The sequence below is a fragment of the Triturus cristatus genome, chromosome 9 (genome assembly GCF_964204655.1).
Source record: "Triturus cristatus chromosome 9, aTriCri1.1, whole genome shotgun sequence".
Lineage (NCBI taxonomy): Eukaryota > Metazoa > Chordata > Amphibia > Caudata > Salamandridae > Triturus > Triturus cristatus.
Window position 1 is genome coordinate 374015672 of NC_140592.1, and position 140778 is coordinate 374156449.

The window sequence follows — 140778 nt, forward strand, 5'->3', positions numbered from 1 at the left end:
ATCGCAGGCTGCACACCCGCTCAGCACTTTAGGTGCCCCTACCTCAGTGCTCCGAAAGACACCACCCCGTGGCGGTGTGCCTGTGCCTGTCGCAGTGTATCCGGTGTCACCAAGTCTGTGCAGCGCAAGCCATGGACCCTTTATGATTGAGTGTCGAGGTGCGCACGCCATCATGTCACCCCCAGCACTGGGCAATGTGAGGTGGCAGGGCCCTAGGCCCTCATGCATAAATGATAACCACACGGAGACACCCAGTTAGAGAGTGGAAATGACGTCCAGCACGTGCGCCAGGCCCTTTTTATTGGCAGGGTCACATGTCCTGTGACGCCTGTGCTGGATGGGTGTGGTGTGGGTGTAAACCAGCTGTGAGGGACATGTAGCGTTGTCCCCCCCCCCCGTGAGCGCAAGCGGAGTGAGCTGTCCTGGCGCATGCCAGTCCAGCGTAAGGGTGTGAACAATGACCCCGGGGCTCTGGGCATTGTTCCGTCCTGGGCTGGATAAGGAAGTAACTAATGCGTGTGTCTCCGTAGTAGTGTCTGCGCCACCCGGACCGCAATCGGCAATGTGTCACCCTGTGACCCAAGTCCCACAACATGAGCAGCATGGACGTAAAGGGGAATCACTGACCCTACATTCATCCATACTTCCACACTTGAAAGATCATAGACATGACACATCTGTGTGAATATGAATGTTTATTACACATTCAGTGGAGTGTTGCAGCTGGAGCAGTACAGTGCCATGCAAACCGCACTTTACATTGTTGGCCCGTGGAGGGCTAGCCAGAATCCTTCAGGGAATGACAAGTACATCAGAAGAGGAGGAGTTCAGTCCGCAGTCTGATAGCTGTGTCATTGGTGACCAAACAGAATATGGCAGTCCATGTCGAGGTCCAAGGTGAGTGTCGCACATTGCATCGGGGGACAGTGGAAGGTGATGGTGTAGAGGGCAGAACCAAGCAGAAACAGGCCATATGGCGGAGGTGAACGCTACTGCATCCTTCTGACCACGAAGGCAGATTCATCTGCATCTTCGTCCTCTGCTGTTGCATGTACCTCGCATGTGGTTGGTGGTGTTCTGTATCCAGCACTGTGTGGCAGTGACACCTCAGGGGGCGGGAGGTGGAATGTCTGCCGCACTGTGTGGCACTGACACATCAGGGGCCGGAGATGTGGATGGAGTGGTAGCAGCAGCATGCATCAGCGCCAGGCCTTGTGGCAGCAATGCCATGAGGAGGGTCTGTAGGGCATTGAGGGACCCAGCTACATCTCGCTGGTGTGCAGCTGTGTCAGCCGCTCTTTCCGCCTGCATCCGCTCCATGTTCTCCATGATCCTCCGCATGTGTCCCAACTACCGGGCGAGATCGCTGGAGCCACTCTGACTAGACAGTCGTTCTTGCCTCAGAGTCAGGACTCTAGTGATGTCAGCCATGGTTCGTTGGAGAGCATGGAGCGAACTGTGGGTGTCCGTTAGGGACTGTGAGTGGTCCCTGATTGTACGTATGGCATCTAGTTTGGCTGCCATGCGGTCGAACCCCACCTGCACCTGTTCAGCCAGCTTCTCCTGGCACCCCAACACACGGCGTTGGAAGGCCATGTGTTCATCGTGGGGGTCCTGGGAGGCAGCCGTGGTGGTGGGTGCTGCCTGCTGTGTGTTCTGTGCAGGGGGTGGGTTCTCCTCATAGCAGCTGGGCTGCCCTGCTTCTGGAAGTGGGCTGTGGAGGCTCTCCGCGAGCTGTTGGAGGGTGTCGGAGTCGAAGGTGTGGTGGTCCTCTTCGTCATCAGAGAAGAGAGGTTCGGCCTGCTCTGCAGGAGGTGTTGGATTTCCCCCTGCAATGTGAAGGGGAGATGCAGTTTAACATTGTGTTCACATGTATGTTGACGCATTGTACATGTTTACATTCAGACTGCATGACAGTGTACATTGTGACTGTTTGGGGGGAGCTGCCTTTTTGATGCGGGATAGTGGACATACCGACATCACGGATGTGTGTTTGTACTTGTACATTGTCAACTTGCATTTCCCTGCAATGCCAAATGTGATTGGCCAGTTTCTATGCACAAGCGGCACCAGTTGTGTCCTCTGCTCTGTTGTGGACATGTTGCGGTTTGTACCACATCGTTGTCAGTGTTGATGTGCTCTGCATGTAATGTGTTTGTGCCGCATTTTGAGGGAGTCGCCCCTGCAGCTCTGATTTATCTGCCCCTCATCTCTTACATGCGGTGTGCCTCTGACTTCTGTGCTTATACAGTGCTGAGATGTTGCATACTTAGGTGCATTGGTCTCTTGGTGGGAGTTGGTGGTCTGGGGCATGGTTTGTCCGCAGATGTGCTATGCTTAATTGTGCATGCGTGCCATTGTGCCCATCTCCCCCGTCCCCCCAGTCCCTAGTCGTTACTCACCCTGTTGCTCTTGTGACCGGTCATGTTGAGCAGTGTCCAGGCCCCCAACTCCTGCCACCGTCTCCCCACTGATGACTGTGGACACCATTTCCTCCATCTCGTCCAGCTCCTCCTGTGGCGCTGGACTCCCACCTCCAGTCTACATTGCTGCCTTCCAGTTGTTTGCGAGTTTCTGCTTGGTTTTGCGCTTCACTTCATTCCAGTGCCTCTTGACCTCTTCCATTGTCCTCTTCAGCACTCCGACTGCATTCACCTTGTCCACGATGGTCTGCCATATTCCATTTTTAGTTGCCAGTGACACAATGGAGGTGACGAACAGTAGTTGATGGTGTTCTACCACCTCAGTTATCAGGATCCTGTTTTCCTGCGGATTGAACTGCTTCTTCCTACTCTTCTTGTCCTTGCCCTTCCCTGACCCCGAGGTCCCAGGGTGGTCCTCCGGGGGGCTTGTGGGGTTCTGGTTGACCTCCGTACTTGCTCTGGCTACCTCCATTGTGCTTCGCTGTTGTTTGGCTTTCGTTTGTATGTTTTTTTTCCACTTTTATTGTGCATGTTCCCGCATGACGCGTGGGAATTGCAGGCCTTTGACTGATTTTCGGTGATTTTGGTATCGCGATTGGTGTCATCGCTACTATTTTCACGTTTGTGTTTTGCGTTTTTGCAGTGTCGCCTTGATTTTAATGCGTTCATTTGACGCGTTATCGTGAGACTATCGCATGGTACCGCCGTGTTGGGAATACCACGTTAACACAGCGTTATTTTCCCGCAATAGACTGCGATGTGAAGAGTTGCGTTAAGCTAAAAATGCGGTAGTTATCACATGTTCTTGAGAATATGCCCCTTAGAGTCTTCAATTAATTACATGTCTCTATAGGGGGAGAAGTAATTTTAAGTTTATCGACTTCTATACAAACACATGAATTCACTTCATGCAGTCGATCCGCTCCTATCAATGACCACATTAGATCGCCAACTGGATATCGGTAATAAAAATGAGCAAGTTCATTGAAGAGTGTTACCTTTGGAACACCGTCGTCAGCCGGCAAACTTACAGGCTTCAATATGTGAAATTTATATAGCATAAAATTATGTTTTGCATCTTTTTCCTTCTGAATTTCTTTATTCATATTTGCTATATAAAGTGTAAAACTTTTTTCAATGTATAATGCGTCAGCTGTAGTACAGCGATATGGATGTTAGGGCTGATTACTTGCACATGGTAGCTAAAATGACAGGAGGATTTTTGTGTATTCCTGGGATCCTCGGTAAACAATACATATAATGGTGTGCTAGCACAGTTTACTTACAACTGTCAACGCATATTTCCTCAAAAACATACATAGTTTTAAGTTTTTAACTTCGCGTATCTAAGACTCGCCGATCACGGTGCATTCTGCAACGCAACCATGTCAAAGTATTATTGCACATATAGTGAACTATTACTTGACATGCAAATACGAAATACTACAGCTGCCAAACTACACAGGAAAGGCTGCTTTAATACATTTACCAACTCTTAGTTTTCAGTGGATAAATTATTTAAACGCTGAACTATTTGTACTTAGCCCTGTCTGAGCGTGCACAAACAATCTACTATGGCACTTATTGAGTTTTGCAATACTGGTACATCCATGTAAATATATACCCCCCTCCCATTTCAAGGGGTTGTTTCTTGCGCTCATTCCTTTGAAGTATCAGAAGCATGGACCGCGCACCGGATCCGGGGCGTTGAAGCTACTCAAATGACTTGGGCTGCACCAGTAGTTTTGTAAACATGGCTCCTGTGAGCGTACTGCAGAGTACCGCCGTACTCAAGCGGGAGAGAGCCTAGGACAGGGCGGAGGACTGAACAACTGGAGAGAGGTAAGCTCAAGGCGTGAGCTTGATGAAGGTACAGCCCGAGAGGTGCAGCAGAAGATTTAGCGCAATTGAGTTCAATCAAGCCGAAGACTGTCCACATTAGCTTACTCACCAGCATGGGTCCCAGTCGTAGAAATTACAGCTGGTCTCGGCCCTGGGCTCCAAATCTCTTGTACAGACTCACTGGGCCCGAAGTTCATGCAACTCAGTCGTTCAGTAAACAAGTACTGACAAACGGTCCCTGTTTGTGCCCCGAGGGCACTAGGTAGTGCATTCTTCGCCTGGAGCATGGAGAAGGAATAACAGGCACGTCGGAGGATCTCCACGGAGATGACAGTGCGCTGAGCCCACAGCACTCGGCAGCACTGTAACTTTAAAGCAAGGGTGTAGCTCTTGTAGTGACAGCAGGCTGAGACGCTTAAAAGAAGTTCCACCAAAGCAGATGAACACAATAGGACACTGATAAGAGCAAACACACGGGGAAGAACAGGAAATAGTATGCTACAGCCATAAAGGAAAAGTATGTGGCAAGCATAGGAACCAATGAAAAGCAAGGGACCGGGATGGAAGCCCCCTTTAAGATTTATATTGAATACAATAGATTTCACAAGCACGGCACAAGCGCTGTGTGGGCTACGCCTAAAAATTGATCTTTAGTATGTCAGGCCAGCATTTTGTCATGGTAGACTCCCTACCATTTGCCTCAGTTGTCCTCCCTTCTGCCAAGAATTACCTCCAATGTGCTATCACCAGCATTTTGCCAGGCATGCCTCCTTTTCCAAGAATTTCCTCAAGTTTGCCACCATCAGCATTCTACCTAAAATGACAAGAAATAACTGTAGTATGCCAGTACCAGTTTTTTTTGCCATGAATACCTCTAAGCCAAGAATTACCTTTAGTATAACCGCACCAACTTCATTCTTGCAGGCATAATCCCACATTCCCATGCATGCTCACTTACATTCACTCACACTTTCACTCATTTATTTTAACTCATTTGCGCCCACTTATTCATTTGTACTCATTCTCTTGCGTGCATTAGTACTTTCACTCATTCTTATTCTTAATAAGTCATACTTTCTCACTCACACTCACTGGCACTTTTATTTTTGTTCCCTTTTTCACTCACTGTCACTTATTTTCACCTGCTCTGACTCACTCATTCATTGACACTGACTACCCTTACTCACATGCACTTTCCTCTCACTCGCTTATATTTTCTCACTCACTCTCACTCTTTCTCACTTATTCTAATGTTCTGGCTCACTCATTCTCACTCACAGATTCACTCACTATCCCTCAATTGCCTCTAGTGTGTGGGCACCAGTTTTTTTGCTACCCTGTAAGCCAAGAATTACCCTCAGTATACCAGGGCCAACTGCATTCATGCAGGTATAACTCCACATTTTACCACATGCTCCCTTACATTCAGTCACTGCCATAGGTACTGCTCAGCCACATGATGTTGTCCAATGAATATGGCATTATGTACGATTTATTGAATCAAGCAATAATTCACGATTGTTTGCTCACTTAGGGTTACGTTCATTGTTGTCATTCAATATTTGGTCTGCCATTGCCAATGCTTGTTGCTCATGTACTGACTTTGCAATTGCCATTGCTTGTTGTTCATGTACTGACTAAATCCCATGTGGAACCCATGGCAACAGTTTAAATCAAGACACATGCAGCCAGCCTTTCAACTGTCACAGTTAGAAATGTGCAACTCCTCATTAGCCTAATGATCAACGTGCAACCATGCAAAGTATTGCAAACATGTGCCATCTAATTTGGTGTCATAATTGCTCCATTCCCAAAGTGTGTCTCAACTGACAGGAAGACATTTGTACATCTGGGTCTATTCTTCTAGTTACTGCTTGGCTTGCTTGTTCCCTGCCTTCCAGATCCCGTTGGCCCCTTCAGACCAGCTTCTGCTGCTCTATTCAGCATTTTGGCATTCTCTGTAGCTTCTGGAATGGAAGAACATGACACAAAGGTGAACTCTTTTTTTGCTTATTTCCAGCACTTCTGAAATGTGCAAAAGACAAGGTAAATAGCAATTCTAGGCAACAGCACTACCTTCTGGACAGACTTTGAAGTTCAGGCCTATTAACGCTTAAGGACAATTGAGACTGCCTACAAAGAATTTAAAAGGACTCTATGCAGTGCATCATTATTCAGTAGAGAAAAACATAATTCTCTTAAAAAAGACTAGAGACTCACACCACCAAGAACTGTTCTAGTATGATTTTCACTGGAGCAATCTGCTAAGCTATTTTGGTATGTTTATACGTTTTTGGTTCTTTCCAGCACTTCTGAAATCTGCAAAAGACAAGGTATAATATAGCAATTCTAGGCAACAGCACTACCTTCTGGACAGACTTTGAGGCTCAGGCCTATTAACGCTTAAGGACAATTGAGACTGCCTACAAACAATTTAAAAGGACTCTATGCAGTGCATCATTATTCAGTAGAGAAAGACATAATTCTCCTAAAAAAACTAGAGACTCACACCACCAAGAACTGTTCTAGTATGATCTTCACTGGAGCAATCTGCTAAGCTATTTTGGTATGTTTATACGTTTTTGGTTCTATATGCACAGTAAGCAGTTGGTATAACCAGGATAACAGTCATTATCTAACATTGATAAGTAATTTTATTCTTAGGAATAGAAAGCAGTCTAAAGAGATATAAGAGTAAAATAAAAGTTGTAATGCATCGAATGCTGTTATACATACCGATTGTTTACGAAGAATTCTTGACATAACAGTACGTTAATGAAATATTCTCTCATTGCAGACACGGCTCTTCATGTGAATTGTCTAATGCTGTTCAGAAATCACTGTGATACTTCCCGTTTGAAACTCAGAGTCCAGCACATCAGACGGTGCTATATCCTGTCCTGAGCCCAGAGTCCAGGACTCCAGACGTCACATCACTGAAAACCGTTATTTCTGTCTCTCTCTCTCTCTCTCCCAAACCCCTTTCCTCTTGTGAACTTGCTCGGTAGCAGTGTTTCAATTTATTGCTGCCACGTCAGGTCTCAGTGGGATCTGGAGAATAATGTCGCCCCATCCGAAAATTCTGGAGTTCAGGTGAGTGGCTCGCAACAGACACTCACACTCACTTTCACAAATTCATTTTCATACATTTGCACTCACTTATTCATTCTGACTCACTCTCTTGCACTCACTACTACTCTCACTCACTCATTCTGTCTCTGAGTCACACATACTTTCTCACTTACAATCACTTGCACTTCCTCTCACTCACTTTTTCTCACTCAGTGTAACTTATTCTCAAATGCTGTGATTCACACATTCTCACTCATTCATTCCCGCCATTTTACTCTTACTCACATTCCCTTAACTCTCACTCACTAAAGCAAACATGTTTTCTTTTGCCCCATTTTCAGTATCATTTAACTTTTGCTTTCCAGCCCCATATTGCATGTTGTTTTGTTTTGTTCCATCTATTGTGGCAATTAACATTTGCTTTCCTTGGCTCCCCATGTTACATGTTGTTGTGTTCCAGCTTCTGTGCAAGTTAATGTTTAATTTCTTGTTAGATTAGCCTGGTGCGTTGTACGTTTCCTTACTTGTGTACTCCTGCTTCAACCAGGAGCACCCCATGAAGGTAAGAGCGGTGGGGCCGGGTGGGGGGGGATTCGACAGATGACCACAAGGGAATTTTAAATAAGTAATTAATTTTCCCTCGTCGTTGTCTGTTGAAATCTCCCTCCCCAACCTAGCCCCGCCGCTCTTACCTGCACGGGCCTCAGGTGGTTTCAATGAGCTGCCCCACCTTGTCGCTAACTTCACCAACATTTTTGCCTCTCCAGCTTCCTGTTTCCCACTGCCCAGTTCCCTTCCCTCCCCCAGAACCTACTTAATGGAGGCTGCAGCAGGTGTGCCACCAGCGCGCCAAAGGCCAACTCGTCTGTGCACGGACCACACCCAGTGCCAGGAACCCTGGCCATCCGGACACTCACAGATACTCCACCTAAGCTCTCCAAGCCCTGGACCGTAGAAGTCTCAACAACCACTCTTGCATCGCGTCTCCTCGATCTACAGTGGGACCTTTTACATGCCACCACTGTCACTTCGCATACCAGCCAGGACCTCCTGCCAGCACAGAAACCTTTACCACACCGACAAGCCGCAACCACCGCAGAACTGCTCCACTGCCTCCTGCTCAACACCTGATCCCTCTGCAAACATGCCACCGAAATCTGGAACACCATCACCACCCTCACCCCGATGCGATCTTCATCACAGAGACCTGGCTGAACCCCTCCTCCACCACTGACATTGCCACCGCAATGCCTATCGGCTACAAGATAAAACACAGTGACCACATCAACAAACACAGAGGAGGCATTACCATCATACACAAGGAAACTATCCACTGCACCATCACCGAAGACGACAACACACCGATCATGGAACACCTCAACTTCCAACTCCAAACCAGAGGCAGAACAACCATCAGAGGCACCTTTGCCTACAGAACCCCAGAACCATGCCCCAACATCTGCGACACCACCCCAAATTCATCACCCCACTGGCAATCAACACCAAGCACTACATCTTCCTCGCAAGTCAAATACAGTCATGTCACCGAACTCACCTGAACCGACCACGCCATCATCCACTTCACCAAAGCAGAATACCCAATCACCACCACCAAGCCCCCCCCTCCCCCAGCTCCTCCCACCGCAGCTGGAACAAAGTAACAGAGGCTGAATGGATGGACACCCTCAACACCACCCAGCCTGACACCTCAACCAACCTGGGACAGGCTGTCCTGAACTTTTCTGCCTGGATCACCAACTGCGTCTACCGAGTCGCCCTCATCAAACCAGCCAAGACCAGCAGATCCAGCAAACAAGCCAGTTGGTATACTCCAGGACTCAGGACCACAAAATGCCATTGCAAATGACTGGAAAGAAGATGGCGCACCAACAGAGATCCCACAGACGAGCTACCTTCAAGTCAGCCCTCAATGCATACCATCAATGCCTCAACAACACAAAAAGAGACGCATAGCAGACCACATCAAAGCAAGCGCCAACCATAGCAGTGAAGTCTTCAGCATCGTCAGAGAGCTCTCCTGCCTGTCAACCACCGAGAACACGATCTCCCCTTCCCAGGAACTCTGTGACACCCTAGAAAACAACTTTCACAACAGGATATCCACCATCTACAGTAACTTTGAATCCCACCCCACTGACCTCCACAACCTCCTCACACTAACAGATGCCTCCCACAACCACCAGCTCACCACACAGAACGACACAGCCATCATGAACTGCATCTACTCAGGAGCACCTACAGACCCCCGCCCAACCAACTCTTCAACCTCGGGAGCAAAGAAATCAGTGGCAAACTCACCTCCATCCTGAATGCATCCATCGACTTGGCCACTTTCCCTGATGGATGGAAACGCACAGAGGCCAAACCCCTCCCCAAGAAACCCTCAGCTGACCCCAGAGAACTCAAGAACTACTGCCCCATCTTGCTGCTCCCCTTCCCCACCAAAGTCCTCGAGAGGCTATCAACCACCAGCTCGCCGAACACCTGGAGAGAAAAAACCTGCTGGATTCCACCCATTCCGGGTTCTGCACCAACTGCCGCCCTGATCACCAACATCGACAACATCAGAAACCTCCACGACCAAGCAGAAACAGCGGCCCAAATCTTCCTCGACCTCACAGCTGCGTTCAATACCGTATCCCACCAAACTCTCATCAAGTGACTTTACCACACCAGGATCCAGGGAGACACCCTTAAATGGATCAAATCCTTCCTCACCGGATGTACCCAGAGAGTTCACCTTCACATCTGAACCCAAGAGCATCATCTGCGGTATTTCAAGGCTCATCTCTCAGCCCCACCCTGTTCATCACTTACATAATGCCCCTCAATAATGTCCCTCAATAACTCAATCAAGAACTGCACAGACTCACTTGCACCAGCAAGCATAGTAGATCAAACAGGCAGGCCAGCTGGTACACAGAAACCTCTGAGACACAAAACCAAACTGTAAATAGGTAGAAGGAAATGGAGAGCCAGCCATGACACCACTGACAGAACTACTTACAAGGCTACAACCAGACGCTATCACCAGCAAATAAGAGACACTTAGAAGAAAGCACTAGTGTACTGCATTGAAGGAAGCTCCAACAGCTGCAAGGAGATCTTCTTGATCATCAAGGATTTCCCCTCACCCTCAGCCACTGTCAACAACATCGCTATCATGCACTCACCGAATTTTCCCACATGAGTGAGCTGGACACACATTGCTGAGTCCCAACTCCCGCACCAGGCTAAAGTCACCCATCTAAGTTAAGAATAATCAAGGCAACTTGAACACAATGGGGGAAAGAGGAGTGGGAGAAAAAAGACAGCTCGGGATCCTGGGACCCTCCTTGGAAGACTGCTGCCTGAAACTATACTGGACATCACTTCCTGGAGGATGGGATTATTATTAGTGGTGCAAAAGGTACTGACATCACAACTTCCCCCGTGTTTAAAAGTTATACCTAGTTCCCTCCCTTTCCCTGCCTATCTGAATGTTTCTCAAGAGACGTCTATTGGCACTGACAGGAACATCTGGAGCTGGACAACCTGGATGTATATGTACAAGTAGTGAAATTTTTGTCTATCTATCACAGACATTGGAGCTACACATTCACTAAGGCTATATGGAACTATGTACATACCACAAGAAATACCAGAAAGTGTCTTGTACCTAATAACCGATATCTTGTACAAAATAAGGGTATATTACCACAAACATAAATAGGACCTAGACATATACTCTCACATTTTATAGTGTACATGCATGCTGTAAACCTTCAACGTCCTTGGAACAAGGCAACCAGTAACTAGGCAAGTTAATTTCACTTCCTTCCCAGTCACATTGTGTGCCATATTATAAACAATCATATAAACATTTTATTTGTGGCAATAACAGTCTTGACAGTAATGCATTAGAATTGTTTACTTTCAGTAATTATATCATAAACTATGCCAGCGTATCTTTGTTTTATGGGCACAATTCAATTGTCAAATTTCTATGTCTCCATTTCATTTTAGAGTGTAAAAATCAGAGTGGTGCTCGCATGAAGAAACACAAAAGCTTGTCAGGACTTTGGGAGAAAGAACACCCCACCAGCACAGATAAGTATTGCAAGCACATGAGTGTGGTTACCTCAATGTTTAAAAGAGAGTGTCTCTTATTTCTTTTTCAAGGCATGAGGATCAAGGTATGCTGCAGAGAAAAGATGCGGACAGAGCCTTCGAAAAAACACAACCAGGAACTCAAAGGAATCCGTAAGATCAAGGGAGGGCAATACGGAAGGCAAGCTCAGTGGAAGAACGGAACTACAAATGTCGTTTCCGGTTTCCCCTATAGCAAAATAGTACCCCCCTATACAAGATGGCTGCAGTCTCACAAGACTAAGGAAGACTTCGGCTTTCCAGTGCCAAAGTGTTTCTATATTCTCCCGCATTGCCAAGATCCCATACGTGCGCGCACGACCACCGGTCTCAGACCAAATTCTGCAATCACCCCCATTGGACCCAGGTAGGTTCTACAAAGTCTCAGTGGAGACAGGCATGACAATTGCTGCCTCCCAATAACTCTGCAACAACCTATCCAACTTCTTTCATTGCAAAATCCCAAACATATACACCAACTTTAAACACCAACCTAACCCCAGAGAACTCATTCCTAACCTACCCACCACCAGCCAAGACGGCCAATTGACTGAATGGACAACCCTCACCAGGAACGTCACAGTGGCAATCATGCGGACCATTCACCCAGGGGCCCCAATGGACCGATGCCCCCACCACATCTACAGCCTGGGAAGATCACCCACCACCAGCACCACCCTTACCCACATCAACACCTCCATCATGCCCGCCACTTTTCCAGATGAATGGAAACTTGCAGAAATCAAAACCCTCTTCAGGAAACCCATAGCTGACCCGATTCAACTGAGCAACTTCTGAACCATTTCCCTGCTCCCCTATCCAGCCAAAGTGATTGAGACGATCGTCAACAAGCAACTCACACCCACCTCAACTTCACCATCTTCTAGACAACACTCCGTCAGGACCAGGAAAGAACCCCAGCAAGGAAACAGCACTCATCACGACCATCAACGACATTGGAATCATCATTCGATGGTCCTCAGCCACCATTTTCAAGATATATATGACACCGCTCGTCAACCTCATCCAGTCACAAGACATAAGTATCATCTCCTAAGCCGGCAAGACCCAACTCATCCTTCCCTGACAGGCAAGACATTCACCACCAGAACCACCTTCACCAACTGCATGACCATGGTAGCAGACCGGATGTGAACTAACTGCCTGAAGCTCGACTCCAACAAGATGGAAGTACTGGTCTTTGGCAACAAGACCTACCCATGAGGCTACTCCTGGTGGCCGTTGGAGCTAAGACCAACATCCACAGACAGCAGCAATCCTTGAAGAGCACACACGTGAAATTGACAGTGGCTGCTTAGAAATCATTTAGGACTAAACACGAGACATTAAGCAAACAAAAAAGCTGAACGAGGAAGATTTATGCGTTCACAAACTCTAAGTTAAACATGCAGGCTCGACACCCTCTTTTGAATGGACTAGCAGAATTTTAAAAAGTATGAATAATCAGTAGAAGTCAGCTGCAGAGTAAATTCTTGATCTGGAAAAGCATGCAACCTTGTCCTGTCTCTGCCGATGTGCAGCATCTCCAGTATCTCCACTGTCTAGAAACCTGCAGCCCTAGTTAGCAGCTGAGAATTGCACCTGGGACATCGTCACGTCTACCCAGACATGGACTCATCCAGGTGATGAGCTGAAAAGAATCACCCCACCATGTCTGAGGTGCAGGGGACTGTTGAGTTTTCTGGCGAACTTCACAAATTCAATAATGCGGATCACTTCCAACGAGGAGAAAGTTGAGGCGGTCGCCCTGACAAAGGCTTATACGCTGAAACGCACGTCGTGTTCTCATCGACTGCCAGCCTTTGAATTATTTGCCAACACACCAACTCCTTCTCCTATTTTAAAAAATAATTTCTATGTATAGCACTGTAGATTATTGTTTTTGGTATAACATTTTGTGTTTATGTACATATGTGTTTGTGTTTATGTAATGTAAACATTGGGAATTTTAGTTTTTTGAAATACACTAGCTGTGTGAAATAATAATCATTGAAAATATCAAAATATAAAAAGAACAAGGAATAAGAGAAAAATATGATGGAAAAATAAATAATAACAAATATATTTTGTAATCAAAAGAATTGTTCCTAGTCATATGTTCATGTTTATCTTACATGCACTCTCTATCTTCATATGTATTGATTCTAGTTAAGATTCAAGCCTGATGTACTGTGGTGATTAAATAACATAACATCTTGTGCTTAGCCCTCCTTTTTACCCCTTAAGGTACCTTTCCCTACAGCTAGCAAGATTCATTGTTTTCAGTAGGGGTCCCCTTCTTACCAAATTGCAACACCCACAGACCACACAACAAATTTAGGAATCATCCTAGACATAAGCTCAATATGACAGCTCAAGTCAGCACAGTGTGCACCTCTTGTTTCCCCATCCCACACATGCTATGAAAGATCTTCAGATAGTTACCTCAGCACACTAGACGGACGTCACACAAGCAATCATCACTAACAGGCTGGACTACGGCAACACTCTATGACAGAACCTTAAAAAATGCCTATACAAACTCCAGACCATCCAGAACACCGCCGCAAGACTCCTATTCAACCTTCCATGCCACAACCACACCACACCGCACCTCAGGAAGCTTCGCTGGCTCCCATTTACAGGTGCAGCCAAATCAAACTTCTCATGCCCACATACAAAACCCTACATAACACAGTACCAGAATACCAGAACAGCCTCACACACTCACATCAACCCACCAGACACCTACGCTCTGCACACACTCCCTGCATCTGCAAAAGCAAAACTGGAGGCCGCTCATTTTGCTACATTGCACCCAAGACATGGAACATCCTCGCTCCACACATTAGAGCCTGCTCCTCACTTCTTGAGTTTCGCAAGAAGCTGAAGACCTGGCTCTTCGTATAAGCACCTTGGAGACCACACACCTACACACCTGCACAAGTGCCTGGATACCCTCTTGGGTAATTAGTGTGCTAAGAAGCTGAAGACCTGGTTCTTCGTATAAGCACCTTGGAGACCACACACCTACACACCTGCACAAGCGCCTGGATACCCTCTTTGGTAATTAGTGTGCTATACAGATCTCTTGGGTAATGAGTGTGCTATACAAATCAACATAACAACATATCATAACATAACAGGAACCAAAGGTCTAAGAGCAATAGAGACAGCAAAAAGGTAATTTTATTGATGTTACAACTTTAAAAGTTGTAACATCAATATAATCTTTTGTTAGATTACAGTGTTCTTCTTTGAGGGTTCCAACCTCCCCCATTACTGTATACAAAAGTCTTTAAAATGTAGTTTTAATTTCATTCATGATCTTTTGGGTACTTCAGAAATAGATAAATTCACTGTAAAAGTTTGTTTTCACACAACATCAAACGGCAAAAACTGCATTACAGAAACTCACGCTTCCCTCCAATGTTCTCATACGGCGTAACTAACTTGCTACTATCTGCAAATGCACTTGACCTAATGGCGTAGGAGGCGCATTATGAACTTAACTGCAATTCAATGACAATGTGTCATGCATAAGCATAGCTCACAGAAGTCTTGGGCTCGCCACTTAAGGGCACTACGGTAAACACAAAAGGGGTAGATTTTCAAACATTTTGCACTGGGTTAGCGTCACAAAAGTGACGCTAACCAGCACAAAATGTTTTTGGGGGAATTTACTTTCTAGCAAAAAACTTGGTTTGCATTGGAAAGTACCCTAAAAGTAGCGCAAAGCACTGCTTTGCGTTACTTTGCACCAAGGGGGCGTTACATGGGTGGTACATGGCGTTCCCATGCAACCACCCATGCATTTTGATGCAAAACCCTATCTACAAAAAATTGTTCACTGGGTTTAGCACCAAACGTTAACATCACATCAAAGGAGGCGCTTCAGGAGATTTTTTTTTATTCCTCCTTTCTTTTCCAATTTTTCATGCGTGCTGCACTGTGCAGCACACATACAAAGTGGGAAAAGTTTTTAAACTTGTCTATGCTTGCTATTTTGTACAGGAAGGGACTCTTCCTGTACAAAACCTATGCTAGATTAATGCACACACCCTGGCGCTAAGGTGTGTGCATGGAGCTCAGCAGCTGAAATCAGCACCAGCGATACGGAGAGGGGTGGAGAGAGCATACGTTTGTAGATATGGTGCTCTCCTGCTCCCTAGCTGTCACGCAACGTAGTGAAGCCTCTTTGGGTGCTGTGCTGCGTTGCGTGTATTTTTTGAAAATCTGTCCAATAGTCCCTTTTCAACTTCAAATAGGTCTCGCGGGCGCACCCACACAGGCAGATCGAGGGCCAGGACAACAAGGAAGTCACAGTCACGTGCAAAATCCTCCTCCAGGATAAACAAAGAGCCCGCGAAATAATTAACAGGAGTTGCTTCTAGCTGAACCAGGAACTGTATCAATCACTGACCGGATATTAAAGAGCAAAGAAAGCTTTGTAAGGGAAACAGTAAATAAATTGCATAAATAGAGGAAAAGACAAGCATTGCCAAAGCCAATAGGTCTGGCAGTGGTAAGCTGGTGTGGGGGTTCTTTTTTTGTTGTTAATTTATTGCAAGTATATGCTACAAAAATGAAAAGAAGGAAAAAAGGAGAATGTCTTAACATGGTAGTTATATTTTTGCAACAAAAAAAAGTTGCATTTTATTTTAATACAAAAGTATGCTTGCTTCCTAGCAGTCATGTGGACTTGGAGCAGGTATAGACACCCTGGGGCATATTCACAAGGGAAGTGGCGAAGTGAGGTGCTAGCCATCCTGGCTTAACACCTCACTCCGCCGTTTCAGAAACGCAGGGCTGCACCATATCTACAACACAGCACACATGAAAAAAGGCAAAAACGAGGAGAAATTTGGTTTTCCCTGATCTTAATTCTGGTGCTGCCTCCTATTTACGCCTCCCTTGTAAATGGGGGCAGCGTCAGAATCAATGGGCGTTGCGGTGGAACGCCCACCGCAACACCCATTGCCCTCCCCTTTCATGCTAAGCATAGCTTGAAAGGGGGCTTTATTTACAAGCTAGCGTTAAGCCACGTTAAGTGGCTTAGCGCTGCCTTGTAAATAAGGCGAAGCCCCTATCGCCACAGGAATGTCATAAAAAGTGACCTTCCCGTGGCAATAGGGGCTTGTAAATATGCCCCCCTGTTTGGTTTATTGAACATCACAAAAAAACATGACTCTTAATGGTCCAAACAAAAAAATTACTATTGGCTTTGAATTCATGTGCTTCGTACCGCATTTCTGCTGTTTCTGAACGTCAAACGCAGACCTAGTTGCATAGAATAACAGAGGAAGGTAGAACAGGTGATAGAGGGAGCAAGAGAAGCAGAACAGAGTGGAAGTTGGGGATCAACAAAAGAGAAGAAGACTGGAGTGGTGAAGTAGGGGAGAGATAGGGTGGGAGAGTTAGGGACAACAGTTTAAGTGGAGAGAAAGGGAGGAATGCGGACAACAACAGAGGCAACAAACACTGTAGATGGAGGAGAGAAAGAACTAAAGGGAGCTAAGAAAAGAAAGAAAACGATAAAGATGAACAGAGGGGACTAAAAGAGAAAAAACAAAAGGGCATATTTTCAAGGAGCTATCGCCGAGTTGACGGCACTTTATCGCAGCCAAAGTCGCGATAAATGTATCACCCCATTCACAAGATGGTACTAACAGCCCATAGCACCAGTTTACCTGCGATAGCAGCTGCTCAAAACATCGCCACAGATGACCCCTGCAACTATCGCTAATGAGATGCAGAGTAGGTGTTCCCGTGAAAAAAGCCGCAACAACACCACTCCACAACATTCTCAACAACCAGCGACATTGGCGAAAAGACCACAAAATAGGCGATAAGGCGCATTAGCTGCAGGAAATTAAGACCTGCTCTGACCTGGAGCAAAGTCGGACCACAGCCTGCACCACAAAATGGAGCCCAGCCCAGAGCCACACCTAAAAAGCAACAGATGCCATGGAGCCACTGATCATGCAGCACAGAGCCCCAACACGGACAAAACACCCACCGCCACCACCCCCAGGACCCCCCCTCCCCGGGCACCCCACCTCCCGGCCCAAGACATGCCACATCAACTACACGGAATCATGTACCAAATAATCCGCCCGATGTTGCACAATCACATTTGGTGACATGCATGTGTCGTCACAAAAATGAGCATCACACATTCACCTACGATATAACAAATGAAAATGTATTCAATGAAACACAGAACAGAAATGAAGACACATGGCGACACATGGCTGCTCCTATCGGGACAATCCGTAGGTCACAGCCTGCAAGACAAATATCATGAAGTGAAGGTGTGTCTAGCACACATCAAAGGACAGAGAGAGAACGCGAAAGAGGGGGAGCGAGAGAAAGACGGACAGAGAGGGGGAGCGAGAGAAAGACGGACAGAGAGGGGGAGTGAGAGAAAGGTGGACAGAGAGGGGGAGCGAGAGAAAGACGGACAGAGAGGGGGAGCGAGAGAAAGACGGACAGAGAGGGGGAGCGAGACACAGACAACAGAAGAGATGGACAGGGAGAGAGAGTGCCGACAATGCGCACCCTGGCCACACTGCTCACCTGCTGCCACAGGTGTGTCTCCAACCACGTGCTGGTATGTAGTGCAGTTCACCAGGTCACACATCTGAAACAGATCCGTCATCTGAAACAGAGACAAGATACATGAATGGAAAAGTACATACAATTGCACACAACATCATCGCCTGACTGCCCCTGCACACCCAGGCAGATGCAGCCCAGCCCCTCCCGCCGCCCAGCGGTGCATGCCCACCCCTGCGCACCTAGGCAGATGCATCCCAGCCCCTCCCACCGCCCAGTGGTGCATGCCCGTGCCTGCGCACCCAGGCCTCACTGCTCACCTTCCGTCCTTGGCGTGTAGGAATGAGGGCCCCGCACGTGCCGCTGCAAGCCACATGCCCGGGGCCCACGGACATGGCACCCTCCACATCATGCAGCCCCGCTCCGCATGCCACCAGGTCTCACATTTGATTCTGGGTCTTGATTTCGCCATGGCAGAGGACATACCAGTGCACCCGGCATCATCGCAGGCTGCATACTCGCTCAGCCCTTGAGGTGCCACTAACTCTGTGATCCGGGATGCGACACCATGTGGCGGTAGGCCCGTGCTGCCCCCCAGCACTGGCCTACACCACGGTCCAGCACGGCACACAAATCCTGAGTTGTCTTAACCGCCGGGACGGGGCATCATCGCACGCTGCACACCCACTCAGCACTTAAGGTGCCCCTACCTCAGTTCACCCAATGTCACCGTCCCGTGGCTGTGTGCCTGTGCCGTCCACAATGTATCCGGTGCCACCAAGTCTGTGCCCCAAAGTCATGGACCCTGTATGATTGGGCATCAAGTTGCGGACGCCATCATGTCACCTCCGGTCCTGGGGAATGTGATGTTTCAGGGCCCGAGGCCCTCATGCCTGCAGTAACACCACACGGATGCACCCAGATAGAGAGTGGAAATGGCGTCGAGCATGTGCGCCCGACCCTTTTTATTGTCAGGGTCACATGTCCTGTGACGCGTGTGCTGGATGGGTGTGGTGTGGGTGTAAACCAGCCGTGAGGGAGTGGCTGTGGCATGCTGACAACTAGACCTGTGAGCAGCAGATCACTACAGGGAAGACCTGGGACATGTAGCATTGCCGTTCCCCCCCTGTGAGCGTAAGCGGAGTGGGCTGGCCTGGTGTATGCCAGTCCAGCGTAAGGGTTTCAAATGCCCCCGGGGCCCTGGGCGTGGTTCCGTACTGGGCTGGACAAAGAAGTAACTCATGCGTGTGTTCCTGTTGTTGTGCCAGTGCCACCCGCATTCGGCAATGTGTCACCCTGTGACCATTGTTCTACGACATGAGCCACATGGACGTAAGAGGAGTCCAGTGAGCCTACATTCATCCATACTTCCACACTTGAAAGACCACAGACATGACACATCTGTGTAAATATGAATGTTTAATGCACATTCAGTGCAGTGTTGCATCTGGAGCAGTACAGGGCCATGCAAACCCCACATGACGATGTGACCCTCCTTGACATAATGTCGACAATCTAGACGCATCACCTGGGCATGCTATCTACATGCTAGGCATTTTGCTGGCCCTGGCACAAGGCACCCTTGTTTAGCATATTGTCAGCTCCTTGGCAATTTTATGGCCATCCCAAGAATAGTAGAAGTCGCCCATGGCATATGGTGGTGTTGGGACCACAAGTGGACTGCGTGACCGCGGCGCTGCCAAAATGTGCCGTTGGGTTGGGACCAGTCCGAAGATCAAGTGCTACGGGGGTGCCTTGTGAAGAATCTTTGTTGTCGCACTCAAGAAGTGTCAAGCACTCACAGGAGAGCTGGAGTGAGCCACGCTATAAGTAGAGATCTACCACCAGCCGCCCAAAGAGGGCCACTGACAGAACCTTCAACCCCTACTGCAATCCTCCAAACGATATGCTGCGTGGCCGGCTGCTGTGCAGCTCTCTTGAAGACTGCCAAGTGCTGCCTTAAAGCTTCCGGCTACTGGTGTGGTCCCACTGCTGTGGGAGGGCAGAACGCCGCCTAGCGCAACACCTACAAACTGAGTGTGAGACTAAAAGGGCCTATGCTCAAGAAACTGAGTGATAAGATCAGACTGGGAGGGTGGAGGGGTGGCACGAGCTGCACCTGTAAGCAGAACCTCGTGCTATGGACCTGGGGGGAACCCACTGACAGGAGGGACCAACAAAGTTAGAGCGGTAGGTGAGCTAGCTGGAAAAGGCCTCTGGAAGCATAAAGACTCACACCCGGAAATTGAGTATCCTGACATTTTTGTGTGTATAACATTAAGATGAATCTGTAACCCGCACACCAATTCTACTCCAAGTTTATCATGAAGTTCATCATTTTGGGGTGCTATCCTGGTGAGTGCACCGAAGAGGATGAGGAAGAGAATGTGGTCCGTCGGCTATGCTGCCGACTTTGGTGCTGGAAACCAGAGTTTGAGCCTCGAGGTCGCGTCCACATACTGTGATTCTCGGCAAATCACTTAATCTCCCCGTGCCTGAATGTGTAATGTAAGTACGGTGCTCAAGTAAAGCGCTCCAATACTTTCAGGTCGAGTTCGCGCTATGAATATGCAAAAAGAAAGAAAAACAAAAGAAGTCGTGGCCGGTATGACTCGCAAGTGGTGGGGCGGGGGGTCTCACACGTGTGGGGGGGGTAATTTTAAATATAATAAAAGTTAGCTTAGCTGGCCCAGTCCAGTCCTGAGTCATCTCTGCTCCACACAGGAAGCAGGCAGCTTCCCTCCCCTCCCTAAGCCAATCACGACGCTGCAATGGCAGCGTTGTGATTGGCTGGGACGCCAACCACACAGGCGAATATGGGGAGGCCATTTTCTCCATGTAGGCTGCATGCAGCCTACATGGAGAAGATGCAGAGTATGTATGACTGGTTTAGTCAGCCCTGGGGCTGAACAAACAGTCAGCGCCCTCAGAGTGGGCAAGCCACTCCTCCCCTGCCCTGGAGTAAGACCGTCCACCCACCCGCCGCCAACCAAACCCTTCTGCTTTCTCGCAGTGCGAGAAGCAGAAACATAAAATGGTATTTATAATACCATTTTATGTTTCTGCTTCTCGCACTGCGAGAAAGCAGTGGGGCGACGCTCCTCCACCCACATGGAGGAGCCGCCCCTGGTCCGTCCTGTCGCACCAAGAAATGTTCCATTATAAAGCTGATGCACAATCATGTATCAGTCCCAGGATGCACAACAACCAATTTTGACGACAAAATCATCAATGTTTAAAAATGAGTGAACCACCTTCCTTTCTCACATAAATGTGACCCTCACTGAAAGCACGTGATTCTTCACTACGCGCATGTACGAAAATAAACACAGTGTGAAAGTGACCAAATCTAATGTGCAAAACAATGTGAATAATAAACTGATACTTTTAAGACTCATACTGAAAATACTGAATATACATTAGAGGCCATGTTGTAAATTCACACTCAAATAAAAGTACAAATACACATGTAGGCATTAAAAACCCTGACCTCCACGGGTTTTTCCTAACAATTTCAAAATGGCTTTTTCAAAGATTTAAAAGATTGCTTCCGTTACAGTTTAAAGAAGTCCATAAGATAAAGGTACGTTTAATCCACGGGTGCTGGGTCCCGGGTGGGACAGGTGGGTAAACGACATTAATATGAATCGGTAACCCGCACACCAATTTTACTCCAAGTTTATTTATTTATTTATTTATTTATTTAAGTAGCTTATAAAGCGCGCAGCTACCCCCGGAGGGGTGTCCCGGCGCTAATACAGAAACTCAGGAAGAAGGGAGGAATCAAGCCGATTGCAAGACAGGAATCATAATCTGGAGAACAGCCATGTTTTTAATTTACTACGGAAGATGGATTCAGACGGGCAGAACCTGAGGTCGAGTGGGAGACAGTTCCATAGATGAGCAGTAATTACGCTGAACCTTCTGCCGCCCATTCTGGAACGTCGAAAGCGAGGTGCAATCAAGAGGCGTAAGTTGTTGGATCTCAGTGATCTGACAGATTGAGATATTGCCACTCGCTTTTTCAGGTATCCAGGCCCAAGGCCGTTGATAACTCGAAAGGCGAAGGTGAGGATCTTAAATTGAATGCGGCTTGCAATGGGGAGCCAGTGGAGCTCTTTGCAATAGGAGGCAACCGACTGACGGTAGGGGATATTTCCGATCAGTCTGGCTGCCGCATTCTGAACGATCTGAAGACGAGCGATCAGATATTGAGGGGCACCGGCGTATAAGCTGTTGGCGTAGTCTAGATGAGATGTGATGAGGGCCTGAGTGATCGTTCTGCGGGCGTCCAGGGGAAGGTAGGGAAAGATCTTTTTGATCATGCGAAGCTTCACGAAGCAGGCAGAGGTGACCTTGTTGATTTGCGCTTTGCAAGAGAGTGAGTCGTCGAATTGAAAGCCCAGGTTACGTGCTGATTGAACAGGGGTGGGCGCAGGGTTAAGTACTGTAGGCCACCACAGGCTGGAGGATATTGGAGTTTTCTAGTTTATCTTGAAGTTACTCATTTTGAGGTGCTATCCTGGTGAGTGCACCGTCCTGTCGCACTAAGAAATGTTCCATTGTGAAGCTGGTGCATAATCCTGTGTCAGTCCCAGGATGCCCAACAACCAATGTTGATGAAAAGATCATCCGAGACCAGAATTTGTCCATTTTAAACAATGGATTATTGTGTGTATGGCAGAATTCTGTGTTGTCTGTATAATAAAGCAATTGTCTTTTAGACAAAGAGAAACAGTGGGCTGGACATTGATCTTGTTGCACTGTTGGGGATGACGTGGGCTGGTTACTGAGCCCGAGTAAGTGGCGGCTGGTAATTTTAGGAGTGAGGGAGTGGACGGGACACACGCGCACATGCACACATACAGCCATTCACACACGCGCACACATCCATTCACAACACTATTTACCAAACTTTCATACATACAGGCATGCAACCAAATGGTATTTTAAAAAAAACACACACTCTTACCTGCAACGCTGCCTCGGAGGTCCCAGGAGGGTTGGGACTGCTGCCTTCCTCATTGGCTGACCAGCCAATGAGGAAAGGCAGAAGGCAGTAGTCCCAACGTCATCACAGAGTGGAATGGGGTCAGTGAGGCTGCTGACCCCACCCCACTCTGTGATGAAGTGTCACTGATTGACACTCGACCCATGGCACTTCAGGGCTCACTAAGGGGAGGGCCTCAGGGACCTTTGCTGAGCTGAGGACGTCACTCCCACAGGGGCTGTGACTTCCTCAGCCCAGCATTTAGCGCATGCCTGGCTCCTGGCTGCCTGACCTGAAAATGAACAGTGTCTGTCAGGCTGACCTTGGTTCAGCCTGACGGACACTGTTCCTGAGGGGCAAAAGGTGGGAGTGTGTGGCCCCTCAGCCCCAATGGACCGGCCGCGGCTGGCCTGAGTACTCCCACACTAAACTTCCTGAGAAGCCTGTGACTGCTCGTCGTCGCTTCCACTGACAGTCAAGTGCAGAAAGGGTTGTACTTTGCCCAGTTTCCATAGCCAGAGTAGGACAGGCGGGGACAGCAGTGGTGAATGGCCTCAACCCCCACTGTTGCAGCCCAGTAGCCCTCGCCTGCCCAGTGGCCTCCTGAACCGTGTCTGACAGGTGGCCACTGAAGGTGAACATCCTGGCATTAGGTGGGCGTCCCTGGTATTTGGCCACCCTCTTCTGCTGCCCCTTCTTGGCAAGTGATTGTGATAGATGTGAAGCAGATCATATCCATCTGAGGCAGAAGAGCATCTGAGTAATTAAAATGGCAAACTGGTGTCTGTGTCCAAACATGTGGATTATTAACAACGAAAAGCTGGAGTTCTGTTGATAAAGGGATATTTTAAAACATTGGAAAGCGCTTGTGTTTGGAAGGTTTGTTGTCATTTCCCCAAAATATAAAGTTGGTACTTAAAACAAAATGTCAAGATTATTTTTTCATCAATTTCACCAAGGAGCATGTTTGTGAAATTTGTGTTAGATTAAGTTACCTACACTAATTTCCAGATCCAACACATCTGAACTTGGCAACATTTTTACTGCAGGTATATGCCACAAAAAGGAAGAATTAAAAAAAACATACTGCCATTTAAACATAGTGAATTTCTGCTTAAACAATAAAAAAGTAAATATCAAATATCAATCCATTTAATTTTAAAGAACTGTACAAGTGCTTCCTGCTTAAACATTTATGCAAATCCTTTTCAGATTTAATGCGCATCACAGAAAAACATAATTCCTATTGTTGCATTAATGGCATTACGTTGTTGTAATCACACAACATAGTTTAGAAGCATAACAATAGCTAAAAAAATATATTAAAAAAGGAAAATGAATGGAAAGAAAAATAGTACTGGCCCACCAGTCCTATCTCTAAAGTGCACTTTTTTTAGGTGGTTGTGTGCATGTGGTCAGGCAAACTGCTCAAGATGCAACAGAGTCAATGCCTGAAGGGGGTGACCCATTGCCCCATGCTTTATGCTTTGGTGGGTGGGAGCAAAATGTGAATGACTGCTAAACTGACCAGTAGCTGACCATCAGTGAAATTTCTTCTACCGTAATATTCTAGGGTGGAGGAAAATCTGAATGCAGAATATCCCCCAGATGTAGCACCGCCGCCAAAAATAAGAGGATTTTCTGTGAGGATCGAACTCCAAAGCAGGTATTAAGTCGCCGAATTAAATTATAAATGACTCTTGACATTCTTGCTGCCTTTAGCATCTGAGTTGTTGACAACCTCTTTCTTTTTGGGCCTGACCTTCTTTCATTTACTCTTGATCTTAGCAATAAAATAGAGTGTCTCGATCACTCCATCTCATGTTACTTTAATCGTGATGCCTTGGAACCCTTCTCTATGTGACACAAATAGGGCTATGTACTTTCAAGGAAATGGTGCGCCATTTCCAAAATGCAGGCATGCTTCTTATTTGCAATAATAAGGCGCACCCTTATGTTTCCCTAGCACTGGTGCTAAAAATAGCTGCCTAGAGCCAACAGAGACACCTTGCGCCATAATGCGTTGTAGGGATGATTGTTTATGTGCAGGAAAGTGTCCCTTCCTGCATATAACCAATCAATAATGGCGATTTTGCACTATGCAGCACACATAAAAGCAGCAAATCGCAATTATTTAATGATTGTTTTCAAGCACAAATAATAATTAATGGCATTTTGCTCTTTCTAATTCTGCAGCATGATGCAGCACACACAGCGAGAAGCAAAAAAACGATGGGAAATAAAAGTATTTCTCTTTGTTGTGCCATTCTAACACCTGCTTTTGCATGGTGTTAGTTTTTGTTACTGCCTCAGATTTACACATCCTTGTAAATCTGGGGCAGGGTCAAAAAGCAATGGGTGTTACAGTGGAAAACCAACAGCAACACCCATTTGCATGCCCCTTTCACATAGATAGCTGCGTAAAGTGCACCATATTTACAAAGCAGTGTTAAGTCACAAAAAGTGGCTTAATGCCACTGTGTAAATATGGAGCAGGGCATTGCGCCACTGGAACGTCGGTAATAGAGATGTCCCGGTGGCGCAATCCTCATGTACGTATGCCCCTCTGTCCTAACATTTCTTTGTTTTTATTTCTCAATTCTCATGCCACTGATTGCTATTCTTAAACTGAATACGTTTGATTCTGTTTTGATATACTACATTACATTGGACTATGTGAGAATTTGCCACATTTACTCAATAATAACAAAACATGAAACAAATGAAATACAATGCTTTTAAAAGCCGTCGGACTAACAAAACTTTAAACATTTCAGGGACACTTTTAGGGCAGTCTCAAAAGAAGTAGGCCTCGGCCTTCGCCCAAGTCTTGATGTTGTTGCCTGCCTATGTTCCCTTTACAACCATGTTTTCTCTCGACTGTGTCACACCCATCCTACATCCTGGCTTCCTTTTGGTGGCACATCTACGTACAAACAAGTATTCTTAGTTCACATACTCATACACCCGGATCATTCACATTATTTGTCACAGTGTTAGCACTCTAGTTGCTCATTAGTAACACTGTGGTAAAGCAGCAGCTAATCACAAGGGAATCACCTGGCAGGCGGTTGTATGGCATTACAACGCATTCCGTTGCAACGCGTGCCTTTACAACGCATGCTTTACAACGTGAATGCCTTCTCCACGCATATCCTTTACCACGAAAATGCCTTTAACACGCACACTTTTACAACGGTTTTCGTTGTTAAACTATGCATGTTAATGGTATTTTCATGTTAAAGGATATCTCCGATCACTACTAATTTACCCTAAAAATTAACCCTTATAATTTACCCCTGTGCGACACCACCACCCTCATTCCCCCTTACCTCTCCACGTCCTCTCCACTCCAATCACTTCCAATTTGCGTTTCACGTCATAAAGAGGAAGCGGAAGTGTCTTTCCGTTTCCTCTAACGACGCTGATTGCCTCCACATCTTTTTTCTTGAGATTCTGAAAACGACTAAATCAGATGAGTTTCTTTTTTTGGGGGGGGGAGACCCCCCCAAACCCCCCCTTTTTTTTTTTTTTACTTTAGCACACATGCCTTTACTACGTATCTCGTACGAAAGGTATTCGTGGTAAAGGCTATTCGTTGTAACCACGCATGCATTGTAATGCATGCGTGGTTATGGTTATGCGTGGAAACGGCCATGTTGTAGTGGCCGTTTCCCCTGGCAGGCTGCTGCTGGTCATGAAAGTACTTTTTCAGTCAGTGTGTAAGAATGTTTCACTGAAATGGATGAGGAATGTATTTCAGAAGTCAGAGAAAATGTGTCCTAATTTTGCCTTCACAAGGACCTTTTTGTTCCTAAGCTGCACTACCATTGTTTATCTTGAATTGGTCAATTTTAATACCACTCCCATGCTCAGAAGGGACATTCTTCATCCCAGGGTGTCAAAATTAATTCAAAACCTGTTATCTTTCAATGACCAATAGTCCCTTGGATGCATAGCTTGATGCATCATAAGTTACTCCACATTTTATTTTCAAACCAACAGATCTGAATCATGCTTTCTGTATTGCTGAAACATCTTTCTTGTTTATACAGTCATATTTACTTCATCACCAACATAAAAAAATAGTTTTCGGATCAAAAGGCATAAAGGATTTGATATGGGCCAACAGAATTACAACATTGCAATTATTCAAACTACTTTATTTACAGCTTTTCTCAAGGTTTTTTGTACAATTTACAGGTATCTCTAAGGATATTTAGTAGACAGTCAAACTAAAGAGAGTTAGGGGCATATCATCAAGGGGGCGCGATAAAATTATCGCAGCTTTAGCGTCCGTTTTCGGGCGAAAAGCAGCGATAATTTTATCGCTCTATTAGCAAGGACACGCTAGCGCGTGTTTCCTTGCCTTATTGTCCGTCTTCTTTTTGCCTAGCCTTGCATCGCTAATGAGATGCAAGGTAGGCGTGCCACGTAAAACTGCATTGTAAAATATCGCTAACGGACCTTCGCGATATTTACAAGTTGGCCCTCAGGATTTTAGCAGACGTTCGTTTTTGGCGAAAACCGGGGTTTTCACCAAAAGCTAAGGTCTGCTAAAATCCTGACTTAGCTATACTTACCATTGGGGGTGGATTATGCTGATACGCCCACAGGGTCGTATCAGCAAGGTTATCGCCGTTTTCCATGGAACATCGCTGGAAAACCAGCGATGTTCCATGGAAAACACCGCTATTGCTGCAAAATTATCGCCATTGAGCTATGCGTTGTTAATACAGTGCTAGCATGGCGATAATTTCCAGCGATAGCCGGCGATAATAAATCTCACGCTAAGAACGGCCAGCGATAATTATCGCTGCTGCTTGATAATTTGCCCCATAGTTCTCTATTCTGCTGTCTCAGAGTAAACTAGAGGTGATGACGACAACAAACCTATCATACAAGTTGCAAGACTGTGCTTCAAAATTGATGGCATATAAGTCTCAAATGAGGTCTGCACTACTCAGAGCAGATCAGTTATGTGTCCTACACTGCTAAAGAGCTGTTTAACCACATTACAGTTGTAAAAGGCTCCCTGATCACTCATCAAGCCTGTTTTACATTTGAAGAAAGATGTCAATTTTATTAATCTATAAAGTGCCAAAAATATGACAGGACATTTCTCTAGAGTCTGACAGTAAACCTCAAGACCGCGGCCAAAGTGAAGACAGATTTGTGCTGGAAACTAGGTCCAAGTTCGACTTAGTTTTGGAGTCAGTTTTCTCTAACATTACACAAGCTAGCCATCAATACAGAACTTCTAGGAATGTTTTCCAATCAGGAGTTTTCAAATCCTTAGCTCTGGCACTGTTGAAAGATCCTCTGACAGCATCATGGTGTTCACTGAAAGGAGGCGGCATCCCACTCAAATGGAAAGTCACAATAGCAAAAACGTACAGAAAACATACATAAAACATAAATGCATACATACATACATACATACATAAAGCATACATCTCTCTTTGCTTCTCAGGTATTGGCAGACTGATCTCCTTACTACAATACCCTCTCATAAAAAAAAATATTTATGGGGCAAGCCCAGAAGTAAACCAGGTTTAATTTGTTTCTTGGCCATTTCAACTGAACTCGTGGCCATCTTTCCTTAGATGATCTGAGTAGGAGGATGAGGGTGGTGTTATTGGAGTGTTCGCCACATGGATTCATCAGCATCCTTTGATACCACTGCACCTGCTCTTCTGCGCAACTTGTGGACCATACTGTGACGAATAATGCTAGAATGGTGCAAATCATTCCATATGGACCGGTCTCAGATAGCAGCATTACCAATGTGCTGTTCACACCCTTAGAAGTTGAAGTGGGATATCCCTTGAGATATCTATTTTAGCCTCATTTTAATATCTAAATACGACCTCTGGCCTCCCTATTACACATGGGAGGCTCCACATTTTACATGTATCCAGATGACACACTGCTTGTCTTTAATCTGACTAGCAGCCTTGCAGGTGCTGTCAGTGAGTTTGAAGCCACATTGTCAACATCCTATTTGGCTACTATTCAATGAGGAATGATGACAGGATCCTTGCAATTGACTCATTGTGAGGAACCATGCAAACCCCCCGCGGTAACCATTTACTCACCTTCTGCTTCGCCTTCATGGTCTCCATGCGTCCTGCTGCTCGATAACGAGAGCCGAAAACTACAGTAACCAACACTAAAAACAGACTCTCCCTTGCTCCCACAAGTGAATGTGCTTACCTAGCTGCTGTTGGGCCATTAAAATAGAAGCCCCACAAACAGTAATGGGAGGAATGCTTACTATTAGTATATTCACTGGTAATGGCTTAGGGTAGCATTCCAACACACCATTCTCCTGGCCATCATGCCTCCTCAGTTTGGGCCCAGCCATATGCAAATCAGTTTTGACCCTGCTCCAATAGGAACCGTACAGCCTGAACTGGTTGGTTAAAGGGGTCCCTCCCATTTCTACCTTGATACTTACAGCCTGAACTGCCAGGCCAGGTCCTCCCTGAACCAAAACATAACCAACCCAAGACCCGTTTTGTCCTGATTGGGGCTCGTCTGTCAGGTCTAGCTTGGATCCAGTGGCACAGTGAGCAAGGGACCCATGTCTGGGCATACACTTGTCACTTAGGGCATTATATAAAACCCACAAAAGGTGATGAGAGGAATGTTTACAATACGTCAAACCATTGACAAACCAGTCTCAGGTTGCTTGTGGTCCCTTCTAGAGGTGGCCTCGTCTGGTAGATTGGGATGGATTATTCCCATGAGGAGCATGGCCACTATTGATGTCCACAGGTGAGCCTTCATCTATAGTGGCATGATTGGGAAAAAGGATGGAACTGGAATGAGGCCCTAAGTGATTGTCAGTGGCTAAGATTAATTCAAGCATTCAATCCATCAAATTGTTGTTGTTGCAATTGATGTCCTAAGTGTGATGGGTATGCCCAGAGCTGGGTCCCATAATAACGGTGCCATATGACTTAAGATATACCTCACTGATGAGACCTAAGTAGGTCGAAACCAGTCTGAGGTTGCTTGTGGCCCTTTCTGGATGGGGCTCTACTGCCAGTTTAGGATTTCTGTTCCCATGAAGAGCAGGGTCAGTACTTATTTGCATACGTTGGGCCATTGTCTAGTGTGGCATGATGGGTGAAAAACAATAGACTGGAATACGGACCAAGCAATTGCCGGTGTCTGAGATTAATTCAAGCATTACATCCATCAACTTCTTGTTGTTCCAGAAAAGGCAGTGGTTACATATAATTAGAGAAATCCAGACTTGGAGGTGGTCTGCATAAGAGTGATCATGTATCACACACCGTCAGAACCGACTGCTGCCTTCAGAATAGGAAACAAATACTCCCTAAATCTCGTCCTATTGTCCTTCAGGCCTTTTTCTTCAACCCTCATTCTTTCATAGCTTCTGAATTTGAGAGATAGTCTCCTTCACACTCCTTGAGACCCTTACATTAGAGGCTGCTATTAGCCCTCCTCCCAAACCAGGGAGCATATTTACAAGATCCTTGCGTTATGCTTGCATCACGCAATGTGGTACATGCACGACGCAAAACTCCACGTCATATTTATGAAGCCACTTTGCATGGCTTTGAATGGCTTCATGAATATGGAGTCATGCAATGCAGCGCTTATCGCTGGTTGAGTTACTCTGGGCAAGGGAGGCATTCCACAAGCATTGCAGTGGGTGTTCCCACACAAACTCCATGTTTTTTTAACGTATTTCCGGATTTACCAAAACTGGTAAACCTGGGAATGTGCCAAAAAGATATGCCTTCCAAGGTGAGGCATAACGAGGAGAAATATCCTTATTTCTCCTTGGTTTTTCCTCTTTCTATGTATGCCGCATTCTGCAGCACACATAAAAAGAGGAAAACGCCTCTATAGATTGTTTTTGTGCAGGAAGGTGCCCCTTCCCGACCAAAAACAATCCTGCCTACAGCAAAAGCACCAGGCTGCCGAAACGGCACCAGCACAGGGGGAAAGGACAGGAATGCACCATATTGAATAAATATGGTACATTCCTGCCATTTCCCTGCGTTGCAGGGCAGCGCAGCAAGGTAACTTGCTGCACTGCCCTGCGCCACATATCCCATAAATATGCCCCCAGATACGTAGGACTAGAGGGTAGATCTTTCCATAGGGCTGCAGCTAAGCTATGGAACACCGTGCACCCTAAACTGTTCACGGTGGAATGCCTACTACCATTTGGTAAGAAAACTTTAACACATGGTTGTTCACTGAATAGGTGTATCCATGATCAGTACTGGAGTGTTATCTTTGTTTAGCACCAAGCAACTTCAGCGTTAGTGCGCTCTTAGGAATTTAAACAACAAAGCACAATATACCTCAACGTATGGATGCATATAAATGACTTCAAGAATGTTGTTTACTTTCCACAATGCTGATCATCCTATTTTTCACTGGCCTCCCTTACTCCCCCCAATCCTCTAAAAAGTTGTGTGCATGTCAGTCACCCAGCCCTCCTTCACCGGTCGACACGGGAAACAGCCAATACAAAGCAGGCATGACATTGCGATGCCATTACAACGTGGTCGTTACAACGACCGTGTTGTTACCACGCAATGCCATTACTACGCAAATCATTATATCGACTTGCAGTAGATGGCGTGCTAACATTAGAAATAGTATAGTTTACTATTCCAACACCTTCCCTACTGTTGCGTAGGCTGGAGTTGGAATAGTAAATTATACATTTCTAAATGTCAGTGTGCCATCTACTGCAAGTCGATGTGATGACTTGCATAGTAATGGCTTTGCGTGGTAACAACACGGTCGTTGTAACGACCGCGTTGTAATGGCACGTGTTGTGATGACTCGCGTTGTAACGAGTCATATTCGGTCGACACACCATTCTTTTCACTGTGATACTCAGGGGCATATTTACAAGCCCCTATCGCAACAGGAACGTCACTCTTAGTGACGTTCCTGTGGCGATATGTGCTTCGCATTATTTATGATACAACAAACAAATGATGGACGGAATGCTGACAATGCATACATTCTCCCCCAGTCAAGAGATCTGGGTTAAATCCATCGTTCTTTTGCCCACTACACCACCCCAGTTCAGACATGGCCATATGCAAATCAGTCTTGACCCTGTGCCTCATGGGAACAGTCCAGCCCGAACTGCCAAGCCATGTCTTCCCTGGACCGTAATCAAGCATCCTAGGACCGGTTTCTGGCTATCAGCCGTCATCAGCCAGGATAGCTTGACTCCAGTGGCGTAGTGAGCACGGGTCCAACGTCTGGGAATACCCATCCCACTTAGAGCGAAAAGCGTTACAACAAACAAATGATGGACGGAATGCTGACAATGCATACATTCTCCCCCAGTCAAGAGATCTGGGTTAAATCCATCGTTCTTTTGCCCACTACACCACCCCAGTTCAGACATGGCCATATGCAAATCAGTCTTGACCCTGTGCCTTATGGGAACAGTCCAGCCCGAACTGCCAAGCCATGTCTTCCCTGGACCGGAATCAAGCATCCTAGGACCAGTTTCTGGCTATCAGCCGTCATAAGCCAGGATAGCTTGACTCCAGTGGCGTAGTGAGCACGGGTCCCACGTCTGGGAATACCCATCCCACTTAGGGCGAAAAGCGTTACAACAAACAAATGATGGACGGAATGCTGACAATGCATACATTCTCCCCCAGTCAAGAGATCTGGGTTAAATCCATCGTTCTTTTGCCCACTACACCACCCCAGTTCAGACATGGCCATATGATAATCAGTCTTGACCCTGTGCCTCATGGGAACAGTCCAGCCCGAACTGCCAAGCCATGTCTTCCCTGGACCGGAATCAAGCATCCTAGGACCGGTTTCTGGCTATCAGCCGTCATCAGCCAGGATAGCTTGACTCCAGTGGCGTAGTGAGCACGGGTCCCACGTCTGGGAATACCCATCCCACTTAGGGCGAAAAGCGTTACAACAAACAAATGATGGACGGAATGCTGACAATGCATACATTCTCCCCCAGTCAAGAGATCTGGGTTAAATCCATCGTTCTTTTGCCCACTACACCACCCCAGTTCAGACATGGCCATATGCAAATCAGTCTTGACCCTGTGCCTCATGGGAACAGTCCAGCCCGAACTGCCAAGCTATGTCTTCCCTGGACCGGAATCAAGCATCCTAGGACCGGTTTCTGGCTATCAGCCGTCATCAGCCAGGATAGCTTGACTCCAGTGGCGTAGTGAGCACGGGTCCCACGTCTGGGAATACCCATCCCACTTAGGGCGAAAAGCGTTACAACAAACAAATGATGGACGGAATGCTGACAATGCATACATTCTCCCCCAGTCAAGAGATCTGGGTTAAATCCATCGTTCTTTTGCCCACTACACCACCCCAGTTCAGACATGGCCATATGCAAATCAGTCTTGACCCTGTGCCTCATGGGAACAGTCCAGCCCGAACTGCCAAGCCATGTCTTCCCTGGACCGGAATCAAGCATCCTAGGACCGGTTTCTGGCTATCAGCCATCATCTGCCAGGATAGCTTGACTCCAGTGGCGTAATGAGCACGGGTCCAACGTCTGGGAATACCCATCCCACTTAGGGCGAAAAGCGTTACAACAAACAAATGATGGACGGAATGCTGACAATGCATACATTCTCCCCCAGTCAAGAGATCTGGGTTAAATCCATTGTTCTTTTGCCCACTACACCAGATCTCTGTACTGGGGTGAATGTATGACATTGTTCTGCATTCTGTCCATCAATTGTTGTTTTTGCATTCGCATTATTTATGAAGCATTGTAATTAAGGCCCCCTTTCACGCTGTAGTTAGCGTGAAAGGGGAGGGCAAAGGGTATTGCAGTGAGTGTTCCACCGCAACACCCATTGATTTTGACACTGCCCCTATTTACAAGGGCAGTGCAAATAGGAGGCTACGTAAAAATTAAGACCAGGGAAAACCTGGTCTTAAACATGCGAAACGAGGAGAAATGCTTTATTTCTCCTCGTTTTTGCTGTTTCCATATGTGCTGACTTGTGCAGCAAACATAGAAACAGCAAAAGGCCATTGACTGTTTATGTGCAGGAAGGTGTTCCTTCCTGCACATAAACACATTTCTGCACATAAACACATTTTAAGAAAATGACTTCTGTGTGTGCTGCATTAGGCAGCACACATAGAAGTGACAAAAAGCCATTTAAATATTGTTTATGTGCAGGAAGGGACACCTTCCTGCACATAAACAAACTTCCCTGCGTTGGTGCTAAGCTGCTAAAATTAGCGTCAGCGCAGTTGGAAACAAAGGGCTGCATCATTTTGTTGTAAATATGGTGCAGCCCTATGTTTCAGAAGTGGCACAGCGTGGCGTTCAGCCAAGGAGGCTAACGCCGCGCTCCGCCATTTCCTTGTAAATATGCCCCTAAGTGTGATGGTTGGGAAATCTCCCTTTCACACCCTCGAATGTAGATGACTAAGATGCGCCCCTAGGCAGTTGGCAGAGGTGTAGCCTCCTGGTAAGACAGTGATGCACGCAGGCTGGGAGAAGGAGCTATTTCAAGTGTAACATGCCCGCTCCTCCCCATGAAGAGTGTGCACTAATAATAGTTCACTTCAGCCGCCATATTGAAAAATACTTAAGTTAAAAAAAGTGCTTTGAAAAATAAGCTATTTAGAAATAGTTTGGGAGATGCAAATATTTTGATACAATTAACGTAAAAATTGAATAAGTAATAGTAAATTATCCTCACAGAAGCATTTATTTGCGGGTATGGACTACAATATGTTTGTGTTTGCTGGTAATTAGCATTGACTGTGAACTTTCTTAAGTGAGGCCATTTTGAGTATGACATGCTGGCATGTAACAGAACACAATAAAATAATAATTTCAAATGTTTTTAGATTGAGTTTTCTGTACAGTTAAGCAACAAATTACATTTGGTTTTAGTAACACTTATTTCTTACAGCTTTTAGAAACGGCAGAACTGAGGTGTGAATAGAAGAAGCTATTAGTTTTATAGAAGAAACAGGTGTTACTACCCAAAACTCATGGGGTACTTATCTTATTAACCATGGAAATGGCAAAGATGAGTTGGCCCTGACCTCACTGACACTGTATTGCTGAAACATATCTATGGGTGCTTGAGATTTGGTGCAGAGGGGTCACGGCCCAGCATTTAAGCATTAAAGGTCATATTTATGAGTTCTATTGTGCAGGGCAGCAGAGCAAGGCAACTTCTTGCACTGTTCTGCGTCACCGGGAAAGGGCAGAAATGCACCATATTTTTCCAATATGATGCATTTCCATTCTTTTCCCATGAACTGGCACCGTTATGGCAGCCTAGCGCCAACACAGGCATACTTGCACTATGGTGCATGGGCGCCTGCGATGTGGGCAGGATTTTTTTGTGCAGTATCTTCCTGCACAAAAACTATCCTGAGAGGCTTTTGCCTCTTAATATGTGTGCTGCAAAATTCAGCCCACGTAGAAAGAGGAATACACTAGGAGAAATAACGATATTTCTCCTTGTTACGCCTCTCCTGGGGAGGCGTAGCTTTTTGGTGCATTCCGATGTTTACCAGTTTCTGTAAATCTAGAAATGCATCAAAAATCATCGGAGTTGCATGGGAACACCCATAGAAAACCTCTCTTGCGCAGAGTAATGCAAAGCAGCGATGGGCGCCAGATTTTTAAAGCAATTCAAAGGCACACAAAGTGGCTTTTGCATGACTTCAAAAATTTGACTTACGGTTTCCGTTCCTCTTGCACCACATTACGTGGTGCTAGAGCGACACAGACCCAGTCATAAATATGGCCCTAAGTGTCCCTTTGGGTATTTGCAAGAGTAATTTGCTTGTGTTCGATCCCTATCTGTAAGGGGCCCATGATCTAAAAACGATGGATTGGTAGACACACAGGGGCATATTTACAAGAAAGTCATGCAGCACAGCGCAGCAAGTCATCTTGCTGAGCTGCGTGGCAGGGAAATGGCAGGAATATGCAGTATTTAATAGAATACACTGCATTCCTCCCTTCTCCTGCGTTGCTGCACAATGGGCTGCCCAGCGCCAACGCAGGCACCCCTGAACCAAGGAATGTGGTGTCCCCAAGCTCCTGAGCAAAGGCCAGAAGGATTGCAGACTGGTGAGTTGGTGATTTCAATCCCACTCCCAGCAGTTCTGCCCAGGCCCCATTCCATTTAAGAATCTTTCCGGACATACCAGAAACATTCGTCTGTATGTAGGATTACAACTTCCCTACATGTTACCACGGACATTGTTTCCAGTCGTGCACTATAAACCCACAAATCATTGGTATTCAGTGTTTATCTAATTAATTTGATAAAAACCAAGACTACAACACACAATATGCTTTCATCCCTTTACCACTAGCCACCCCATAACACTAAATTACCCATACATGCCTTTACCACTCCCCACCTCTAAACCCTAAAATAATCCTTAGTTCGATTTACCACTACCCACCAATAAACCGTAAATTCACTCTTACATCCCTTTACCACTACCCACCCCTAAACAAGAAAATTAACCTTAGCTCAATGTACCAGATTCCTACCCTCTACATGCTTAATATACACGCAAAATCTACAGTTCGCATGGTGGTGCTTGTTTGGAAGTAGATCTTATGTAATCGAGGGCTTGTAGGCTACCTCCAGAAGCAACAACAACTGGGCCTGCCATGGTCCACACCAATGTACCCTTGGCCCATCCAGATGAAAAATCCTGGAGCCGAGCCTGCTGCTTGACAAATTCCATACTTGTGTCCTATTCGGTAAAGAAGAAATCTCAGCAGTGAGTGCTCAACCCACCGAGCATGTGTACCCCACTTTTGAGAAGAATTATGGGAGGAGCATCCGGTCATCAATTGGGAGATTGTGGGAGGGTTGAAGTGGTTTTGTTGAAAGAGCTCTCGCTTGCTTCCAAGTAGCCACTCCTTGCCAATGGGCAGTGCCAATGGGCACAGAGGATGTGGCCTAAGGGCCAGAGCAGCTGACCTTGGAGCTGGGGAAGGAGGTTCGAGCCTGGGCGTCGGCTCAACATCCTGTGATTCTGGGCAAATGACTTAATCTCCCTGTGCCTACCAAAAATGTATGTGTCCTTGTGTAATGAATCCGCTATTTCTAACAGTACTTATGTAGCCCCACAATGCATGGAAATGCTGCCAAGCGGCCGGAAGGCTGCGTGTGGGAGCTATTCAAAACACACAAACTCATCATATCTTAGAGGGAGCTGCGGCTTTAAAGGGCCCGCGAACAAAGTCCTTTGAAAGAACCCTCCCTTGGTGCGATCGCAACCCCGCATTGGCTCCTGGAGCCGTCAGTTGCCCTGGATCCCGGGACAGGGTCCAGAGTCTCTGTGCAACAACACGGGCGGCGTGACCGGGCGAGCCCAGGAGCCGCGCGCAGTGGGCGCGGCCCTGGTACCACCGAGGCGAGGTCGGCACAGACACCGAGCGGGGAACGGAGCTGCAAGCTACCGAACATGGGAGGCCACAGCTCCCACCACCTCAGCAAGATCCCAGACGTGGAGGAGATCCGCAGGGAGACAGGCTGTGAGTAGAGTGCAAGAGACAGGCTGTGAATAGAGTGCAAGAGACGGCCTGTGAGTAGAGTGCCAAGAGACAGGCTGCAAGTAGAGTGCAAGAGACAGGCTGTGAGTAGAGTGCAAGAGACAGGCTGTGAGTAGAGTGCCAAGAGACACGCTGCAAGTAGAGTGCAAGTAGAGCGCCAAGAGACGGGCTGTGAGTAGAGCCCCAAGAGACGGGCTGTGAGTAGAGTGCCAAGAGACGGTCTGTGAATACAGTGCCAAGAGATGGGCTGTGCGTAGAGTGCACGATACGGACTGTGAGTAGTGTGCCAAGAGACAGGCTGTGGGTAGAGGAAATGAGACGGGCTGTGAGTAGAGTGCAAGAGACAGGCTGTGAGTAGAGTGCCAAGAGACAAGCTGTGAGTAGAGTGCAAGATACGGGCTGTAAATAAAGTGCCAAGAGACAGGCTGTGAGTAGAGTGCCAAGAGACGGCCTGTGAGAATAGTGCCAAGAGATAGGCTGTGAGTAGAGTGCCAAGAGACGGACTGTGAGTAGAGTGCCATGAGACGGGTTGTGAGTAGAGTGCCAAGAGACAAGCTGTGAGTAGAGTGCAAGAGATGGGCTGTAAATAGGGTGCCAAGAGTCGGGCTGTGAGTAGTGTTCCAAGAGACAGGATGTGTGTCGAGGACTGTGCAAAGACGTTACAGGCATGGAGTTCTCTTAAGGTGTTCCGAGAGACAGCTGTGATGCAGTAGTCAGGCATCAAGTACCCCACTGTTGTGTAAATAGACATGCTGTAAGTACAGCAGCATGTCATAAAAAAGGCAGGGAAGGGCGTACCCCAGAGGTGCCAAGAGACACACCGTGACTGCTGTAGTATGTTAGGAGGCTGGCTGTGTTTAACGAAGATCGCCAAAGACAAGCTGCCAGGGCACCAGAGGTGTGGCAGGAGACAGGCTGTGGGTACTATAGTGTGCCAGGAAACTTGGTGTGCCAGGACACAGGCAGCTGGTGTGCCAGAGGCGTGCCAGGGGACAGGCTGACTGCAGCATGCCGAAAGGCAGTCTGCGACCCCCCAGAGGTGTGCCAGGAGTACCGTGGAATGGTAAACAACAGCAAATCCTATTTTACTCCAGGAGAGACTGAGTATACTGCTGGTGTACCTCTCAGTATGGTCCTTTGCCTAGAGACAGGCAGTGAATATAACAGAATGCCAGGAGAGAGGCAGAGACAGTATGCGAGGAGGCAGGCAGTGAGTAGAGTAGCCTGCTCAGAACAGGCTGCGAGCACCCAACTTTATAAAGAGACAGGCAGCAAGTACCCCAGATATGTGCCTGTGAGTACTGTAGCATGCCAAGAGACAGGCAGCTAGTACCCCAGAGATGTGCCTGTGTGTACTGTAGCATGCCATGAGACTGGCAGCAAGTACCCTAGAGATGTGCCTGTGTGTACTGTAACATGCCAAGAGACAGGCAGCTAGTACCCCAGAGATGTGCCTGTGTGTCCTGTAGCATGCCAAGAGACAGGCAGCTAGTACCCCAGAGATGTGCCTGTGAGTACTGTCGCATGCGAAGAGACAGCAAGTACTCCAGAGGTGTGCCAAGAGATGTCATGTGAGTACTCTAGCATGCCAACAGGCAGACAGCTAGCATTATAATATGCCAGGAGAGAGGCTGTGAGTATCTTGCAGGGGTTTTTCTTAACATGTGCTTCACACATGGGTATACCAGGAGACAGGCGCAGAATATGGCACTGTACTAAGAGATCGGGAGCAAGTACCCCTGAGCTGTGCCAAGGGAAGTACTGTGGCATGCAAAGAGACAGCAAGTATCATTGAATACCATGAGAGCGGCTGAGAGTATGCGAGGAGACAGGCAGTGAGTATCGTAGAGTGCCAGGAGTGAGGCTGTGAGGAGACTAGTTGGCAAGTATACAGACAGGGAGTGCCCTGGGGGTGTGCCCAGATACAGTCCCAGTACTGTTGCTTGTCTAGAGTCAGCCCTCAAGTATAATGGGATGCCTGGAGCCAGAGTTTGAGTATTCTGGTTGTGTTTGTGGAGAGAGACATTAAGAAGCACAGTAGGCCATTACGTAGGCAGCAAGTATGACAGAGAAGTGCTGAGAAACTGAATATGGAGACTGTTGTGCCAGGAGACAAGCTGAACGCACAACACTGTGCCAGGAGACAGGGTGCATGTACAGTAGTCTTCCAGAACACAAGCAGTGAGTACCCACTGGTGTACCAGAGAGCTGGCAATAACACCAGGGAACACACATTGAGTACTATAGAAAGTCATGGGGCAGCTGGTATCAGAGTATGTTTGTGTAGATCTGCTAGGAGTATGTTATTATGCCAGTAGACAGGCAGCACGTACCAAGGAGACCTTGGCGGTGTGGTAGAAGACAGTCTGTGAGTACCAGCTGGTGTGCCAGGAAACAAGCAGTGATTGAGTATCACAGCATTGCATGAGAACTGGTATGAGCAGTATTTTATTACCGCATTTATGTAGGTCTTACTGCCCCTAAGTGGGGCGCAGAAGTGCTGGCCTACATGGGTAGCGCGCTACACTGTGTACGAGTGTGTTTGAAAGGATGTTGTCTTTGTTTTGATCCTATGTGGGAAGTGTTTCCATGTTGTGCGTGATGACTACCGAGGTGTGGTTATCGTGTTATGAGATGCAGCGCGTGGCAGTGTGTTGGATGCTGAAGTGTGAGAGACAGACGTGCAGTTGTATGGTTTTCAGCATGCTGGTAGCTTTGAGCAGCTCTGCGGTATTCCTTATGATATAGTCTGGTTAGCTAATTACTGCAGTGGGTTGTCCAATCTGAGAATCTGATTATAGTTGTGGTCCTGAGCTGGCACTGATGTAGGAAGATAGAAGTGGAGAGATATGTTGGGATGGGAATTGTAATTATCATCTCATATCTGAGTGTCATTGTGAGATGTAAAGAAGCAGTCAGAGTCTATAGATATTGGGTACCTGCAGGAGCAGACTGTATTAAAGTCCTCTATACTGTCCATCAGTGTGTGACCGATCTCTTCAGATATTCCATGCATGTTCATTTTGTGATGTCTGTGTTTTTTGGCTGCACAGTGCTGGAGACGGACAACTCTCATAGCAGATATGTCTCATGTGAGTGTAAGAGGTATAGGTTACAGTTTGCTGCTTACTGATGTGTGTTATGGTCTTAATAGTATTCTGGTCTAGGACTGGTATAGATGCAGGTACATACCTTTGTAGTACCACGACAAACTATGAGTCAGCCCTTCTTAGCTTACCTGTGTATGGAAGCAGTTTGCTGGGGAGGTTGTTTCCAATCTACGGGTTGTAAGCTGAGGAATGCCCTGGAGGACACAACTGGTATTTGGGCTCTTTTACCAGAATGAGGGTTGGTGCATGTTTCCAGGAAATAGCCACATTTCCACTTGCCTTCGGAAGTGTATATACTCCTGGGTGCTTTTAATGCTGGCTGATAGTGAGTTCCAGAGCTTTGCAGTTTGTACTGAGAAAGTCGTGCCTCCTACAGGTTTCCTATGGTCAGGTGGTAAGTTGGTAAGTGGTGCAAGCTTATAGCACAGTTTTCTGTTTAGTTGGTATGCTTGAATTTAACATGTATGTAGAGCAGTTTTTTTTGTTTGAGAGGCTCTGTGACACAATGCAGAGTTCCTTGGACATTGCTCATCTAGCTATAGGTAACCAGTGGGGGGCGTGCAGGACTGGAGTCATGTGTTCTCCCAGGCGCAGGTAGGGAAGAAGCCTTGCAGCAGCATTTTGGATGAGTTGTATTTTGTAAACGATGAATGAGGGTGCACCAAGGTATAGGCTGTTGGCAAAGTCAAGCTTGGAGATTATGAGGGTGAGGATGGATTGCTATTTGTGCTCGTATGCGAGGTATGGGAAGATGCGACGTAGTCTTTTCATTGTGTTGAAGGCACTCTTTCTGACGTTGTTAACATGCGGTATTAAGGATAGGTCTGAATACATGGCTACTCCTAGGTTTCTAACTTCTTGATGTTGTTGGAGGGACTTTAAGTTCCTTAGGCCATATGGCGGGAGGCTGGTACTTTTAATATTGTCCGCAGGTCATAATCTCTGTCTTTATGGTATAAAGCTTTAGATTGTTATTCATCATCCATGTGTTTATGGCACAAAGGCAGTCATCAAGTTTTGAATTGTAGAGGTCTTGGGGTTATCCACTTTAAAAATGGTTTGGGTGTCATCTTCATAGGTGTATGAGGTTAGGTTGAATGCAGGACAATGGCGTGTTTATAACTTGGTGGTGTGCCCGGAAACATGGTGTGACTATGGCAGGAGAATTGCTTTCTCTGCCATTGTTCTTGCCTGGAATCTGACTGTGAGTACTGTATCGTGGCAGCAAACTGCCAGGTTTGCCAGGCTATAAGTACTGTGGTGGTGTGCCACGAGAATCATAATGTAATGTACCAAAGGGTCTGCTATTGTGTGGCACTAGGTATGGCTCTTTTTAGTAACTTTTGTTCCCGTGACATAAAAAAGTATCTTTTTATTGAAACCTGCAAATTATGGAGAAGATGGTGGATTATGTGGCAAGGGCAGTAAATCTATAATCATGTGGAAAATACTGCAGCCACAGAATCGCCTAAATTCAGTGGCCTCGACCATAGTGAGGCAGGAGAATAGCTGTGTGAGCTGCTTAATGTGCCATGGTCTGAGAACAATGGTGGTAGACAGATTGTGAATCCCCATGAGGTCTGCCAGGAGACTAGCAATGAATGCACTTTATGTGTGCCTGGAAACAGACTTTATGCAGACCGTAGTATGCTGGGAGACATGGTTGTCCCCTCACGTCCCCTCGTGTTATAGAAGAATGAAAGTGTAGATAGGACCACTGGAAGTATGCTATTTTGCTCCTCCGCATTTTCCGCATAAATGTACATTTACCACATTTTCCACACAATCCATCAGCTGCTGCATAATCTGCAGGTTTCAACAAAAAAGTTTTTAAAAACCTTAATGGATCCAAAACGCATAAAAAGCTGCGCAGTGGAAGGCCCTTCACAAAGGTTGATTGGGCACCTTGTTGTTGCTTATTGCTGTATTTGGGTGTTAAACTGGGACTAATGATGCACAAACTTTACTCAGACAATGTTAACATGTAAAAATAACAAAATAATGAAGTAATACTATAATAACATCTACAGAATTACGCCGCATAATTTACCTCTTCTTGTCGCTCAATTAAGTCAACCCTGTTGCATAGTTTGATCCTTCCCTGATGCATAATCCCAGTGGCCCTGAGTACAGAAGACTGTTAGCTTGGGTGCACAACGCAGGTCATAATGTCCAGGTATCCGGAAGTTAGGCTGTGAGTATCCCTGCAGTTCGACCTTTGAGTAACAAACAGGCCGTGAGTATCCTAGTTTGCCAGTGAAGTAGCCAGGAATTGATTCGTCTTCAGGAAACCATGGCTCGACAGGACAGCCTTGCTTATTCTTTAATAAAACATTATTTTTCCATTCGAAATGTGACGTGCATCCACAAGATTTCAGTGACGTCATTCAGTTAGCATTTTGGATCTATATAATATGAGACAGAAAACTGCATAAACGACATTCTCGTACCCTTTTTTTTTTTATCTCAGGCGAAATGCCTTCCTAAAAGAAAAAAATTTGGATTATGAATTGGGATCGATTTTGCAAAGAGCTTCCAAGAGTGTTAAAAAACGGTGACAATTAGACTGTTTCAAATTCCACGTTGAAAACAGCCCAGAAGTTCACTCAGCGTGCTAAGACATGGATTTGCTTATCATTCTACGGGCGCTAATGTGGCTGGCGCTATCAGCGGTTGTATGACAGAGGCATGCATGGCTAAACCACGCGTGCCCCTACTACGCGGCCCCAACAGTGAATGCGTCTAAACAATACATTCCTTTGCCATCCATGCCTTTACCACACAATTTCGTGGTAAAGGTATGACTGGTAAAGGGATGTGTGGTAAAGATCACACCCAACCATCCACCCTGAGCACAAAAAATTACCCCTACTCCCCCCTGAGCCCTAAAAACCACCCCTCCCCAGCCCTAAACACTACCCTGACCCATCCTGGGCCCTAAACAATACCCCACCCCCCAAGCCCTAAACACTACCCTGACCCATCCTGGGCCCTACACAATACCCCACCCCCCAAGCCCTAAACACTACCCTGACCGCCCCAAGTCCTAAACACTACACCGACCTCTCCCTAAGCCCTACACACTACTTGACCCCCCAGCCCTAAAAACGACCCCAATTTCCCGAACTGTAAAAGCTACCTTAACCCCGACCTTAAACGCTACCGACCCGAGCCTAAAAACTACCCCGACCCCTAAATACTACCCCAACCCTTAAAAACTGCCCACCCTCCCAAAACCCAGCCCCACTTACCTCACTGCGTCCTCTCCCGATCATCCCTGTTCCTGGGCCCACCCATCCCAGCATCTAGACCGCGCTGCCTTAACCACGCTTGCAAGTGGTTAAGGCATATGCGTGGTTAAGGCATGCGTGGTTGAGCTTGTGGGTAAATGCCACGCGCGTCTCTGCCCGTGTTGTAAACGCCGTTTCCCGCTACCAATAATGGGTCAGAAAAAGGCAGGTTTGAAATGAAAACATTGTGTTACTCTCTTATTAACCATACAAGTCGGGAGAACTTTATCACTTTAGGTTGTTAAAGAGTTGTTAAGCATTGCTCAGGATCTGTCAAACCCCGGCCCAGACGGGATTCCTCTAGAATATTATCACGCTCATGCTGACATGCTTGCAACGAAACTGGAAACAATATACAAAACTGTGTCCTCTGACGGGCTTCTCCCTCCTTCCCTCCGAGAGACCCAGTTGGTCTCCATTCCAAAACCAGGGAGGGAGACCAGAGCTTGCTTCCTACCATCAGCTGGCGATCCTCAACACAGATTACAAAATTCTGAGCAGGATACTGGTGGATCGGTTGCTGCTTCTGCTGCCTCAGCTGGTCCGCCCTGACCAGAACAGCTTTCTTCTGGGAAAAAGCCCATCCCTAAATATCAGAATACTGCTCTGGATCATGGCGTTTGCACCCCGGACTTTCCCCAGATCGGGGTATCTGGTTTTAGATCTAGAAAAAGCCTTTGACTCCCTTGCCTGGAACTACCACTTCAATCTGCTCAAGTCGCTGGGCAGGCGCATAGTGAGGTTCATTCAACTACTTTATGCATTCCCAAGGCACGAGTTCACATTGGGCACTGCATATGGAAATCTGTGCCTATACATCGGGGTACTAGACCAGGCTACCCACTTTCCCCCCTTCTCTTCGCCCTGGCAATGGAGCCGATTGCCATCCGACTGCGCAAAGAGGGAGTCAGTGAGGCATTCCTTTAGGGAACCGAACACACACTGTCTCTCTGTATGCAGACGACAAGCTGCTAAACTCTGTCTGTACAGGGCGCTAGTTCTCAGTGATTTCCACATGGTGTCAGGCCTACACGTCAACTGGCAGAAATCTTGACTATTTCCTCACTGCCCCTCGGACCCCAGGAGTGGATCTGGATATAGGGGTGGGGGGTCCTTTCTGTTGGCAACAGCATACTTTCCAATACCTGTGAATACGAATCTACCACACAGATCAAGCTCGAAGGGAATGTAATGCGCTGTTACAGCACTCCGCAGCCCGGTAGCGTTCTGGAGAATCTCACCACTATCAGTGATCCGCATGGTTGCCGTTTCAAAGATGATTATTCTTCCCAGCTTACTCTATTACCTCTCCATTTTGCTGAAAGTTCTTCCCTCTCTAAATACCCTTTTAGGCGAGGAAATCTGGCTCAATGGGTAGTATCATTTGTGCTGACTAAGCTTCGGCGTTAGCCTAATGTGGGTGGAATCGGTGTCCCTAGTTTTGAGCTTTATTATAGCTTCGAAACTCTAGTGACTCTGCCGCTGGGTAATGGGCGCCTGCCTGGAGGACACCATTACTGCGCAGGCACCATGGATGATAGCCACAGTACTTCCGCACTTCTGTCCGATAGGTAGCTCTGCATGACCTTCTCCCCGACTGCTATGGGTTGCCTTTGTATGTTATCGTAGAGCCTTGCGCCTCACATAGTGGGCACCTCCATACGCTCTGGCTTCTTAGATCTGCCATGCACTGGAAGTGCACCAGCTTTTGCGATCCTCAAACATAGGTTCACCCTAGGAGACTTGGCGACCTTTTTCATGAGGGCTCCTTGCTTACATTCAACGAGCTTAAGGAACATCGCAATATTCCTAAGGGTCACTTTCTGATCCTTACAACGCAATATCTCGTGCACTGCACCATAGCTGGCGCATAGTGGTCGGAAAGCAACCAACCCACAAGGTAATGCAAGCTATCTATACAATGGGCAATGGACAGCACCTTACTAGGCGGCTGACTAAAACGTTGAAACAGACCTAGATAGAGAGTCTAATGATGCTAAATGGGAATGCATCCTCACTCTCTCTTTCACAGTATCTAGAAATGCTAGATTCAAACTTAACCATTGTTACATCCTAACCAGATCATGTCTGACCCCCAGAAAGGTAAACTCTTTCGGGAAGCCGAATCCCGTTGCCCGCGTTTACTATTGGGTGCTGAAATGTGACACGTTCTGGGCATGCCCTGCACTAACACACCTCTGGACTAAGGTAGGAGATCAATTACAGATGCTGTTGGAGCATAACATTCTAAGCGGCTTGTGCCCTGGGACTGTTGAACCGCTCTAAAAAACACAAAGCCCTATCTCGTTTCCTAGACTTCGCCCTTATATTGAAAATGAGGTCTATGACATGTATTTGAAATCCTGTTGAGTCTCCCTCAGCAGCTGTGTGGCATAGTGTAGTTATCAAACACACAATGTATATAAGGGTCCGAGGGGACTTAGTTTAAGGACTATCACACCTCCAATCCCCAAAAGACACTGGAAAAAACTAACAGAAGGTGTCAAGTCCGTTCTTGGAGAACAGAAAGCCACTGAATGCTGTAAGAAAAAGTGAAAACCTCTTCAGATAGTTAATACATCACCTAGGAGGAGTTAAGAGTCCATCAGCCCACCCTTATTGGCGGAGCTTCGTCATCTGTGGCTCTAAGGGGTCACGGTCTGGGCCCACACTGTCGAGCCAGCAGGCCCTGCCGAGTGCCCGACCTAATGATCCCAAGATAGAGAAACTCCTGCCACGGTGTGTATTCAAACTTATGAAGACTCTAATGATGTGCAGTGCTCAAGTGTAAATGTGCATTAAAAATGACTACATGGGCAACAAATCGCGAGGGGCGGGGGCGCAAACTCCGAACTACCACTTACAGTGCGTGAAACAAGATTATAAAGTATCCACCCTGGTCAAATGAAAGAGTTCAATTAAGATCAAGTGTTCTGGTGTTTCCTTCGTATTTGTACAGATGGAGCAGGCGCAGGCACACAGACACTAGCATCAGAGCATGCGCGTTGTGAGGACCAGCCAAATAATGTAAAGTGGCTGCAACGTCCTCAATGAAGCATACGCTAGCGCATCAACTATTGCCACAAACTTACCTGATGATTGTATTTTCACTGTTTAAAAATTTTTGTTTTTCACGAATTCGACACCAAACAAGTTAACCCTGCAGTAGCCTTGATTTCCATCATTTTAGGTCCTGAAGAAAGCCGGGTCAGTTGACCACATCGGCTGAAACATGTCGACCTTACTAGACTAAGCCAGGAAATAGTCAATCTTTCCAAGACTATTTGTTCTTTTAAATATGACACCTGGACAATCCTCAATAAACATATTTTTTGCCCATGTAGTCATTTTTAATGCACATTTACACTTGAGCACTGCACATCATTAGAGTCTTCATAAGTTTGAATACACACCGTGGCAGGAGTTTCTCTATCTTGGGATCATTAGGTCGGGCACTCGGCAGGGCCTGCTGGCTCGACAGTGTGGGCCCAGACCGTGACCCCTTAGAGTCTCAGATGACGAAGCTCCGCCAATAAGGGTGGGCTGATGGACTCTTAACTCCTCCTAGGTGATGTATTAACTATCTGAAGAGGTTTTCACTTTTTCTTACAGCATTCAGTGGCTTTCTGTTCTCCAAGAACGGACTTTATACCTTCTGTTAGTTTTTTTATAGTGTAGTTATCTCCTGGGAAGAAACTGAAAGCACAGTGCTTAGGCGGGAGGAGGACAGGGGCCTTTGGAAATGCCCTACCCTCTACCTCTCCAAGGTGGGACGAACTGATCAAAACCTTTCGCTCTCACGTCAAAGAGGACACCCTTCCCCGTAGAAGCGTAGTGATGGACTAACCCTACTCTGCAATTTGTACCCTGTTCATTCCTACCTTAAAGTGAATGGCAGCTCTGATCGCTCACTTCTCCCTCCAAAATGGCAGACGCAAAATCCTTGTAACCATCGCTAAGTTCCACACGGGATCTCCTTCTCTTGACCTACCACCAGTAAAATTTGCAAATCACATGAATTTCCATTGTAGCTGCCTTGCTTCAAGAAACCTCTATCCGCTGCAAAACACCCCGCAGCTGACGCTTTTGTCTCCTACAAGGCAAGAGAGCAGTCAAACATTTTGGGGCATATTCACGAGCCCCTATTGCCACCACAACGTCATTTCAGTGACGTTGTGGTGGCGATAGGGGCCTCGCCCTATTCACAAGGCAGCGTTAAGCCACTTAACGTGGCTTAACACTGCCTTGTGAATAGGCCCCCTTTCACGCTGTGTTTAGCATGAAAGGGGCGTGCAGTGGGTGTTGTTGTGGGCATTCCACTGCAACACCCATTGATATTTACGCTGCCCCCTATTCACAAGGGCAGCATGAATAGGAGCTAATGCCAAACTTAAGACCAGGAAAACCCTGGTCTTAAGTTGGCAATACGAGGAAAAATGCATTATTTCTCCTCGTTTTTTCATTTTCCATATGTGCTGCCTTGTGCAGCACACATGGACAATGCAGAATGCCATGGTTTGTTTATGTACAGGAAGGTTTCCTTTCCTGTACATAAACAAACCTTTTTTTTTAAATTCCATTTTGTAACTTACTTGTGTGATGCATGAAGCAGCACACATATGGTGCAGCATTGCTTTTCCGAAGTGGCGGAGTGAGGCGTTAAGCTAAGAAAGCTAACGCCTCTCTCGCCACTTCCTTGTGAATATCCCACATTGTGTCTACCTTTGACCCCTTACAAGTGGTACATTGTTACGGTGTTTGATATTGATTCAGTTCTGGCAAGAAGGAGCACTTCAAGCTTTACTAACAATACTGCCCACCAGAGGCTGTATCCTATTGTTAGACGAGTTAACACTGATGTAATAATCTTCTGAAATGTATTTGCTCCTAACAGCTGTACAGTCTGTATAACTCTGCCTGCTTGTATACTAGTGTGCTTTGCTTTCCAACAAGAATATCAAAATAAGAAACTTACAGGCACATGCATCAAGCTAGGATTTTGCCAATCCTTAATTGCGAATATTAAGGATTCGCAATTAAGGACTCGCAAAATCCTATGCATGTAGAAATCGCTTTAAAAATAGCGATTTCTAAACATTCCTTAATTGCGACTCGCAAATTGCGACTCGCAATTAAGGAATACCTTCCCATTCATTCCTATCGGCCTAGCAGCCCATAGGAATGAATGGGAAGACATTCTCAATTTGCGATTCTCAATTAGAGAATCGCAAATTGAGAATGCAATTTCAAGGGTGCCAGGGTGTCAAAAGGACACCCTGTTGCACCCCTGAAATCTGCATATGAGTACATCTTGCACACACACATGCCCCAAGGGCATGTATGTGCGTAAAATGGAACTTTGAAAAATGCACTTTAGTGCATTTTTCAAAGTGTATGCAAATTACCATGAAGTTCAACTTCATGGTAATTTGCGCCCCATATTAGCGAAATCGCAATTTTTTTAACTTTAATGGATTGCATTTAAGGAATCTCAATTTGCGATTTCTGAAATGCAATCGCAATTTAAGTAATCGCAATTTAGAGATTACTTAAATTGCGATTTTTGCATTTGGGATGATGCATCCCAAATGCAAAAATACCGGTCGACGTTTGCGACCGTTTTTTCTTTTGATGCATGTGCCTGATAGTAACAAATTATTTTAAAAAAAAAAGCATTGCTTGGGATGTCAGGGAGTCAGAATGCATCACACGGGTTTTAATATTACAACTTTATGTTTCTACCTAGTTTCTCCATCCAGCATCATCCGCCTGCACCATCGCTTCCAGGCGCTGGACAAGGAAGGCAAGGGCTACCTCAGGTACAGACAGGGCTGCCACCTTTTTTAGAAAAATATTCATAATTTGTTTACTTTTGCTGTTGTGGAACAGCCAAGAGTTGGTGGGTGAAAAGACATTTGTGTAAAATTGTCAGGATTCTTTTATGAGATGGCAGTTATCCCTCTGTTTGCTCTACTAATCATTCTGAAGCAATTTAGACCGCTGTCAAGTACTTATTGACTAATTTTGTTATGTTTGCAGTTTTAAGATTATGTTTTAGAAGTGAAAAATACCCGATTTCTCTGTTTTTCCTAATATTTCCATCAGCCTGACTTAAAAGTACAGGCCAGGCCTGTAAAATGCAAAACAGCCCTCCTGAGAGCCGCAAATATTGGGGCTCGTGAATGAGAAAGGCCCGGAAAGAATGCCCAGTGTGCAACAGGGCACAAGAATCGTCTACTCCCACCTGGGTGGATTTGAGCAGTGCCGGATTAAACCCTGTGGCGGCCCCTAGGGCAGTCGAAATTTCGGGGACCCTTCGCAAATTATCTCCTAATACGTTTTTAATTTTACCAACCAACAATTTTATTGCACAAAGCTAAAGATTAACAATTATTAATGTTATTAAACAAAAAGTAAACATTTTTTTTTTAATAAACCAACAAAACTTAAAATATTCAATGGGCACATTACATAAATACTGTCTTTTCTCTATAGAATCCAAAATCTAAAGTTTTCTTTTCGTTAAGTTGATTCATTTTTTTCTATCTTTTGGAAACAATTTAAGAGAGCTTGATTGTAATTTTCTTTAACGAACAAATCAATATCATTTTGATCCGTTGTCACGGTGCCACTAAAAGAAGTGGGCCCATAGACCGGCGCCTACTTTGCCTATTTGGTAATCCGGAATTGGTTTGAGACTAGAGGCGGGCAAGTCATGTAAGCCTCGAGCCTGGCTCGACTAGAATTGTTGGCTTGGCTCTTGTCCAATTGGGGCTGATGTGCCAAAATAGAGCTGAGACAAGCATCCCAAGCACACCTTATTCCCTTTTTATCACACATTAAAAAAAGTAATAAATCAGTGTTGGAAAGGCGTTCGCCGGAGAGGGGTACGATACACGTCTTGCCCACCCCTTTGATCCACCTCTCCCAAGTAGGCCGAACCAGGCGCGCACACCCTGAACTTACACTACGAACAGAGGGACACCACACGTATTTCTTCGTAGGACGATAGGTTCTTTTATCGAAGGTTTCAAAGGATCTTTATGATCCAAGTTGCAAGTAGTACATCAGTGGCACAAGAGACTACAAATCGGTGGTAGGGGAATGGGGGTAGCGGGACAGTCTTTGAATGTAGTGTCTCTGCCAAGTACCCTGCGGACAGCTCACAATCCTCGAGCTGGAGGGTGTTGTTTCTCTTGGCGATCTCTTGCCAATTCTTCCTCGAGGGGAGAGCCGCGAGTCACTCAGCAGGCACAGGTAGTTCGGAGTTCGGGAGCCGCGACCTCGTCAGCAGGGCTCAGGTGGTTCAATGGTCGGGGGCCGCGAGTCACTCAGCAGGCACAGGTGGTTAGGAGTTCGGGAGCCGCGACCGCGTCAGCAGGGCTCAGATGGTGCAATGGCTGGAGGCCGCGAGTCACTCAGCAGGCCCAGGTGGTTCGGTGTTCGGGAGCCGCGACAGCGTCAGCAGGGCTCCGGTGGTTCCAGGTCTTCTCTGCCATTCGTCCCTCCGGCACCCCCTATTATACTCCCCCTGCCCTTTGAAGTCCGGAGTCCTCGCAGAGAGGGGCCTTTGGTGACTGAGGGGGTTCGGCGGGATTTCCTGCCGCTCGTTCCTTTGGTCTTTTCAGGTGGGTCTGGGAGGGACCCCAGACGCTCGGCAGGCGAGGCGCCTGCGCCACAGGGGCCTGGTGGCCGATCGAGCCCTCCCGGGGGAAGGCGATCCGAGGTGTGACTGGGCTGGCGCCTCTTGGTCTGGCGCCTCTTGGTCTGGCTCGGGGGGTTCCCGCTCCCTTGGTCGGACATGCGTGGTAGGGTGTCGAGTCTGGCGGGGGCTCTGGCCGGCCCTCGGGTCTGCGTGGCTGGGGCGGCCGGAGTCGGAGATGCCGTGTCTTGGGGTGGTTGCAGGTTGGCTGGATGATCGGGAGGGCCTACGCCGTGAGGCCGGTCTCACACGCGTCCCCCCCAGCTGAAAGGCGTGGAGAACTACCCATCCACTGGGGGGTTCTCCTCGCCGAAGCGGAAGAATCGGGACAGGCCGTCGGCGTTGGCATGATCCGTCCCGGGGCGATGCTCGACAGTGAAGTCCATCCCTTGGAGGGAGATTGACCATCGTAATAGCTTGGGGTTCTCTCCCCTCATCTGCATCAGCCACCGCAAGGGCCGGTGGTCCGTCTGCACTCTGAAGTGGGTTCCGAACAAGTAGGGCCGTAGTTTCTTGAGGGCCCAAACTACGGCGAAGGTCTCTCGTTCTATGGTACTCCAACGCTGTTCTCGAGGCAGCAGCCTTCGGCTGATGAAGGCTATATGCTGATCTATGCCCTTGTCGTTGAACTGCGAGAGGACGGCCCGATGCCGTGTTCGGATGCGTCGGTCTGGACCACAAACTCTTGGGAGTAGTCGGGGGCCTTGAGTACTGGGGCGGTGCATATGGCGGTTTTCAAGGCGTCGAACGCTTGCTGGCACGGGGGGGTCCACTGCACCTTCTTCGGGAGCTTTTTGGAAGTCAACTCCGTGAGGGACCCTGCGAGGCTACCATAGTTTTTAATGAACCTCCGGTAGTATCCTGTGAGGCCCAGGAAGGCCCGGACTTCCGTCTGAGTGGTGGGGGGCTCCCAGGACTTGATGGCGTCGACCTTTGGTTGGAGGGGGGCGACCTGCCCGCTGCCCACCTGATGCCCCAGATAGACCACGGAGCCTTGCCCGAGCTGACATTTGCTGGCCTTCACGGTTAGGCCGGCTTGGCGCAGGGCCAGTAGTACTTGCCGGAGGTGCTGGAGATGCTCGTGCCATTTAGAGCTGAATACGGCTATGTCGTCAAGGTACGCTGTGCTGAACCCCTCGAGTCCGGCCAAGACCTTGTTTACCAACCGCTGGAAGGTGGCCGGGGCATTTTTCATTCCGAACGGCATGACCCTGAAGCGGTAGTGTCCATCGGGTGTGGAGAAGGCGGAGCGTTCCTTTGCTCCCTCCGTGAGCGCAATCTGCCAGTCTCCGCAGGTCAGGTCGAAGGTGCTGAGGAAACGAGCAGCCCCAAGGCGGTCGATGAGCTCGTCGGCGCGGGGGATAGGATGAGCGTCCGCTCGGGTGACCGCATTGAGCCCCCGGTAGTCCACACAGAATCTTAGTTCAGGGGCGACCCCAGGGGCGGCCGCTTTCGGGACCAGGACTACCGGGCTGGCCCAGGGGCCATCGGAGGGTTCGATCACTCCAAGGGTCAACATCTTCTGTACTTCGGTCTTGATGCAGGTGCGGACCCGGTCAGGCACCCGGTAGGCTCGGTGTCTCACAGGTGGGCTGTCGCCGGTGTCCACGTCGTGGACACTCCAGTCGGTGACCCTTGGGATTAGGGAGAAGAGGTCTGCGAATTGTCTGAGCAGCTGGCGACAGTCGTCGGACTGTTGGGGGGTGAGGGTGGTCGACAGTTTCACTCCCTCCACGGAACCATCTATTTCTTTATCGCACAGGGGGTCGGGCAGGGGTTCAGTGTCTTCTTCCGCCCCATCGTCGGTGGCCAGGAGCAAACTCAACTCCGTTCTCACAAAGTGGGGCTTGAGACGGTTCACGTGGAGAACCCGGAGGGGGTTCTGCGGGGACGGCACATCGATCAGGTACGTGACCTGACTCTTCCGCTCGATCACCTTGAAGGGGCCAGTCCATTTGTCTTGTAGGGCGCAGGGTTTCACCGGGGCCATGACCCAAACCTGCTGGCCCGGCTGGAACTCGACCAGAGTTGCGTTCTGGTCATACCAGCGCTTCATTTCTTCTTGACTGGCCTCGAGGTTAGCTTCTGCGAGTTCTCTGAACTTCCGGGTCTGGTTGCGGAGCGCCAGGATGTAGCGGAACACATCAGGGGGGGTCCCCCGGGGGCTTGTCTCCCAGCCCTCTTTGACCAGGCTCAGGGGCCCCCGGACGGGGTGTCCGTATAGTAGTTCGAATGGGCTGAACCCCAGGGACTTTTGGGGAACTTCCCGGTACGCGAACAGGAGGCAAGGGAGGAGGACGTCCCATCTTCGGCGCAGGGGCTCTTCGAGGCCCAGGATCATCCCTTTCAGGGTTCTGTTAAAGCGTTCCACCAGGCCGTTGCCCTGGGGGTGGTAGGGGGTCGTGAACTTATATGTTACTCCGCACTGCTGCCACAGGGACTTCATGTAGCGGGATATGAAGTTAGTGCCGCGATCACTCACAACCTCACGAGGGAATCCTACACGGGAGAAGATCCCCATGAGAGCCCGGCCCACCACTGGAGCCGTCACGGTGCGGAGGGGAATGGCCTCGGGGTAGCGGGTGGCATGGTCCACCAGGACGAGGATAAATCTGTGGCCCTGGGCGGTCTTCGGATCCAGGGGTCCCACGATGTCGATGCCAACCCGCTCAAACGGGGTACTCACAACGGGAAAGGGTTGTAATGGAGCCTTGCGCTTTCCGCCACTTTTCCCACTGCCCTGGCACGTGAGGCAGGATTTACAGTGGGCCTCTACATTTGCTCGCATCTTGGGCCAATAGAAGTGGGTAACTAATCGCTGATATGTTTTGTCTTGTCCTAAGTGTCCTGCCAAGGGTACATCGTGGGCCAGGCCCAGGAGGAGGCTTCGGAAGCGCAGGGGTACTACCAGTACTCGGGCTGTGCCTAGCTCGGCTGACTTTTGTTCGCTGTATAGGAGGCCATTGTCCCAATATACCCAGTGGGTTCCGGACCGGTCACCGGCGGTCTGGGCTTCGGCTTGTTGTCGGAGTCCCACGAGGGAAGGGCAGGTGGCCTGTTCTTGGCAGAACTCTTCACGGGAGGGACCTCCCTCACAGCGCCACTGGGCCATCTCGGGCAGTTCTCCGAGCTCAGTCAGTGCCTCAGGGGCGGAAGGTTCCGATCCCTTGCCCGGGTTAGTGTCTTCTTCTCCTTCTGGAGGAGGGTTGTCCGTTTCTGGTAGGGTGTCCCGTTTCTCGGGGACAGTGTTCCGTGGGAGGGCCTCAACGCCCTCGGAGAGAGGCACTCGCGCGGTCATGGAGCGCGTGGTGGCGCAGACCCATTCGGGTAGGCCCATCATCTCGAGATGGGCTCTTCGTTCTACTTGCCCCCACGGGGAACTCTCAAGGCCGTTGCCCAGGAGGCAGTCTACGGGCTGTGATGTTCGGACAGCTACCTTCAATTCTCCGGAGACTCCTCCCCACTCGAAAGGCACCAGAGCCATCTGGCAGAGGCTCTCGGAATTGTCGGAGGATATGACCGGACAGAGGGCATCGGGTAGGATCTGGTCTTCAGAGATTAGGTTGCGGTGGACCGCGGTGACACTTGCCCCGGTATCGTGGAGGCCCTCGACTCGGTGGCCGTTGATGGTCACCTGCTGTCGGTACTTCTTCGTGTTGGCGGGCAAGGGTGTTCCGGGGACCATTTCTCGATCCCCAAGGGAGACCAGGGCCATGGCAGCTGGTTCCCACTCTTTGGAGTCCTCTATCTCTTCCCCTAGGGCCACGGAGGCCATCTGCCGGGCCGGAGGGTTGGTCGTTGTGGGTCGTTGATACAGGGGACACTGGGGGTCATTGGCGTAGTGTCCGGGCTGTTGGCAGCGGAAGCAGGTGGTCCTGGTTTGTGGCCCTAGCCGCCCCGGGGCTCCGGTGCTGGCTGGGGACGGGGCTGGACCTGCCGCCGATGGGCTGCTGGGAGGGCTGTGCGGAGGCCCCCCTTGGAAGTCTCTCGGTCGGCCTTGGTTTCCTCCGCCCCTCTGGCGGGGGGGTCCTTGACTGTGGCGACCGTAGTCCCCCACGGGGCCTCGGGTGGCCCGGGTGTTCACCCAACGGTCAGCCTCGGCGGCCAGCTTTCGAGGGTCGGTGAGTTTACTGTCCAGGAGATGTTGGCGCAGTTCTACAAAGCAATTGGCCGCTAAATGTTCCCAGGCTATCAGATCAAACAGCTCTTCGAAGGTGGAGACCTTGCTGCCCTTGACCCACCCGTCCAAGGCCCGGCTGTAAAAGTTCACGTATTCTACCCATGTGGTGCCCGGTATCTTTTTGCAATCTCGGAACCGTTGCCGGTACATTTCGGGGGTGAGTCCATATCGGCCCACGAGGGCCTCTTTCATGTGGCTGTAGGAGTTCATGACCGTGGAGGGCAGATCCAGCAGGGTATCTCTTCCTTCGCTTAGAAACCGGCCCCATAGCCCAGCCCCCCAATCCTTCTGCGGGACTCGGTGAGAGGTCATGGCGACTTCGTAGGCCTTAAACCACTGCTGGATATCGTCGTTTTTGTAATACTCCTTTACCACATCCTTGGGGATGTGGACTTTGGCTTCTACGGTGGAAGCGGATGGTGGATTCCCGGAGGGTCGTGACTCTTCACTTTTAGCCCTCAACTCGATCTCTTTTAGGCTGCGTTCATGTTCCAGCTGGAGTTTCTTTTCTTCGTGCTCTCTTTGGCGTCTCTTTTCCTCGAGTTCCCCTTGTAGCCGTAACTGCTCGACGGCTAACTTTTTCTCGGCCAGTTTTATTTCTCCCTCGCTTTTCAGCTTGGCCAGTTCAAGTTCGTGGTTGCGGCCTCTCTCTCGGTCTGCTAGTTCCTCGGGGGACAGGTTCCCCTCTGGCCCGCTGTTTCTCACCGGGATGCTTCGTGGTTCCTGGGCGGAATCTCCTTCTGTTTGGGTCGGGGACGCCCCTGTCTCGACCCAGGTCTTCAATACTTTCTGGAAGTCTTCCTTTGTGCTTAATCCGGTGGTAGCGATTCCAAGGTCTTTGCAAAATTGTTTTAATTCTCTATGCGTATAATAGTCCAATTGATCCTCTCGGAACGTCGAGCTCATTTCGGTACCTGCGGCACCCAGGGAGGTTTCTCCTTCCATCTCTGTTTGGTAGTGCGTCAGTCGTTCACTGCACGCTCTCTTTCGGTGTCGGCTCGGATCCCACCGCTGCCACCAAATGTTGGAAAGGCGTTCGCCGGAGAGGGGTACGATACACGTCTTGCCCACCCCTTTGATCCACCTCTCCCAAGTAGGCCGAACCAGGCGCGCACACCCTGAGCTTACACTACGAACAGAGGGACACCACACGTATTTCTTCGTAGGACGATAGGTTCTTTTATCGAAGGTTTCAAGGGATCTTTATGATCCAAGTTGCAAGTAGTACATCAGTGGCACAAGAGACTACAAATCGGTGGTAGGGGAATGGGGGTAGCGGGACAGTCTTTGAATGTAGTGTCTCTGCCAAGTACCCTGCGGACAGCTCACAATCCTCGAGCTGGAGGGTGTTGTTTCTCTTGGCGATCTCTTGCCAATTCTTCCTCGAGGGGAGAACCGCGAGTCACTCAGCAGGCACAGGTAGTTCGGAGTTCGGGAGCCGCAACCTCGTCAGCAGGGCTCAGGTGGTTCAATGGTCGGGGGCCGCGCGGTCTCACAATCAGTCGACGCAGAGCACACAAAATCTAAAATAAAGTTACTTTTCTGCTGTGTGTGTCTGCAGCCATGCTGAGCTGTAATTCGCAAGTGTCTCACAGACCTTGAGAAGTCGGAGAGCTCTTTGTTTTACTTATCAGTACATTTCATATCATTGAGGTGCTGATTTGCTGCTTTTTATTAAGTCAAAGGAAGGCAGTGATAGTAGCATTAAAAATATTCTTCTGCATTCCCTTATGCTTAGCATTGTTGAAAGAAGACATTTAAACATGTTATTCATATATTGGAAATCATTGAAAACAAAGCATTGTCCTTTGATGGTAGATGGACAGAGAAAGAGATATTCATGCACTGACTGGATAGCACACCTTGCGGTAAGGAAACTGGGTTAAAATCGCGGCTTACCACTTGACCAAATAGTGTGAGCCTACACATATCACTATACTTCACTGTGCCGCATTTGAATTTAGCCTTAACGATAAGACAACTTTGAAGAAATATACTTCAGGATGCATGCTATATAAAACCCTCAATTGCATATGCTTTAATGGGTTATAATGTTGCTTCACATACACCAGTATTGGCCATACATATGGGACACTTGACAAAATGACAGCTCTTGATCCACTCGTGGCAGTAATGTCTGGGCACTGGAGGTGAGAGATATTATGGGACTCATTTAAAGTACGGTGGACGGTATTTACTCAATCAGGGTGACAGAGTAAAATATTCTGTTGCCCTGACAGTGTACCTTTCCTCCAAATTTTGACTTGTTCTCCAGCCCAGTAGAAAATAGTCATTGACAGGAACTGCTGTAACAGTGGTTCCTGTCAATTAATTAAGTTTGATGGACGGCTACGTAAAACAAGACAGCCACCTTTCAAACTTTTAATTTGTTTTTGTTTCTTCAAAAACATAATCCCAAAGCGGGATTTTGTTTTTCAAAAAACAAAAACTAATGCTCCTCCTACCAGGGAAGTTTTCCTCCATGGTGTAGGGGTAATTTAAAAGATTTTACTGTCCCTTACCACCAGGTTTTTCACAGTGGTACGGTGTACTAGAAACTGGCCGTTCGACCACCCACTTTGCATCAGGCGGGCGATCGAGGGGCCAAATCTCCGATGGCCCAACAAAATAAGAAATGTTACTATTATTTGTACATGACATGTGCTGCACCATTTACTTTTTGAATCGTTTGATGGCTCGCCTCGTACTTGGACTCTTAAAGCCAAGCCAACCCTTGGATTGGCATTGGCTTGCCCAGCAAATTTCTTGGCTTGCCCACTTCTGTTAGAGACATTATGGATATTATTGGAGCCCTTCCTCTGAAATGCAGGCCCGATGCAGGAGGTGGGTAGGTAGGCCTAGCTAGTAAGGCCGGGCTTTGGTTTGACAATATTAGCTGGTCAAGGGGGTACTTTGTAATTGAGTTGTACAGGCTGAAACTGCAACGACAGAAGCCTGCGCTGCAAGCCGGAACCAAAATGTTATTTAGTATTCCACGACTGCAGCCCTCATCGATGGGGGTACTAAGTAGTTCAGAGTGGACCCTACCTGTGAGAGGGTATTGGGGGGTGAATATATGTGTGTTTTATTTGAAGGAAGTATCCTGAAATGAGGGAGGACACTTTAGCATGTGTGTAGGCCAATGGCATTAAGGATGTGGTTCTAGTGTGCAAATTGGGTATATGGGGTAATTTGTATGTGAGGGTTGCGGCTGAGTCTGAGTGATTAGTGCGCATTGTCAGGATGCAGCCCGGGCTTGAGGAAATAGTTTGTTGTTGCCAGGGCACCTCCTTGGCCTGAGGTTTATAATGCATCTTTGAAGACCCCAAGGGTGTGAACACGCCAATTTTGGTGATAGAGACTCAGAGTGAAGGCATATATTGAGTAGCTTGGGGTGCTTTCTCAAGTTCATATGGTACAATGTTATTTGTTGTGTAGTACTGATTTAACACTTAATGTTGTTTTATGTTAGACTCTTGTGACACCCAGTCCTTAAATATGATTTTAATGCCGTCTCTCCTCTTCTCTTCTCTTCTCTTCTCTTCTCTTCTCTTCTCTTCTCTTCTCTCTTCTCCTCTCCCTTCAATTCCCCTATTTTTCTTCACCTTTGTGTTACCCTTTCACATGGATTCTCTTCCTTACTACCCTTTTCATTGTTCCTGCCCCTTTCTTCCCCATTCTTTAACTTCATATATTTTCTGTGGGTGCTTTGTCACATCACTTAACTCCTTACTTTCCCATTCCTCACCTTCTCCTTTTCAATTTCCCTTCCCTTCTTCCACTCTATTCCTCCCCATACTTCTTCCCCCCTTTCCCTTTCATCTTTACCCTTCCTTTATCTATTACCATGTTCTCCCCTCCATTTGCTTTGCCCATCACATTCATCCACGTTTTCATCCTTTTCCTACATTTCATCCGTTCACCTTTTCTGGCTCCTCTTCTGTAACTTTCCTCCCATTTCCCGTCTTCTTCCCTTCCACACTTCTTCCTTCTCTTCCTCTCCACTCTTCTTCTTTCACTTTCTTTGTTTCCTTTCTGTCGTCATGTTTTCCTTCCTCGCCTTCGCCCTGTCCTGCCGTCTTCTCTGCAGTAAAGAGAACTTCCTTTGTATCGGGGAGCTGGCAGTGAACCCGCTGGGGGACAGAATCATCAACGCTTTCTTTGGCGATGGGTAAGTTAACCAAGCCTCATTCGTTTTATGAAATCTACACAACTGCAGCCGAGGGCCGCCAGAGCTATTTGGTGCCTGAGGCACTTGAGAACATGGGAGTAGTTGCCTCCCACTCCCAATACAGGCTTACATTTGTACTCACTCTCCTCCACTACTGATGGGTGGAGTAGTTGTCATAGACATCAGTTAGGGGGGAGTCAGAGGTAGAAACCGGTGCACTTTTCAAGGCGTTTAGCACCACATTAGCTATACTGGTCTTAGGCAGGGCCACTAGAATTATGCGATTGTGTGGCTGCGGCGATTTTCGCATAATTATTGATTTGACGCATGTTAGAAATGGCGATTTCTGGTTGGCTAGGGATTGCGCCAAAGCCAGGCAGAAACCACCACTCTAGTCAGGGCTGGGGAGTTACACGCCAAAGATAACCCCTGCTCACCCCCTTGGTAGCTTGGTACGAGCAGTCAGGCTTATCTCGGAGGCGATGTGTAAAGCGTTTGCGCGTGCACCCAGCAGCAACACCCAAGGCCCAACACAAAGGAAACTCCACACAAGGTTATATATGAAAATAGCCTTTGTATTATACCAAAACACATTAGATAATATTCACTCAATTTACACTGTGCCAAATGGCATGGGCAGAATTTTACAAGGGATTATATGTACAGGGGATAGGGCCACCTGGACCACTGTTAGGAATTAGCACTTTTAGAACTTAGCACTTAGAACATAGGATAGAAAATTACTGTAGCGCAAAATAACACATGTAGCACACAACCAGTAACTACTGGTAACAGGTAAGTACCACCTACGCAACCCTAACCACCTTAGGAGAATATCGCGCAGGGAACCAGGACCTCACTAGCACCACCTGTACTAGGAGAAAACAACCACCTAAGTATCACAATACCTGTAGGGGTATAAGCACATTACACATGACGCATAAGAACACATTCAGAGGTGTAAACACAAGGCACATGACGCATAAAAACACATTCAGAGGTGCAGGTTAGGAACAATAGCGCAAAACTCACATTAGCCACCACCTGTGCTAGTCCCTAGGCCAACTGGCCTTGTCGGGGCTAGGACGCCCTGTGTCCAGCCGAGTCAGGGCAAGACTGCGCGGGCTGCGCAAGCCAGGAGCGACTGAGCACCACCTAAACGATGCAGCTGCCCACGAAGTGCTGGGCAGCTGGGGGAAAGGAACCTGGCACCGGCGTGCCTCCTGAGCCCTCTCTGGGCTCGGGGGTGCCCTACGACAATGGGGGAGCCTCGTGGGCTCAAACAACTAGAAATGCCCCCCTAGAGCCTCCGTGGCTCAAGAAACAATGTGCCCCTTGTTGGAGTCTCGCAGGCAGTATCACTGTCCATGTCCTCGTACGTTGGAGTGGCCCGCTGCCTTCCGGGGCCGCTCTGAACACCAAGAGAACTGCCCCCGTCTGTTGGAGCCTTCTAGGCTTTAGAATACTAATGGCCCCGATGTTGGAGCCTCACTCGGGCTCTTAAACAAATATGCCCTCGCGGTGGAGCCGTCTCGGCTCTAGGACAATGTGCCCCGTTAAACGTTGGAGTCCCGCTCGGGGGACTCAGCAAGATATCAGGCACTAGCGTGGGAGCGACCCCCCCCCTCACTCACCGGGGCTTCGTCGGGGCAACCTCCTGCTGGTTCTCTGCTCCGGTCCCTCGCAGCGGGGCGGCGGAGCTTCTTCTCTGCGGGGGGAGGCTCCGGCGGCAGTACGTCTTCCTCAGCGGTGGGGGCAGGCACCGGCAATGTGCCTTGGGCCCCCTCCGCCTCTGCTAACCGGCTGGTGCACTTGCGGGGCTCTCCTCAGGGCATGGGAGCCCCGCAATCCCCTGCACGTCCGGAGTTGGCCCCGCCCACATCCGGGCCGGGTCCTCACGATTTCCGGGTTGCCGCGGGCAGCGGCGGTGATTTCTACACGGGGTGGGCACCCGTATTCGGACAACAACACCTGCGGGGTGGGCACCCGCGGTTCCGCTATTTGGCGAGCGGGGTGGGCACCCGCATAGGAAATTGAATAATTAAGCAGGGTAGGCTCCCGCGTGTCATGCAGCAACACAAGCGGGTGGGCTCCCGCTCGGAGGGCACACAGCGGGGGAATCCCTATGTCGGGATTCCCTTGATATCCAACGCAGTTCCGCGCTGCTCCAGACAGGCAGGCGCTCTTCAGTCCAGGTGCCGCACTTTCGCCCTTGGAACCACGGCGGTCCCCAGCAGGTAAAGAGACAGCGCTTCCCAGGCGCTTAGGAGAGAAAGGAAGTCCAGCAAAGTTTTAGGAAGGTAGGCAGGGGGCAAGGCTGGGCCCAGAGCCAGCTCACTGGGCTTCCAGGCAGGGAGGTAGTCCAAGTGGCGGTCCTCTGGCCCAGCAGCAGCAGCAGCCCCCTCAGGCAGGATCCTGGAAGAGAACAAATTGTAAGGGGACACAGCCCCTTCTAATACACCTTTTCCCTTTGTCTCAAGGTGCAGGGAAGGGGCGAACCAGTTACAACTGGTTACTGAGCACTTTGTTTTGCTCAGCCCCTCTCCCTATTCACTGGCAGGGCTAGGGTCATCAGTCGCACCACAGGGGGCGGAGCCAGCATTGTGTAGGGAAAGCCCTGCCCTATTCAGGACCAAGGTGCACTCCTCCCCAGCCATCAGCATGCTAATCTCACACTCACCACTGGGGCAGACCCACCCAGACTCCTGGAGCCAGGCTCACCAGCCAGCTCCAGCCAATCACACGCCAGACACATTTTACACTAATATGCCAACTCCTAGAAGTGGCACTTCTGCACATGACATAATCACGCATCATACATCATTGCGAAGCATTCAATCACACGAGTCCGCACATACTAAAACTCGAGCCTGCACACCCCACGCATCAGGAACTACCAGGGACACATACATTCCCCATGCATTCCTATGGGAGGGCAGGCCTATTTCACCACATGCACTCAGAGTGCGCACGCACTTTACTCTGGGACACAGGGAAAGTGCGCAGAAACCAAAAATCACTACCACCAGGTCACCAGTAAAAGCAAAAAGTTCAGGGGTGAAACGGCCAGAAGGGCCAAGTCCAACAACGCATTTGCCACATAATCCATCATCTGTCACATAATCTGTAGATTTTAACAACAAAAACATTTGTTTCTAGCTCAAATTGTTCAAAAGTTACTAAAAATGCAGCGACACGTGTTGCTGTGCGGTGGAAGGCCTTCGCAAAGGTTGACTGATCACCTTTCAGTTGCTTATTGCTATATTTGGGTGTTAAACTGGTACTAATGTACAATCAATGCCCAGACAGTGGTATCAAGTTTCAAAATTGCGAAATAATGAAGTAATACTTTTACAAAATGTGGCGGATTATGCCGCTTAATTTGACTTTTCTTGCCGTATAATTTACTCAACCCTGCCACATAATTTGGTCAATTCCTGCCACATAATTCCAGTGGCCTTGGTCTTAGGGGTCATGAAGGCAGTAGCAGGGCCAAGAAGCTATTTACTATCTGCAGTCTTCACTCCTCGCGCTCCGCCTAACACCAAAAGTATGCAGCAAATATGAGGCTGTTGTGGGATTAGCCATGAGACCAAGGAGCGACCTACTGATTTCATCTGCTGCCAAAGGTTGTGTGAAGTCACTTTTGCTACACTTGATATTATGGCGCATCAGCGATCACCAGGTCTGTCAGAAACTTTGGTGGGGCTCAGGTCACATACATGATATGGGGGCCTACTCTGGTTGCCTCCCTCATTGATAATTTATAAATACATTTAGCAGTGGTTGGGCAAGGTGCTGTAAAGAGTGGGGCCTGCGGCAAATAGTCCCGGCTGCTCCCCTTCTTGTAACGATCCTAACAACCATATTGCTTGTCTTCATCTACGACTTAGAGCTCATTGGCAATCACTTTCTATAGGCAATGGGAAGGATAGATGTCTCTGGATACAGAGTACGGATTGGGTAGTTGTTTGCTGCTATCGTCATTGGATAGGTGGTTGTCACCTTCTGAAGGTGATGGTTTCATGGATTGTCTCCTTCTACAGGTCATGAACTGGGGTACCTGATTCACCCCACAGGTTGGAGCTGAAGGCGGTGCATCTAGATACAGACAAGAGCAGGGTTAGAGATGGAGAAAGTTGACTATGGAATGGTTGTCTCCAACGAAAGAGATCAGTTGTCTCACATTAAAGAAGACAGTTGGGCTACTTGGTTCCTACTCAAGGAGAAACTGGAATAGTTTTATCTTCTAAATAATCTTATTTGAGGATACCCATGCCTCTCAAGCATGCAGCACTCTAGCAGGTCTTGTAAACCTGGAGATAGTCCAAGAACTATATACAGGCCCAAAGCCTGGTCCAAACACAATGCCACCTTTCCTAGTCGTAGCCCAGGCCGGGTACATCACCCATACAGCCCCACTCAATACCACAAACACTACGTCCTGCTCAGATCTCAAATGACTCACCTCTTGGTGACTTTCACTCTACTTGTCCTTATGTGGCAGATCCAGGATTGCTCAATCAAATATGTTTCCACCCCAGTGGAGAGGTGTGGCTCACTGGTTAGAGGCGGCAGACCCGTAAGCAGAGAATCGGCCAGGGACCAGGGTTCAATTCCCGACGCGGCAGGGTCGTGGACCAGGGTCAAAACGGACTCGATAATTCTCGCCTCGGTACCTACTCTAACCAGGAACACACTCGGCAACTCTGGGCATTAAGCTTGCCTCATCTCTACAACGGCCCCCCACAGACGCCGGGGATGCCTGGTTTCACCTTGGAGATTCCCAGAAAGGGACCATCTCACAGGGATAGCCAGGACGGGTTCCCCAGCGGTCTACAGCGCCGGGACGCCCCGTTGCTGGGGCAGCTGTGCGCTTTACAAGTCTACAACATTTACATTTACATCTGTGCATGTTCCACGAACATTTTCGCAGGAAAACAAAACGCAGGTTTCAGGCCTACTGGGTACCTTCCCACCCACACAGTCTTCTTTTCTGTGTCCTGCCTGTTCCCAGAATGTCTTACAGAGATTTTTCTGCATTCCGTCCATCAATTGTGTGTCTTTTGCTTTCTCGCCCTAAGTTCGCCAGGTATGCCCAGACGTGGGTCCTGGGCTCACTGTGCCACTGGAATCAGGCTATCCTGGCTGAAGAGGGGTAAAACCCCGAAACCGGTCCTAGGAGGCTTGTTTCCGGTCCAGGGAGGACCTGGCTTGGCAGTTCGGGTGGACTGTTCCCATGAGGCACAGGGTCAAGACTGATTTGCATATGGCCAGGTCTAAACTGGGGTGGCATGGTGAGCAAAAGAATGATGGATTTAACCCAGATTTCTTGACTGGGGGGTGAATGTTTTGATTTGTTCAGCATTCCGTCCATCAATTGTGTGTCTTTTGCTTTCTCGCCCTAAGTGCGCCAGGTATGCCCAGACGTGGATCCTGGGCTCACTGTGCCACTGGAATCAAGCTATCCTGGCTGAAGAGGGGTGAAACCCCAAAACCGGTCCTAGGATGCTTGTTTCCGGTCCAGGGAGGACCTGGCTTGGCAATTTGGGCTGGACTGTTCCCATGAGGCACAGGGTCAAGACTGATTTGCATATGGCCAGGTCTAAACTGGGATGGCATGGTGAGGAAAAGAATGATGGATTTAACCCAGATCTCTTGACTGGGGGTGAATGTTTTGATTTGTTCTGCATTCCGTCCATCAATTGTGTGTCTTTTGCTTTCTCGCCCTAAGTGCGCCAGGTCTGCCCAGACGTGGGTCTTGGGCTCACTGTGCCACTAGAATCAAGCTATCCTGACTGAAGAGGGGTGAAACCCTGAAACCGGTCCTAGGATGCTTGTTTCCGGTCCAGGGAGGACCTGGCTTGGCAGTTCAGGCTGGACTGTTCCCATGAGGCACAGGGTTAAGACTGATTTGCATATGGCCAGGTCTAAACTGGGGTGGCATGGTGAGCAGAAGAATGATGGATTTAACCCAGATCTCTTGCCTGGCGGTGAATGTTTTGATTTGTTCTGCATTCCGTCCATCAATTGTGTGTCTTTTGCTTTCTCGCCCTAAGTGCGCCAGGTATGCCCAGACGTGGGTCCTGGGCTCACTGTGCCACTGGAATCAAGCTATCCTAGCTGAAGAGGGGTGAAACCCTGAAACCGGTCCTAGGATGCCTGTTTCCGGTCCAGGGAGGACATGGCTTGGCAGTTCGGGCTGGACTGTTCCCATGAGGCACAGGGTCAAGACTGATTTGCATATGGCCAGGTCTAAACTGGGGTGGCATGGTGAGCAAAATAATGATGGATTTAACCCAGATCTCTTGACTGGGGGTGAATGTTTTGATTTGTTCTGCATTCCGTCCATCAATTGTGTGTCTTTTGCTTTCTGCCCTAAGTGCGCCAGGTATGCCCAGACGAGGGTCCTGGGCTCACTGTGCCACTGGAATCAAGCTATCCTGGCTGAAGAGGGGTGAAACCCCGAAACCAGTCCTAGGATGCTTGTTTCTGGTCTAGGGAGGACCTGGCTTGGCAGTTTGGGCTGGACTGTTCCCATGAGGCACAGGGTCAAGACTGATTTACATATGGCCAGGTCGAAACTGGGATGGCATGGTGAGCAAAAGAATGATGGATTTAACCCAGATCTCTTGACTGGGGGTAAATGTTTTGATTTGTTCTGCATTCCGTCCATCAATAGTGTGTCTTTTACAGAGATTGGGCATCTAGAGTGTGACGCTTTTAAATTGTACTTGCATCTTCAGTCCAGCTCAAATCAGACCAAAGCTTTTGAAATCTTACCCCAGGATTTTGTACCCTGCTCTGTCGCAATGTAATTTCCCACTCTCTTTTCCACAACATAGTATGACGCCCCTACAATTACATATTGCTATATTATGCACTTGGTATTTGTATGGTGCAACACTTACCAGTTCACTTGCCTTCGGGTGCTTTGTGCAGACATCAGTCAACAGTTGTGATTTATCCAGTAGAGGTTCTCCACTGGGGCATTTCATACCCAACCACATTGATCTGAGAGGTTGGTTTGAATGGTTGGACTAGTGTTACTGACATATTGTGTGAGGGGGAGGATATCCTACACCTTCCAACTTAGCATGCATGAAGGTTGATCATGTAGTTGGTTTGCATGGAGGGTTGCCGTGGGTCTTGAGAATCTCCACCAAACCTGTGTCAATGATGATAGTGCTGTCATGCAGGGGCAGTGGATTTTGTGCCCCTCCAAATGGCATGAGTGGTTGGGTGTCAAATTCTGTCAAGTGAAATCTTTGAGTATCTTCTGTTTGTATTTTCCCTGGTTTAGGTCTTGATCCAAACATGCAACCATGGGTTCTTCTTGAGTCAAAATACAGACCTCTTTTCAGAACTTCAATCAATCACATATTCTATTGGCCAGCAATGTCTTGCTGGTGCAGTAATGCTTTTCTGCTCCCTCCAAGACCTCAATTCCTACATGACTGCCCATGTGGAGGCTTTTCATTGGCTTCCAAAAAGAAATAGGATAAACTTCAAGGCAATGGTTTTAGTGCATAAAGCCCTGCGTGGCTCCGGGGCCAGCTATCTGAGGGAGAGGATCCATGACTACATCCCTTGCCGCACCCTGCATTCTTCTTCTGAACAGCTGGTGAAAGTCCCACGTACCTGCCAGCTTTGAACGGGCAGCAGATCGTTTTCTTACTTAGGGCCGGGTAACTGGAACCAGCTCCCTAGAGAGCTGCGCTTAAAATGGGACCGCCCCGTCTTTAAGAAAAAGTTAAAGACTTGGCTTTTCCAATAATCTGCATGGGTCTTATCTGTAGGTGCCGTTTGTCTTTTAGCGCCTAGACACTTATGGGAGTAGCGGTGCGCTGTATAAATCTATATAACATTACATATAATATAACAGTCGTTATCATACTGACTAGTCACTAGTCATAATCACTGTGCCACTGTTTATCTGTAGTCATAATCACTGTGCCACTGTTAGAAGGCGACCTCAGAGGAGCCCGGAGGGGGGCCCTGACTATCCTGAGACCAACCCTCGAGGTATCGTAGCTGGGCACTGGCGGGAGACTCCTCAGGGGAGGAATCTTGTATCTAGGATCGTACACTCGGCACCACACGACAGAGAGACGCCACACCGTGAGTTCTTAGGAACAAATCTTTATCAAATCGGAGTCGTAGGATCTTTATGATCAGCAAGGCAAATATATACAAGTAGAGCACGGGCTCACAGAGTCTCGGGGTGGTAGGAGGTAGCGGGACAGTCTTTGGGGATATGGATCAAATGCAGGGGCGTATCCGGCGCACAGCTCACAATCCTCGAGCCGGGGGATACGCTTGTCGTCGTCGGGGTCCGGCGGGACCAGGAGAGTCTGTGGGAGCCGTGAGTCACTCAGCAGGGCTCAAGCACAAGTTCGGAGATCTTACGATCTTTCGGGGAGCCGCGAGTCACTCAGCAGGGCTCAAGCACAAGTTCGGAGGTCTTACGATCTTCAGGGAGCCGCGAGTCACTCAGCAGGGCTCAAGCACAAGTTCGGAGGTCTTACGATCTTCAGGGAGCCACGAGTCACTCAGCAGGGCTCAAGCACAAGTTCGGGGGTCTTACGATCTTCAGGGAGCCGCGAGTCACTCAGCAGGGCTCAGGTGTTTCCAAAGGCGAATCTGCCGGATATTCCCAGAGCACCCCTTGTTATAGGTCGACTCCTCTTTGATGTCCGGAGTCTGTGCAGGCAGGGGTCTTGTCACCTGGGGGTCGCTTGTCGGGGTTTCCTGCCATTGTCTTTTGATCCTTTCAGGGCCGGGTCGGGAGGAGTCCCAGACACCCAGCAGGCATGGAGCCAGCCCTCGGGGAGGTCAGAGGGCCGATCGAAACCCACCTTCCCAGGGGAGCTCAGAGGTGCGATGGAAACTGCTCCTCCCTCTCTCATCCCAATGGGAGCGCAATGTCCTCCAGCCGGAGTGGCGCCTCTAGGCCAGGGTCACGCTGGGGCCGGGCGGCCATCATGGTGCATGAAGTGGGCACGCGGGCCTGGTGTGGCCGAAAGGAGGAAGGCCACGGACGGGGAAGTCCGGGTCGGGTGTGTGTGTGTTCTGGTGGGAAGGATCGGCTAGGCTGTGTGCTCGGGGGCTGCATGAGGTGCATGGGTCAGGATATGTGGTGCGGGGACAGGGATGGCCATGCCACGAGGCCGGGTCTAACACGCGTCCCCCCCAGCTGAAAGCCAGAGAGAACTACCCATCTTCTTGGGGGTTCTCTTCGCTGAGGCGGAAGAACCGGGAGAGGCCATCGGCGTTGGCGTGGTCAGTACCAGGGCGATGTTCCACGGTGAAATCCATCCCCTGGAGGGAGATTGACCACCGCAGTAGTTTGGGGTTTTCTCCTCGCATCTGCATGAGCCATTGCAAGGGGCGATGGTCGGTTTGGACGTTGAAATGGGTGCCGAACAGATAGGGGCGTAACTTCTTGAGGGCCCAGACTACGGCGAACGCCTCGCGCTCGATGGTGCTCCATCTCTGTTCTCTGGGCAACAGCCTTCGGCTGAGGAAGGCTACGGGCTGGTCTAGGCCTTGGTCATTCACCTGGGACAGGACGGCCCCAATGCCATGCTCGGAGGCGTCCGTTTGTACCACAAACTCCTTGGAGTAGTCGGGGGCCTGGAGGACGGGGGCAGTGCACATGGCCGCTTTCAGGGCATCGAACGCCTCTTGGCAGGCAGAGGTCCACTGCACTTTCTTGGGTTGTTTCTTGGACGTGAGTTCCGTGAGGGGACCGACCAGGCTGCCGTACCCCCGGATGAATCTCTGGTAGTAGCCCGTGAGGCCCAGAAAGGCTCGGACCTCCGTTTGGGTAGTGGGTGGTTACCAGGCTAGGATGGCATCGATCTTGGGCTGTAGAGGGGCGACCTGGCCGCTTCCGACCTGGTGCCCCAGGTAGACTACCGAACCTTGCTCAATCTGGCACTTGCTGGCTTTCACGGTGAGGCCTGCCTGGCACAGGGCGGTTAGCACCCTCCGGAGGTGCTGGAGGTGCTCACTCCATTCGGAACTGAAAACCGCAATATCGTCTAGATAGGCAGCGCTGAACTTTTCCAGGCCGGCCAGGACTCTATTTACCAGTCGCTGGAAGGTGGCCGGGGCATTTTTCATCCCGAAGGGCATCACGCGAAAGCGATAGTGCCCATCCGGGGTGGAGAAGGCGGACCGCTCCTTGGCTCCTTCTGTGAGCGCAATTTGCCAATAGCCGCAGGTGAGATCGAATGTGCTGAGGAACCGAGCAGCCCCGAGTCGGTCAATGAGCTCGTCGGCTCGGGGAATGGGGTGGGCATCGGCTCGGGTGACTTCATTGAGTCCCCGGTAGTCCACGCAGAAGCGGAGTTCTGGGGCGACACCGGGGGCAGCTGCTTTCGGGACCAGGACCACGGGGCTGGCCCAGGGACTGTCTGAGGGTTCGATCACTCCCAAGGTCAACATCTTCGAGACCTCGGCTTGAATGCAGGAACGGACCCGATCAAGGACTCGGTATGCTCGGTGTTTCACCGGTGGGCTGTCTCCGGTGTCCACGTCATGGACACACCAGTCGGTGACGTGGGGGCCCAGAGAGAATAGGTCGGAAAACTGCCCTAGGAGCTGGCGGCAATCCTCACGTTGCTGGGAAGTGAGGGAGGGGGAGAGGTTCACTCCCTCTACGGAGCCATCCTTCTCTTTGGTACACAGGAGATCAGGGAGGGGATCCGACTCCTCTTCGGCCCCGTCATCGGTGGCCAGCAGGAGGCTCAGTTCCGTCCGCACAAAGTGAGGCTTGAGGCGGTTCACGTGAAGGACCCGGAGGGGGTCCCGTGGTGACTGGACGTCCACCAAGTACGTGACCTGACTCTTCCGCTCAATCACTTTGAAGGGCCCGGTCCATTTATCCTGGAGGGCGCAAGGTTTCACGGGGGCCATGACCCATACCTGCTGGCCCGGCTGGAACTCGACCAGAGTGGCGTTCTGGTCGTACCAGCGCTTCATCTCTTCCTGGCTCGCCTCCAGGTTGGCCTCGGCCAGCTCTCGGAACTTCCTAGTCTGGTTCCGGAGGGTCAGGACGTATCGGAACACATCTCGTGGGGTGTTTCGGGGCGCCGCCTCCCACCCTTCCTTGACCAGGCTGAGGGGCCCCCGGACGGGGTGCCCATAGAGTAATTCAAACGGGCTGAACCCCAAGGATTTCTGGGGGACTTCCCGGTAGGCGAACAGGAGGCAGGGTAGCAGGACGTCCCACTTCCGCCGGAGGGGCTCTTCCAGGCCCGCGATGATCCCCTTCAGAGTCTGGTTAAACCGCTCTACAAGGCCATTTCCTTGGGGGTGGTACGGGGTGGTGAACTTATAGGACACTCCACATTGTTGCCACAGGGACATCATGTATTTGGAGATGAAGTTCGTACCGCGATCGCTCACGACCTCGCGGGGAAAACCCATACGGGAAAAGATCCCCATCAACGCCCGGCCCACCACGGGGGCTGTGACGGTGCGCAGGGGTATGGCCTCAGGGTATCGGGTGGCATGATCCACCAGGATGAGGATAAAGCGGTGACCTTGGGAGGTTGGGGGGTCCAGGGGCCCCACGAGGTCGATCCTGACCCGTTCAAAAGGGGTACTGACGACAGGGAAGGGTTGGAGGGGAGCCTTGCGCTTTCCTCCGCTCTTCCCACTAGCCTGGCACGTGGGACAGGACTTGCAGTGGGCTTCTACATCCGCTTTCATTCTGGGCCAGTAGAAGTGAGTCACGAGGCGACTGTAGGTTTTGTCCTGGCCCAAGTGGCCTGCGAGGGGGACGTCGTGGGCCAAGCCCAGGAGGAGGTCTCGGAAGCGTAGGGGTACCACCAGCACCCGGGCGGATCCTAGCTCCACCGACTTCTGCTCGCTGTACAAAAGGTCATTTTCCCAATACACCCGGTGCGTTCCAGTTTGGTCGCCCGCGGCCTGGGCCTCTGCTTGTTGCCGGGGCCCGACCAGGGAAGGACAGGTAGCTTGTTCCCGGCAGAACTCCTCTCGGGAGGGGCCCCCCTCATGGCGCCACTGGGCCAACTCGGGCAGATCGCCTAACTCGGTGACCTGTGCGGAGTCGGAAGGTGGGGGTTCGTCACTGGGGACCGACCCTACTTGTGGGGGGATGTGGGGACCCTCGGCGGAGACCATCCTGTCTTCTGTGGTCGGGGCGTCTTCGACTTCCCCAAGGGGGGTCAGTCGGGCTGCCATAGATCGGGTGGTGGCGCACACCCACTCAGGGAGACCCATCATCCCTAGGTGGGTCTTGCGCTGGACTTGTTTCCAGGGGGAACTTTCCAGGTTGTTCCCCAGGAGACAGTCGACTGGCTGGGAGGTTCTCACTGCGACTTTCAGTTTACCGACCACCCCTCCCCATTCAAAAGGCACCAGGGCTACCTTCCACAGACTTTCCGTATTGTCAGCGGAAATTACCGGGCAAAAGACGTTGGTGAGGACCTGGTCTTCGTTGACTAAATGACTGAGGACACCGGTGATGCTGGCCCCGGTGTCACGAAGGGCCTCTACTTGGTGGCCATTGATCGTTACGAGCTGCCCATATTTCTTCGTGTTGGAGGGCAGGAGGCTTCCAGGGACCATTTCTCTATCTCCTAATGATACTAGGGCCATGGCGGCGGGTTCCCACTCTACGGTCTCCTCAACCTCCTCCCCCAGTGCTACATTGGCTATCTGTCTAACGGGGGGTGCTGTCGGGGTGATGTGTGGGGCCATAGGGCATTCAGGGTCGTTGGCGTAATGCCCGGGCTTCTGACAACGGAAACAAGTGATGGTCACCCGGTGCCCCCGTCTCACGGGTGGGCCGGATACAGCTGGTGGGGCGCCGGGAAAGGCAGGGGTTGGGTTTTCGGGGGACTGGGCTGGGACTCTCTCTGCCCTCCCTGGTTCCCCCCCTCTCTGGCGGGGTGGTCCCTGACTGGCTCGGGGGTACTCTCCTACGGGGCCCCGGGAGACCCGGGTGTTGGTCCAGCGATCCGCCTCGACAGCCAGCTTTCTCGGATCCGTGAGCTTGCTGTCGAGCAGATGCTGGCGTAGTTCCACAAAGCAGTTCGCAGCCAGGTGTTCCCACAACATGAGGTCGGTTAGTTCTTCTAGGGTGGTTACCTTGCTGCCCTTGATCCACCCATCGAATGCAGGGCTGAAGAAGTTTACATACTCCACCCAGGTGGTGCCCGGGATCTTCCTGCAGTCCCGGAACTGCTGGCGGTACATCTCCGGGGTGAGGCCGTACCTCGTGAGGAGGGCCTCTTTCATGTGGTTGTAGGAGGTCTGCATGGAGGTCGGTAGGTCGAGCAGGGTGTCTCTCCCTTCGCTCAGAAATCGTCCCCACAACCCGGCCCCCAAATCCTTCTGCGGGACCCGATGGGAGGTCATGGCGACCTCGTATGCCCTGAACCACTGTTGGATGTCATCGTTTTCGTAATATTCTTTGACCACATCCTTGGGAATGTGGACCTTCTGCTCCGCCGGGGAGGCCGCCTCTCGGTTTCCCGGGGGCCGCGCTTCTTCGCTTCTTGCTTTTAGCTCGATTTCCTTCAAGCTGCGTTCGTGCTCCAGTTGAAGTCTCCTTCCTTTGTGTTCCCGTTGGAGTTTCTTCTCTTCTAGTTCTCCTTGTACTCGCATCTGTTCCACTGCTCGCTTTTTCTCGGCTAATTTCAACTCGCCCTCGATTTTAAGTTTGGCCAATTCGAGTTTGTGATGGCGACTTCTCTCTCTGTCTGCGAGTTCCTCCGGGGATAGGCCCCCATCTGGTACAAAGCTTCGCACCTGGTTGCTGCTGCGTTCTCCTTGGGAGTGTCCAGCTTCGTCGTGGAGTTCCACCGCTCCTTCTGGGCGGGGGGCTCCAGAATCCACCCAAGCTTTCAGTGCCTTCTGCATATCTTCTTTGGTGTTGAGACCAGTGGTAGCGATTTTTAGTTCTTTGCAGAATTGCTTCAGTTCTCTGTGCGTGTATTCTTCCAGTTGTTCCGCCTGGAACACGGTACTGGTGTCGTTTTCTGTGAGACTCATGGCGTTTCCTTCTGCCATCTTTGTCGGTAGTGCGTCAGCCGTTCACGGTACGATCTCTAGATTATGGGCCCGAATCCCGTCGCTTGCCACCAATGTTAGAAGGCGACCTCAGAGGAGCCCGGAGGGGGGCCCTGACTATCCTGAGACCAACCCTCGAGGTATCGTAGCTGGGCACTGGCGGGAGACTCCTCAGGGGAGGAATCTCGTATCTAGGATCGTACACTCGGCACCACACGACAAAGAGACGCCACACCGTGAGTTCTTAGGAACAAATCTTTATCAAATCGGAGTCGTAGGATCTTTATGATCAGCAAGGCAAATATATACAAGTAGAGCACGGGCTCACAGAGTCTCGGGGGGGTAGGAGGTAGCGGGACAGTCTTTGGGGATATGGATCAAATGCAGGGGCGTATCCGGCGCACAGCTCACAATCCTCGAGCCGGGGGATACGCTTGTCGTCGTCGGGGTCCGGCGGGACCAGGAGAGTCTGTGGGAGCCGCGAGTCACTCAGCAGGGCTCAAGCACAAGTTCGGAGGTCTTACAATCTTTCGGGGAGCCGCGAGTCACTCAGCAGGGCTCAAGCACAAGTTCGGAGGTCTTACGATCTTCAGGGAGCCGCGAGTCACTCAGCAGGGCTCAAGCACAAGTTCGGAGGTCTTACGATCTTCAGGGAGCCGCGAGTCACTCAGCAGGGCTCAAGCACAAGTTCGGGGGTCTTACGATCTTCAGGGAGCCGCGAGTCACTCAGCAGGGCTCAGGTGTTTCCAAAGGCGAATCTGCCGGATAGTCCCAGAGCACCCCTTGTTATAGGTCGACTCCTCTTTGATGTCCGGAGTCTGTGCATGCAGGGGTCTTGTCACCTGGGGGTCGCTTGTCGGGGTTTCCTGCCATTGTCTTTTGATCCTTTCAGGGCCGGGTCGGGAGGAGTCCCAGACACCCAGCAGGCGTGGAGCCAGCCCTCGGGGAGGTCGGAGGGCCGATCGAAACCCACCTTCCCAGGGGAGCTCAGAGGTGCGATGGAAACTGCTCCTCCCTCTCTCATCCCAATGGGAGCGCGATGTCCTCCAGCCGGAGTGGCGCCTCTAGGCCAGGGTCGCGCTGGGGCCGGGCGGCCATCATGGTGCATGAAGTGGACACGCGGGCCTGGTGTGGCCGAAAGGAGGAAGGCCACGGACGGGGAAGTCCGGGTCGGGTGTGTGTGTGTTCTGGTGGGAAGGATCGGCTAGGCCGTGTGCTCGGGGGCTGCATGAGGTGCATGGGTCAGGATATGTGGTGCGGGGACAGGGATGGCCATGCCACGAGGCCGGGTCTAACAGCCACTGTTTATCTGCAGTCATAATCACTGTGCCTCTGTTTATCTGCTTGCCAAAGTACATTGGTCAATGTTGTACTCAGGTTAGGCACTATGGGCCGTTATTTCATTTGTTTGTGTTCTCACTATGATCTCGCAGTGGCATACCTTGAGTCATCAGTAGTTAACTCCTTTACCTATATTAGTGTGCCCCACTCAAGACCTCCAACTGTCTGATTGGCCAATGAGATATCATTGCTGTCAGCTCTGTCCACCCTTGACCTGAACATCAACAGAGTACAGTTGACACACCCGTGGCACCATTAACATCAAAACACGGCACCCCAATCATGTATTTGGATAAGTGTTGAAACATCAACAAGATAGCCACATTTTCTCAAAAGCATTTATGTCAGTAACTTTCTGATCAACCTAGCTTAAACAAACTAAACCCACATGCACACAGCATTGCATCAAAGGCACATAATAGCCTAATGCAACTTCTTCACAGAACATCTTGGTCAGGTTGAGTCAGAACAACCATGAGGAACACCAGAGTAACAAAACTGAAGGCTAACGGGGGTGATATGTTTCTTGGTTGACAGCCCGCCATTCCACCAGATTGACGGCATAAATGACTCCATCCCCATAGTGGAGAGCCGCCCCATCTAATTTATAAATGGCCGCCAAGCAAGCAGTGATTTATAAAAACATTGCTAGGAACCACTGTCATGGCCGTTCCTGGCAATGCATGTTACTCTGTACTATGGGGCTGTGTCAGCAGGAAACAGCCCTGTAGCTCAGAGTAATTTTATTGTTCTCCTGAATTGGGATTTGTTTTTTGTAAAGAGAAAATATAACGCTCCCTTCGCCATGGGAGTCTTCTCCAATGGCAGGGGAGCATTGTAATATTTTTACTGTTACTTGCTGTCAGGTTTTACCTGGAGATAAGAAACAGTAAAATAATAAAATATCTACCCATCTAAATTGGGCAGGTGGACATATAGCCATTGCTCCAATGGCCCTTACCCCCTGGGCCATCAGAGAAGTTTGTCCACGGCAGAGACAGAGTTGTCTCCACTGTGGCCAAAATGAAGGTCCGCCCACATTTAAATCGGGCGGGTGGATCTTCATGTTGATGGTATGTGTACTAGATTGCCGTTGCGATAGAGTTTACATACCAACAATATTGAAATCCCCCTCCCAAAGCCCAAGGCACCCACATCCATACACATAAGTCCGCACTACGACTGACCTCTTAATTCTGACGCAGCTGGTAACAGAAGTTATTGACCCCATCGGAATTATGAGATCCTCTCTGTTTTCACAGATGCTAAAAGCAGCCAAAATCTATCTTCTGAAATTTAGAATAAAATGAGCAATGACTGGGATAATCGGATCCATTGGCTATCAGCAGGCACAAGGCTTCTCTTTAAGTCGCTTTGCATTGTTTACAAGGCTGCACATACGATGGGACCTGTTTACTTGAGTAATAAGCTCAGGAATTATTGCCAAGGATGCCAGCTGAGGTCCACCGATGCCGGCCTCTTATTTCAGGAAAATATGGACTCTCTTGCGCTGGAGGTGGAGCACTTTTGGTGCAGGCAGCTCACCTGTGAGAGAACCCACCAATCTTGCTGCAAAAGTCACCAAATCTTGGCCAGTTCAGGAAATCCCTCAAGACCTGGCTTTTTACTAGATAATGGTGTGTTAAAGTGTGACTGACCGTATTAGGATGTTTAGCGCCAAGGCAATCGTGCGTTTTAGAAATATAAAATAATAATAATCTGCAATTACTGATTCCCCTGATAATTTCTCCTTTCTAAGGGGCCCCTGAGGATCCAACTTGTAACTCCGGGGGTGGGGAATATCCAGGCCATTCTGCAGCCCTCTCATAACGAGGGTCAAAATGCTCCATAAAGATCCATCACTGAGTTGGATACATCATGCTTGTCCCACTAGCCAATGGAAGCCATTGCGATAAATACATTGACCAGACCATTCTTCGCTACCCATCAGCTTTATCCTACATATTACAAAACAGTTGCTCTGTGTATTTGTAGTTGGCCTTTTCTAATGTAACACCACAGCCCACCTTGATTCTAGCCATTGAAAATGAAGAGACCAGTACAGGCTCCTAAATGCTCAAAGTACTTCAGGTGCATATAAATGGTGGAAGTGCATTGTCAAATTGATGGTAATAGAACATTCAGAGCATCATACCCTTAAATCTGATGCCATCAGATTCATATTCGTGAGCCCATAGTTTCTGAAACTTGTTGTTTCATCAGTGTGTTTGTTTCCTTACAGAGATTCAGTCGACTTTCCGAAATTTGTTCGAATTCTTGCACATTTCCGTCCTATCGAGGAAGAAAATTCCAAGGAGCCCTGCACCCCGGAGCCCATCAATAGCAGGAACAGCAAGCTAAAATGTGAGAATTGCACCTTGTCATAGAGTGGTGGTATAAAATTGCTTCTAGCCCTAATGGAATACAGGAAAACTGGCAATCTAGACCCTAGTTGGGTAGAAGACCACCATAAATGGTGCTCTATGAACCCCTGCTGCGCCTTGGTGTACGTACCACTTTACCTGCTGCACTAATAATAGTTAGGCCTCTGCAAGAGAACCCTTCTGATCTAAGAGAGGGAGACATGGCTGGCAGGGGGGTTAACTGGTGATAATGTTCAGATTACAATTCCCCCAGAGATCTATAAGGGACTGATGCCTCTGTGGGTGGATGGATGGTAGGGTAGATGAGGGGTGAGGAGAGAGGGAGATGGCTATGAGTGGGGCGTGAGCATTTCAGAGTTATATCCCACTGTAAAAGGTCCACCTGTAGGCACACGTAGAATGATGCAGTATCCCAAGACAAAACTGTGTGACACTGTTGACTGAATTAGACTAAACGAAGCAACTTATGCTACGTATTATGCAACCAAGTATGTAGCAGGTCCTGTGACATTTCTTTTCTTAATTTCTTTTTATTGACTTTTCAGATAGAGAAACAAAGTACAGCATTACAATCCATTCCAAAACACAGTGCAAATAGGTCTTAAAGCTTACTCTGATCACATGTTTAAACAGTAGATAGGCAAAGTTTGTATCTCTCTCCGGCGTGACTAGGAGGGAAAGGGAAGGGTTAGGACGAGGGAGAGAAAGCCACCCAGCAAGTCAGGCACGGATGGGGATCCTGTAGAAGCGACTCCACTCAGGCCCTCATGAAGGCATGACTTGGGCGCATCATGCAGTGAACTCAAGCCTTATCTACAGGAGCTCCACATGCGACAAGGTGAATTGGCATATAATCTGCCTCTCTCGTGTACGAAGCGGTGACCTCCACCCACTCCTCAGCCCTTTCACTCAAATACGACTCCAGGGGGGACCAAATACCTTGAGGACGGGACCTCAGAGACAGTGGCCGCCAGCACCGATCGGGGGTGGGGTGAAGGGTGAGGGAGTGTAAACGAAATCTAGAAAGAAACGTACCTGCTTGCCGCATCTCTCCTCCTCGTCATCTCTCCTGGCCAGAACAGGAAGGAGGAAGCACCAGGCTCCCCATAGCCAATCACAACATTGTGATTAGTCTGAGCACCGTGGTTCAGCGCTCAGACAGTCAGTGGGAGCCTGGGCATGTTCTCCACCCAGACTGTAATACAGCCTGGGTGGAGAACATGCAAAGTGCGCATGAATGTTTGGCCGGCCCGAGACGGCCGGGCAAACATTCATGCACACTTGGAGTGTGCAAACACTCCTTCCCCTGCTCCTGTGTGAGCAGCTCAGCCCCCCCCCCCCCCATCTGCAAAGCTGCTGCAGCAGGAAAATATAAAATGGTAATAACATCTAGTTATTGTCATTTTATGTATCCATTATTTCACTGCTGTGTCGCAGTCGCGCGGCGCTCTTCTGCCTTAGCGGAGGAGCCGCCACTGCTCAGAGGCAACAGTTCCCAGTAGCTAGTTAGTTATTCCTGACACTAAGCCTCATCCTGGAGCCAATCAGCCAGTCGCGGCACAGGGCGGTGAACTCAGTGCATCGCCACCTTCCCGTTAGTGAGCAAAAGCAGGAGTGCAGTCAACTTCCGCATTTCCGGGGGTACTTCCCTGACATACCCCAGCAGGGCAACCCTAGGCGAGCGCTTCAACTGGAGACCTGTGATTTCTGCAAAGGTTCCAATCTAAATGTAAGAAATCAGTGCATCGCACTGAGCATCCTGTGCAGCGTGCGCCCTCCCAAAGACCCATCTTGTACAGCTGCTCTAGGGTGCGGTAGAGTCTAAGGAAATACTTAAAATGCACTAGGTGCAGCCGGTAATTGGGCGAGAGCGCTGAGGACTGAGTGCAACAGGAACACTACTGATCTTCTGCAATGGGAGTGGCAAGGGCATCAGCCCACGCCTGTCTAGTGCCAAGGATCTGACCCGCCGCCGCCTCTTCCATACCAGCCTACAGTCTGGTAATGAGCTTGTTTGGGGAAGGATTCGCGAGGATGGCTTTGAGGACCTGAAACGTAGGAGTCGCTGCAGGAAAGGAATAATAGAGTGCATGGACCGCCGCTTGCAGCTGATAATATGTGAACATGTCTAGCATAGTTGTATCTGGACCCTGCAGAGCCCGCTGTGGTGTAATGAAGGTGCGAATAGATGGCACCCATGGTGGTGAGTTGCAGCTGGCGCAGTTTTCTACGAGTACCAGTGTCAAGCCTGATGAGAAAAAAGGGATGTCCAAGTAGCGGGATCAAAGGGGCAAAGGGACTATCCAGCCGACACTGTGCAGCCGACTGTGTCAATTTCCATTTCTGGGTGCCTTTTAAAGTGCCATCTGGAGGAGGCACGGGGCAGCATGGTCATGTTCAATCACAGTATGAGCTTGAAATTTTGTAGGGTGTAGCCAGTAATGTGCAAACTGCTACTGCGCGCTATAGTAATATAGGTCCATATCTGGTGCTCACAGTGCACCCTGCTCGAAGGGGAGCATAAGTATCTCCCACGCAATCCTGGGTTGTTTTCCTGGGCACACAAGCTCCACCAAACACGACCGGAGTTGTCGCCAGAAACACAGCTGCAGTGGGACCTTAAGTAACAGGTAGAGGAATTTGGATAAGACAATCATCTTTCCTATGGCCAATCTGCTGGTCATTGATAACGGGAGCTTTATCCGGTTTCCACCCGCCCCTCCAACCAAGTCATCAAATGACCGTAATTGGTGCTCCAAAGTTCATCAGGATCTCAACTCAGTCATACCTTCAGATATTTCACTGGCTCGTCTACCCACCACAGCCAGAACTCCGAGGCGAACTCCTCCGTCTCTGCCGTGAGTGGAAAGATCACCGACTTCGCCCAATTTATAGTAATCTCAGATACCACCCAAATCTAGTGAATTCCCCGATCAAAGGATCCAAAATATCGTGTAGATTCTTGACATATAGTGTGACGTCGTCTGCATACATAGACACAAGGACCACACGGGTGTGATAAACAGGCCACGCTGGGAGTGATGTTGTCTGAGTCGGGCCGCAAGCAGCTCCATAGAGGTTCAGTGACATTAACATCTAGCTGTTAATAAAGGTCAGCAAAAACACATAGAGATTGCTACACAATTGAACCAATTAATTCATGATTTTGTCTTGCATTGTTACACACGTATATCATTTAAAAAATACTATTCTCTTTACCTCCCACAGTTTAACTAATTTGTGTGAAGCACAAACCTACTTCGTTACACACCTTGTAATAAAAGGTGTGTCCCTTTTATTCAAATGATTCCAGTTTTGTTTTAAAACTTGCCTTTTGGACCTCTGTGTCGGATCATTACCAATTTGTACCATGAAGTTTCAGTAAGCTCCCCTTTCTTCCATGAAACGCTATTGCAGAACAGTTCTGTGCAGTACCCATTTATTGTGTAAGCGTCTCATTACAAGGCACTGTAAGGTTCATGACATCAGGTCTTAAAGAGATGCAAACTATTTGGGGCTCCTCTAAATTAAGAATGTCCTTGTGAATTTGTGAACATTCTTTCCACCCTATTTAAAATGTATTGAAACGAGTAGGATATATGTTTCCTGTTGTAGACAAAGGCAGTTTCCTTATCCATCTGTTAGGGATATTAGCACCATCTGGGTGGAGTTCTCACCTCTTTAGTACATGAATGCAGAGGAATTGTATCATTTGAGCTGTATGAGCTAAAAGCACATTTTTGTTAAGCAGACGAAAGTGGCGGCTGGTGAGATTTGTAAGTGGTAGGGCTGAGCGTGGTCTGGGGGGGTGGGCTTCGCAGGGGCCAGGTATTTTTTCAGGAGGTTAGTCGCCATATCCACTGCAAATCTTGTTTAACAAAAATTAGATAAATAGGTGCACAAAAAGCAATAGCTTTGCCAGGAAATGAATCTATCTCATACATGTTTTTCATAGTACCATGAGAACATACACGTTAACTTCCGTATTTACTGCTGAGATGGTTCTGTGAATTTTGTGGGCACTGCTGAAATCTGCGGGCAGCTTCCTTGCAGGTTACAGGTTAAATCCCAGCAGATTCACCCAGCCATTCATCCTTCCGAAGCAGGCTAATGAGATGTGCCTTTAGCTCGGGAGAACAAAGACCCTGTCATTTACACTGCCTCACATCTGTCAATAATTGGAAGCAAGTACTGTACAAAATATATGCTATGTTATTAAGATACATATACATGGTATGTTCACGTTTCACTAATATTTACATAAGGTAAAATCATTTTATACATTTTAAGCCATATCACGATTCAGAATTACATTTCGAATGATTTTTGGGTTCGCTGTATAAAAATGCTCGGTCTCATATGCTTTTAAGGCATTTCACTTTATTTTTATCCCTGCTCCTTGTTACTAGCATTTACAGTGTTTCATTGATAGAGGTTTCTTCTGTAATTTAACATCACACTTTCCTTTTAGTATCTTCAGCAGGATGCCAGATCCCTTTCTAGAACAAAGAAATACTTCTCTGGAATTGCACAAACACAAAGGGACCGATGTGCATGCCTTTTCGCACCCCAAATGGCTAGATTTACTGCTCTTTGATATCTACAAGGGTTGTCTAGTGCCAGAAGTGACAGCATTTACTCCTCCATAATTGCAGAACTCTCAAATTGCACAAGTCCACGAGCAACCACATAACTCAACCTTTTGTAGCAGCTTGGTAATGCTAGAGGATATCTCCCCAGACTATGTTTTAACAAAGTATGACCCTCTTGTACCTGTTGGCACTCTTTTCACCCTCATATTTAGAACCTTAGAGGCTATACACAGATTACAAGGCCTGTCCTGTGTTTAATTTGTAAACGCACACATGCCGGGGCCATAGCTCTTCCCTGCAGCCCACGGCCGGCGCTACTGAATGTCAGGGTGTCAATCAAACACGAAGGCGATTTAGTGACAATTCCACCTCGTGACACCTTGACCCACCACCAGCCACTCCGTGCCCACTAGCTCACTCTTGCAGGCTCCCAATTTCCCCTTTGCCACTGTTTTTGCGTTTTTCTCTTCCTTCTGTTTGCTTCTCTCTTCCTTGGGGTCAAAGTCTGATGAGGAAAACTATGTAGCGGTGCCCGTAAATAAGTGGTAGCAGGCCCCACCTGCAGCCACCGGCTCAAATTAAGCTCTGACTTTGTCAAATGTAAAAGAGCACTGTTAGTGTTATTCGTGGCTGTCCGCTGCCCCCTTCTCCCAGCTGTGAAACTGCAGGCTGCCGGAGTGGCTAAATGAGATGAACTTTTGTAAATTACGCCCACGCCATCCTTAAAGTCGCAACACATCTGTTTTCATTCCTGTGAAAATCTATGTAAAGGACAAGTTATTGGAGGCACTGGCACTTATCAGCAAGGCAGATGAGGAGAGGATACTGGTGGGTGCAAGGCCCCAGGGTAGGTAAGCTGAGAGGTAAGTGTGAGTAAGTCCTCCAGTGCACGCCTTTTGCTTTGCGTTCTGACTTATATCTGGAATGATGAGTGCCAAGGTTGTGCCTCATACACGCACACAAGTGACGCAAGCAGGGCACATTCATTATTACTGTCATGTTTGTCTGCGAGCAGCGCTCTCACTCAGCTGCATCCGAATCATCCCCTGATGGGCATGGTATCGCTCTTCACACCCTGGCATATCATTAGCTTGCTTTGCTTGTCTCTGCGCAGCGCTCTGCTCTAGACTATCTCACACATTGAAACGGGCCCAATTAACAAACCAATCAATTGATTTAGGCATTTCAGCCGATATGGTCTGGGACTACCGAATTTCCCCCTTCCCCCTGCGCATAACCACATTTCTAATGATGGACATAAGAAGGGAATGTCTTTTGGAGGCGGGGGTCGTACAACCCCCGGCCGTATTTATTAAAATATGAAAACAAAAATTAAAATTTTTGAAATAAACAATATTTACACAATTATACGCAGAAACATAACACGACATTTGATTACAATTCATATGCACAGATATCAGATGGCTAACCTTAACATATCTCTAATACATAGTTTTCCTATCCGAATCTAACATCTGGATCATAATCATACATTAATTACTTTCTGCGTATCCTATTTGGGCCTACGGCAAGGTCGCTAACTGGTGTCAGATCCTTATCAATTAGCCACGCCCTCCCGTAGAAGTTGCGCATGTGCAGAGGGCCCGCTTACCGAGAGGGTACTTCCCCCCCCGGTTATCCCCATACGTTCCCTGAACTCCATTCAAATTTGGGGGGTTTTGCACTCTGCGCCATTTAGTGACGTCCATGCCAGTGCGGGGTGGCCAACCAGCCTAAAGAAAGCGTGACTCCCCCCTTTCCCCGCACCCATCCAGCCAACCGGATGTACCGCCCCTGGAGTTTTAGGAGAGACCCCTTGTCCCTCCCCCTGGGCGACCCGATCCGAGAATGGCGCCGCCCCCTAAGGACCTTAAATTTCCTGCTCACCAGTTATGACCTTACCGCCACAGGCCAGCATAGTTGCCCGACTATCTGGCCCCCCCCATCCTGTCACTCAGAAAGGTCATGCCCCCGCCCTTAAACTCCCTAACCAAGCTATGAAATTCTCTTACATTATTTCATTACCTAACCTAGTCAAGTGGACCCCGTCTTTTAAGAAGCACGGTTCACCCCTGACACACCCATGTGCAATGTTCTGTAATTTAGGAGATCTGAACAGTTTCCCTATTTTATTGTTGACCCTCTTTACCGAGTGATTCAACGCTCTCACAGAGTTCCCCCCCCCTCCATTTAAATCTGGGTATCATCTGCGACCAAACTATGTTGCAGCCCTGGCACGCCTTGGCTAACCAGCCAACCTCAGAGATTATGTCCTCCATCAAGACCCTTCTGCCTAATGGCACCAAGTCGTTCCCTCCCCAAATGCAAAATAACTAAAATGGGCGGAGGACTGTGTCTCCTCAGAAGATCAGTCATAAAACCCCTAAACTGACTAAGAAAAAGGCCCCCTTTTCCACGGAAAGATACTGTGAAACCACCCTGCTCTGCTCTTTGCCTGTAATTACCTGAAAGGAAAACAGATTTCATACGCCGTACATACGAATGACCCACGACCCACACATTACGTGTTCCTTTACCCTGTAGTTTTGACCGCCGTTGAGAAGAGTCTTGCTGTTGTGGTGACGGCAGTTTCCCTCCTGCGTGACAGGTTCGAGAAACTGTGAAGGAAACCGACAAACAAGACAAGCATCAGTCCACAATTGTATTGTGTATTCACAACATGTGCAGCCGCACATAACGCTTATAACTATTGGAAGCCCATCGTCCAATCCTCTGTACACTACTGCAATGCAACCCCCTAGCCGTTGCCTCAGTGGCAGCCCCTATCCCGAATGAATGTGTACCAAAAACCTTTGGATTCAGACCTGCTTTGCTGATCGCCATTGCCAATACCTTTTTAAACTGGAACATGGTAAGTGGGGTACCGTCCGCGTGTAGTAACAATGTCCCGCCTAACGCACTGCTCCTCTGTCTGAGGTAAGTTTCTAGGTGCATTACCGGGCAACATGGGTTGGTTTGCGCCCTATGCAGTACCACCCCCTCTCTCTGAGCTTCCTGATCGGTTTTTGATTTTTTGATGGTTAATAGCAAAGTGTCACCCTGTATCTTCACGTGCTCCAGTAGGAGCCCACCCTGCCCATCCAACTTGTTACGTGCCACCAATTCACCTACTCTGAATGCCCCATAGAAAGCCAATGCAAAGGCAGCTCTGAATAGTAATGTCTCCCCCTTTGAACTGCAGATGGCCCCCAATGCCGTCAGCAACGCACTCAGCCGCTCGAACCCTATCGGCTGCCTGGTGTCAGGAGCCGCTCCCTGGATGCGTCGCCACCCCTTCAATGCCTTCCGTACAATGAAACTGTTCGTGGGATCTTTTGTGTCTCTGATCTGCGCAAAGAAAGAAACTGCCGCTACATGTCGCCTGGCCGCCGCCGCGGAGCGCCCCTCCCTATGCAAGTTGTCCAAAAACAAGAGGAATGCACCCCCAAAAAAGTACAGTAAGACCAAAACGCCCCTTCATAAGCTTTCCTGGTCCTGGGTGCTAGGCTAGCAGCCACGAGGTTCTGTAATTGGGGGCAACAATCTGCCAAAGTATTTCGGGAATGTGTGCTGATGCTGTCTCTGCGGATGGTAGATGTTCCCTGAAAACCTGCATCTTGAAGCGAGAAAGTGTGTCAGCAGCATTATTACGCACTCCCGGGACATGTTTAGCCTTAAACTGTATGTTCAGCTTCATACATAGCACTATCTCCTTCAGCAGGCGGAGAATCATCTTACACCTTGCCGCCTGTTGATTGATGGATTCGACCACTGTCATATTATCTGACCAGAAAATTACAGACTGATTCTGCAGATAATGGGGCCACACCGTCAATGCCACCCAAATGGGGAGTAGTGCCAAAAACTCTATGTTGGCTGTTAAACCACTCTCGACCCACCAAGCCGGCCACCGCTGGGCCACCCACTGGTTCCCGAGTATGGCACCAAATCCCACACTGCCCGCTGCATCAGTCCATAAACCCAACTCAGCAGAAGTAGTGGGGGTACCGGGCCACACTACCCTGCCATTGAAACCCTCCAGAAATGCGATCCAAATCCGCATGTCCTGGCGAACCTCATATGACAGTCGTGTGTGATGGTGTTTTTCGTGCAGGCCTGTCATGGCCTGAGAGATGGAACGGGAGAATGGTCTAGCCATAGGTATCACCCGTAGCGCAAAGTTCAACTGTCCTACAACCTGCTGCAGCTGGTGTAAAGTTACTTTGTCTTTTGACAGACATTTTTGCAAAGCTGCACGAAATTTCATTTTTTTTGTTCCGGTAACCTAAAACACCCCTGTACTGAATCCACTTCAATGCCTAAAAATTCAATTGTGGTTGTATGCCCTACTGTCTTCCCTGGTGCTAGGGGGACCCCAAATGTACGCATGAGCCCACAGAATTCCTCCAATGCCCCAGAACATTCCTGGGAGCCCGCCGACCCCAGAAAGAGAAAGTCATCAAGATAATGCATGACAAATTGGTGTCCCGTCACCTGCCTGAAAACCCATTCCAAAAATGAACTAAATTTTTCAAAGTATGCACAGGAGACCGAACAACCCATGGGCATGCACCTATCCATGTAGAATTTTTCTGAAATGAAAAGCCTAGCAGGTGATGATCTAAAGGATGAACCGGCAGCAGCCGGAATGCAGATTCAACATCCGATTTTGCCAGCAGGGCCCTTGGTCCCAAAACCCTTAACATCTCTACAGCCTGATCAAAGGAAGCATATTTCACACTGCAAAGTTCCTCATTGATGGCGTCATTCAATGACTTGCCACTAGGGGCTGATAGATTATGAATCAACCTGAACTCCACCTCTTCCTTTTTTGGGACCACCCCCAGGGAGGAGCAGACAAAGTTTGGCACAGGGGCGAAGTCAAATGGACCCGCTATTCTCCCTAAGCGCAATTCCTTATAAATTTTTTGCGCTGCCATCCCTGGGTTTGACATTACCAACAACTGATTTTTGCACTCTGATGTCCCTGTGTAATTCCCCACTGGTATCCTGAAACCATACAAAAACCCCTCCTGCAACATCCTAGCTGTGGCATGGTCTGGGTACCTATTTAACCAGGGAATCATAGCAATGGGTGAATGCGTTACCTTTTCTCCTTTTCCTTTATTCTTGCTTCTTCCTCCCTCTATTTCCTGAAAAGGCATTCCCTTTTTTAAGGCATTTTGACTCTGGGTGAGAGGGGTGGTTACATATGGAGCATACGTGCCTGAATTTACAGGTGCCTTGGGCTCTGGTACATGACTTTCTATTAAAATCTCAGCATACTCCTTTTCGCCCTCCCCCATTCCCTGTACCCGGGGCCGCGCCCCCGGTTTGCGTTGGCCGAAAGGACTGAGGTGGCTGAGAAGTGTGACCCTTGCCCCAATTTTGGCCTGCATTGCCCGGCTGTCCTGGGCCAAACTGGTCAAACCATGAGATAGAATCCACCCGGTCCCATGTGAGTGAAGGGTCAAATTCTTTCGCCTTCCTGAAATTCATGTCGTATTCTTTCCAACCCACGCCACCATATTTAACATGTGTCAATGTTACCCTGCTCTGATAACATGCCATTTCAGCTTGCAGATTAGGTGAACGTTCAGCAGTTATGGCCATAAACACTGAAAACGCCCTTATCCAATTGGTCAGTGTCTCCTCTACCCTGAATCTTGACATTTCTACCCGCCAATCACTGGGAAGCATCCAATCTTTTTGCCTCCTAGCATACTCCATTTCCCTGTTGTCAACCAGTAAAGAAAACATGTTTACATACGCACCAGACCAAATCAATTCCTTCACATCGCGTGCTATATGCCGTGCTAAATATTCCTTCCTGGAGGGTAACACCCCTGCGCCCAATAATGACAAAGCCAGCTCCTTACCATTTGCCCCAACTCCCGCTGGCTCCGCCGCCTTGTCTTTTCCACTGTCTCTCTCCTGCAGCGCTGGTTGGGGTTGACTGGCCTTATCCGCGCCCGGACTTGGTTCCCCGCTTGGGGCCGCCATAACCCTTGCCACCATTCGTTGTGCCTCTGCCAGTGGGTCCTCCCCTACGTCTTTGGCGCCCACGGACAGTGGTAACATCCCTCCTTACCTAACCAAGGAAGGACTGCCGCTATCTGAGAAGCTAATTCCAGTGGCACCTGCCCACCCCCTGCTGGCGCTAACACTGGGACCGGGGCAACGGGGTTCAGGACCGGGACACTTGGGCAGGGTGTGGGCACCACTGGTATGACACTTGGTACAACCGGTTCGGCTGCTGGAGGCACCGGAATTGGTGCAGGTATTGGCACATTGGGCGCTAAATCAGGAATTCCTTGCGGGGTCTCTGGCGCTACAGGAAGCCTGGAGGGACCGCCCCCCTCCGGTGTTTCTAAAGGTTGCCCTGTTTTCGGGTCCTGATTCTTCCCCTTCTTATTTCTAACACACCTGGGGAGAGCTTCCAATTCCCCTCCTGGGCTTTGGGGGCACTATTGTCCGCTTAGGCCTGCCTGACGGCCCGCCCTGATCCTCCACTTTCTGCCTGAGCTCCGCTAGGCTGGGCCCCATTTGTTCTACCTTACCCCATCTCCTATCCATTGTCGCCATCCTGTGCATCATGGCCTCCAGCATATGCTCCATGCGGGAACGCTTAGCTCCCCGTTTACCCGACATGCCAGAATATCAGATAACCCACACACCGGTCCCTCAATATCCTGCGAATACAATGCTACTTGCTCCTGTACCGGGACCCAACGGGCCCTTACCTGACGTTGGGAGTACACAAGCTGGCCACAAGCACCATGCAACTGGGACCGCACCACACCAGCTAACCTGGCCGGTAAGGCGAGCGAACTCTTAGCCCCGTGGCCCACAGAAGCAGTGAAGTGCAGGCCTGCCTGTGCCCCCTCGCTGCGACACCGTCCGACACACCCCCTTCGTCTAGCATGATGCGCACTCTCACAGTATTCCTACGGTGAAAAACAAGTTAGCATAGGCTTTGTTGCGATATTAAACCACAGTGTTATTCCAACACCTTACAAACTAACCCCCTAGACAGAATCAATGGTGAGAACCTGTAACCCTGAGAATAAAAATTAAACTGCACAGAATCACTGAAAATTCGAAAATTCTATACAGCCCTCAAAACCACAGCTAACTGTTATAAATAGTAGGACCCACACACTCAATGTAAGCCTGGCTCCCCCTCTCAAAAAACTTCACCGTTATGCTTCAATACACATGAGCAATCCTTTTTAAGTCTACCTGAACAGAGTCACTGAGAATTGAACCTGTATCCTTGAGAGTAAGACTCTCAGTTCTTAACCATTAGGCCACCGTGATCTTATAGGGACTTGTAACACCAAAGGCTGCCAACAGTGCCTCTGAGCTACGGCTCTTGCTCACGAGCCCCCGGGCCCCCCCCCCTTCTTCAAATACCTTATCGGCGCATGCGCGCGCCTAAAACGAAACCGCCCGTAGCTCCCGATAATCCGCTCACACCGCCCATGCCTCGCAGATGGATTCCTCGCACCGGCGATCCAATCTCCCGCCGCTGACCACAGATGCTCCCGTAGATGCAGAGAGGTCGCACACGATCGCTGCAAACCGGCGTGGAATAATCGTCCCTTCGTCCACGAATCTGCCGCACTTCGTCCAGCAAACACGAAGACCTGCAAGAAATACAAATAAACAAAAGTTAGCAGCCTCCCAGAGGCTGCGTGCCGTATGCCTGAGGGCGCGGGACAAAGAGTCCGAGTCCCGCGCTCCCCGGCCTTTTATTCTTCATACTGGGGCAGGCCAGTTCTAACTGGGGCAGGCCGGGCGAGCAGGCGAGGGGGGGGAGGAGGGGGTCGGTGCCCCACCATATCTGCGGCGGGGCTGATACCGGCCCGCCTTTCTCCACTTGTTTTTACCTTGGTCTGCGAGTGCCAGCCACAGTGTCCGGTCTGCTGACTCCTTCACACTCCGTCACAGACAACGCCGAGGAGTCGGTCCGAGTGGAGTCACCAAACTAACCTGCAGTGCTGTGCGTACGCACACTGCCGGCACCGCTGTCATAAATGCTCATTGAAATTGATCTGATTCATGTCTCTGAACAGCACTCAGCACACAGAGCTAAAACAGCATCATACGTGGGAAGCAGTGTGTCTCGGTCACACGCCACAACTCCATTTCTAGCCTTCCTGCCTGGGGAGTGGGGACAGTCTACCACACCCTTTCCCAACTCCTCAAACGTCACAGGGTTCCCATCCCACCCTGTGACAAGTTGGGAAAGGAGGGGTTCGCCCTACAGGGCTTCTATCTGAAACGCCCGGGGCTAACTTTACCCCTATGTCATTAGGGGGTGGAGACTAGGCCTGGATGCTCAGTCTTTGCCGAGCTGATGACCTCACAGGTCTCAGGGCTGTGAAATTGTCAGCCCAGCAAATAATTGGACTTTGAGCCCGCCTAGGGAAGCAGCTTGCCTGAAAGCGCATGAGTCAGAGTTACATGTTCTACTTTCACCAAAACGTTCCATGCAACAACGCGGATAGTGCCCCAACTAAAATGTGTATTAAACCATATTTTAGCATATAGTTGCAATGTTTTTACTTTAAATGTAAAGGAGGCGGAGCCCCAACGCCCTTGAACAGGAACCGCCGATGGCAGAAGATAATGGATTAGGCAGTGTGCATTCAAATCCATAATTACATGGAAACGCAGCAGCCGCAAATTCTCATGATTCCAATGACCCACCATATTCACATATCAAATAGAATATCACCATCTCATCTTGGAGTCAAAACACATTCTCGACGTTCTCGGTGATAAATGGAGTCTAGTGCCCGTTTCTGTGGCTGAGGGGTATATTTACAAGGGAATATCACCACCAGAACGGCACTTTTAGCAGCGTTCTGGTGGCGATGCGCCCTTCTCCATATTTACAAAGCGGCGTTAAGCCACTTTTTGTGGCTTAACACTGCCTTTTAAATAAGGTCCCTTTACACGCATTACTTAGCGGGAAGGGGCGTGCAATGGGTGTTGCTGTGGGCGTTCCACCTCAACACCTATTGCTTTTGACGCTGCCCCACATTTACAGGGAGGTGTAAATAAATCTGACGCAGAGCAAAAACTAACGCCACTGAATAGCAGGCATTAGAATGGTGAAATGAGGAGAAATACTTTTATTTCTCCTAATTTTTGCTTTTTCTATGTGAACTGCATTCTGCAGCACACATAGAAAGAGCAAAATGTGATTAATGATTCTTTATGTGCAGGAAGGAGTCTCTTCTTGCTCATAAACAATCATTAACTAATGACAATTTGCTACTTCTAGTAACAAATCCCCATTAGTGATTGTTTATGTGCAGGAAGGGACACCTTCCTGCACATAAACAACCATTTACTGCAATGCAGGCACCCTTGCACTATGGTGCAAGGGTGCCTGCTTTGGCGCTAGGCAGCTAAATTTAGCTCCAGCACTAGGGAAAACACAGGGGTGCACCATAGTCTTGTGAATGCAGCACATCCCTGCATTTTGAAAATGTCAGAGTGGGGTGCTGCCATATTTGGCGAAGCTCCGAGCTCTGACATTTTCTCGTGAATATGCCCACATGTCTCCATAAGGACAAAACCCGGCTGAAGAGATTTCAGTGGTGAGCTACCAAAATTGCATTGGTTTAAACTACAAGAATCTTGAGCAGAGGATCACAAATTCAAACATGAATGCACTATGGGAAAGTAGGAGTGCAGGGATATCATAGAGGCATTAAAGTTGCAAACGACGTAGATGAATTTTAGAACTAAAGGCTGCTAACAGAAAACTCAATACGAGAAGTTCTGGAGTAACATCAAAACATCACAGAAGGGATAGAGAAGCTCTGGAGTAACATCAAAACATCACAGAAGGGATAACCAGTTCATTGAACAACCTTTCAGCAGAGTCAGAGAGCATCGGGGGCATATTATCAAGGGCTGTATCGCCGCTTTAGCAACACTTTTTGCTGCTAAAGCGGCAATATTTTTATCGCCCTATTAGCAAGCTGTCGCTAACAGCTGTTAGCGACAGTTTACTGGCAATAGCGCCCGTTTTTTCGCCGCTTTGCATGTCAGCGATATTTATCGCTAATGACATGCAAAGTAGGCGTTCCTCACTAAAAGTAAAGGGAAACAGTCGCAAACCAAACATCGCACTATTTACAATCCTGCCCCAGACACACAAAGCGATATGAAAAGCCGCGCTAACCGTGGTTATCGCAGGAATCTAACACCTGTTTGAAAGGTAACTTAACCACCTTTTGCATGGGAGGTGGATTGTCTGGTTAGGTTCACATTTGCATATTAGCAAGCATTTCAGTAGCGCTGAGAAATCATCGCATGATTTCTCACGCTATTGCTGCTTATCGCCGTATATCGCTGGTTTTGACATCGCCTCTGAGCAAGGCGTTGCTAATACGCCACTAACACGGCGATGTCAACCAGCGATAGACAGCGATACAGGAAAACGCGCTAAGCGCGATTTGCGATTATTATCGCATTCCGTTGCTAATATGGCCCACAGTCTTATACAATTTAGGGCAAAGCTGGATACTTTGTAGTGTCTGTGTGAGAGGAGCAGTAAAATGTTTAATAACTGCGACATCCGCCTTCAGGTCTGCAAACAATCATGTCATCACTTTGTTACATGAAGGCAACATATCTCCAAGACCTGACACACTTTGGCACCAATAGCAAAACCTATCCTAGTGGGGGAGATGTCAAGCCCTGTAGCAACTGGCCATTCCCTTTATAGCCAGAGAGCTGGGTGATGGTACCTAGGAATCACCCTGGTGACTTCATGCCTAGCCAAGATGGCGTCTGTGTTTACTGCTAAGTTAAATGCCCCTCTCCCTGCTGAGCTGCAGTGTCAGCAGGTAGAAGATTCTTCTGACAGGGGAGAGTTCACTTGTGTCCCTCTGGGTGACTTTGACTTTTCTAAGGAGGGTCCAGCAATTGGCTCTGAAGTCACTGTTCTCTCTTCCTCGGTTAATTGGCATATTTTAATGAGTTTCATTCAAAATAAGTACCTGTCCTCAGAGTTATCCCAAGAGCAACCAACATTTGCGTACGTTTTTTTAAGCAAGAATGATCATATCACATTTAGAAACTGGCTGAGGAAAAATGGCAGTTTAACAAAATGTATCAGAACTCAACTTCTGAAGAGAATTTCAAAAACTGGCAATCTTAATTATTAATCGCATAATCAATTTGAATGATTCTGAAAATGGTACACAATGGATTTTGTTTGCTGGAACTAGTTAATGTGTACGTTTATATCGACGTTTCACACTGTGGCTGCTGCTTTGCGTCACAGCTTTCTTGCGGAACCAGATTCTAGGCATCAAACATGGATCAGGGTAAATGTAGGCTAATGTTAGTTAGATTCTAAAGTGTGTAGAAAACTACTAATGTGAGTGGAAGACTTTTGTGGAATTAAAAAATAATTAAAAATTTACATTTAGAATACTATATCCTTTTAGAATTGTGTTTAGTTCTTAAGTTTATCTCATTGTGTCACTGCAGTACATTTTCATCACACCAAGAAAGTAGGAGATTGCTGACAGAAAAAGTAGTAAACTTAATGCACAAAATAGGGACCAACAAGTTCAAATGTTTTTCCTCATTTTTTGTGCATGTTAATACTCAATTTGTTTTTCATTTTGCCTGTACAGCTACACTAGCTCAGAACTGGTGGTAAGTGCCTGGGCAAAACGGGGAACGTGCAAATTTGTGATCAGGTCATAGTGCTAAATCAAGTGTCCATGGATCTTTGGTTTTAAAGTTGTACATTCAGATTGAAGAGATGCCTCTGAAGAGATGCAGAGCCAACTAAAAAATCATACACTGCAAAGATTTAATGTTGTCTATACTGTTCTACTTGGTATCATCACCTATTAGTATTGTCAGTCCCCATCCCCCCTCCACACAAGGTCTTACTCGGATGCCCTCCCTCCCTTTCAGTCACCATTGTGACTGAACTTAAAAATCAATTTCTCATAGTACGTGTTCCAAGCCTATGTTGGCATCCCAATTTTATTAACAGTAAGCAGCAACATGTTTATACAGATGAATCAAAATTGGTATTGTTTTGATTTGGCTGTATACACAAGTTGCTGCTTACTGTTATTAAGATTTTAAACAGAAACTGACTTAGTGATAAGAGAATTGTATTATATGGGGTTCATATGCCTTTTGGTAATCAATAGAATCTTTTCACTCGGACATTGCTAGCTTTAGATGAAGGAACGTGGTTTCTGAGGTTTTTTCATATCAAATAAAAAATCAAGCCCTGAAGAAGTCTCTTGTGATGAGCCGAAATGCGTTGGCTACTCAAAAAATCTGATTTAAGAAGATTTTAATAAAGGAGTTCTTTTTAAAACAAAGAATATATGGATGAAGTTTGTGCACCCCATGTTTTCACAAGATGTATATTATATGTCCATGGATGTAACACTGTGTGTGCTGATTCCGTTTGTGCAACGTTAATAACCTTCTTTATCAGTGCCAGGGATCAAGCCCAAATACATTTTAAAGTTAACCTTGTACTGATTCATTTAAATCTCTGACTGATAAGTAGGAAGAAAAAAAGCAGCTTGACTTGTGACAACATATTTTCACGTAAGATAATTACAAGGATTTTACAATTTCATAGTCAGTAAGAAGCATGAAGGAAAGCCGTAATAACCAAATCTGAGATTTTAAGTACACATGAGGGGATACTTAGATTGTATCACATTATTTTTAACTCCATCTCATGAATGTGTTAAGCAAGAGTTCGGAAATAAAGGATCTACTGTCTGAATAAAGTTTGGAGTCCAGTCAAATCGATTGGGCCCTGGCATGGGAGAGTCAACACATTTCGACCCCACTGTTGTTCCAGGGTCTCTTCACGAAGGGTACTTGGTTCGGGGACAAGAGTAACCCTGGGCGAAGGACTACGCTACGCTCACGTAGTTTGCGCAACTACGCGCTACGCGAATTGCACGTAGCACAGTGTAAAAATGTGTAGCGGGCATTTTTTGCTTGCTCGCAGTTCTCAACATCAAGTTGGCGAGCGAGCAAAATGACATCCCGGCGAGACTTTTTCCTCGTTCGTGATCAGCAACATCAAGTTGCCGATCGCGAGCGTGGAAAATAAACCTCCCTGCGAGATTCTCAATGCGGTGAGGTCAGGTTTCTCATTGCGAATGGTCGCGCATTTTCCACCGACCGCTCACGATGAGAAACTACCAGTCCGCGTTGAGAAAACTGCCGCTCGAGTACAAATCTACTCCAGCTGCAGAAAACGACCGCTTGCACTGTGCAAGATGCCGTTTGCAATGATTGCACAGTGCGGACAAACATCCGGCACTGTGCAAACAGCATTTTCCCTACCGCACTACGCAGCTCGCGTAGCTTGTGTAGTGCGAAGTGCACTTCGCGTAGCTACGCGTAGCGCTACTACGCAACCTACACCCAGGGTTAGACAAGAGTAATTCTGAATGAAAAGGACAGAGTTAACCTCAATTAATATCATGGGCCATTCAGCAATCCAGTTTGGGCCCACTATGTATTTTTTGTTCCTTTTCTGGTCCCTACTTGCTGTCATGCCAGACTGGGCAGTCGGATACCTCTTTAGAGGGAGACAAAGGGCTTTGGAAAGATGACCAGCACAACCTCCACAAAAACGAGCCCAATGTTAGTGCCACTCCCAGTGGGTGTTCATTAATACTCCCGCTTTTGGTTATAACAATGAGCTTAATCTTTCGTAGAATTGAAGGACATTTTGCAGCACAGTGGCCTGAGGTGTATTCTAATGTGGAATCCTTTCCTTCCAAGTGTGCATCAATGAGAGACTCATTTGGAGGTTGTGTGGGTGGTTCACCCAAAAAGTGACTCCCACTAATTGAGACTAACTTGGCAGGGTTTCGCAGTGCTTCATTTGTACCTGAAGATGCCTTTGGTGGACTTATTTTTCATTATCAGACATTGACCCCCTAGCAAGAGAGAGAAAGGTAGAAAAAGGGGCAAAGAAGGAAGAAGAAAAGATCAGAAAACAGCAACAAAGAGAGAAACGAGAGTTAAAAAACAGAACCTGCAAGAGTGAGATAAAAAGATAAGAAGTGTAGGGTTTTAGAAGAAAGAAAAATTAGGTGGACTAAATATTAGGCAAAATGGTATTCAGTAGCACTCACGGCAGGCTGCTAAAAAAAACTTTAGGCCCCTTCCGTTACTTATTTTTGCAAATGAAGAACTGTGCATCCACTACAGGCTGGGTAAACAACTGACAGTGAGCCAGTGGATACAAATGCAGGAGGGAATTTTAACTGAACTCACCGTGGTCTTCCAAGAGAAGAGGTACAGGAACAAGAAGCTTGTCACCATAAGCCAGGCCATATAGGGACGAGGGATAAAAAAAATGTGCAGAAGCAGAGAAAACTTGGGAGGCTCTGTCCCCACAACCAAACAGCTATCCATTAGTCATGATCCGCTACTGAATAAGAGAACATTTGAAGAGCTAAATGGAAAGTTATCAGATTACTCCATGCCATCAAGTCTACCTCTGGCCAGTCTGCTTTATTTTACTTTTATTTAGCGTTTGATGATTTAGACCTTTGCATTCAAAATGTTTAAACACTCTTTAGGACAGGGGAAGAGCAAGACAAGCTGAAAAGAGGTTGCAGTGATGAGAAAGCCAAGTGCCAGAGAGAGCAGAAGCCTAGCACGTGGAGATTATAAAGTAAGCAAACATTTGTGGCTGTAGACCCTCCACATGAACTGTGGCTGTAGACCTTCAACTAGATCTGTGATTGTAGACCCTTCCACCTGAACTGTGGTTGTAGTCCTTCCACCTGATCTGTGGTTGTAGACCCTTCCACCTGAACTGTGGCTGTAGACCTTTCCACCTGAACTGTGGCTGTAGACCCTTCCACCCGAACTGTGGTAGTAGACCTTCAACCTGAACTGTTGTTGTAGACCCCCTCCACCTGAACTGTGGCTGTAGACCCTTCCACCTGAACTGTGGCTGTAGACCCTTCCACCTGAACTGTGGTTGTAGATCTTCAATCTGATCTGTGGTTGTAGACCCTCCACCTGAACTGTGGCTGTAGACCTTCCACCTGAACTGTGGCTGTAGACCTTCAACCTGATCTTTGGTTGTAGACCCTCCACCTGAACTGTGGTTGTAGACCCTTCCACCTGAACTGTGGCTGTAGACCCTTCCACCTGAACTGTGGTTGTAGACCCTTCCACCCAAACTGTGGTTGTAGACCTTCAACCTGATATGTGGTTGTAGACCGTCCACCTGAACTGTGGTTGTAGACCCTCCACCTGAACTGTGGTTGTAGACCTTCCACCTGAACTGTGGCTGTAGACCTTCCACCCAAACTGTGGTTGTAGACCCTCCACCTGAACTGTGAATATAGACCCTTCCATCTGAATTGTGGTTGTAGACCCTTCCACCTGATCTGTGTTTGTAGACCCTTCCACCCAAACTGTGGTTGTAGACCCTCCACCTGAACTGTGATTATAGACCCTCCATCTGAACTGTGGTTGTAGACCTTCAACCTGATCTGTGGTTGTAGACCCTCCACCTGAACTGTGGTTGTAGACCATTCCACCTGATTTGTGGTTGTAGACCCTCCACCTGAACTGGGGTTGTAGACCCTTCCACCTGATCTGTGGTTGTAGACCCTTCCAACCAAACTGTGGTTGTAGACCCTCCACCTGAACGGTGATTATAGACCCTCCATCTGAACTGTGGTTGTAGACCTTCAACCTGATCTGTGGTTGTAGACCCTCCACCTGAACTGTGGTTGTAGACCCTTCCACCTGATCTGTGGTTGTAGACCCTCCACCTGATCTGTGGTTGTAGACCTTCCACCTGAACTGTGGTTGTAGACCTTCAACCTGATCTGTGGTTGTAGACCCTTCCACCTGATCTGTGGTTGTAAACCCTTGCACCTGATCTGTGGTTGTAGACTCTTCCACCCGAACTGTGGCTGTAGATCCTTCCACCTTATCTGTGGTTGTAGACCCTTCCACCTGAACTGTGGCTGTACACCTTCCACCTGAACTGTGGCTGTAGACCCTCCACCTGATCTGTGGTTGTAGACCCTCCACCTGATCTGTGGTTGTAGACCTTCCACCTGAACTGTGGTTGTAGACCTTCAACCTGATCTGTGGTTGTAGACCCTTCCACCTGATCTGTGGTTGTAAACCCTTGCACCTGATCTGTGTTTGTAGACTCTTTCACCCGAACTGTGGCTGTAGATCCTTCCACCTGATCTGTGGTTTTAGACCCTTCCACCTGAACTGTGGCTGTACACCTTCCACCTGAACTGTGGCTGTAGACCCTCCACCTGAACTGTGGTTGTAGAACCTTCCACCTGACCTGTGGTTGTAGACCTTCAACCTGATCTGTGGTTGTAGACCTTCAACCTGATCTGTGGTTGTAGACCTTCAACCTGATCTGTGGTTGTAGATCCTCCACCTGAACTGTGGTTGTAGACCCTTCCACCTGAACTGTGATTGTAGACTAGATCCTTCCACCTGAACTGTGGTTGTAGACCCTTCCACCTGAACTGTGGTTGTAGACCCTTCCACCTGAACTGTGGTTGTAGACCTTCCACCTGAACTGTGGCTGTAGACCTTCCACCTGAACTGTGGCTGTAGACCTTTCCACCTGAACTGTGGTTGTAGACCCTTCCACCTGAACTGTGGTTGTAGACCTTCCACCTGAACTGTGGCTGTAGACCTTCCACCTGAACTGTGGTTGTAGACCCTTCCACCTGAACTGTGGCTGTCGACCTTCCACCTGAACTGTGGTTGTGGACCATTCCACCTGAACTGTGGTTGTGGACCCTTCCACCTGAACTGTGGTTGTAGACCCTTCCACCTGAACTGTGGTTGTAGACCCTCCACCTGAACGTTCTAAAATGTCTTTCTGCCCAGGTTCCTGGCGTTAGTTTGGTCTTTTATTACCATACATCATGTATTTTGCGTTTCTGTTTTAACGCCCGATTGGTGGATTAAGTAAGACTAAGTTCCTGTGGGAAAGAGTGGGGGAAGTTAAGATAGATTGGCCCTTGTTGTCCAATACTTAATTTGTCAAACCTAGCAATTTAGAAGTGGAGATGCATTGGTTAAGTTTAGGTGAACCATCGCTGCAACCCACTGAATGAATTGGATTGTTAAATCAACAGCTAGCAGTGGAACATGGTGTCGCTGATGACCAGTCATATCGCCCTGTTGGGTATCAGAGATCTATAAAGTGGCATTATTTTAGAAGAACATGGGCAAGTCGCAGACCCCATATTTTTTATATTTCCTTAACCATTTTTTGCAAATAAACTTGCACTCAATTTCAGAATTCACTGCCATGTGTTTTTAGAACCGCTAACTAGTAAATGGGCCTCTTTTGCTTTCAAGTGATTTTGTTGAATACAGTTAAAAGAAATGCAAGCCTTCCAAGTCAAAAAGGAACTATAAATAAAAATTCTAAAAATGAGTTGTCATATTCATAGACAAGCACAGAATTGGGAGTGGTTAAAAGGCACTCTGAAATGTAGCCTTGCTATCCATCTGTAGGTCAGGCATAGAAGACTGGTATGTTGTGTCAGATTTGCAGAAATGCAGAGGGCTATCTAAGAATGTGCAAAACTGCATCATTTTTGTACTGTGAGGATAGACCTCAAGTAAAAAAAGGTAATGTGGTATAGCGGCAGAAGACTGTTCAAGTTGAACAGTCTACCGCCATCCAAAAATAATGTAATATCGCATAATGCGAAATCTACTGAATGCGAAGGATAATTGAAATTGAATACATATCTACTATGGACTCCCCCTCCTGTCCCTGCACCTAGTTTTATGTATTGTTAATCTTTGGCGGGTGCATGTGTGAGTAGGAATAATGCTCACCTGTAGAAAAAAAAGCATGTGCACACAAAACAGAACTACACCCTCTACAAGGAATAGGGTTGATAGGCCAGAAGAATTCCATAATTATTGGAAAATACCTAACTCTGCTGTTTCTGATTTGACTACAAGTTGCCATGCTTCATCATCAGCCTGCTCCACATCAAGGTTGCAAGCTTAAAAGTGGGCTTTCTCCAGCCTCTTGTTATCCAACTAGTGGTGCTAATTTCAATAAGAATGGTAAGCTCTGTCTTTTTTTAGATATATATAAGGCCCAATTTTGTGAAGATTGTATAGTGGTGGGTATATAATATTAGGGGCATATTTATGAAAAAGTCATGCAGCGCAGCAAGTCACCTTTTATAAAAACAAATGTTATTGCATTTTCATTAATGAGAAAAACACATACATCCATCCTCCTCAGTTTAGAAGAAGCATATAAAAACATCATGGCCTCGTATCAATAATTGCATTACCAGTAGTACAGAGTGTCTATCCCTATAAAGGCATTAATAGTGTATGTGACTAAGCATAACATTACATATGATGTCTGTAAAATACTGTAGTAATCTAAATAGTAATCCCAAGGGCCACACTTACCAGTGGCGCGCAATATCTAGTCAATAATAAGCAGTTGGCAACGTAGAAGGTTCAAGCGTTTATTGGCCACAACAGAACTCTACATAGAGGAGCCTCATCGATCCTCACCCATCAGGTGCGCCGAGGAAGACTGCCGGCCCCTTGACAGAGTCACACTTATATACATAACAGATTCAACATACAAAGCCTTACAAATGGAAAAACACCAGTTAGCCCTGGGGCTCCTAAATGAGCTCATACCATATCTAGTTTCCGCTGCACACATAAGGTTACTATCTTCTACAGAGAAGGTCGGCGGGGTGACTCCCTTTTCGTCTCGGGCACAGAGGAATTTCGCTTGATACTCCCTACAGCAGATGTGACCTTGGGCCTCAGTCGTAAATACAATTCACCCTGTCTCTAGGCTGGTACGAGCTAAATCATACAGATGGTGTTCAGAGAGAACCCCGTGATCTGAGGCACGGCTGGTCATAATCCAAGATGGCCGTAGTATGGCTTTTCGGCCCTTTCTATCATACAGGACACGGAGAACGAATGGGCCATCTTCTAAAGCAGTTCTCGTTGTTTATGGAGTACAGATACAGACCAAGATACGTTATGCTAACTTCACATGCTGACTTGAATCCCACAATACGTACTATTGAAATTGTGAACTCACAACAACCCCACCCTCGACCCCCTAAAAACTAGACGTCGTCCCCGAATGTGTACATCCTGTTTATTTGTGCAAGAAATTTGTCGTGGTTCTAAATGATGAATGCTAATTATCCTGGAAGTGTCCTGGTGTACAGGTAATAGTGTTTGTATGTGTTGTGTTGTGGCCTATCTCCTGCTTTAGGGGACTCCAATCTCGATGTGTTATACTGTGTGGGGGCAATAGCATTTCTAATGGCAAATTGGAATCTTGTGTTCAGTGGGTCTGTGAAATAGGGAATCAAGGGTCTTTGGTGTTTTGGGATATAAAGGATTTAATAGTGCATCCCAATCCATTCTTCCGTTAGCCCCTAAATTCTTCTGAGCGTATGGCTGTGCTTTCCTCCAGGCTCCACCTTTCTACTTCCAACGCCATGTTTAGAGACGATTGGCTATTAATAGTGTGAGGTCCGCAAATCGTGATATCACTTTAGTGCCATTGGGTTGCGGGTATAGCCCCAAGATCAGGGCTGGCTCTAGGGCGATGCGACCAGTGCGACCGCATCGGGCACTGACTTCAGGTAGGGGTGTCATGTTTGAAATATATTATGGTTTTAAAATCCCCTGCTGCCGCATTCCTGGCCTCCTGCAATTTTCAGGCAACAATAAAAAGGTCAAGATAACTCAAGTGATTTATGTTCTTCCTAGAGAGAGATCGGAGGTTTGTCTAGTGGAAGTTTTGACTCATGGTAAGGTAGCGCGGAGGGTTAATTTGCGTGCTGCAAAGAACATGTACCATTCAGATCACAAAGTGCATATAATGTAAATAGATCAGTGGGTTACTGCTTTTGTCGAAGAGATCCTTTGTTACTTGCAGTTTATACGTTATAATTCTAACATAGAACAGTGAGCTACCAACTGTCATCAAAGAGCTGCATGCAAACTGCAAGGTATAGATTTTAGCGTTATGATTTTTTCCCAGTCTTTCATTATCCTAATGTTGGAAAAAGGGTTAATTTAGATAGAAATCAATTCTGATTATTAAAGAGAACACCCAGCCATGGTGTTACGTTTTAAATTCTTAGTTTGTGCCTCCCCAGACCATGCACTCCTAAACTATTCTGCCTACCAGTATTGATGACATGTAACTCCTACACCTTGTAGTCCTCTGTCTTATGTAACATTTATTATACACTGATTTACATACCTATGATTGATTGTCTCTGTGTAGTGTGTGTGATGTAAAGTGCTCTGACACTCTACACTGGCATGAGTGGCGGAGGCGCTATAAAACAAATTAAATGAATCTGAGAGAGAGTGCTTATAGAGACTTGAGGGGCACTGTTAAAGGGTGGTAGTGAGAGAATCCGTGGTGGAGGTGGTCATTGGGGGGCACCAACAAACATTGTCGCTCTGGGCACCACCAGCGATAAAGCTGACTGTGCCCAAGTGTTCCGGCGAGTGCCAAGTCTCTCTTTCAGCTAACTCTGACAGTGCGGTCCGGATCTGTGTCCAGTAAGAGGAGATCAAAGGGCAGGCCCACAACATATGTACCAGTGTACCATCTTGGGCACGACACCGGGGGCATGCAGGTGACACGTCTGGGAACATCGGATGTAGCCTATGTGGTGTGAGATACACCTGTGTAATATGGTGAATTGAATACATTTGAATTGTGAGTTTCATGAGACTTTCTTGGGATACTCCAGCAAGGAGGTCCATTCCTTCCCTCAAAGATCATGACCCAGGTCCTCCTCCCATTTAGTGCATAAAGGTGCGAGATATGTTAAGAGATGTGCCTGTAGTCCCCGGTACAGCCATCGGATTAGGTGACATCCATGACCCTTCGTATGGATTGCTTCAAGGAATTTGTGTGTAGGGGGTTCAGTGTCTTCCGGGCACCCAATGTTGCCATATGTATTGTGCGATGCCGGCGTGTGTTAGGAATAGTTTGTCCTGCAGGCCCTGTGTATGTATGAAGTCTGTGTGGTTCAGGAGGGTGTTATCCCTGAACAATGTACCAACCGTTAATACTCCACCCTCTATCCAGAGGTATATAGTCTTTTCTCCATTAGGCCTCCAGCTGTCGTTGGGAGTCCCAGCAAGGGTGTATTAGGTGAATATGGAATTGCCAGTGTGGTGTATTGTGATGCCATTCTCCAATAAGGGCGAGGCCCAGAAATAGGGGAGCTGAAGGTGGCAGAGCGGATCCCGGGTGGAGTAAGGTATGGAGTCTGCCTTCAGTTATCAAAGCTGTGGTATAGTCAATTTCCCGGAAGTTCTGCCTGGCCAACCAGACAGAGAGCCACTACAACTGGCCTGCCAGACAGTAGGATTTAAAGTCAGGGGCAGCCATCCTTCCTCTATCTGTGGGTAGCTGTAGTTTGGACAGACCAACCTTTTGTCTGCCATTACCCCACACTAGATCTGTCAGTAAGGTGTCCAAAGACTTAAAATAGCGGGTCAGGATCAATAAGGGGTGGATTCACAAAGTAATAAAGAATAAGTGGAAGCATGACCATTTTGGGCAGTGCCAGCCACCAAGAATGGCAATGTAATCCAGAAACTGGCGTGACTGCAGAGACGTGGTTGCTTTATTCTTTATGAGATCCAGCTCTTCACAGTGTATCTGAATCCCCAAATATCTAAATGTATGAGATGCTCCCAGGACACTTGTGTCTCCAAAGGGCAGAGATGTCTTGGAATATGTGCAGTCAAAGGAGAAAGCATATGAGTTATTAATATTAACGGAAAGACCAGAAAGAATTGCAAAGTCGGAGAATGTCTCTGCAGTTTCGGCATGGTTCATCCGGAGGTCCTTTGATTACAAGACCATGTAATCTGCGTATACTGATATTGCATGGATTGTGGGTCCTATGGGAATCCCCCAGCCCCTAGCCCCCTGTCTGATCCACTGCGCCAATTGCTCCAACGCAAATACAAATCGCAATGGGCAGTGGCGTAGCTAGACGTTGTACCGACTGTGGCGGTCGATGCGTTTTCTGCCCTGTGGCTGCATGTAAGTGCCGGGGGAAGAGGCCGCTGTCCCCAAAACTCATGCCGCCCGGGGCAGACCGCCCTATAGTACCCCACCACCCTCCCCCTTGCTTCACCACAGGCAATGGGTACAACGGGCATCCCTTCCTAGTACACGGGAGATTGGGTAGGGATCCAAGATGTAGGAACTGGTTCAAGCTCATGCTGTGGAAGTAGTAATCTTACCCATACAATGTAAGTTAGGTGGACCCTAAAGCATTGGAGAGTAGTAAACATAAAGTCCCAACCTAGTGTGTTGAATGCCTGCCGGAGTTCAAAGGAGAGACAGCCAGCCCAGGGGTATTGGCCGTGCACCGCGTCCATCACACGATAAAGCTGGTGTATATTGAGGGATGTATTACGGTTGGGGACAAATCCACATTGATCTATATGGATGAGCCTTGGGATCAGAGGGAGAAGTTGTTTCACGAGGACCTTGCTGAGAATCTTATTCTCAGTGTTGAGGAGCTATACAGGTCTATATGAGGCCATATCGGAGGATGGCTTACCAGGCTTCATTATAGAGGTTACCAATGTCTGTCTAGTGGTGGGGGGCAGCATACCTTTATCTAGTGAGTTCATGTACATCTTATTATTATTATTATTATTATGTTTCTTATATAACGCCTGAATCGACGCCCGAAGGGGTATCTCCGCGCTTGCCTTGGGAACCCGTCCTGGCTTTTCCCTGTGAGATAGCCCCTACAGGGCATCCCCAAGGTGAAAGCCAGGCATCCCGCCGCAGGGGGCCGTTGTGGAGATTAAGCAAGCTTAATGCCCAGAGTTGCAGAGTGTGAACCCATGATTAGGTCAGGCACCGAAGCGAGAATTATCGAGTCCATGGACATTTGAGCTCAAGACCCTGCCGCTTCGGGAATTGCGCTGTGGGATTAGGCGAGTAGCATAGGTTGTGTAAAACTCTACGGGAAGTCCATCCGTTCCCTGAGTTTTATTACGGGCTAGCTCCTTACTGGCCACACTGATTTCGATGGCGGTCAGTGGTGCTTCCAAGGATTCCCTATGAGAGACTGGGATCTCCGGCAGTTCAGCTGTTTAAAGAAAGATTGGATCACCAAGGGGTCAGTCAGGGGCGCAGCACATCACCTTGCTGCGTTGCGCTGCATGATAGGGAAAGGGCAGGAATGCACTGTAATTAACATAATATGGCACATTCCTGTCTTTGCCCTGTGCTGGTGCACAATGTGCTGTCTAGCGCCAACACAGGCACCCTTGCACCATTGTGCAAGGATGCCTGTGTTGTAATCAGGATTGTTTTTGTGCAGGAAGGAACACATTCCTGCACTAAAAAATAATCTGAGGCATTTTCCTCTCTCTATGTGTGCTGCAGAATGAAGCACACATAGAAAGAGGAAGTAACAAGGAAAAATAAAGAGATTTCTCCTTGTGACACCCCCTGGTTAGGTGTAGCATTTTGACGCATTCCCAGGTCTACCAGTAATGGCAAAATCCATGTCTGATTGCTTGGAAACAACCACGCTCCACCCATGGAACGCCTACCTGGGGCAGAATAAAGCAACGCAGCGATTTGCGTTGCGTTGCTCTGGATTAATCAAGCCTCCAAGGTGGACTTGTTTGGCTTGATAAATTTACCTTAAGAGTTGCGTCACTCTTGTGCCCCGTTGCGTGGCGCAAGGGTTTCGCAACTCTTTAATGAATATGCCCCTTAATATTTTCCACACTCCCACAAGTTTAAAATCTAGAAAGCGCTTTATAATCTGATGTATCTCAACAGAGTCAACATGTTTTGACCTATTTAATTTTTTGCCAACAAAATATTAAAAGACTTTCATCACAACTTGGAACGTTTAACAGAGTCTTAATTAAAATGTCAATGAAGGGTACAGCAGACAGTGTGGCACCTACTTTACCTACATCCTTGTGCTCTGGTATACTCTCCTAACCTGACGCCACCCATGGTGCTTCTGTCTAAACAGTGCCCCCACTGACACCACTAGATGTCGCCCAAACCCAAACTGGTCCTTCAGAATTGAAACGTCATTTCTCAAAGCACAGTTAACAGTTTTCTAATTAAAGGAAAATGCAGCACTACTAGTGTATCATTTGAGAAACAGATTTCATGTTATGGTTTTTCCTTTTATGTTCACAGATGTACAGCACGGAGCATAGATGTCTCTAGGCAAATAGGCCGTATACAATGCACATTTAAATACATTTTAGTGGCACAATTGCCACATATATTAGGATCCTCGGATGTAATCCATTTCAAGAGGGAGTATATAAACAATGCATGGGCATGGTCCCACACGCTGTCAGTTCAATTTTTAACAGAAGCCGATATGAGTAAATCTGTACAGAGATTCAAAAATCTACAACCCATTGAAGGGGAGAGGCAACAGATCAACGTGCGCCCTTTCCCTAGATGTCGGCCTGCTCTAGGGAGGCCAAGCAATGGATGGGCATGGAAAGCAGACTGTACTCCCCAGCTCAGTGGTATGTGATCCATCAAATAGGCCAAGGACTGGGTGAGAGTGGGATAAATGTACATGTTTATGGCATTGCTCTGAACAGTCACTGCGCTGGTTGACGTTTTTTCTATTTTCCAGTTGCCTTCCAGCTGTACGACCAGGACAGAGATGGGAAGATCTCCAGGGCAGAACTGATGCAGGTAATGGACGAATGGGACAGGAAGGAGTGCATCTCTGTGGCAAGGCGTGAGAGGAAGAGGGTGTGATGTGCACGGGATGGCTGGGTAGAGGCAAGCAAGGATAGGGCCCATTGAACCTGGTAAAGTAAATGAGAGGACTGCAGGGTTAGACCACTGTATACCTCGGAGAGAGCTGCAAAGACTAGCAAGTCGCTGCTGCTGGGTACCCGAGAAAAGGCAGAGCAGACCAGAATAAAGGCCCCTGTGTACATAGGATAAATCAGCAAGGACCAGCAGCACTGAACCATATGCAGGTCATTGAGATTATATGATTTTGCAGACGCTGTCTTTCCTGCATAGTTATGGATTTGCCACGTAATCCATCATCTGATGCATGAGCTGCAGTTTCAAAAACATTAAGGCAGATTTACAAGAAAGTGACGCATCTGCGGATGCATCACTTTCCCTGCGCCACCCTTAGAAACCCTTGCGCCACCATAGATGCGCCGTATTTACAATACACGCACTATGGCGCAAGGATTGACAGATTCGTCAGAAATTCTGACGCATCTGTTGGCGGAAAAGTCACGCATTGCTGGAGTCGTGTCGCAAGCATGGCGCAACTCCAGCAATGCATGTTGAGGCCTATTCCCACTACACTACATCACTACTTACGCCTGCTTGAAGCAGGCGTAAGGTTTTGACGCAGTGGCGTCCTAAAAGTGGCGCAGTGAAATCTTGTAGATTTCACTGAGTCACTTTTACGAGGACTTCCTGCCTGGGAACGCCCACCCTGCATACATTATACCTGACGCAGGTATAATGTGACGCAGGGCTTTACAACGTGACGCGTCTCCCTAGATGCGTCACGTTGTAAATAGGCCACATTGTTTGCGCCGCTGTTGCGTCAAAAAAGTGACGAAACTGCAGCACAGAAGTCACACAAGGGGCTTGTAAATCTGCCCCATTGTTTCTAGCTCAAACGGATGAAAAGTTACTAAAAAAACTGCAACATGTGTTTCCGCTCATTGCAAGGCCCTGTGCAAAGGTTCACCTTCCTATTGCTTATTGCTGTTTTTGAGTGTTAAACCGGTACTAGTGAGGTGAAAGTTTGCCCAGCGATCATGTGTACAAATGACAAAATAATGAAGTATTACTATTACAAAATGTACCACATAACGTCACATAATTTGCCTTATGTTGGCGCATAATTTTGTCAGCTCTGCCACATAATTTGGTTCTCTCCTTCCACATAATGACAGCGTTGTTGTGATGCTACAGTTGACCTAAGTTGGCAGGGTATGCCCAAACGTGGGTCCTGTGCTCACTGTTCCACTGGATTCAAGCTAGCCTGACTGATATGGGGTGATACCCTAAAACCGGCCCCAGAATACGTGTTTCCGGTCCAGGGAGGACCTGATCTGGCAGTTCAATCTGCACTGTTTCCAGGGGGAGCAAGGTCAAGACCGATTTGCATATGGCTGGGTCCAAACTGGGATGGCATGGTGAGCCAAAAAACAACTGATTTAACCCAGATCTGTGACTGGGTTAAATGTTTGACAATGTTCAGCATTCCAACCATCATCTTTTTGTGTTGCTATAGTTGCCATAAGTGGAAAGGGCATGCCCAGATCTGGGTCTTGTGCTCCCTGTGCCACTGGATTCTAGCTTGCCTCGCCCGAAACCAGTGCCAGGATGCCTGGTTCTGGTCCACTGAGGACCAGGCTTGCCAGTTCGGGCTAGACTGTTCCCATTGAGAGCAGTGTCAAGACTGATTTGTATATCGCTGGCTTCAAACTGGGGTGGCAAAGTGAGCAAAAAAAAGATGGAATTAACCCAGATCTGTGACTGGGGGTGAATGTTTGACAATGTTCAGCATTCCAACCATCATCTTTTTGTGTTGCTATAGTTGCCATAAGTGTAAAGGGCATGCCCAGACCTGGGTCTTGTGCTCCCTGTGCCACTGGATTCTAGCTAGCCTCACCCGAAACCAGTGCCAGGTTGCCTGGTTCTGGTCCACTGAGGACCAGGCTTGCCAGTTCGGGCTAGACTGTTCCCATAGGGAGCAGGGTCAAGACTGATTTGTATATCGCTGGCTCCAAACTAGGGTGACGAAGTGAGCAAAAAAAAGATGGAATTAACCCAGATCTGTGACTGGGGGTGAATGTTTGACAATGTTCAGTATTCTGTCCATCATCTTTTTGTGTTGCTACATAATTCCAACGGCCATGTAAACCTCCATGTAACAGCTGTTGAGAATTTTAGCAAGATAAGTGTGGGAGGAACGAGAGAGAAATGGACAGAGCAGGAAAGTGAGATTGTGACTGTGTGAGAGGAAGAAGCAGAAAGAGCAATTGAGAGAAAACAAATAAGAGAGTGAGACAGGGTGAGTAGAAAAGACAAAATACTGAAAATGAGGGAGCAAGAGGCAAGAGTGAGCAAGAGGAAGAGGGCAGTGCAAGACGAAGGAAATGAGGACAGTGAGACTGAGTGTGTGGATGAAGTATGTTTGCTGGTGTCACATGGCTCCTGAAGCATCACAAGAAGGTAAAAGGGTGTGAATTGAGGGAGACGAGTAATATAATCTTCCTGTCTCCCCTGTCCAGGTGCTACGGATGATGGTAGGTGTGCAGGTAACAAATGAGCAGCTGGAGAGCATCACTGACAGAACTATCCAGGAAGCAGATCTGGACGGGGACAACGCCATCTCGTTCCAGGAATTTGTGCAGGTCAGCACAAGAGCAGTATAAATGACAAAAATATGTTGATGTTCATGAGAACACCACAATCCAGCTGGATTATGCAATAGAAATACCAGCTCCTCTCTAAGTATGTGAAGGCCTAGGCAGTATTACCAAGTACTTGTAGGAGTGTGTAACTGTTCGGTAATACCCAGTGCTTCATTTGTAAAACAATAAGTGCCAGGGCTCTTCTCAGGAGGCCACTGCAGTCTGCACCACCCATCGCCCCTGCCTGCGCTGCCAATGGTGGTACCAACACAATTACTACACATCGCACTCCTAGAATTGTGACAATACAGTCTATTCCAGGCTACCCAAAGCTATAAGAATGGTATGGAATAGTCTGAGTTGTAATTTTTAATTCATGTCGAATTATTAAGCACTGTTGTGGGCTCATCTCAAAATCAAACAGACAACACCACCATGTGGTGGACGGTCATTAGTGCCGGTATTGAGAATTAAGTGCCGGTGCTAAGCACCCTAAACCAAAGGCTCAAATTAAACACTGCTAATACCACCACCTTCTGCGAGTACATGATGGTCTAGGCAGTAATATTGCCACATTCTGTGAGAGTTTTATGGCACTGTATCGTGCTAGATAATATCGACCTACAATAATATCGCATCCACCACATCATCAAGATAAGTACAGAATTATTATTCTTACCTTTACATCTACTCAGCTAGTCTTGGATTGCATTATGGTAAGTTAAGTTAAGTTATAGAGGTTTATAAATTGCACATGTCACCCTGAAAAGGCTATCCTAGTTCTATACGACTGGTGGAGGTGATGTGTACCTGGAGTTTAAAAGAGCCAGGTTTTGAGTTTCTTTTTGAAATTCTGGAAATTAGTCACAGACCTTGAGAGGAGGAGTTGATTCCAGTTTTTGGTGGCTAAATAAAATAAAGCAAAATATAGAATTCACCAAACAAATGCATAAATTAGAAATATTAATTCAGCAAACAAATACACAAATTAATGACACTTAACTTACACTTTTGTAGTAATCTTATGCATTAAATTAATAATATTTATTTTTTAGTAAAATGCATTTTTTTTAATTTTTCCGTATATTTTACCAAAGGGAGACTCTATAGCCGGGGCAGAGATCTCTGCATAGCAAAGTATAGAGAACATAAAAAAAAACTTTTAAAAAAGTTACAATATTTTTATGTTACATATTAATGTAAATTCATTTGATATATTTACTTTAAATGTAGAACAAAATAGAAAAATGCTACCACATAATTTAATTATTTTTGTCTTAAAACTCTAAACTAATAGAAATATATTTAATTAAATTACAATTATTTTTTAAGTTGAATAAAAAATGTATTCCAACCTGAGGAAAGAAAATAAATATTTAATGTGCATTAGTAATTATTAAAAGTGATGTATAGAATACATTAAAATGAATGTTATTTTAATTACAATGTAATGCTACATTATCTTTTAAATGAAAAATAAGTTATTAAATATTTTCGATTCAAATAATAAGTACTATTTTAACATATTTTTTTAACATTAATTTATATTTATTTATATTTTTAACTATTTTAAATAATCTAATTTAAGTTACCATTATTTCCTAAAAAGTCCCTACCTCCATTAAGTACAAATAGTAGGTACCTGGAAAAGGTAAGTTGCACATGTGAGTTACTACAAAAGTGCAGTTTGTGACTAGCACTTTGAAGTAAGTTTTGTAGTACTAGTTAGTTCTACAAAACCTACCATAAAGTGCAGTTTGTGAAACAGGCTCACTGGATAGATTTGTTTTGTGTCTTTATACCAGTGTTACAGTTTGTATAATTTTTACTAAAAATGTTTTTAAAAAAGGAATAACTCCCACACTGTATTTATTTCCCATCAGTCTCTTGAGAAGATGAGTATAGAGCAGAAGATGAGCATTCGCTTCCTGAAATAACCACTACAGGGATGGATGAAGACCACAGAAGTGCCTATTGTTCAGAAGCCATGAACTAACAATTCTTAAAAGGAAGGCTCTTTCACTGGCCTGTGTAATGATCCTACGGCTTGGGGCCAGGAAAGCATTGTGCTGGCTTCGACGTGTGCCTGTAAGCTACTTTTTACTTGACATAGGATGGGTGTTGAGCAGAACTTACCTTAATTAACAATACTGTGAGACAAATGCCCACTCTCCCATCTTACTTGCCAGTTTTAATGTGCCATATTATGGTTTTCTAATTAGCGAACCACTCTTCTGAATTTGATCCTTAACTCAGCATAGTAATTGCCAAATGTCAGGAAAGTGTCTCTTCTTTTTTCATTTTATTTTTGATCTTTATAAAATGCAGAACTCCATTTCAAAACTCCTTGTAGCTCTTGAGGCACACAGGCATTAGAATACTATATATACTGTAGACAGAGTTCAAGTTGGGAAGCTGGGGCTATATTCCATAATCTGCCACTGGTGTAACATGCAGACCTTACTTAAATGTTTTGTAGGGCTGTGTCAAAGTCAAGCAATTTTATACTATAAACAAACTGAAATGTCATATTATAAAACACTTGATAATTCTGCGTTAAACATATTTCATACAATATACAGTAAAACGATCAAGAGCTTCTGTGACATGGCCTGACACACTGACTTGGTTTCTAAGTCAAAGATGACACTAAAGGGTTCCAAGCTCTTTGCACAACTGAAGCTACAAATATGCCAAACATTATGGGGCAGATCTACGAGGAAGTCCTGCAGCGTGGCACAGCAAGCCTTTTGGCTGCGCCACGCTGATGCACTTCCGAAGCACAGGGAAGCGACATATTTACAAGATTATGTCACATCTCTGTGCTTCCCCCTGCACTGGCGCACATACTGCAGCCATGCGCTGGTGCCCGCACCCTTTCACCATAGTGCAAGGAGGCCTGCGTCGTGGGGAGATTGTTTTTGTGCCAGGAGGGGCACCTTTCTGCACAAAAACAATCTCTACAGGCATTTTCCTCTTTCAATGCGTGCTGTAGAATGCAGCACGCATTGAAAGAGGAAAAATGAGGAGAAATTAAAACATTTCTCCTTGTTGCGCCTCGCTACGCCACCTCTAGGGTTGCGTAGCATTCACACGCATCTCCAGATTTACGATTTCTCATAAATCTGGAGATGTGTCTTGTTTCATGGGTGTTGCGTGGGAACACCCACAGCAACACCCATGGAACGCCCCTTCAACGCAAAGTGCTGCGTGTGAAGGGGCCGTATTTACAAGGAGAGAAAAAAGTCACTCAGGGTGGCTTTTCCTCTCCTTGTAAATATGGAGGAGCCCCCTGCGCCACCTGTACGTCACGAAAAGTGATGTACTGGTGGCGCAGGGGGCTTGTAAATCTGCCCTGATGTCCTTAAAACTGTATTCCATATTCTTTACGTGTAGGCTGAGGTGCTCTGATAAGGGATTTTTGCTTTTCTAATTCTTGTGAGTTACCAAGTTACTGCATGTAGCTTGTTCCTTCATACAGAAACAATTTTTTGACAGATTGCATTATTGTTACAATTTACATAGTGGCTAAAAAAAATGTAGCCAATTGTAAAGATTGTCCATGCCTCCACAAGGCAGCCATTGTGCTGAAATTAAAACGTGAATGATGTGATCATGTTTTTTCACCCATACCACAAAGCGAGCTGCTAGAAGAAACTTTCAATGGTAACAATGAACATTGAAATATCTTTGAAAGAAATGCATTGTCTCTGTCTAAATGTGAAAATACTAAAGCTTGAAATGTGGATTAGAAATTTGATTGTTGGAATAAAGGATATAACTCTTTTGAGATGAAGCAATTGATTATAAGCAGTTTGTGTTTTTTAGCCATCTGTGTACTGACAGGCAGTTGGCTGTGGATTGTATTTTGGACCTGAGCTCCAAGTATTCTGGTTCAGAGAGCCTTATCAACAGGAGTCGGCACACAGCCGATGAACGCCTTGCGTCAGCGGTGTAGCTAGACCTGTGGCCGCCTGTGGCGGTCCCTGCGTTTGCTGCCCCGCGGCGGCAGCATGTAAGGGGGTGCTGGCAATTCCTGCGTTTGACCCGCACAATGGCTGCTTGGTAAGAACAGGGGGAGCGCCCTCCCCAAAACTTGTGCTGCCCGGGGCGGACCGCCTTCCCCCTTGCTACGCCACTGCCATGATCGTAGGAGGCCGGTGCAGTGTCTGATGCTGCCTCTGTGTAGGGGTTTTGCCGGGTACTGCTCCCAGTAGCCAGAGAAGTCACGAGGAATTAACACGCTTTATAATGCAATACAGCCCAGGGGGTGCGTTTTGTGATTCACTGATACAGCAACCATCCATGAAACATAGTGGTGTCTTTGGCCTCACTGGCTATACCTCAAACAGCAGCTCCATGGAGAGGGAGGAATTGGTATCATCCAGAGATGGAGTCTTTTTACATACAGTGCTCCTGTGTTGCATGGACTCATACAGCTGCTGTATCAATGAAATGGCCAATGCAGATAGAAATAAAATGCTCCATACGTATGCGTTTTTCAACTGAGACATTTAAAGTGAATCATTCATATGTTTCAGTTAAGCAAAGGGTTCAAATTGTCAATGCATTTATTTCTTATAGATATTTTAATTCAGTGCATTTAGGACTTCCAACCATATCTTTTAAAAAGTTACAAAAAGGTTCAAAATGCAGCAGCCACACTGATATTAAATGTCAGCGAATCCAATTCTATCTCAGGAGCACTAGCTACACTCCATTGGCTGCCAGTTCAGCAAAGGATCAATTTCAAAGCATTTTGCCTAGTTTATAAAGCCCTGTACGGAGGGAAACATAGCCCTCTAACAAAGCATTTTGATTTTTACTCTCCGAAACACAATCCGAGATCGAAACGCGCATTACCAGTAAATGTGCCTAGATTTCACACATCAACGCTGTTTGGCAGATCTTTCTCAGTAGTTGCGGCTAAACTGCGGAACACTCTTCCATTGCAAATTAAAATCAAAAAGTCATTGCTGAAATTTAGGTAGCTCATTAAGACCTTTTTTTTTTTTACAAATAGGATATACATTATTTGTGCATTTTCAGCTGTTAGGTTGAAATCTGTGTTTTTTCCAGCGACAAGGTGCCTTCGGGAGTTTGTTCATGCTTTATAAAAACATAAATAAAATAATTGACCAGTACATTCATGAATGTGGGCTGACCAGTATGTGAATGGCACAGTAACTAATGATTGAGACAGACTGACCATTTGCCACTCTATAAGTATAGATGGTGTAAGCTCTTGAGAGACCACTAAAGATTTCTCTGATCAAAACTAACACTGAGGGGGATTAATATTGGAAGGATAGGGGCTTAGAAGACTGTGTTAGGAATGCTATAAAGATGACTGGTGATATTCTTGGTAGCATTAATATATACAGCCATAAGTCTAAACATAAGTAAATCTAGAACTCACTCACTGTAGGAAGGTGGAATCTGACTATATGGTTGCCCCCACTTTTTTCCTGGTGTTTGAATGGTTTTTGACTAGTCTGGCTGGGATCCTGCTATCCAGGACCCCAGCCTATCTGCTTACTCCCTTAAATGATTGGTGTGCATATTAGATGCACTAGTGATTGGATACTGTGGTACCTTATGAGCCCCTAGTATATGGTACCTTAGGTACCTTGGGCATTGGTACTTCACAGGCCTTCCAGGGGCTGCAGCATGTATTATGCCACCCCTGGGAAGCATTCACAATCTGACACCACAGGCCAGCTACTGCAGCCTGTGTGAGGTAGTGTTAGCACTCCTCACTGAGGTATAGGTTCCTATATCTCACAATGCACACACATATAAACCTATCAGTCACCCCTATGGTAGGCCCTATCAATCCCAAGGGCAGGGTGCTTGGTTTACTATGTGAGGGGGTGCTTCTGCCTGAGCAGGACCCCTCTGCAGCTGGCAGAGTCTATTCTCTGCTGCTGTTTGTGGATGCGGTTAAACCATATACTCTTAAGTGCATTATAACCTCGCAGTAAATGCTAACTTTGGAATGACTGCATCAAAACATGTCGTGTTTGGTGTCAAACAACTTGGAATCCTACCCCCACACCAGTAACTGGTGTGGGAGTAGGATCCCACCCTTCTAGAGGGGACGACATGTACACACTGTACTACACGGTAGAAATCATCTAGAGCCCTGGCATCACAAAATGGATGCCACCAGCACAGACACCGGGCTGCCCTCCTGCTGCTGACCGAAACTCGCAGTGGAGGGAGCCCAACAAAGGGTTTCCTGTCACAGGGAGGTGTCACCACCTCCCAGACAGGATTTAGTGTATTGGAGCTGGGTGGGTGCACTCTTAGAGTGCTTTGAAGTCCTGCACTAGGGGAGCAGTAGGCTCCTTTGTGCATATGCCAGCTCAAACCGGTTCAGGGGCTACCTGCCCCTGCTCTGGCGCGAAACTGGACAAAGGGAAGTGGGTGTAACCACCCACTACCCTGACCCTCCTAGAGGAGTGGTCATAGAGCTAGTCCCTCCCATCTTTTCACTATAAGATACCAAAGCTTGCCAATGCAACTTAGATTACACCTGGACGACGCTCTACAAAGAAGAATCCTGGCCCTTCGACGTTCCACTATCTCTGGAAGACTGAAGAATCTCCCTTGGAGTCAAGGAGTGACTCCCCTGCTTGGCAGGCGCCAAAACTCTCTACAACGGTTGCAAACTTTACCGCTCCCGCCGGAGCCCGAAGTCCCTGCATCCCCTGAAGTGGATTTCCTGACCTCTCGATGGCCATTTTGAGTCCCCAGCGAAGCTGTGGCATCTGGACCCCACGAGTGACGAGGAACAGCAATACCAGGGAACCGTGCACTGATTTCAAGTGCAAGCCCTAAACTACGTCCAACGAAGTTGTGCTTTGGACCACTTGTTGTCCAAGTCCCTAGCAAGGCTAGTACCGAATTTCAGCGGCCTACCCCGTCCTGAGTGACCGTGGCTGTTGTTGAACTTTTCCTGCCAAGGCGTCTTCGCGGTTGCTTGCCCGTTGGCTAGTAACTCACCTGAAGACTTCCACATCGATTTCAAGGGCTCGCCTGGTTGCTCTGGGCCTGCCCTCACTTACCTTCGCTGGGTAAGCCCATCAGACCTTGCTGGTCTGCACCATTGCCAATCTTCACTCCACACAAGACTTGCGGCTGCCAAGGCTTGTTGGCTCCAATCCGGGTGCCGATACCGTCGACAGCTGCAGACGTTATGGGACCTCCCGAATCCAGCTGCTGGTCATCATCGAGCCTTCCTGGACCTCGTGAGCGAAGAGACAAAACACCATCATCGACCTGAAGAGACGCGACAGCTGTGGTCATCCATCTTGCTGGCCACCGGTCACTGGCAAGTGACTCTGAACTCTGTCCCCTGTGTACAGCAACTTTTTCTTTAGAAGAATTGCCTTCAACATCTTCAGAACATGTCTTGAGGACATTTCTGAGAGCCAGGAGTGCACGTTGGCTACCACTTGCTAGTTACATCCAAAGATACTTGTGCATATGAGATGTATAGCATGCACGTACATATCCATCACTTGCATATGCAGAGTGCTGATGTGCAGTTAGGTGAAAGCAATAGCTGGCACTTTGGGAACAGACACTAGGCTATGTAGAGGGGCACATGACATTACTTAAACTGCATGTGGTTAGCCATGGATTGGTCCTCCTGGGATTTAGAATTGTGTATAAAGGAGATGTATCCAACATCTCTGATGTGAGTTAGCTAGCCAGCCTCCATTCATGCTTCCTATATCTGCGACATAGTAAGTATATGTGGCAATGTGTGTCCTCGCCATATCAGGTACACATTTTGGAGTCACACTACATGTACTTACCAGATATAGCTCATTTTACCTAGGTCAATGGCCATGAAGCCAAACCGGTGGCAGCCTGTAGAAGGAACACAACTGAACAATTACTAGGGACGTGTGTACCATACCACTTGTATACTACAGCATTGTTCCTAAGCATGCTCTGTATTGAAATGGTTTGGGACCTGCATTTAGCCAGATAATGCCATTGCAATTGCCTATTTTGTCATCACTGGTGTACTTTGGCCCTGTCAAAATTTGAGAAGTTAATGTATCTTCCCATGGATGGTCACTTTATACTTCAAGGTGATTAATGGGATTTCGGAATAGCACATGAGATGTTTGAAAATATGCGAAGCATTATGATGATTCACAGTGTTCCTAGTTCCACTTTGTATGATAGTTTTTCATTCGACTCAAACAGTCTACATGACCGCAGAGCAGAGGAAGAACCGCCTCATCTGTCTTTCGCGGTACCGACGCATCCGCCTCATAGACAGGGCATTCCGCCAGGTGGCAACGCAATTTGTGGAGGAGAGGGCTGCCGTAACATGGGATATTTCACCACAGGGGCCAGCCACACATGCCCAGCTAAGACCATGCCATGCTGAAGCCGGTGACCAGGGAGGAGCCTCAGACCCTTTGCCAAGCACATCCACCAGCGAGACCACAGGCCCAGCTGTGCCCCTGTCCGAACCCACATGGACATAATTCAACTTTTGAGGATGAAAGACATGTCCGACATGAAGCTCCGGGTGGCTGCACTGGAGCACAAGGTGGACACAGAAATGCAATTATTCCAGACTCTCAAGCAAGCTGTTGACAGAACTGGGGAGAAAAGTTAGGCCACAGAGAGCCTTTTTGCCCTTACCCATGTTTTAAGTATTTGTTTTAATTGTACTGTTTTAATAGTATAGTTTAGGCCAGGGATAGTTGGTGTACGCATATGTTAAGTAATGTATAGTAGTTTTAATAGTTGAGGCAGAGTGGGTTAATTATTTGGGTATAGGGGTGTCTAGGTTATTTAGTGAGTGGGGTGCTGGTGTTTAGGATATGGGTTTCAATAAAAAAAAAAGAAAAACAAAGAAACAAACAAATATATCTTTGTTTAGGTTTATATGTTTAGGTGTAATTTATGTTGTTTTTGTATGAAGATGTGCATTAAGGGGGTGAGGGTGTTGATGTTTAACATGTCATGCTATATGTGTAGGGTAGGATAAGGTAAGATAATCTAGTTTTTGATATTTTTAGGATAAGGTAGTGTAGTTCAGGTAGCATAGTTTAGCTTAGGTGCAGTTAAGGTTAGATAAGTAAGTTAGTGTAGTTTAGGTAGTTTTAGGTAGATTAAGTTTTATCATTACATTACATATTATCATTTTCTACATACAAGTCTACCACATGATTTACTGTGTAGGAGTTGGCACTTCTTTGGTTATGTTAAGTACATGCAGTTGGCTTTGCTAGCAGTGTTGGTAGACATGGGTGACTAGGTGAAAGACCTATGGAGAAGAGTCTGTCAGGTTTGTCATGGAATCACTTAAGAAATCCACAAAGTTGTGTACTTTTAGTGGCAATCTTGATGTGAATTGATAGACAGACCGAAACAGGTATTCACATACTGTTGCTCTGAGTGTGTAAGTCATGTGACATGCATTGGAGGGGAGGGATGGTGATGAAAAACAATTGTCACTTATCAAGGAGAACAACAATGTTGCGGATGGCCTCCAGTTGATTGCCAATCAATCAATCAATCAATCATGTAACTTGTAAAGCACACTACATACCCGGGTGGGTTTCAAGGCGCTGGGGGGGGAGATGTTACTGGTCGAAGAGCCAGGTCTTGAGTTGTCTCCTGAAGGTCAGCAGGTCTTCGGTTTGACGTAGGTGGAGGGGGAGGGTGTTCCAGGTCTTGGCGGCGTGATGGGAGAAGGATCTGCCTCTGGAAGTAGTTCTCCGGATGCGTGGGACCATGGCCAGGGCGTGGTCAGCGGAGCGGAGTTTCTTGTTGGGTACGTAGAAGGAGAGTCGGCTGTTGAGATAGGCTGGGCCGGTTTTGTGGAGTGCTTTGTGTGCGTGGATCAGGAGCTTGAAAGAGATTATTTTGTCAACGGGGAGCCAGTGCAGGTTCCTCAGGTGGGGGGTGATGTGGTCGTGGCGCGGGACGTCGAGGATCAGGCGTGCAGAGGTATTCTGGATTCTCTGTAATCTGCTGATGAGCTTGGACGAGGTTCCGGCGTAGAGGGCGTTTCCGTAGTTGGGTGACAGTTTTCTTCGTGTTTGTCGGGATCCATCTGAAGATCTTGTGGAGCATGCGGAGGGTGTTGAAACAGGTGGAGGAGACTGCGTTGACTTGTTTGGTCATGGAGAGTTTCACGACGAGGATGACTCCCAGGTTGCGTGCGTGGTCGGTGGGGGCCGGGGGGGACCCCAGTGACGTGGGCCACCAAGAGTCGTCCCATGCGGAGGGATTGGACCCGAGGATGAGGATTTCTGTCTTGTCTGTGTTCAGTTTGAGGCAGCTGTCCTGCCAACCTCGCTAATGCCACTTTGGCAGGGCAGTTGTTCATGCCTCTGCCTCATGACACCAGCGATGTCAGCCAGTGACTGTTTGAGTCCACAGAGCAGAGAGTTGGTTCCTCTTATAGCAGTCAAGGTGTCCTTATTGGGACTTAGACACCTACGACTGCCTCTGGTGTGTCCGCCATGGTCTCCATCCCAACACGCGCCACATCTACCATCCCCTGCTGGACTCCTACCGCACGATGTTGGAATTCAACTTGGGGGTCCTCGGAGTCCAGGCCTGGGGGTGAGCTGGTAGGTGGTGATTGTTGGCTGGTGGGTGGATTCTCTGGAGACCCTGCAATGCTGCAGAGGTATAGATTCCAGATTGCACTGTAGTTGCCTTTCAGATGGCAGTATCTCTGCATACTTCATACAACCACTGTGTGACAAGGCTGACTTTTAGTCTCATGACACATATCGCAACACAGTTACACAGGTCACTGGACTTACATTCCTGGACCTATAGGAGGAGGTCAGGTCCACATCTGCCAAGGTGATTTGCAGTCTTTTTCATGATACCTATGCCAATTGTGTTCTGACATATTGACACCACTTCTAGTCACATTCCACTACTCCCCAAGATGCCTGCATTCCCTGTGGCCAGTATTCAGGCCACTGCTCCTCTGCAGGCGATGTTGGCCTGGTCATGAATTAGTTATGATTCTGAGATCTGGCTTTCAAACTTTACACTGTGGCACTGTGCCTTTTTGTGCTGTCTTGCATGCACATTGTGCATTCATGTGGCCAAGGGCTGAATTTGTAACACAGATCCTGCACAACTTTACACACCAACCAACCCTGCTACACTGCAGAAATATGTGAGGGCATGCACTTACTGTGTATTTCGTATTTGTAACTACTCATTTGCTATGAGTGGATACATATTTAGCTTCATCTTTGTGGACAGAGGGCACTGTGTACCAAATGTGAGGGGATGGGCCCTATCACACTAGGTAGGTTGCTAGCACTGACACTAACAACTGTTGTTAATTGTCAGAGTTGGGTATTTGCATAGCATAACACATCCTTTGACTCAGAACTGCTCACTTGTAAATATACATGCCTCCCCTGTCACTCCTCATTTTGTGCCACTGACTAAACGTAATGCCATACAGTGATGTAACCCAGATCATACATTGACTCTCATGTGCCTACAACACCATCAATATGTGTGACCATATACAATGGACTGACATGGCTGGCTGTTACTGAGGTCTATGGGTCAATCTGTACCCCACATAGTAGTAGTGCTGGAATTGGTGACAGGGATCTACCCAGGTTTGTAACATAACTGGGTACATTCACCTCAGTCTCCAAACATCGCTGACTCCTGTCCTTTGTGGTAGCAGACTAATTTTCATGTCCATTGACAGATCCCTATTTCACATCCTCCTACTAAGACATATGTGGCATGGTGAGACAATTTCTCTTCAGAATTCCCCCTGGCACATGCTACATCTTCAGCCAGGGCCACATCACATGTAGAATTTACAAGAAATTGGTGGCTAGTCCTCAAAGTCTGCACATCCCAACCTGTACAAAAATGTTGGGAAACAAATGTGTCAAGACCTAACTCAAAACGTAAAGTTAGTGTTTTCCTGGTATTGACACCCTGTCACCCAGGGCGAAGTAGCCAGAACCAGAGAGCCCCTGGTTCAGCAGACTAATAATCAAAAAATACTGAAGCTCTCAAAGAAGTCCAATCCATATGTAATATAATCAGTAAAGAATTGCTGTAAGCTCAAGTTGTGTTGGCTTCAATTTGTTCTATTCACAGTTGTTCACATTTCTTACGTAAGAATTTTTTATAAACATTTGCCAGAAGGATTGGGGAGCTCTGTGCTTTACAGTGAAAAATTACTATTTTACGGAGTGGGGAGGAATGGGCTCTACAAAAGCCTAATTCTGCTTTTCTTCACAAATTGTCTACTAAGTTTCACAGAGAACATACAATTGTGTTATCAGATTTCTTTCATAATCCATCATCTAAACAGAAAGATTTGTGACATCTGCTTGATATAAAATGGGAAGTTTCTATCTATGCAGAAAATGAATGAATTAATGAATGAAACACATTTAAAGAGCGCACAGATACTCCAAGGGAGTGTTCAGGCGCAACTCTGCTTGGATCAAAATCAGCTCTTCACAGGAAGTTAAACGAGAAAATAAATGTTTTCCAATCTTTCCTAAAATAGGCCACACACTGAATTGAATGCAGAAAAAGAGGAACTCATTCCATGTTGTGCCTGCCATCATTGAAAAGGAACGACCTCCTGCTGATACTAAACCAAACTTAGGGGTCCTAACAAGCAAAGAAATGGCTGACCGCAAAGTTCTTGAGGGAGTGTACTGGAAAATTCTGACTTTTCCCAACAAATTGACATATTGGTCTCTAGTACACAAAAAATGGGAAGGCAGGATTCTGACAGAAGATGATGCTCAGTTGTGAAAAGCAGTTTTCAGATATCCAGGGCTATACATAGAAAGTACAATACAAGAAGTACAGTCAAGAGAATGTCTATGCAGACTGGTGATCAAGTAAGAATAAGTTATCCTTGAAAATAAAGACAAAACATGAGCAGATTCAGTGAAGTAAGGCGGGTGGTTAAGATAAGGAGTACTGCTAACTTATCAGACAATGGACAGTGGCGGAATGGTCTAATGTGGTTGTCATAAATCTGACAGAACCACCTTCCACCAGGTCTGTGTCAGGCTCCCGTAAAACCTTTGATATTTTGGATGATGCAAAGCATAATATGAAAGGCGAAGTGTCTGACAGCAGAAATGATGCTGGTTGTTAATCAAGTGTTACTTCACCTAATGAGGGAATTAGTTTGATTCAAGGTTTATGTATTAACAGTGGCGGCTCCAGCGCTATGACGGAGGAGCGTCACCCCACTGTTTTCTCGTAGTACGAGAAGCAAATACATAAAATGATAATAACTTTCAGTTATTACTGTGTCCTTTGCGGGCGGGCGGTTCTGCTCTGCTAACGGAGCAGGGCAGGGGAGGAGTGGTTTGCCCACTCCTAAGTGCGCAATGACTGTTTTGGGCAGCCCCAGTCATGCACACTTTCCCCTTCTCCATGCAGGCTGCATTACAGCCTGCATGGAGAACATGCCCAGCCCTCCAGCCCCTCACTGAGCGCCGTGTCACGCTATCAGACCAATCCCAACGCTGCATTGCAGCATTGTGATTGGCCTAGGGGAGGGAACCTGGCTGCCTGCTTCCTATTCCTGGAATTGGAGACAGGAGAGCAGGAGCAGCGACGTGGACCCAGCCTAAGGTAAGTTTTTTCAAATGTATTTTAATTATGCTCTCTCCCACGGGACCACCTCCCCCTCCCCCCCACGACCCCCCTGTGACCAACCACCCGTGCCCGTCCCCCCACCCACGAGCCATGCCGGCCACAACTGTGTATTATATTCATTAAGAGGGAGAAGATTTAATATTCTGAATTAATATTATTATACATCTGCCTCATACTTGAATGTTTTTCCTGTTCCCTTTATTGCCTTTTCACCCCTTTTCATTCTTCCCTGTCGCCCGACTCCCATCACATTGTTGTTGAAAAAGAATTGAAATGTTATCAACTGTAAAATCTACAGTTATCGCATTCTGTTTGGAGTGCTGAAAGTGAAAAACACTTGCCTATGCCTCTGGTGTCCTTGTCAGTACAACTGGATGAGAAGAATGCCTTATATGATGTGTTGCAGATACTTATTGGTTATTTTGATCATGTGATTATCGTCACTATTCACAGAGGAAGGTTGGATATTGCAATGTATGCGTGGCTGCTGTGTTTTTCAGTAAAGAAAGTCAAGTATAATCTTTTCCTCTGGCCCTGTTGTAAAATTAGGCCAGAACAGTGATTACTGGGGAAACTGACTCCTTATTTATGTTTCATCGCTATCAAGTTTCCAAGATCCTTGTGTGATGTGCTGTTCCACTTCAGTTTTTAGGTCTTGGCTGCGAAGGCTGCGCTTGCGCAGTCTCGCTCCGAGATTTAATGACTTGGAGAAGAGGGGCTTGAACCCACCCCTCTTCTCCCCTGTTCTCCATTGGCTGGCCTCTTGAATGCTGGCCAGCCATTGGAGAAGAGGTCAGTCATTCAGATTAGGCCCCGTCTTTTTCGGATCGGGGGGCGTGTTTTTTGCGAGAAGTCTCAGGGAGGAGACAACAGCAAAACACGCCCCCGAATCCGAAAACGACGCTGCCTTTCTTCGAGGCATTTCTACTCTGCCTCGGAGAAAGGCGGTGGTGTCTTCCGGTGCCCTCGTTTTTTTTAGGACTCGCACTGGTCTTGGCTCCGGTGCGCGGCTTGTTTCGGATCCTCACTTCAATGATTTGAATCTATGGTAAACTGTTTTGCTCTCCACACGCATATACAAATTAGTTTACACGGTTCCCAGATGGGTTGATATTTCTAACATGCTTCAACGCTGCATCTTCCTCCCCAGTCAAACAGGCATCAACATGTCGACCCGATTGTTTACCAGTGAGCTTTGTAATGAAAAGAACAGAACTGCTTGTACCTTCAGCTCTGTAATCCTAAAACATAATACAATAGGAAAATACACACATAACCCTCCTCTTTTTTTAAATCAGTAGGAGAGAGACTACATCTTGCAGCTGGTGAAATTCACTACTCAGCATTTTACTCCAGCCTTCCACCGTGTGCGGTAACATCCGGCGGGAATGTACCAGGGCAGCCCTTCACCTCTAACATGAAATAAATATCAAAACCAAAACTTGGCAATTGCAACACTTTGGGGGAAAAATGGCTCTGCCTCGAGGGAACAGTAAACATTTCACCGCTTTGACCCTACAGGATTGTCTCTTCATGAATCTTCCAAAAAGTGCTTGGAAAAAGCTGCGTTTTCTAGTTCCCGGGTATAAGGTCGGAGCTGAAGACACGGGGAGAGCCTTTTTTCTGGCCTCATTTTGAACAAGTTAGGACTATTGGCTTTGTCAATGGTTGTTAGTTAGCTGCCACGAGCACAAGTGTGCAGACCAAGAGACAGAGGACGCGAGGCGCGCCGAGATTTCCCACACAAGCACAGCCGCATATTAAAACACGCCGCAGGACGGCTCTTCTCAGAAATGGCAGCACCGAGGCATTCTGAGAATACACGTCTGAGACGGGAGGGCGGGGGGCGCACACGGTGGAGCGGGTGAAGGGAGGGTGCGAGCCCGCGATGCTCTCTTACAGACCCCACAGAACTGGTTACGAAACCAACAGCTGAGACTGTGAAGGCACAGCATTAAAAGTGACTGGGTAGGCTGAGGCTGTTCTTGCTGTGGGTGGCATGGGGAGGGCGGTGTGGCGAGGGTTCTTCCTGTGGGTGGCATGGGGAGGGCGGTGTGGCAGGGTAGGGAGGGCTTTGGTGGGCCACAGGGGAAGGAGAACACATCTTGGAACAGGGCAGAGGCAGCATACGAGGGTAGGGCTGGCAGTCACCAACTGCTCCTAGGATGAGAAGTAAAACTGCATACTTGACCACATTGATTGTGCATATTAAGAGGGCATTTCAATCGAAATTGGGACAGTGTGAGAAGCATCACCGGACGCCTATTATTACCCTACCGTTCTCCTGCTGAATGAACGTGGTTCTTTTACTACACCTCTCCTTCATGCAGCATTTTGTTTTTACCACAAACCATGTAATTTCAATAAATAATTCATTTGTGGATTTATATAGTGCGGCTTGTCACCCGTGAGGGTATCCATGCACCGTCAATGGGCTTGGGGAGATTAAATGATTTACCCAGATTGACATAACATTGATGACAGCACAGGCACTCTGAAGATTATTCCAGCACCACTGTCCCCACCCCGCCACCCCCTTCACATGGTGTCCATCAGCCACTTCCGTTCTGGTACACAACTGCACCAACGCATGCTTCTTTGTAATGCCTGAAGTGAAAAGTGCGGGATGGCTGAAAGTCACACACCACATGGGGCCAGCGGGAAAGATGTGGAAATTAAGGATACCGAGCGACTGGGTATATTCAAGGGCGTGCTGCTGCAGTCCAGGGCTTTTCTTTTACAAATCACAGTTTCCAAGTTTGTGCAGTCACTTGTATCCAGTGAACTGATCTAGGACTACAACTCCCAGAATGCAATTCAAAAGTTTTTAAATGCAAACCCAGGACAACAGCCTTGCACCCTTAATGACAGTTCATAGCAGAGGACATGACACGCATAAAAACCATGTTACAGTTTTGTAAATACAGGGATTATGTGTACACAGAAACTGCCCAAATCACTGGTACAGAACAGGGTCAATTCCCTCTGCCCTGCCAAGCTTCCCATACATGCATGATGAACTGTTCCAACCCAAGTTTTTTTCTCTGCATTGTGGGGATCATTATAACAAGCATTTACAATGCAACGGTCTCGGCATTGTTAAAGTTAGAGCTATTGGAATTGCTCATGACATTATTTTTGTTTATGTTTTTAAAACATGTAAAGAAACGGCATTGTTATTTACAATGTCAATAGCTTAATCTGTGTGTGGGTGCAAATGCAATAGGTCTCGCATTGGAGAGTGATTAAGCTATTGACATTGTAAATAACAATGCCGTTTCTTTAAATGTTTTAAAAACAAAAACATAAACAAAAATAATGTCATGAGCAATGCCAATAGCTCTAACTTTACCAATGCCGAGACCATTGCATTGTAAATGCTTGTTTTCTATGAATTCTGGGACTTGTAGTCCTGTTTTATAATGACATAAAAAAAGACTATTGTAGTGTACAGCTAGGCATATCACGAGGCAGCCCCTCCCTTGTGGCTGTACATACACCCACCTGACACCCATCGATCGAAAGTGTCCAGTGGCGACTGGTGACATTTGAAAGAGGTAGGGCATAAAAGTTCGGGATGAGTGTCCTGTGGTGAGAGAGCGTAGCGAGCGATCCTGACCATTATGTGGAGATTCAGGGAGGTTCTCCCTTGGGGAAAATTTGTTAAATTAAGTGGACAAATGGTACATTTTCAGGGAAATTTGAGAAAGCAAGAAGGTTTATGAAGCAGTTGTGAAAATATCGAATTAAAATGTTGAAACACATAAAAATGCTCCATATCTTACTGAATAAAACTATGTAATGAATGCTTGGTCTTAAGAAAGTGGTCACACTTTTTCCAGGTGGGCTGTGACGACGAAGTACAGTGAGTGCAGCTAAATAATTTTGAGGAAAATTGTGTTTTGCATTTCAAACAAAAAATGCTCTCTGTGTGACCTTGAGGGACTCACAGGGCGATATTAGGCCTACTGCCTACAACGTCAGTTTGGATGAAGAGACCAGAATTCTAATTCCAGCTTTCCCACATGAAGAAACTGTGTGATCCAGGGCTAATTCCAAAAGTTCTCCATTCATCTATTTTCTTGTCTGCTAAATCCATTTGCTTCCAGAACTATTCTTAACAAAACATGACTTTCAAATGATATCAGGAAACATATCACTGGCACAAAATAAAGGCCTGAATGCTATTTGCCAACTGTATAGCCAAAATGCATGGATTTTGATCCTGAATTCTTTACTTTGAACAGGTGCAAATCATCTCTCAGAATCCTCCGTATTTTTGCAGGTGAGGAGACTGACAACAGACCAACAAATGCATGCACCTCATTTCTCGAATCTGACAGATTGGGAGTGCTTAAAGCCATGTTTAAGAGGCAGCTAAAAACGAGCCACTCTGAAAGCACATCTAGGCGTTGCAGTTTACTGCTTGGAACTGTGCAGGCATCCTCATGCATAAGACGCACTACATTTTACAGATAGCACGATTTGTTGTATATCCGTAGCCGAAAATAAAATCTGCATAATACCCCAATAGGAAAAATGCATATACCAATCCCCTATTTCAAAGCCATATTACTGACGAGTCTTTGACCAGCACCTGCGCGCCGTGAAAGGTACTTTACCTGTTTTTAATTGCTGGCAGTCCACGCGGCACCCCACTACACTTACCTACTCTCTGCTGACGAGAGGCAACTACCTCCAAACACGTGTCCAGGGATGGCTAATGCGACACATACATATTCATACACTTCGTAGCATAGGCGTAGTCGCCGTCGCTACTACATCGTCCACAGTTCCTTGGGGCAACTTGCTGGTGTGACGAGCAGTGTGCGGCCATTTATACCTGATACATTACGGCTCTCCTGAGCCAGCGGACTGACGAGTCTTTGACCAGCACCTGCGCGCCGTGAAAGGTACTTTACCTGTTTTTAATTGCTGGCAGTCCACGCGGCACCCCACTACACTTACCTACTCCCTGCTGACGAGAGGCAACTACCTCGAAACACGTGTCCAGGGATGGCTAATGCGACACATACATATTCATACACTTCGTAGCATAGGCGTAGTCGCCGTCGCTACTACATCGTCCACAGTTCCTTGGGGCAACTTGCTGGTGTGACGAGCAGTGTGCGGCCATTTATACCTGATACATTACGGCTCTCCTGAGCCAGCGGACTGACGAGTCTTTGACCAGCACCTGCGCGCCGTGAAAGGTACTTTACCTGTTTTTAATTGCTGGCAGTCCACGCGGCACCCCACTACACTTACCTACTCCCTGCTGACGAGAGGCAACTACCTCGAAACACGTGTCCAGGGATGGCTAATGCGACACATACATATTCATACACTTCGTAGCATAGGCGTAGTCGCCGTCGCTACTACATCGTCCACAGTTCCTTGGGGCAACTTGCTGGTGTGACGAGCAGTGTGCGGCCATTTATACCTGATACATTACGGCTCTCCTGAGCCAGCGGACTGACGAGTCTTTGACCAGCACCTGCGCGCCGTGAAAGGTACTTTACCTGTTTTTAATTGCTGGCAGTCCACGCGGCACCCCACTACACTTACCTACTCCCTGCTGACGAGAGGCAACTACCTCGAAACACGTGTCCAGGGATGGCTAATGCGACACATACATATTCATACACTTCGTAGCATAGGCGTAGTCGCCGTCGCTACTACATCGTCCACAGTTCCTTGGGGCAACTTGCTGGTGTGACGAGCAGTGTGCGGCCATTTATACCTGATACATTACGGCTCTCCTGAGCCAGCGGACTGACGAGTCTTTGACCAGCACCTGCGCGCCATGAAAGGTACTTTACCTGTTTTTAATTGCTGGCAGTCCACGCGGCACCCCACTACACTTACCTACTCCCTGCTGACGAGAGGCAACTACCTCGAAACACGTGTCCAGGGATGGCTAATGCGACACATACATATTCATACACTTCGTAGCATAGGCGTAGTCGCCGTCGCTACTACATCGTCCACAGTTCCTTGGGGCAACTTGCTGGTGTGACGAGCAGTGTGCGGCCATTTATACCTGATACATTACGGCTCTCCTGAGCCAGCGGACTGACGAGTCTTTGACCAGCACCTGCGCGCCGTGAAAGGTACTTTACCTGTTTTTAATTGCTGGCAGTCCACGCGGCACCCCACTACACTTACCTACTCCCTGCTGACGAGAGGCAACTACCTCGAAACACGTGTCCAGGGATGGCTAATGCGACACATACATATTCATACACTTCGTAGCATAGGCGTAGTCGCCGTCGCTACTACATCGTCCACAGTTCCTTGGGGCAACTTGCTGGTGTGACGAGCAGTGTGCGGCCATTTATACCTGATACATTACGGCTCTCCTGAGCCAGCGGACTGACGAGTCTTTGACCAGCACCTGCGCGCCGTGAAAGGTACTTTACCTGTTTTTAATTGCTGGCAGTCCACGCGGCACCCCACTACACTTACCTACTCCCTGCTGACGAGAGGCAACTACCTCGAAACACGTGTCCAGGGATGGCTAATGCGACACATACATATTCATACACTTCGTAGCATAGGCGTAGTCGCCGTCGCTACTACATCGTCCACAGTTCCTTGGGGCAACTTGCTGGTGTGACGAGCAGTGTGCGGCCATTTATACCTGATACATTACGGCTCTCCTGAGCCAGCAGACTGACGAGTCTTTGACCAGCACCTGCGCGCCGTGAAAGGTACTTTACCTGTTTTTAATTGCTGGCAGTCCACGCGGCACCCCACTACACTTACCTACTCCCTGCTGACGAGAGGCAACTACCTCAAAACACGTGTCCAGGGATGGCTAATGCGACACATACATATTCATACACTTCGTAGCATAGGCGTAGTCGCCGTCGCTACTACATCGTCCACAGTTCCTTGGGGCAACTTGCTGGTGTGACGAGCAGTGTGCGGCCATTTATACCTGATACATTACGGCTCTCCTGAGCCAGCGGACTGACGAGTCTTTGACCAGCACCTGCGCGCCGTGAAAGGTACTTTACCTGTTTTTAATTGCTGGCAGTCCACGCGGCACCCCACTACACTTACCTACTCCCTGCTGACGAGAGGCAACTAGCTCGAAACACGTGTCCAGGGATGGCTAATGCGACACATACATATTCATACACTTCGTAGCATAGGCGTAGTCGCCGTCCCTACTACATCGTCCACAGTTCCTTGGGGCAACTTGCTGGTGTGACAAGCAGTGTGCGGCCATTTATACCTGATACATTACGGCTCGCCTGAGCCAGCGGACTGACGAGTCTTTGACCAGCACCTGCGCGCCGTGAAAGGTACTTTACCTGTTTTTAATTGCTGACAGTCCACGCGGCACCCCACTACACTTACCTACTCCCTGCTGACGAGAGGCAACTACCTCGAAACACGTGTCCAGGGATGGCTAATGCGACACATACATATTCATACACTTCGTAGCATAGGCGTAGTCGCCGTCGCTACTACATCGTCCACAGTTCCTTGGGGCAACTTGCTGGTGTGACGAGCAGTGTGTGGCCATTTATACCTGATACATTACGGCTCTCCTGAGCCAGCGGACTGACGAGTCTTTGACCAGCACCTGCGCGCCGTGAAAGGTACTTTACCTGTTTTTAATTGCTGGCAGTCCACGCGGCACCCCACTACACTTACCTACTCCCTGCTGACGAGAGGCAACTACCTCGAAACACGTGTCCAGGGATGGCTAATGCGACACATACATATTCATACACTTCGTAGCATAGGCTTAGTCGCCGTCGCTACTACATCGTCCACAGTTCCTTGGGGCAACTTGCTGGTGTGACGAGCAGTGTGCGGCCATTTATACCTGATACATTACGGCTCTCCTGAGCCAGCGGACTGACGAGTCTTTGACCAGCACCTGCGCGCCGTGAAAGGTACTTTACCTGTTTTTAATTGCTGGCAGTCCACGCGGCACCCCACTACACTTACCTACTCCCTGCTGACGAGAGGCAACTACCTCGAAACACGTGTCCAGGGATGGCTAATGCGACACATACATATTCATACACTTCGTAGCATAGGCGTAGTCGCCGTCGCTACTACATCGTCCACAGTTCCTTGGGGCAACTTGCTGGTGTGACGAGCAGTGTGCGGCCATTTATACCTGATACATTACGGCTCTCCTGAGCCAGCGGACTGACGAGTCTTTGACCAGCACCTGCGCGCCGTGAAAGGTACTTTACCTGTTTTTAATTGCTGGCAGTCCACGCGGCACCCCACTACACTTACCTACTCCCTGCTGACGAGAGGCAACTACCTCGAAACACGTGTCCAGGGATGGCTAATGCGACACATACATATTCATACACTTCGTAGCATAGGCGTAGTCGCCGTCGCTACTACATCGTCCACAGTTCCTTGGGGCAACTTGCTGGTGTGACGAGCAGTGTGCGGCCATTTATACCTGATACATTACGGCTCTCCTGAGCCAGCAGACTGACGAGTCTTTGACCAGCACCTGCGCGCCGTGAAAGGTACTTTACCTGTTTTTAATTGCTGGCAGTCCACGCGGCACCCCACTACACTTACCTACTCCCTGCTGACGAGAGGCAACTACCTCAAAACACGTGTCCAGGGATGGCTAATGCGACACATACATATTCATACACTTCGTAGCATAGGCGTAGTCGCCGTCGCTACTACATCGTCCACAGTTCCTTGGGGCAACTTGCTGGTGTGACGAGCAGTGTGCGGCCATTTATACCTGATACATTACGGCTCTCCTGAGCCAGCAGACTGACGAGTCTTTGACCAGCACCTGCGCGCCGTGAAAGGTACTTTACCTGTTTTTAATTGCTGGCAGTCCACGCGGCACCCCACTACACTTACCTACTCCCTGCTGACGAGAGGCAACTACCTCGAAACACGTGTCCAGGGATGGCTAATGCGACACATACATATTCATACACTTCGTAGCATAGGCGTAGTCGCCGTCGCTACTACATCGTCCACAGTTCCTTGGGGCAACTTGCTGGTGTGACGAGCAGTGTGCGGCCATTTATACCTGATACTGCTTGGAGCTGTGCAGGCATCCTCATGCATAAGACGCACTACATTTTACAGATAACACGATTTTTTGTATATCCGTAGCCGAAAATAAAATCTGCATAATACCCCAATAGGAAAAATGCATATACCAATCCCCTATTTCAAAGCCATATTACCTTCCGATGTAAATCGGAAGAGTGAGGCCTCTGGCTGGTGAAGCTGTCAGCCTGGTGAGCGGCAGCTGGAAGTTTGGGTCCACAGTACTGAGTAGCCCTTGGGTGACGCGAGGCTCCTAGTGTGTCACTTCGATGTAGGGAAGTGCACACTCATAAGCGCAGCATGGCCCATAAAGTGCGCCTGGCACCGGTACGGAGAAGCACTCATAACACAACCAGGACCCCCTGAGATAGAGCTCAGAGAGGAGTAGGACCTAGTTGAGTTGGGTTTGAGTGTCGCTGCAGAGGCCTGCCAAGATCACAGATGATACACTACTGCAGGTGTACGGCAAGGCACCCGCTCTGCTCGTGCTACCTGCTCCGCAGGCTTTGATGACAGGCAGGCCTCTCACTGACACGCTTAAAATCTCTCCTAATGGCCAGCATGACTCGCGGGTGGAGGAGTTGTGCGGGGGTTCACGCGGGGGGGGGGGGGCTTTCTTAAAAAAAAATTAAATAAACTTACCTTCCCGAGTTCAAGGGTCCTGCACCGTCGCAGCTCCTGGCCGGGTCCCGTAGTGAGGAAGGAACTAGCATCCCTCCCCTCCCCTAAGCCAATCACAACACTGCAATGGCAGCTTTGTGATTGGTGAGGATGGCGCCCAGCCGGGCGCCTATGGAGAGACCATTTTCTCTATGTAGGCTGCAGCCTACATAGAGAGAAGGGAGAGTGTGCATGACTGCTTTGGTCGGCCACAGAGGCCGACAAAACATTCAGGGCCCACAACAGTGGGCAAGCCACTCCCCCCCTGCCCTAGAGCAGGACCGCCCACCTGCCGGCCCCCAACCAGGCACTTTTGCTTTCTCGCAGTGCAAGAAGCAGAAACATAAAATGGTAGTTTTAACATTTTATGTTTCTGCTTATCACACTGCGAGAAAGCTGTGAGGCGACGCTCCTTCGCCCTAATGGAGGAGCTGCCCCTGAGAGTGTCACCGGTCAGGTGGACCTGTTAAAAAAAAGGCTCTGCTGCTTGCCCCGAGGGCCAGTTACATGCTTTTCCTCAGGTGTCTGTGTCCTTTGTTTATTCAGCATGTGTGCCTAAGGCTCACAGCAGAACAACTACAAGTCTTAGAATTCATATAAAAAAATGAACTGGCGCAGCACATCATGCATGGACCTGGGACACTTGGCATTTATGATGTTTCATTTTGCTGTCAAACAGGGACAGATATGTAACTGTGCAACTTCCAAATAACAAGTTTCCCTCACAACTTCTAGATTGTATTCAGTTAACAAGGGACCAAAAGTATCAGGTGTGCATCATGTAGGGTTGCCACCTGACCATTTTTCTACCGGCACAACTGGTGTTTCAAAGTCCCAGCCGATACAAAAATAAGCAAAATTCCCTATAGCCAGTATTTTTAGTCCTTAGCTGTACATATTTTAAACAGCAAATACAAACAAAAAGCACTTTCAAATGTGTTCTAGAGCTGTGTTAACGATCCCTGACAAATAATGAAAATAAACAAAGCCATACAAATAATCTTAGAAATGAATACCTAAGATTTTGTTTAAAGCCCTATTTAGTATCATGTTCTAACCTTTGCAGACTCTTAAAACAACAACAGATGACCAGTGTTTTTCTCTTGGAAAGGTGGCAACCCTAGCATCAGGAAAGGAAACATCTGAAACAGAAGAAAGACGCTTTGTTTGCCTGTGGTGGACAACATAGAGCAGCATCTGGGAGAGTGGTTATTTATGTTTTTATTCCATGCATGAGTAGTTAGTCCAGTTCTGTTTTTTTCTTAGAATTCTGGGACTTGTATTCCTGGTTTTTTACTAGGTTAAATAAGACAAGTCCCAACATTTTTCGGGAAAAAAAACGTGACTGGCTTAATTAGTCACGCTTGCCTCTGGGAAACTTAGCAGTTTTAAGATCACAGGACACAGTCTTGATTTAAGAGGATTTATTGTAGATAAGTACAACGACCCCCAGAGACTGGCTCCTCAGCCACGCTTCACTGCTGGACTCCACAATCCAGATTCCAGCAGTAGAACCTTGTTGCTAAGAGATGAAAAAGAAGCACTGAGACCACAGATTAAATGAAAACATAACACATCTCCTCTTCTTGATTGAAAATAAATGAACATTGATAAAATAAAAAATAAAAAAAATACTAACAGAATGCAACAGTAATGCAATACATGAATGCATAACATTTACCAGTTAATTGCAAACGTAACTCTCCAGTTTCTTTGGTCTAAATTTCAAACATTCACTGGGAAATCTTCGACAAACTTCACCTGAATTATTGATAATTTCAGAATTTTTATTCATCAAAAATTTCACTTCAGCGTCATTACATTTGACAGCTCTACGCACATTCCACCACTTACCATCAGACAATTTAAGCAAATTACCTTCAACCTTTACCACTTCCTTCGGTTCAGATAACTTGGAAGCACCCTTTTTTACAATATTACCAGAACACAATCTTACAAAATCACCTTCTTCAAAAACTCTGCAACGCTTTTCTATCTTATCATTATGCCTTTTTTGGTAAGTATCTTGGTATTTAACCACCTTGGTGCGTAGATCTTCATCATTGATGTTTCTCTTACCACTCCTGGCCATCCATGCCAGTACAGTCACAGTGCAAGGAACTCTTCCGTTAAGTAAACAAAAAGGAGTTTCCCCTGTTACTGAATGAAGAGTGGTCCGGTAATTCCACAACATTTTCTTAACTTGTGTTCTCCAACACCAAATCATAGATATAGTCAATTGAATGTTTTCACCCAAAACCCGGTTAAAGCGTTCCACCAAACCATTTCCCCTGGGACGATAAACAGGAGTTCTCAAATGTTTGATGCCCGACTTCTTGAGAAAATCACTGAATTCTTCTGAAACAAATTGGGAACCATTGTCTGTGAGAATTTCGGCCGGACAACCCTCCCTCCGAAAAATTTCAATCAATCAATCAATAATTTGTAAAGCGCACTACATACCCGTGAGGGTTTCAAGGCGCTGGGGGGAGGGATGCTGCTGCTATTGTTTGAAGAGCCAGGTCTTGAGTTGTCTCCTGAAGGTCAGCAAGTCTTTGGTCTGTTGCAGGTAGAGGGGGAGGGTGTTCCAGGTTCTGGCGGCTTGGTGGGAGAAGGATCTGCCTCCGGACGTAGTTCTCTGGATGCGTGGGACCGAGGCCAGGGTGTGGTCAGCAGAGCGGAGTTTTCTGTTGGGTACGTAGAAGGAGAGCCGACTGTTGAGATAGGCTGGGCCGGTTTTGTGGAGAGCCTTGTGTGCGTGGATCAGGAGCTTGAAGGAGATTCTTTTGTCGACTGGGAGCCAGTGCAGGTTTTCTCAGGTGGGGGGTGATGTGGTCGTGACGTTGTGCGTCGAAGATCAGGTGTGCGGAGGCATTCTGGATTCTCTGTAGTCGGTTGATGAGCTTCGATGAGGCTCCGGCGAAGAGGGCGTTTCCGTAGTCGAGTCTGCTGCTGACTAGGGCCTGGGTGACTGTTTTCCTCGTGTTTGTCGGGATCCATCTGTAGATCTTGCGGAGCATGCAGAGGGTGTTGAAGCAGGTGGAGGAGACTGCGTTGACTTGTTTGGTCATGGAGAGTTTCGAGTCGAGGATGACTCCCAGGTTGCGTGCATGGTCGGTGGGTGCCGGGGGGGATCCCAGTGACGTGGGCCACCAGGAGTCGTCCCAAGCGGAGGGGTTGGACCCGAGGATGAGGATTTCTGTCTTGTCTGTGTTCAGTTTGAGGCAGCTGTCCTCCATCCAGTCTGCAACGGCCTTCATTCCCAGGTGAAGGTTGGATTTGGCGGTGAGGGGGTCCTTGGTGAGGGAGAGGATCAGCTGAGTGTCGTCGGCGTAGGAGATTATGTTGAGGTCGTGTTGTCGGGCGATGCTTGCTAGTGGGGCCATGTAGACATTGAACAGCGTCGGGCTGAGGGAGGATCCTTGAGGGACGCCGCAAATGATCTTGGAGGCATTGGATCGGAACGGGGGGAGGCAGACTCTCTGAGTTCTGCCGGATAGGAAGGAGGAGGTCCAGTCCAGGGCCTTCTTTTGGATCCCAGCGTCGTGGAGGCGTGTGCGTAGAGTGCGGTGGCAGACGGTGTCGAAGGCGGCGGAGAGGTCCAGGAGGATGAGGGCTGCCGTCTCGCCGTTGTCTAGCAGGATCCTGATATCGTTTGTGGTGGCGATGAGGGCGGTCTCGGTGCTGTGGTTGCTGCGGAATCCTGATTGGGAGGGGTCCAGGATGTTGTTGTTTTCGAGGTGACGGGTGAGCTGGGTGTTTACTATCTTCTCGAGGACCTTTGCTGGGAACGGAAGCAGGGAGATGGGCCGGAAGTTCTTGAGGTCGCTCGGATCCGCCTTGGGTTTCTTCAGTAGAGCGTTGATCTCTGCGTGCTTCCAGTTCTCAGGGAAGGTGGCGGTCTCGAAGGAGAAGTTGATGATTTTGTTCAGGTGGGGTGCGATGGAATTGCTGGCTTTGTTGAGAATGTGGTGCGGGAGAGGGTCGGACGGGGATCCGGAGTGGATTGTTCCCATGGTCTTGATTGTGTCCTCAATGCTCACGTTGGCCTAGGTTGTCAGGGTGTCGTGGACGGTGGGGTGCGGTGGGTTCCGTGCGGTGTGGTCGGCAGGGGCCGTCCGGGATCTGAAGCTGTCATGGATGCCGGTGATTTTCCGGTGGAAGGAGGTGGCTAGGGAGTCGCACAGGGCTTGCGAGGGTGGGATGTCGTTGGCATTGGAGCTGGGGTTGGAGAGTTCCTTCACGATGTTGAAGAGCTCCTTGCTGTTGTGTGCGTTGTTGTCAAGGCGGTCTGAGAAGGAGGTCCTTTTGGCGGTCCTGATAAGGTGGTGGTGGTTGCGGATGGCGTCTTTGTGGGCAGTGCGGCTGTCTGGCGTCTTGTCGCTGTGCCATATGTTTTCCAGTTTCCGGCAGGTGCGTTTTGAGTCGAGGAGTTCCGGGGTGAACCAGCTGACTCTTCTGCTGGTGTCTCTGCTGGTGAGGTTTTTCAGTGGGGCGACGGTGTTGGCGCAGTCGTTCATCCAGCGTTCGAGGGTGAGTGCGCCTTCATCGGGGTTGTTGGGGTTCGTCGGAGGGTTGAGTGCGAGATTTGTCTGTAGTTGTTCTTGGGAGACTTTGCTCCAGCAGCAGCGGGGAGTCTGTAGGGTGTGGTGGTGTGTGAGAGGTTTCCGGAAGGAGAAGTGGATGCAGTGGTGGTCTGTCCAGGTGAGTTCGGTGGCGTGGCTGAAGGTGACGTGATGGCTTGAGGAGAAGATGGCATCTAGCGTGTGGCCGGCGATGTGGGTCGGCGTCGTGACGAGCTGTTTTAGTCCGAGGTTGGCGAGATTGTCGATCAGGGTGGAGGAGTTGCTGTCGTTGTTGTTCTCCAGGTGATAGTTCAGGTCTCCGAGGAGGATATAGTCGGTGGAGGTCAGCGCGTGCGTGCTGATGAGGTCGGCGATGGAGTCGCAGAATTGAGGCCGGGGTCCTGGCGGTCTGTAGAAGAGGTTGCCTCTTAGGGTGGTTTTGGGGTCTGGGTGGATCTGGAAGTGCATGTGTTCAGCGGTGCGGAGGGCGTCGTTGGTGTTAGTTGAGACCTTGATGGTGTTTTTGTGGACGATGGCGATTCCTTCTCCAGCCCTGTTGGTGCAGTCTCTGCGGGTGATCTTGTACCCGACTGGGATGGCTATGGCGATGTCTGGTGAGGAGGTTTCGTTCATCCACGTTTCGGTCAGAAAGGTGACATCCGGTGATGCGGTGTCGAGGAGGTCCCAGAGTTCGACGGCGTGTTTGTGTGCGGAGCGGGTGTTGAGCAGGATGCATCTAAGCTGGTTGGGTTCCGTTGTGGCAGGTGTCTTGAGGTCTTGAGATTTTCTCACAAAATGCAATGACATTGCTGAATTTGACTTCGCTGACAAACGCCACCTTCGGCCACTTTGAATAATAATCCATCATTACTATTGCATACTTCTCAGACCCTGGGTGATTCTCTCAATATATGAGATTTTTTGCTACACGTGCAGGATACAGATTCCCTCACAAATCTTTCTATGTCTATATCTATGCCCCGGCCACCAAAAATCCATTCTTGCTTTTCTTTTAACAGCAGACATCCCACCATGGCCCTCATATAATAAATCCATCAACCTGATCCTCAAGGGTTCAGGCACAACCAACTTGTCACACCTCCTTACAACATCATCCACAACAGATAACTCCTCCCACACATCTTTATACATCCAGACATCATTGTCCAATTTCCATCCAAATGCCGTGGGCAATGTTTTGATCAACTTCACTAAAACGGCATCAGCTGAAATAGCTTCCTTCCACTCATTCGCACTGATGGCTTGACATACGTCTTCAATGTTTGCCACCATACATTCGTCTTCATCTTTATAATCCTTTCTATCGCCCTCTACAGGTAAGCCTGACAAGCAGTCTGCATTCACGTTCTTCACTCTGGGGACATATTTCAAGTTAAACGAAAATTCTTGTAAACGATATAGCCATTTTGCAATGCGTGAAGTAGCCCTACTAGCTTCCGCTGTGGTAAAAATATCTAACAAAGGTCTGTGATCCTTGGAAAGTTCAAACCTTGTGCCCCAAACATGAACACAAAAATGTTGTATGCCCCACCAACAACCTAGAGCTTCCTTTTCTATGGTGGAATATGACATCTCCGCACCCTTAAGGGTACATGATGCAAAAGCCACCACCCTTTCCTTGCCTTCACTCCTTTGCATGAGTACAGCTCCCAGGCCATAACCACTGGCATCAGTTACAAATATGGTTTTGTCTTGGGGGTTATATGGCTTAAAACAGTAGCGCTAGCCACAGCTTTCTTCACCGCCTCTGACTGGCACTCATCTGTCCATTGAAATACCGCCCCCTTTTTCATGAGTTCGTGCAAAGGATGTACCAATTCAGAAAAATGATATACAGATTTGGCATAATACTCGGCTCAACCGAGAAATGATCTTAATTGATCCTTTTCATGTGGAGAAGGAGCTTTTTCTAAATCTTCCACTAGATTCAACTTAGGTTTGATTCCATTGAACAACAATGTGTGTCCAAATAATCTACTTCATGTTCACAGAATTTACATTTCTGTAGGCTAATGGTGAGACCAGCTGCTTCTAGCTTTGTAAGCACCTCCAACAAGATATCATCATGGTGCTTTTCATCCTTTCCCCATATTAAGACATCGTCTTGGAACACCAACACATTTTTTACATCCTTCAAAATATTTGGCATCACCCTTTAAAACATGGCTGATGCCGAAGCAGGGCCAAAAGGCATTTGGATAAACTGAAACGCCCCTTCAGGTGTTATGAAGGACGGTAAATGCTTTGATTCAGGTTGGAAACGCACCTGGTGGTACGCACTTGATAAATCTAGTGTAGTAAAGTACCTACCACCAGCAACACTGGACATCATTTCATTTAAGCGTGGCAAATGATGTCTGTCCACCCATATACTCATTTAAGTCTCTCAAGTCCACACACATGCGGATATTTCCATTAGGTTTGTGTGCAATTATAATCGGACTTAACCATTCAGATGCTTCTATTGGTTCTATGATCCCTTCCTTGCACAGCCTTTGTAGTTCGTCCTTCAATTTTCCTCTCAACGCCATATGGACACTACGAACTTTGTGCACCTTAGGTATGGCATCCTTCTTTAACACAATCCGATGTTCAAACTTTTTAAGATATTCTAATCCTTCCTTAAACAAATTAGGAAACTTCTCAACCCATTTGTTATTGTTAGAATTCGTTAATAAAACTTGTAAAGGATGATTTGGATCGAGAATGATACCCACGTTTTTCTGTTCTTTCTATCCTGTGGGAGGGCGGGTCGGATAAACAGACGAGGAGGCTGAATGTATTTTCCAAAGATGCTTTTTGTTTTATTGTCAGAACTGACAGGGTTTGCGACAATGGGTTGTTCCGCTCCCTC

At 47.9% G+C, this 140778-nt stretch overlaps 1 protein-coding gene across 2 annotated transcripts; it reads left to right on the forward strand.

Moving 5' to 3' along the window:
- Positions 1-37213: 37213 nt before the first annotated feature.
- Positions 37214-113734, forward strand: LOC146797975 (calcineurin B homologous protein 2-like). 2 transcript variants are annotated; one of them, XR_014968575.1, is made up of 8 exons: positions 37372-37585; positions 49750-49822; positions 59976-60056; positions 77689-77810; positions 107169-107230; positions 109816-109938; positions 111822-112222; positions 112267-113734. XR_014968575.1 is itself a non-coding variant. In XM_085625195.1 (7 exons), exons 1-7 carry the CDS (start codon positions 37516-37518, stop codon positions 111873-111875), a joined length of 585 nt encoding a protein of 194 aa, XP_085481321.1. In that variant the 5' UTR covers positions 37214-37515; the 3' UTR covers positions 111876-113734. The 2 variants fall into 2 exon arrangements, 1 of the variants encoding a protein (XP_085481321.1); XM_085625195.1 differs by having other exon boundaries at positions 37214-37585; positions 111822-113734.
- Positions 113735-140778: the final 27044 nt, after the last annotated feature.

Bases quoted from the DNA above. Each gene is read 5' to 3' on its own strand.
- LOC146797975 (XM_085625195.1), top strand. From the start codon at position 37,516: ATGGGAGGCCACAGCTCCCACCACCTCAGCAAGATCCCAGACGTGGAG. The intron at 37,586-49,749 runs GTGAGTAGAGTG...GTTTCTACCTAG, and splicing joins GATCCGCAGGGAGACAGGCT to TTTCTCCATCCAGCATCATC. The intron at 60,057-77,688 runs GTAAGTTAACCA...GTTTCCTTACAG, and splicing joins AACGCTTTCTTTGGCGATGG to AGATTCAGTCGACTTTCCGA.